At 32.9% G+C, this 121,896-nt stretch overlaps 12 protein-coding genes, 2 long non-coding RNA genes and 1 pseudogene across 20 annotated transcripts in view; 5 read left to right on the top strand and 10 right to left on the bottom strand.

Moving 5' to 3' along the window:
- The window catches only part of Tsp26A (Tetraspanin 26A), a 6,665-nt gene extending 404 nt beyond the window's left edge, over positions 1 to 6,261 (bottom strand). Inside the window, exons 1-8 of one of the 2 annotated variants that reach the window (XM_089695505.1) lie at positions 5,978 to 6,261; positions 5,507 to 5,627; positions 4,155 to 4,228; positions 3,734 to 3,808; positions 3,099 to 3,197; positions 1,727 to 1,906; positions 843 to 956; positions 315 to 431 (exon numbers count right to left, since the gene is read on the bottom strand). In XM_089695505.1, coding sequence (XP_089551631.1) covers positions 315 to 431; positions 843 to 956; positions 1,727 to 1,906; positions 3,099 to 3,197; positions 3,734 to 3,808; positions 4,155 to 4,228; positions 5,507 to 5,627; positions 5,978 to 6,067 — 870 coding nt within the window. In that variant the 5' untranslated portion in view covers positions 6,068 to 6,261. The remainder of the gene's footprint in view (positions 1 to 314; positions 432 to 842; positions 957 to 1,726; positions 1,907 to 3,098; positions 3,198 to 3,733; positions 3,809 to 4,154; positions 4,229 to 5,506; positions 5,628 to 5,977) is intronic. The other variant, XM_089695504.1, reaches the window with a different exon arrangement.
- A 1,265-nt stretch (positions 6,262 to 7,526) lies between these two features.
- LOC149488367 (clotting factor G beta subunit-like) lies at positions 7,527 to 13,256 on the bottom strand. Of its 2 annotated transcripts, XM_089695221.1 has the most exons (10): positions 13,097 to 13,256; positions 12,538 to 12,743; positions 12,220 to 12,422; positions 11,759 to 11,825; positions 9,814 to 9,985; positions 8,859 to 9,067; positions 8,215 to 8,408; positions 7,870 to 7,927; positions 7,719 to 7,763; positions 7,527 to 7,621 (listed from the first exon to the last, which is right to left on the bottom strand). In XM_089695221.1, the coding sequence occupies exons 1-10, from the start codon at positions 13,177 to 13,179 to the stop codon at positions 7,545 to 7,547; spliced, it is 1,314 nt and encodes a 437-aa protein (XP_089551347.1). In that variant the 5' UTR covers positions 13,180 to 13,256; the 3' UTR covers positions 7,527 to 7,544. The 2 variants fall into 2 exon arrangements, with proteins under 2 accessions (XP_089551347.1, XP_089551346.1); XM_089695220.1 differs by lacking the exons at positions 11,759 to 11,825; positions 12,220 to 12,422; positions 12,538 to 12,743; positions 13,097 to 13,256 and adding exons at positions 10,482 to 10,509; positions 10,581 to 10,752.
- Positions 13,257 to 14,557: 1,301 nt separating this feature from the next.
- Positions 14,558 to 18,859, top strand: LOC149488368 ((11Z)-hexadec-11-enoyl-CoA conjugase-like). The gene is made up of 6 exons (XM_089695506.1): positions 14,558 to 14,896; positions 15,138 to 15,268; positions 15,598 to 15,803; positions 17,106 to 17,291; positions 17,807 to 18,002; positions 18,175 to 18,859. Exons 1-6 carry the CDS (start codon positions 14,680 to 14,682, stop codon positions 18,397 to 18,399), a joined length of 1,161 nt encoding a protein of 386 aa, XP_089551632.1. The 5' UTR covers positions 14,558 to 14,679; the 3' UTR covers positions 18,400 to 18,859.
- A 1,785-nt stretch (positions 18,860 to 20,644) lies between these two features.
- On the top strand, positions 20,645 to 24,205 carry LOC149488369 ((11Z)-hexadec-11-enoyl-CoA conjugase-like; annotated as a pseudogene).
- A 4,847-nt stretch (positions 24,206 to 29,052) lies between these two features.
- LOC149488370 (venom serine protease-like) lies at positions 29,053 to 31,487 on the bottom strand. Its single transcript, XM_089695511.1, has 6 exons — positions 31,422 to 31,487; positions 31,283 to 31,343; positions 30,929 to 31,103; positions 29,933 to 30,129; positions 29,371 to 29,558; positions 29,053 to 29,238 (listed from the first exon to the last, which is right to left on the bottom strand). The coding sequence occupies exons 1-6, from the start codon at positions 31,467 to 31,469 to the stop codon at positions 29,059 to 29,061; spliced, it is 849 nt and encodes a 282-aa protein (XP_089551637.1). The 5' UTR covers positions 31,470 to 31,487; the 3' UTR covers positions 29,053 to 29,058.
- An 81-nt stretch (positions 31,488 to 31,568) lies between these two features.
- Positions 31,569 to 40,218, bottom strand: LOC149488371 (transmembrane protease serine 9-like). Its single transcript, XM_089695292.1, has 14 exons — positions 39,828 to 40,218; positions 39,614 to 39,692; positions 39,062 to 39,224; positions 38,226 to 38,431; positions 37,627 to 37,838; positions 37,179 to 37,236; positions 36,869 to 36,979; positions 36,042 to 36,106; positions 35,600 to 35,702; positions 34,543 to 34,705; positions 34,066 to 34,271; positions 33,160 to 33,365; positions 32,135 to 32,192; positions 31,569 to 32,062 (listed from the first exon to the last, which is right to left on the bottom strand). The coding sequence occupies exons 1-14, from the start codon at positions 39,891 to 39,893 to the stop codon at positions 31,941 to 31,943; spliced, it is 1,818 nt and encodes a 605-aa protein (XP_089551418.1). The 5' UTR covers positions 39,894 to 40,218; the 3' UTR covers positions 31,569 to 31,940.
- Positions 40,219 to 42,441: 2,223 nt separating this feature from the next.
- LOC149488372 (trypsin-7) lies at positions 42,442 to 50,994 on the bottom strand. The gene is made up of 7 exons (XM_089695509.1): positions 50,806 to 50,994; positions 49,714 to 49,831; positions 49,199 to 49,361; positions 45,130 to 45,335; positions 43,948 to 44,153; positions 43,616 to 43,676; positions 42,442 to 43,063 (listed from the first exon to the last, which is right to left on the bottom strand). Exons 1-7 carry the CDS (start codon positions 50,866 to 50,868, stop codon positions 42,942 to 42,944), a joined length of 939 nt encoding a protein of 312 aa, XP_089551635.1. The 5' UTR covers positions 50,869 to 50,994; the 3' UTR covers positions 42,442 to 42,941.
- A 2,489-nt stretch (positions 50,995 to 53,483) lies between these two features.
- LOC149488373 (trypsin-1-like) lies at positions 53,484 to 63,749 on the bottom strand. Of its 2 annotated transcripts, XM_089695507.1 has the most exons (8): positions 63,477 to 63,749; positions 57,952 to 58,081; positions 57,523 to 57,558; positions 57,046 to 57,208; positions 56,560 to 56,768; positions 56,159 to 56,319; positions 55,116 to 55,206; positions 53,484 to 54,712 (listed from the first exon to the last, which is right to left on the bottom strand). In XM_089695507.1, the coding sequence occupies exons 1-8, from the start codon at positions 63,573 to 63,575 to the stop codon at positions 54,591 to 54,593; spliced, it is 1,011 nt and encodes a 336-aa protein (XP_089551633.1). In that variant the 5' UTR covers positions 63,576 to 63,749; the 3' UTR covers positions 53,484 to 54,590. The 2 variants fall into 2 exon arrangements, with proteins under 2 accessions (XP_089551633.1, XP_089551634.1); XM_089695508.1 differs by lacking the exon at positions 57,523 to 57,558 and having other exon boundaries at positions 63,477 to 63,748.
- An 8,357-nt stretch (positions 63,750 to 72,106) lies between these two features.
- On the bottom strand, positions 72,107 to 73,505 carry LOC149488374 (uncharacterized). 2 transcript variants are annotated; one of them, XR_016315647.1, is made up of 5 exons: positions 73,363 to 73,505; positions 72,836 to 73,070; positions 72,637 to 72,708; positions 72,439 to 72,518; positions 72,107 to 72,334 (listed from the first exon to the last, which is right to left on the bottom strand). It is a non-coding gene; the product is annotated as an uncharacterized LOC149488374 (long non-coding RNA). The 2 variants fall into 2 exon arrangements; XR_016315648.1 differs by lacking the exon at positions 73,363 to 73,505 and adding an exon at positions 73,159 to 73,341.
- Positions 73,506 to 77,992: 4,487 nt separating this feature from the next.
- LOC149488375 (uncharacterized) lies at positions 77,993 to 79,336 on the bottom strand. The gene is made up of 2 exons (XR_016315649.1): positions 78,525 to 79,336; positions 77,993 to 78,274 (listed from the first exon to the last, which is right to left on the bottom strand). It is a non-coding gene; the product is annotated as an uncharacterized LOC149488375 (long non-coding RNA).
- A 3,582-nt stretch (positions 79,337 to 82,918) lies between these two features.
- LOC149488376 (heterogeneous nuclear ribonucleoprotein A1-like) lies at positions 82,919 to 86,270 on the bottom strand. Of its 2 annotated transcripts, none has more exons than XM_089695512.1 (6): positions 86,098 to 86,270; positions 85,651 to 85,874; positions 85,013 to 85,257; positions 84,634 to 84,768; positions 84,017 to 84,335; positions 82,919 to 83,680 (listed from the first exon to the last, which is right to left on the bottom strand). In XM_089695512.1, exons 1-5 carry the CDS (start codon positions 86,125 to 86,127, stop codon positions 84,019 to 84,021), a joined length of 951 nt encoding a protein of 316 aa, XP_089551638.1. In that variant the 5' UTR covers positions 86,128 to 86,270; the 3' UTR covers positions 82,919 to 83,680; positions 84,017 to 84,018. The 2 variants fall into 2 exon arrangements, with proteins under 2 accessions (XP_089551638.1, XP_089551639.1); XM_089695513.1 differs by having other exon boundaries at positions 84,017 to 84,326; positions 86,098 to 86,269.
- Positions 86,271 to 88,716: 2,446 nt separating this feature from the next.
- LOC149488377 (heterogeneous nuclear ribonucleoprotein A1, A2/B1 homolog) lies at positions 88,717 to 93,780 on the top strand. The gene is made up of 8 exons (XM_089695515.1): positions 88,717 to 88,797; positions 88,954 to 89,037; positions 89,419 to 89,642; positions 90,265 to 90,509; positions 91,159 to 91,329; positions 92,135 to 92,332; positions 92,665 to 92,748; positions 93,152 to 93,780. The coding sequence occupies exons 2-7, from the start codon at positions 89,008 to 89,010 to the stop codon at positions 92,733 to 92,735; spliced, it is 939 nt and encodes a 312-aa protein (XP_089551641.1). The 5' UTR covers positions 88,717 to 88,797; positions 88,954 to 89,007; the 3' UTR covers positions 92,736 to 92,748; positions 93,152 to 93,780.
- A 922-nt stretch (positions 93,781 to 94,702) lies between these two features.
- Positions 94,703 to 110,829, bottom strand: LOC149488378 (homeobox protein rough-like). The gene is made up of 4 exons (XM_089695516.1): positions 110,172 to 110,829; positions 96,252 to 96,372; positions 95,891 to 96,004; positions 94,703 to 94,814 (listed from the first exon to the last, which is right to left on the bottom strand). Exons 1-4 carry the CDS (start codon positions 110,491 to 110,493, stop codon positions 94,712 to 94,714), a joined length of 660 nt encoding a protein of 219 aa, XP_089551642.1. The 5' UTR covers positions 110,494 to 110,829; the 3' UTR covers positions 94,703 to 94,711.
- Positions 110,830 to 111,623: 794 nt separating this feature from the next.
- On the top strand, positions 111,624 to 112,592 carry LOC149488379 (uncharacterized). The gene is made up of 2 exons (XM_089695222.1): positions 111,624 to 111,796; positions 112,015 to 112,592. Exons 1-2 carry the CDS (start codon positions 111,691 to 111,693, stop codon positions 112,569 to 112,571), a joined length of 663 nt encoding a protein of 220 aa, XP_089551348.1. The 5' UTR covers positions 111,624 to 111,690; the 3' UTR covers positions 112,572 to 112,592.
- Positions 112,593 to 113,818: 1,226 nt separating this feature from the next.
- Mpi (mannose phosphate isomerase) lies at positions 113,819 to 117,549 on the top strand. 2 transcript variants are annotated; one of them, XM_089695030.1, is made up of 7 exons: positions 113,819 to 114,041; positions 114,253 to 114,577; positions 114,733 to 114,874; positions 115,236 to 115,409; positions 115,806 to 115,973; positions 116,289 to 116,491; positions 116,796 to 117,549. In XM_089695030.1, the coding sequence occupies exons 2-7, from the start codon at positions 114,260 to 114,262 to the stop codon at positions 117,000 to 117,002; spliced, it is 1,212 nt and encodes a 403-aa protein (XP_089551156.1). In that variant the 5' UTR covers positions 113,819 to 114,041; positions 114,253 to 114,259; the 3' UTR covers positions 117,003 to 117,549. The 2 variants fall into 2 exon arrangements, with proteins under 2 accessions (XP_089551156.1, XP_089551158.1); XM_089695032.1 differs by lacking the exon at positions 113,819 to 114,041 and having other exon boundaries at positions 114,244 to 114,577.
- Positions 117,550 to 121,896: the final 4,347 nt, after the last annotated feature.

Below are 121,896 nucleotides of genomic sequence, written 5' to 3' on the forward strand. Positions count from 1 at the left end.
CTAGAAACTTCTTAAAGAGGTCCTAATCAGTTAGACATTTCGGCTTTACTCTTAATCGGAGATCTATAGAAATTCTAAAAATATAGAGATTCTAGATGGCATACAAAAAAAATCACAAGGACCTACCTATTTCTATATTAAACCAACGTTATAACAAGATACAAGACATTATTTTGATATTTATTAACATTCTCTAAATAACAAATACTAAATACCTAATCTACAAGCAAATACTACAGAAACCTAATTTTTGGTGTGAAATAAAACTATCATGCTCAAAAATTGATGAAATAAAAACTGATAATTAAACTTACTTGTGCAAAAGCGGTACAAACAGCGGATGTTGCAACTATCAATAGATTGTGGTCAAACCATTCTTCGGCGGCTTCTAAACAGCCCTTGTCATATATTATCTTAGCTATGTCAAAACTCTATAACAAAAAAAAAGAAACTGTAAGCGAATGTGGAACAAAAATGCGCGATCTAGTGTAAACTCTGAAAAAGCTTATAGTGTACAATTTTGCGGTCATATACAGCAGCGAATACGAATTATGCGTAACAAAACATACATATAAAATACTCTTGGAAAGAAATACTTCAATAACATAAGACCTGTTTCTGAATTGAGAATTAATTTCATTACCTATGGTTTGATAAAGCTTATGTCACAAACAAGAAAATAAATAAGCAGAATTTACACACACCATACTTTGGTTTGTCAAGTCATCAATTCAGGAACCGGCCTAAGTCATAAAAGAAATATAATTATACCTATATAAAAGAAAAACACAAAATTTCCATCCAAAAGTATATATCTCGCATACAAAGCGTATCATTGAAACCTGTAAAGATAAAGGTCCGAGCACTGCGGCTGCGACTGGCGCGAAATGCCGTTGAAGCCAATCCTCGCCCGCGACCAGACAACCGCGCTCGTGTATCACGCGTTCAGTTAATTGCTATTTGAAGTTATTAGAAGTGGGATGTTAGTAATAATAAGATTTTACTTTTATACATGGTGTTTATTGCACTGTGAACCGACATGGTGATTAAATAATAGTATCGAGTTATCGACCAGTTATGAATTTATACACCCTTACATATTACATCCAACAAGATTGCTTTGCTTGATGCATTCAGTGCTGCTGAAAATCAGGATATTTCAAATAGATAGGAGAAATTCTGCTTGCTTTACATATATCAAATTACCAGGTGAAATCTTAGGCCTGTCGACTTAATTCATAAAAAAAAATTATGGTCACACTACTTATCAGTTTTTTGGGGTGAAAAACTTAATATAACCTATAAGCTAGACTTTCGTACAGCCACAAGTTTTTGTGGAATATACTCTGTATTCATATAGTACAACCACCGATGACGTCATCACTACCACACCACTGAACTTTCTACAAGACCACCACTTAATACTCACATAAGTAGACTTCCTGATGCCATAACCGCAATGCTTGTTAGGTATACCGATGGCATTTAAAATCACACTCACATAACTAAGCTTCGTGACGTCATAGCCGCACTGCTTGTTCCCTATAATATCTAACTTTCTACTTCATCATCCAATCATCATCATGAGGGTTCAGGCCATAAGCCACCATGCTGACCAAGTGCGAGTTGGATGTCACATGTCGTCGAACTTTCTTATTCTTCAACATGTCGGTTTCCTAACGATGTTTACCTCACCGTTTTGAGCACCCATATCATTTATACTCACATAAGTAGGCTTCCTGACGTCATAACCGCACTGCTTGTTGCGTATAATATCTTGCGGCTTGTTACGGCAACAACTAAAGGGCACACCACACGCCTCTCTCGAGCCTACGGCACCGCTCGAGCAGTTGAAATATGCGTTACGATCCCAATCCCGGGGCCCTTCTACACCGCAGCATTGTAGCTATGGAACATAAATCTTTAAATTAATTCAGTTATATTCAGAGGCGGCTCGTGACAAAATTTTATGGGTGTTCACTTGAAATAAAACACTGAAAATACATGGTGTAAAGCAGTACATTTATCAAAAAAATTACTTATAAAGGAAATACCTACATACGTCTTTCTTTTTGGTGTGCAAAAATATCTATAACTTAAAGCGACAAGACATTCGTAAATATCTGTTGTTGCTTTCATCACAACCACACAACCACGGTTTTTTTTACATATTGTTCAGATTTAAACACACGCGTATATGTTTTCGTTTTTGTCGTACATTTTTGCGTAAGATCAAGTTCAGGCCGTGGCGGTCCCTTAGCTTTACATTCAAGCCGAATTTGTAACGTTTTATCACACTTTTTAATGAACGCCACATTATAATTATTGTTCATTTTAACACTCACAAGTAATACTGATAAGTACAGGCTATTTCAACACGTATTTTATAATTTTAATTAGAAAATTGCATGAATCGCGCGCGTGCATTGAAGTTGACTCGAGAGTCGAGTGTTTGTTTATATTATAGACGTAGCAACTGGCAACGTCGCAATCGCTGTCCTGCCGGGCGGTAAAAACGAACCGGCAACGTTTGCGGGTGCGGCGCACCGAATTTTGCTACTTTTCCATAGAAAATCTTTTGTTTCACGCGCAGGGCTCTGGCAAAACCCTCTCTTTCACTCCTATTGGATTTCGTATTAGGAAATGTACTAAATCTTTTTTCATTGGAGCGCAATCGTGAGCGCACCGCTTCGCGCGTTACATAATACAGTAGGTATTATACAGGTGTATGGGATGATGGAATGATGGATATATTCATTGGTATTAACAGTAGTTTTAAAGATTACGATTGATTTTAAATAGTAATAATTAATGTTAATAATTAAATTAAGGAGTATGATTTTATTATAATTATTTATGGGAGTTCACTGCACCAGCGCTCCTTAGGGCGAGCCGCCTCTGGTTATATTATATTTAACTTATGTTCTCGTACATTGTATATGGGATTATACTGTTATTTGTTAAAGCTGTATTATTAATATTTATTAAAATAATTTATTAAAATGAAAGCAAGAATTAATAGATATTTTATTTATGGGATTCTTTAAATTTTATTTTATTTCGTCTAACATAATATATCTATATAAAATAAAACAAACCCAGTCTTCCTGAATCCAATCTATCAAGTTCTGTTGATCAGGATCTTCTCTATAGTGGGTGATGAACGTTTGGAAGCCTGTTGTAGCTTGCAATTTAATCTGCAAAACAATTAAATTTGGAAAAATTGTTAGTTTCTTATTTTACCTATGACCATATTATCTTAGAGCAGTATTATTTTTAGCGTGGAAAAATGACAGTGCTATATAGGCCATCTAGCGCCATCACTTTCCCATGCTAGAAAACCAAATTTCCTTAGACTCAAAATGGTTGTGCTGTATATTGTTGTAGACTGTAGTACATGGGTGCTAATGAGGCAGCTCATTAAGACGCTCGAGCGACGTTGCCGGCTATGTATTCAAGTTGTTTGTATCGAAAATACTAAATTGGCGACGTTGCCAAACCGTCGCCGCGAGTTAATTACCCTATGTTTTCATTTTCAATAGTAACTCCTTGTATATGTCGACAAGCGACGTCGTCATGGCGTCTTGATGAGGCTTAAGAGCTAATAATTTTAGCAATAGAAAAGTATTAGTCTTTTCATCAGATTTCTTGCTAATTATTACTACTATTCTACACAGTTACAGTACATTCTACTATTCAGTCAATATATATAAATATACACTGTGGAACATACCCAGTCTTTAAATACGAAAAATAGGATCCCAGCCGTCATTTCAGCTAGCAATAGCAACGCGAGGAATACTGCATACTGTAAAAGAAGAAACCTGCCTTACCAATTGAAATTCAAGTAGGTATTAATTTACTTCAACATTTTGAAATTGTGTGTGAAAATTGATTCACAAAAAACTACTTGACCAAATGGATGCATGCTACACATTAGGCCATATAACTATACTTACAGACAAAACAAATAATTATTAAATACAGTCTATTTATTACAATGATAAAAAGTGCAAAACATTTTAATAAAAGTGTGTTAACAACACATACCAATACCAATTACCATCCACGATTATGTAAAGAACAACAAGAAAAACATGTATGGCACTATTTATCATTAATTACTCGGTCAAAAGTTACAAACAAGTACTCACACAAGCTAACAGGCATGTATTCTCTCGCAACGCTCCAACACAACCAGTGAATCCAATAATGAATGTTATTGTACCTGTAAAGATGAAATTTTTGTTATAAAATCATCTTGTATGTATCACTTACCTCCTTATTTAAGATCTCAAGGTGTAACCATGAATAAATTACTCACAAGTTGGTCTTTATTAGGCAAAATCAGGTTTGACACCTTAGCACTATATTTTCATACACTTGTGAATCAAGGTTACAGAATGGTATTTAGATATAGTAGTGTAGATTTAATTTTTAATTAGTCTCTTAATTCTAAATCCTATCAATAAGAATTAAAATTCTGAGCTTTAGGGCCGGCGCCGACATGACGAAGCGCAGCGCAGCGCACTTTTCATTGTCAAACTATTATCGACATTGTCCTCAGTAAAATAAAGTTCAAAAAAGCGCAGCGCGCTACCTTTCGCGTGTGACGCTTCGATGCTCCCTAAAATAAATTGTTGTTATTTGATTTTGAATTTTATTTTAATGAAAACAATGTCGAAACTAGTTTGACAATGAAAAATGCGCTGCGCTGCGCTTCGCCATTGGTGAGCCAGGCCTTATAGTATAATTTTAAGTCGAAGCAAACAAAAATCTGACATAAATTTAGTTACCAAATCATTTTCAGTTACATTAATACATATACTGAATTTCACAATTGCAATTGAAACCGAGTGAAGAATTTTTATCATTATGTAGTTATTTCCCAATAAGACAATACAATTGTTTAAATGATGTCCTTGCTTCAATGTTTTGTTTCCACTAACAATTTTCCACAAAATTCAATGGCACACTATTGTGTGTGAATTGACCTCAAAACATTTGATCATTTAAGAAATGAGTCTGTTTAACTTGTTATTTAAAAAAACATGAACACATTACCACTAAATTAATATTCAAAAACTTTTATTTAACATTTCCTAACCTACATTGGATATCAAATATCAATACATATTAAGTTTTAATTGACTATTAATTAATTCAAGTAAAGATTTAAATAATTCATTCAATAATTTATATTGTATGTTACAAAATATTCTTATTGATCTTTAACTTTTGGATATCAATTATTTGTAACACTTCTATGAACAAGTCATCTTACGGACCCAGACTGCAAGATAATGATGAAAGAAAGACCCGCATAGTTCTTGTTCCTGTGGAATTTCCGGGATGAATAAGGCTATGTCTTATTCTGGGTCTTCAGCTACCTACATACCAAATTTAATTGTAATTGGTTCAGAAGTATTTGCGTGAAAGAGTAACAAACATCCATTCATCCTCACAAACTTTCGCATTTATAATGTTAGCTATTTAATGTTCTTACCAACACATATGAATATAAATGCTGGATCCAGTGCAATATTAGTAAGTCTTGAGAGATTATTAAATGTGTCTTTTTCTGTCCAAGCCCACACACCCACTGCTAATACAACCAATCCGACGAACTGAAATTTTATGAACATAAAATATAAAAATTATTATCACAATAAAAATTATGGTCACACTGATTTTCCATCTAAACTGTCATGGAAAGCTTCTAATTTTTTTATTGCTGTATAAACTGTATGCAAAAACATTTTTATCAGTCCTATGCAAATTGCTTATTTACAATTAATTGACTATGCAATCATTAACCAAGATAAATCTAAAAATCTTTAATTGTTGACCGAACGCATTTAAATTCAGCCTTGAAATAAGTACAATGAAATAGCATAAAATGTGAATGCAAGCGTGAAAGAAACCTTCTCTATTATTTTATAACTATTGTATTTTTACGTGTGTATCCAATACTCACCCAGAAAAGAACATTGACTCCAAATATAACATATTTAAGACAACAGCTGACTTCGGTCGTGTCACGTCGATATTTTCTAATGCCAGGCATTTTAGAAGATTCATTTACAACTTAACTACACAAAAACATAACACTAAGTGCCTATAACGACACTATGTACGACTACATTTGATTAAATCAATAATTGTGGTTTGATAAGTTTTTAACACGGAATAGTTTAAATTTTAAAATAAATAAAAACAAGTAGGCCAAAGACCTGAATAACACAAAGACCGATCGAATTGTTGACTGTTGTCTCGACTGACAGAAGTGACAGAAAAACAAATGTCAAGTGTCAACCCGAATGAACCTACAGACTATAAAATGAATATGTATGGACAACAGATAAAATAGTTGACGCTGATCATAAGCATGAAGCTGTGGCATGAAGCAAGTGTGATTGTGAAGCGTTTTTTTTGAATTTATAAACGTACTGGCAAATTTACAATTAATGTAATTGAAAAGGTTAATTTTATTAAATACAATAAATTACAGTAATTTGCGTTTCGTCTTATTTTCCTAAAGTAGGCGATATTGTGGTCGAGCGCGTATGGAAAAAAGATTTGCAAATGTCGTTTGGTCCTACACTTAGATTTTAGAGCATTAAACCAACTTAATGCTCTGGTAAAGGTCCTACACGTGAATTTGCCTCTATCACATCTTGTGTGTTTGCCATGTACAAAGTAACAATCATAGTAACAATAGTATAAGTGAACTTCTTAAGGAGTAACTAGGTACCGGAGTTATATAAATTATGAAGTGATATGAAAAAAGATATTCGTTACAGTCTGTGGTTACAGTATTACGTTTACTTAAAGAATATGGAATTAATTCTAAAGAATAGGACATATGCACACATAAGTATGGCATTTATTGTTCTTTTTGCACGCCTCATAAGCGAAGCGTTGAGGTGGGTACTACTGTCACTTCGCGCAAAACATCTGATTTTTCAAACTTAAAATGTCTTTATGTATCATACATTGCACTTGTAAGATTATACATACACACACATATTAAGAAAAAACACTATTTTTAACGTTCATGATATTTTTGATGTCATTTTTGTTATTTAAACTAGTTAAAAAACAGTTTAAAAAAGTTCTGTCTTGGACGTCCGTGTGTCTGTATGTGCGGATCCTTTTTCTTGTTAACACGATAGCGACCGAAATACTTTACTAATCGAGTCTTTTTTTTTCTCTTACGCTTGAGTATGCTCAGGAATAGAACCCTTTCATTTTTCAGGGTCTGATTCGATGTGGTTTAATTGTTATTAAATAAACAAAAATAATAATTAAGTAATAAATATTTATTAAAAAAAAATTATGAGGCGTGCACTTTTGGATTTTCCAAATTATTTCAAATTTATTTTCGGTTGTAAGTGGTGAGGCACATAAGCACCGTGAGCCACAGCGGCCACATCTGACCCCACCAGTGTATTTGATGATTCGACCACGATAGAGGATTTTATAATAAAATACATTTGCAATTAAAATAAAAATAAAATATATTTTAATAAATATTTTATTTTCTAATTTTTACACGTTTTGCCATCTGAAGAATGTCGACGAATCCAATCAATATAATTGCTGATTTTTGTGTACACACCTGAAATAATAGTTTTATTTTATGATAAGTCGTTATACATAATATAATATTATTTCTATGGTGTACTTAATATTTTCTATCTTAAAAAGTTACCAACCGGGATACCGTGAATCCGCACAACCTATTCCCCAAGACACGACTCCTGTAATCAAATCAAAGTTTTAAAATATTATTTATGAACCCCTTTGTTTTTATTTTATTCTATAGAATATATAGTCTATCGTAATTTATGATAATATGATACGTACCAGCTTGTACATAATGTCCGTCTGGTTCAAAAACTAGTAACGGACCACCGCTGTCACCCTGCAATACATTAAAATTAAAAAAAAATCCGAATATTTCAAATTGTTAGCTAATTATTATCAATTCCTGACCTAACCTAACCTTTAATTTTAAAGGGAAGACATTACAATTTAGGTACCTTTAATGTATGGTTTTTACTTTTTTATATTTAGGTAGGTATATTTTCCACATATTTTTAAAGAGTTAAACTATAAATAAAAATGATTGGTTTGATCTCATTAATTCCAGTTAAATTGATAATTTATCACCATAATAGGTAATAGTTCATTAATAGTCCACGTAGGTACCTGGCATCCATCCTTTCCCTTAGAGAAAGCGCACATCATAGTAGGCTTGAGGTGCTGTGACAACTTCGACTTCATACATTCTTCATCGGTTAATATTCTCAGACTCGCTTTTAGTAACACTTTTGATGAAGTTTTCTCGACTCCAACCCGTCCCCAACCAACTATGGTTCCCACTCTATTTGAGAAGTCTTGTCCTGAAATATTCTGAGTGTTTAATATTTAGGTATTCCAATATTCAAATAGACAGGATGTAATCGTTAAGTGCCCACTTACTACTTAGTTATTATTGTCATTTTACGCATTAGTTACAGGGCTTTCGTTATCAGTTTAAAGTTTTTTTTATATCTGCAATAGTTACGGAATAATCGGCTGTGCACACTTAACGATTACACCCTGTTTTGTCAATAGGCACAAAAAAATTTATTCAGTTTTACTTTCTTAGCTTTCCCCTCTACACTACGAGACTCAAGTCAGGATGGACAATGTATGTTTTTGAGAAGCTATTTTAAATTGAAACAAGCTACTTTACTACACAGCTCTAGCACCAAAAAATATTTTTTTTGCTACAACTTCAGCAATTTTTTATCATGAGATTGTTTGGCGTACAGTCAGAACAGTTACATTAGTTACTGACTAAAATATACCTGGCTTTGGCAGACAAATTGGCACTATTGTATCACTAAATTGAACAGGTGCGTGGAGTGTAGCTACCGCTATATCATTTTCATCTCGTACAGCAGTTGATGTGAACCTTTCGTGAATTTTAACAGCGGATATATTCCTTTTTTCCACATTCTTCATGTCATCTAAGTTATCCAGGCCAATTAGAACCAGCATTTCGCTTATATTGTCCCTGAAATATTAGGTAGTTAAGATTGGACACTATATAAGTATGTAGAATATCAGACCAGTTAAACCTTTTTTCTTCTGTTGATGAATATGTGCATAATGCGTAACTAGATCCCCAACATCAATAAGATAAACTAAACAAAAATTATGGTATCCATAGGTATTCGATGGACGCTATAGGTACCTACACATGGACGCATACCCATACTAATGTACCTATAGAGAGATTTGAATAGTTTAGATTTTTTGTGACTTCATGACACCATTTAGATAATTATATATTTAAGGACCAGAATTGAAAAAGCATTTCGTGTTCTGTAACTGTTTTTGTAGGTCCTTAAATCTAGGCCCACCAATTTCTTGATAATTATTTCTAATAATAGGCATAAGTTCCAAAATATAACTTTTTAACTAGGTAGGTAGGTACCTATTAAGTTATACTTGTGGATTTTTTCCTAAATACGTATGTAAATTGTACCTACACATATGCCAAAGGTAAATTGCTTAATATACCGACCCATAAAATACGTAGGTGTGTTCACTAAACGTCTTATCGTGGAAATTTTTAGAACATTGTCGACATTGTTACAATTTATTTTTATTAGGTAAGCGTACAACGTATTTAATATTGCTATGTATTATTTAAATTGTTGAACTGATTGATGCTCTACCTACAGACTACGACCTGGCACAAAATTAAAAACATATTTTATTCTCTTTGTAAAAATTAAGTTGCTTATGGTTTCTCACCACTTGAAACAGTGTCCTGCACTAAGCACATGTTTGTCTGTGATCATGGCCCCTCCACAGTGCATGCGGTTGTTCTTCAAAATGGCCACAGTCCATGGATAAGAGTGAGGTTCCGCCCTTCTCCCGCCGACTATCCTCATCGACACTATGGTGTCAGCTGGCCTACCACAATCTAATAAACTATTCATTAACATTCATACGCATTTGTATCTTAATCTACCTATGTAAGTAAAGACGCGAAATTTTCCATGCATGTATTCCTAGATTTATTGATAGTATAATCGATTAGTGAAACTCAAAATCTCGATCTGCCCCTTATTTGAACCAAAGGAACAATAGAAAAATTTCGGACTTGATAGTCTTTTCTATGGACGGGGACCAATTTATTCATCGCTTTATACTCGCTACTATACATATGCATAGATACGTAAATGAAAAGCAGAACAAAAGCCTTTTGTAATTGAAATAGGTACTGTAAAGTTTCAATGAATAGAACAGTTCACAGTTCATGTCCAAAAACAATGTTTCATATAGCTAAGTAAGTGGATCATCGAAGAAAAACAATTCTGTCCGTTCAAAAATTGATTCGGAACTTGCATTTAAAATACATTTTGTCGTAGACATTGTAAAAATTAATGACTAATTAAAACTATCCAATGGCCACTTACGACAATCGAGTCCAGTTATATGCGCCACCTAAACATAAAAACCGTTGTACTTAGAGACTTTAAACATTTAAATTTTAACCTAGGCGCTCCTTAACATACCTTAATCACGACAAAGAATAACATAAAACACAGCATTGTCCCGTTTACAACACGACTAGTTACGACTTTTTTTAGTTTCTGACACAGGACTGTTTTCTAGCACTGACACTTGCTTATTTGTGCTCCAAACGCTTCAACCAAAGAAATTATTCACGCGATAATGTCCTTGTAAATTTAATACGCTGGACGCTGTAAAATTTATTACAGCCTATCGCATCTTTGTAATCATAAGCACATACCTACATCTCTAAGCCTACATCTATAATTAACAACACAATATGTCTGAAATGATCAAAATAAAACAGCAAAATTATTTTATCATTTATTATAGTTACATAAATAAAATGTGAAAATCGATTATGTTTTTTACAAATACAACATCTGTAGGAATTTTCTTATCGTCTCATTTCACGCTATGAGCAAGCATAACAGAGATTTATTCTTACACATAATTACTAGCATATACAAATATTATGCGTTTTATATCAAAACTAAATTAAGCTTAAAATGACAAATGATATTAACATTAAAATTTAATTGAAGGAAACCTCCTAAAAAATAAATGTGCTTCATTTATGAAAAGCCTTAATCAGAAAAAAAAGGGAAATGGGGATCATAAATCAAGACAACGACATTAATTTTCATACGTATTAAAACCTACCTACCCTAATACATATATTAGGGTATTAGTAATGTAACAAGCGTTACCAGATAAGTAGGTAATTACTAGATTAATTTATGAACAAAGGCTAAATTTTACACGTGTAAATTTGATTCAATTTACGACCCACCATTTAATACAAAAACAGGACATAATATGAAACGTGTCCATAGTTAGTTAGGTATCTGTTGATCAATTTATTTTTATTATAATATAGGTATTAGGATTTCGTTTTATTATATACAATACATTCCGTCCTTAGTCTCTTGTTTAATCCATGAAACATATTTTGAGACGATGGTATATACTCCTGAAAAATAAGTAGTAGTATTACTTAATAAAATATATAGGTACAAAGTATAAAATCTGTAAAATATCTTAGTCATACCTGGATAATCTGGTTTCGCACAATCTATTCCCCAAGACACGATACCTTTAAATATCAATAATGATTAAAATTTATTTTTAACTTTCAAATCGCAATATTTCCTTATTGATGGTTATATTGATTTCTTACCAACGTGATACCATTTTTTGTTATGGGTTTTACTATGCGTTGAAAAAAGCGGACCACCACTATCACCCTGAAAAAGTATGACATAAAACATACTTAATTTTTTCATAGATAAAATATCAGTAACTAGCATAGTATCTTGTAGCAATAGTAAACATGAGATGAAGAGAATGAAGATATGTAACGAAGACATCACATATAAGTGAAGTCCCATGTCCCATCCATTATACATCTGTTTCACTGATCGATTTTCTTTAGGGACAAGCAGGTGTTCCGCCTTCTGTGTTCTGCCAGACCGAGACATTTTTTTCTTCGTCTCCACCGGGAATCGAACCCGGGACCTCACGGCTCTACGCTCATGCGTCAACCACTATACCAAGGAGGCAGTCATTACATATCATTAGGTATAATTATCGATGAATGATAAGACGAACGCTTAAAAAGCGAATCTGAATCCAGCTTACTTGACATGCATCCTTTCCTAAACTATAAGCACACATCATAGTATCCTTTACAAGATTATCTTTATATATAGCGGATTTGCTGCACTTTTCACCATCAACCAATTTGACTTTGGTTTCTAACAAATATCGTGATGACGTCAGTGCTCCTTGTCTGGTTTTCCCCCAACCCGCTACAGTAAGGGGCATATTTTTGAAGTCTAGGTCTAAAAATACAAGGCCTTGTTGGTATACTTTGATTATATAAGCAATAAGCATATAATACAAGGTAATTTTAATACAATTAGGACGCTATCTTAAATCTATAACATGTTAAGGTACCTTCAGAAGGCAAACAAATCGGTCGGACTTTTTCTGAAAACTTCAACTTTTTCTCCAGTGTAAGGACAGCTATATCATTTATGTCCCGAACAGCATTAGAGGTGAAGACAGGATGTTTAACTCCATTCTTTAGTCTAAGTGTACTAAAAGAGGATCCTAGGCGATCATGCATGCCAATGTTCACTGTTAAATCGTGGAAGTTGACACTGAAAATAAAATTAATAACCAGATAAACAAACGTATTCTTAGTCAGGATACATAGTCATTTTTCCAGATTTAAATCCACGATAATTATTCTATCTACTGAAAAATAACTCTATGTGTATAGAAATTCTATCTTTCATTATTTCTGCATATCGAAGTGTAATGTTACTGCATATTTAAGTGAATAGACATTTATTAGGTCAGCATGCTCTATCCAAGACCACGCTTGTCGTTTTCCATCAGGCGAAGCGATATCTATCTTGCATTAAAAAAAATCGAACAGAGAAGACGATTGGTCCGAAATGTCTACAGTTGTTTGCAGCCTTTACGAGGATTACTTTCCTTGTGTCCTTACCCAAATGTAATACAATGTCCAGCAGTCAAGATATGTTGATCAGTGATAATAGCTCCTCCACAATGCAGTTTTGGCCCTAACATGAGAGATACCAGCCAAGGATATTGATGGGGTTGTACAGTGGAGCCACCAACGATCCGGCGGTTTTTTCCTGCTATTCCACATTCTACAATGGCAATAAATTAGAACTATTTGTATTGTTGTATCTATAAGCTTTAAACAATTTTCTATATAGAACTCCTTGGCCTTAGTAGAACAAGACTTTTGTCAGTATTATAAGACATGGCCAATAACGTATTTCAGAGTTCTCCTACGTTTCAAACAACTTAAAGACTCGAATATTAAATCTTACCACACGAACGGTTTACTTTGGAAGCGCATATCTGAAAAAAAAACCGAAAATATTATTTTTAAGTAATTAAAGTCTATTATCAAATTATTAGTAAAAAGTATAAATCAAATGACCAGAATAAATTGACTTACATTTCCTACTGTAAGGTAAATAAAAATTAATAAATACTTCATTTTATACATGTACATAAATTTTCCTTGTGAATAGAAAGAAACCACGTCATATCTATTACCATCAACTGAAAGTTTGCGTAATAAAATGGCTAGTAAGAAAACTTAATTAAAATAGTTATTAAAAATCACTCGTGCGTCATTTAAATAACTTAGTACCAAAGTTAAATACCAAAAAAATAAGTCTATGTTAAAAAGAGCTTCTATCTAAAAATAATCCTAAAATAAAGAAACCTTGAATCTATTTGTTTCAATTATTCATTGGTCCAAAACATCATCTAGTATCGCTTAGATTACAATAGCACAATTAACATACAAAGGGGATCAACGTGATTTTATTTTAAGTTCAATTTTCACAATACTAATTCGTATGTTGTAGTCTATTGTAAAGAAAATATTTATTAAAGACTAGCTTTCCGCCCGCGGCTTCGCCCACGTTTTCAGAGAAAAACCCGTTCCCGTAGGATTTCCGGGATAAAACCTATCCTATGTCCTTTCTCGGGTATCAAAATATATCTATACCAAATTTCATACAAATTGGTTCAGTAGTTCAGGCGTGATTGAGTAACAGACAGACAGACAGAGTTACTTTCGCATTTATAATATTAGTAAGGATTTACTGAAAATTAAAATTCATAAACATGTCACACATATCTTTATTCTGTGAATTTTAACTATATGTGTGATCTACTTTCGACAACCTCTTTTTTATATTTTAAGTTTCCTTAGGGATTGCTTGGAGAATGGACGGCTATTTTTAATTGCATTGTCTCCTATGCAGTACAACCTACCTAAATTGTTTCAAATTATGAATTCATCCCATTAAAAAATTGTCACCGAAAACCTTACAGTTAATCTTTGTTGGCCAAAATGATTCGACTCTACCTCTAGTAGTAGGTAGTCAGTCTGTAGACCACAGTAACGTAGGGAATTGGACGTTTTGTAATTTGTCAGAATCCTTTAATTCACTGTAACAACCCTTGAAAATATTATTTATTAGAGAATCGCCTTAAAGTATTGTATACCAGTGTGTGATTAGGAATCAATTAAGTGTTACTGAAATGGCGGGCTTAAGTGAAAACAAATGTGATTATGAAAAAATTAATAGTAATCTTAAAAACAAACATTTAACAAGTAAAGACATAGGAACAGACTATAATTACAAACATGAAATCGTGTGGCAAAATATTGTATTTTTCTCATTGTTACATCTATTGGGCTTTTGGGGAGTTTACATATTTTTCACTGGAGGAATTTCCCTAAAAACATACGTATGGTGTAAGTACTATATTTATTAATGTTCATAATTAATGGTCACCATTTTTAAATGTTTTACGGTGTTATAAAAAACGTATTCTTGTTTAATGAGTTTCAAATAAAGTTGTTGTATGGTTTATTATGAACCCATCTTTTATTGTATGGATTATTATGAGCCTATTTAGAAGTACTTTATACAGTGCTAAACTACGAACTGTTCTTAAAAATAATTTCGTAATATAATTAAACTTGCTCTTTTCAGTCGTTACCGTTATGACATTGCTTGGCTTCGGCATAACAGCGGGAGCTCATAGACTATTCACTCACAAATGTTACAAAGCGAAGACACCTCTAAAAGCATTACTCATAGTATTGCAGACCGCATCAGGACAAGTAAGTTTATTTATTTTACGTATAACTTTCATATTTATGTGAAGTAGAGCACATGACATCGACAGTCTTATAACAGTAATCCTGAAATCTTGATGCTTTATCTGATCTTACCACATCCAAAAATGTTTTCAGTTTATAGCAATTATTGTTATTAATATTATGAATAATGCTGTCCAAATTTTTTAATTTTGAAATTGTGTAGGCTTTACTAATAGTTTCGAACTCTCACTGTCAATCTATCCATTCATAAAATACTTGTTTATTTGCACTATTATTAATATTTCGTGTCTTAATTGCTCTGCTCTTGTAAAGTAAACTATTTCTTCTAGAATACCCTCTACACGTGGATCCGTGATCATCGTCTCCATCACCGGTACTCAGACACGGATGGTGACCCACACAATTCTAAAAGAGGCTTCTTCTTCTCTCATATTGGTTGGTTATTGACCAAGAAACATCCGTACATAAAAGAACTGGGCAAAAGGATCGATATGAGTGACATAGAAGCTGATAAACTCATTACGTTTCAAAGAAAGTAAGTGTAGTAGAAATAATTTATTTTAAAAAACTATGACGTATCGTAATATGCATGAAATTTAGAAAAGATATTTAGTTTAACGTACGTAACGTAACGTAACGTAGATATTTAGTTTACTCTTTCACGAAAAATCAGAGCAGAGCAAATTTTAAACATGGATTGATTGAAACCCGTGTACCAAAGTGAAGAAGAGGATTAAAGATCGTAAGGAAAAGCGTTATAAATAAAAATATATTTTTCGTCTTTATTGTCATAAGTTTATGATGATTAATTAGTGTTATTATATCATCAGTAGTACCTATTGTAAATTATAATATCACTGAACCTAATTAGAATAAATAAATAAAACGAATTATCAATGCAAATTGCAAAGTTACTGATTAATTTAAAAATGATTTATAGTATAGTTAAAGGAATGTTATAATGTAGATGATATCTATGCAATTTGTCTCTCAGTAGACAAGAACAATGTAAACCTTTTTAGGAAACCCACCAAATAGCATTTAGCCACCAAATTAGGCTTTATATTCCTAATTAGCCTCACAACACAGGGTATCCTAGTGTGGGGTTCAATGCAGCATATGTAACTATATTATGTAACATTTTTTGAAACTAATAAAGAAATTTTTCATTTTTCATTTTCAATTATTATTAAACTTGCTCGGTTCAAAAACATTTCTGATTAGCAATTCCGAATATAGTAATGTTTTTACCGGATTAGAAAGTAATAAATAAAAGTTATTTCCATATTGATTACAAAGTTTATTAGGTCAGTTAACATGGTAAAAAAACAACACAATAGCATTTAATGGTTATGATAATAACTAATAAGCCCACCTTAATGCATATGGCAACGTTATTGGCCGCTCAAGTCAAAGACGGAGCATCTAAATCTAAACCAATGTTAAAATTTTGAATCTTTGGTTCGATATCTCAATAATGATAACGAAATAAACATTGCCCAAAGTGTAGAGCATAATTTAAAGCAATAAAAAGTATGGTAAGAAATACTTTGTATCCTGACTTAGAAGCTTTTGTGATTACAACTGGCTTAACCCTTTTAGCAGAAAACGCAAATAGATCGAAGAAAAGCAAAGAGAAAAATCTAAGTCAACAATTTGAACATAAACCTTTATTTTAAACTTTGTTGTCCCATCATAGTGTCGTAATGTTTTATATATACCTATACCTACTAATTGTTATGTTAATTGACCAATCTAAATGAATAACTTAATCATTGATTTCATTGAATCTTTTGTTTTTACATTTGATTTCTTTTAATGTTTTTATTTGTTACAGGTATTATTTCTACATATTCGCCGTCAGCTCCGTGCTAATACCAGTGGGAGTACCATACTATTTCTTCGGGGAACCTTTCCTAACTTCGCTGCTTGTATGCTTTTTCGCGCGTTATGTGGTTCAACTAAATGGCACTTGGCTTGTCAACAGTGCTGCTCATCTATATGGCACGAGGCCGTATGACAAGTATGTAAAATATTTTACGCTTAATTAACCTGTCTTTGTGTTCACAATGTTTGGCTAACAATGTAGAGAGCGCGACTCGATTATCTAAAGAATGTCGTAAGTATTGCAAAGTGATGACGTCAAGGATGCGTTTTAACCCATTGACCACCGAGCGGCCCGATCGGGCCGAGACACAATAGATTTTCTATTGTGTCTGTGATCCGAGGACTGACGGATTAAATAATAAATACGGTATTAATACGGTACTAATAAGGTATTAATAATTTTGTTCTTTTTTATATAAGAAGATGTTAAAAGAGATTACGTAATAAGTTTAGTTCAGGTTCCCAAAAACGTGTCATTTTTCAATCATACAGCATCACTATTTATCAATGTTTTTGTGTCCACCTCCGTCCTTATTTATTGTAACTGGCCGCAATATTATAACAATTAAAAATGTTTTCTTGAGTCCAATCTGCCTACCTACTGATTACAACAATGTATTTTTTTTATTAAAACTACTTCTCTATTTGCAGAAAACTTCAACCAGTTGAGTCATGGTTCGTGTCTTTATTCTCGTACGGTGAAGGTTGGCACAACTACCACCACGCCTTCCCTTGGGATTATAAAGCGGCTGAATTGCCTTACTTTATAAACCCATCTACTGCGTTCATAGATTTCTTTGCTAAACTGGGCTTAGCTTACGATCTGAAGACAGCATCAGAAGAAATGGTAAGTAAGACCAATTAAGACACAAAAAAACAATTCTTTTTACTGTCGTGCAGTGCAGCAAAAAGATGCTTTGTTTCTTTACTTTTACATCTTTTGTATTAATCAAATGTTATCTGTCTTAACACGTATGTATGAAAAACACAATATCTATAATTTCTTAATTATGATACAGGTTGTCAACCGTATCAAGGGCACAGGCGATGGTACCCACTTCGACCTCGGCAACGATGAATCCAAGTCCGCAGTGACAGCCACCGGTATAGTCCACCCTCTGAACATTACATATAACGTTACATATCCTCCTCCTAACACTGAACTTGATGACGAAGGACTACCTCTTTGCGAGTCGGAAGTTCTAGAACGAACATCGTTCAAGAAAAGATCCGCTAAGGCCTAAACTGAACAGCTGTTTTTAAGTTACTACGGTTTTAATTGAACAATGCTTATATTATTGTGTATGATTCTATCCGACAATTAGATAATGAATCTATAGTATATTCAAAATGTATGTAATAATTGAAATAGGCATAAGTCTCTGTGATATTATAGCTTGTAATATGTTGTTGTAGAATAAAACTTCACTAACGCAAATATTCATTTTACTACAGTTTTTGTAAATATCATGCTAATGTACTCTATATTACCATTTCTCTAATCAATTATATCCATTATAACTAGAACAATATGTCAAGGAGTTAAATAAAACATTAAATCAATATAATACCCGTTTTATTTTAAACAATTAACCCTTCTAATACAATTTACACACACATACAATCTCCTTGTGTATTTTGATATATAAACGACATGTGATCGTTAATTTTTGTATAAATTGATGGTTCTGAGCTATTAGACGCTGACGACAGCACCCCATTCAGTCGGAATGGTCTTAAGTGTGGAAGACCAGGCCGGCGCGTCATCACTGGGGCACCTACATCTTCCTAAAAGCAAAAGTGGTCTAAGAAGAATAGTTTAGATGTAAATATATATATAAGTAGTACCTAAATATATCTTCTGATCCATCCAGATCAGTAGCATTTAATTTTTATAAGAATATTGAAGTGTCAATAATGTAAGAACTTCATTTCTTCTCTTTACTTACGATAGACTACTTAGATAACGTGGTACCTATATTAATAAAGGTCCAGTTGGTTCTACGCAGCCTTTATCCAAAGTAAAGTTAGCTTGATATGAACAAGTCGATCCTTCTAATAACGAAAATATGGTTGGGCGGGCGATACATCGGGATCTATTGTACTAATACTAATACTAATAAATAGTACTAATACTATTTGTATTGTTGTATCTATAAGCTTCAATCAATTTTCTATATAGAACTCCTTGGCCTTAGTAGAACAAGACTTTTGTCAGTATTATGAGACATGGCCAATTACGTATTTCAAAGTTCTCCTACGTTTCAAACAACTTAAAGACTCGAATATTTAAGTACAATTAAATAATTAGCTAACTACGTAGGTACGTATTATGTTTGTAGTATTAAAGTTATTGTTAGCATTTGTTAATTCATCTTGGTATAGTATCAGAAAAATTAAATCTTACCACACGAACGGTTTACTTTGGAAGCGCATATCTGAAAAAAAAAACCGAAAATATATTTTCTAAGAATTTTTCTAGAATTAAAATCTATGATTGACCAAAATATATTGACTTACATTTCCTATTGTAAGGAAAATAAAAATTAATAAATACTTCATTTTATACATGTACATAAATTTTCCTTGTGAATCGAAAGAAACCACGTCATAGCTATTACCATCAACTGAAAGTTTGCGCAATAAAATGGCTAGTAAGAAAACTTAATTAAAATAGTTATTAAAAATCACTCGTGCGTCATTTAAATAACTAGTATGAAGATTTAAAAAAAGAGGATGTATATGTTGAAAAGAGCTTGTATCTAAAAATAATCCTAAAATAAAGAAACCTTGAATATATTTTTTGTTTCAATTATTGAATATATATTTTGTTTCAATTATTCATTGGTTCAAAACTTATATTACAATAGCACAATTAACATACAAAGGGGATCAACGTAATTTTATTTTAAGTTCAATTTTCACAAAACTAATGTATGTTGTAGTCAATTGTAAAGAAAATATTTATTAAAGATTTACTGAAAATTAAAATTCATAAACATGTCACACATATCTTTATCCTGTGAATTTTAACTATAGGTGTGTTCTGCCTTACTACTACTACTACTTGAAGAATGGACGGATATTTTTACTTCCACTAGCTTCTATACAATACAATGCAATACAACCTAGGTACCTAACTTGTTTCGAAGCAGTAATTATTAGGTACCTACTTATATTTTAATATTTAAGACAATATCATAGTAATCACTAACTACAGGAACAAACTGTTAGAATTCATGTAGATTTTTGAATTCATCCTATAAAAAATTGTCACTCTTAATATATAATACAGTAAATCTTTGTTGCCCAATATGATTCGATTCTACTAGTACCTACGATAACAGAAACGTAGGGAATTGGACGTTTTTTAATTTGTCAGATTCCTTTAATTCACTGTAACAACCCTTGAAAATATTATTTATTAGAGAATCGTCTTGAAGTATTGTATACCAGTGTGTGATTAGGAATCAATTAAGTGTTACTGAAATGGCGGGCTTAAGTGAAAACAAATGTGATTATGAAAAAATTTATAGTAATCTCAACAACAAACATTTGACAAGTAAAGACATAGGAACAGACTATAATTACAAACACGAAATCGTGTGGCAAAATATTGTATTTTTCTCATTGTTACATCTATTGGGCTTTTGGGGAGTTTACATATTTATCACTGGAGGAATTTCCCTAAAAACATACGTATGGTGTAAGTACTAAGTACTATATTTATTAATGTTCATAATTAATGGTCACCATTATTAAATGTTTTACGGTGTTATAAAAAACTTATTCTCGTTTAATGAGTTTCAAATAAAGTTGTTGTATGGTTTAAACTTATCTTATGTAACTGATGTGAGAAAATAAACTCTTTTTTATTTTTATTTTTTATTTTTTATTTTTTTATTGTTTATTTATTATGAACCCATTTTTTTATTGTATGGTTTATTATGAACCTATTTAGAACTGTTCTTAAAAATATATGTTGTAAATAATTTCGTAATATAATTAAACTTGCTCTTTTCAGTCGTTACCGTTATGACATTGCTTGGCTTCGGCATAACAGCGGGAGCTCATAGACTATTTACTCACAAATGTTACAAAGCGAAGACACCTCTAAAAGCATTACTCATAGTATTGCAGGCCGCATCAGGACAAGTAAGTTTATTTATTTTACGTATAACTTTCATATTTATGTGAAGTAGAGCACATGTCATCGACAGTCTTATAATAGTAATCCTGAAATCTTAATGCTTTATCTGATCTTACCTCATCCAAAAATGTTTTCAGTTCATAGCATTTATTGATATGACAAAAAATATATGTACCGGCCGAATTGATAACCTCCTCCTTTTTTTGAAGTCGGTTAAAAAATTCTGAATAATGCTGTCCAAATTCTTTAATTTTTCGAAACTGTTGTAGGCTATAACAGTTTCGAACTCTCACTCTCGCTCTATCCATTCATAAAATACTTATTTTACTATTATTAATACTTCGAGTCTAAATTGCTCTGCCCTTGTAAAGTAAACTATTTCTTCTAGAATACCCTCTACACCTGGATCCGTGATCATCGTCTCCACCACCGGTACTCAGACACGGATGGTGACCCACACAATTCAAAAAGGGGCTTCTTCTTCTCTCATATTGGTTGGTTATTGACCAAGAAACATCCATACATAAAAGAACTGGGCAAAAGGATCGATATGAGTGACATAGAAGCTGATAAACTCATTATGCTTCAAAGAAAGTAAGTAATGTTTTTAAAGAAAGCCATGAAATATCGTAATAAGCGTAAAACTTAGAAAAGATTTTTATCTAACGTATTACTCTTTCACGAAAAATCAGAGCAGAGCAAATTTGAAACATAGATTGATTAAACCCCGTGTGCCAAAGTGAAAAGGATTGAAGATCGTAAGGAATAGCGATATAAATAAAAATCTGTATTTCGTCTTTATTGTCATCAGTTTATGATGATTTAATGTTAGTACGTATATCATCAGTTGTAAATTATAATATCACTGAACCTAATTAGAATAAATCCAAAAAAATCCGAATTATCTAAGCAAATTGCAAAGTTACTGATTAATTTTAATGATCGTTAGAGGAATATTTCAACTGAGATAATATAGATCATATCTATGCAATTTGTCTCTCAGTGGACTAGAATAATGTAAACCTTTTTAGGAACCCCACCAAATTAGTTAGTAGCATTTAGCAACCAAATTAGCTTTATATTCCTAATTATTATTAAACTTGTTCGGTTCAAAAACATTTCTGATTAGCATTTCCTAATATAGTTATGTTATTACCGGATAAGAAAGGATAAAAAAACTTATTTCCATATTGATTACAAAGTTTATAAGGTCAGTTAATATGGAAAAAACACAACACAATAGCATTTAATGGTTATGTTAATTAATCCACCTAAATGCATGCCAGTGGCCACGTTAGGTATTGACCGCTACTACTCAAGTAAAAAAAATGGAGCAACTAAATCTAAACGTGCAATGTCAAAATTTTGAATATTTTACATTCGATATCTCAATAGTGATAATGAAATATAAATTTCCCAAAGTGTAGAGCATAATTTAAAGCAATAAAAAGTGTGGTAAGAAATACTTTGTATCCCGACTTAAAAGCTTTTGTGATTACAACTGATTTAACCCTTAGCAGAATACGCAAATAGATCGAAGAAAAGCAAAGAGTCGTAGTCGACAATTTGTACATAAACTTTCCTTGTAATATTTGTTGTCCCATCATAGTGTCGTAATGTTTTATATATACCAATTGTTATGTTAATAGACCAATCCACATTCACAACTCAATCATTGATTTCATTGAATCTACCTTTTGGTTATTGATACATTTGATTTCTTTAAATGGTTATTCTTTATTACAGGTATTATTTCTACATATTCTTCGTCAGCTCCGTTCTAATACCAGTGGGAGTACCATACTATTTCTTCGGGGAACCTTTCCTAACTTCGCTGCTTGTTCGCGCGTTATGTGGTTCAACTAAATGGCACTTGGCTTGTCAACAGTGCTGCTCATCTATATGGCACGAGGCCGTATGACAAGTATGTAAAATGCGTTTTACGCTTAATTAACCTGTCTTTGTGTTTACAATGTTTGGCTAACAATGTAGAGAGCGCGACTCGATTATCTAAAGAATGTCGTAAGTATTGCAAAGTGGTGACGTCAAGGATGCGCTTTAAATACCGTATTAAATTTTGATACATTTTAAATAAGAAGTTGTTGGTTTTAGAGATTAAAAAATAACTTTAGTTCAGTTCCCTAATCCATCATTTTTCAATTATACAGCATCACTATTGCTCAATGTTTTTGTGTCCACCACCGTCCTTATTTATTTTAACTTGCCGCAATATTATAACAATAACACGTTTTTAAGTCCAATCAGTACCTACTAACTGTATTTTTTTATTTAAACTACTTCTCTATTTGCAGAAAACTTCAACCAGTTGAATCATGGTTCGTGTCTTTATTCTCGTACGGTGAAGGTTGGCACAACTACCACCACGCCTTCCCTTGGGATTATAAAGCGGCTGAATTGCCTTACTTTATAAACCTATCTACTGCGTTCATAGATTTCTTCGCTAAACTGGGCTTAGCTTACGATCTGAAGGCAGCGTCACAAGAAATGGTAAGTAAGACTAAGGCTCAAAAAAAAAAGAAAATTATTTTTTCTGTCGTGCATTCTAAAAAGATGCTCTGTTTCTTTACTTTCACATCTTTTGTGTTAATTAAATGTTATCTGTACACGTATGTATGATAAAACACAATGTCTATAGTATCGAAATTGTGGTACAGGTCGTGAATCGTATCAAGAGCACAGGCGACGGTACCCACTTCGACCTCGGTAACGATGAAGCCAAGTCCTTAGTGACAGCCACGGGTATTGTCCACCCTCTGAACATTACATACAACGTCACATACCCTCCTCCCAACACTGAACTTGATGAAGAAGGATTACCTCTATGCGAGACAGAAGTGCTTCAACGAACAACGTTTAAGAGAAGATCTTCTAAGGCCTAAACTTTACAGCTGTTTCTACGTTACTACGCTTTTAATTGAACAATGCTTGTATTATTGTGTATGACTCTATTCTATAATAAGGGAATGAATAATTCTATACCACATTAAAAATGCATGTTTGAAATGTATGAAGTAAATGAAATAGGCATAAGTCTCTGTAATATAGCTTATAAATTATAATATTTGATTCTTTTCTATGTCAAACCGTTGATACTTTTCTATGTCAAACCGTTGATTCGAACACAAGTGCGACTGGTTATATTAAAATACCCTCATTAAGATGGTTTTCAAAAAATGCTTCAAGTGTAACAAAAGTATAACACGAAAGTCCCCTGGCTTAGAGTGTAGCAGATGTGAAAAAACAGTTCACGCTCAAACAGAATGTGCCAACCTGACAAACAAACAAATACAGGCTCTTCGTGCAACAGCGGGGCTGGAATGGAGTTGTGATGAATGCCAGAATCATACGCCGCGACGATCTTCATTCTTTGTTCCCTGTGAAGAAGATGACAATCCACACGCTCTAGCCGCCTCACATTCTCATCAAGACATTCAAAGTAGCCCTGGAAACGTGGCGATCGATATGAAAAAGCTAATTCACGATATGAGTGCTCAAATGGAGAAACTCCTCAAGAAAGAAATTGAGCCGCTTCAACATACGCTTACATTCATATCCGACGAACTATCGGACACCGTAGAAAAGCTAACCGAAAATGCGAATAAAATCAAAGCCTTGGAAAAGAAGAACGAGTATCTTACGAATCAAAATAAAGGACTTGAACTGAGAGTCAAAGCCTTGGAACAACGCCTAAATGAGATAGATCAAAACAAATTATGCAACTCGTTGGAAGTATCTGGAGTACCCGTCTGTCGTGAATATACTGATAAAAGTCTTATAGAAAATCTAGGAGAAAAAATTAAAGCAAATAAGGAATGCATCAGAACAATCCGTAGGCTTCCCGGCCGTCAACAGCGGCCGAGTGTCATTCTAGTAGAATTAAAATCTCAAAGTGATCGTGACAATTGGATTTCGGCAGGAAGAGATTCTAAATTAAAAGTAAGTGACCTGAATATCCGTGGTTCAACCGACAATCCCGACAACCCTATCTACTTTCGAGAAGCTTTAACCTCCCAGACCAAAACTTTATTATATAACGCTAAGCAACGTCTACGGGAATCCTACAAATATATCTGGTGCAAAGAAGGACGTATCCTCGCACGTAAGTCTGATAATTGTAAAGTGTCCGTTATTCGATGTGTAAATGATATTGATAGTCTGCTGAATGATAAGTAATTAAACTAATACCTAACGGTTTTATTATGTAGTGTCTATAAAATTATGTATACAAAAATGTCCTTTTCTCACACAGATAAATCACGTAATATAAGAGAGGTCACTGAATTATTAAACTGTACAGATTTAAATTATTACCTCAAAAACTTACCGTCTGGCAATTTACAATTATTTTGCATACATGTAAACATTCGTTCAATGCTTAAGAACTTTCCTAAGCTGCTGCAAATCATCTCATGTACAAAACATGCCCTCGACATCGTTGTGGTTACGGAAGCTAACATTTCTGAAGATATTTGTCATTTATATGGCTTACCGGACTATACAATGCACACACAACTTAGAAAAAATAAAAGGGGTGGTGGAATAATTTTATATATAAAAAAGCATTTAAAATTTACACGTTTCAACAGTAAATATAGTTCTTTTGAAAATATTTGTGGTAAAATAAAAAACAATCAGCAGTGTTTTTCCTTGTGTGCACTGTATAGACCGCCGTCTAGTTGTAAAACGTTATTTATCACAGAATTGAACAATCTGCTAGCCGATGTAAACAATATAAGTACTTTTAATTCACTTTTTTTACTAGGTGACATGAATATAGATTTAAAAACCACAACAATGCAAAAAAGCCGCTATGTAAATTTGTTAGCTGGGTATGGGTTGATGTGCGGTATATCAGATTATACGCGTATTGAAATGAGACAAAAACTAATAACTAAATCCTGCATCGACCACATCTTTATACGAACATACACATCTGACCCGTACACAGCCGCTATTGATACTGTGCTTGCCGATCACCGCGTTGTCGTACTTGCATGCATCGACACAACACCAACAGCATGTCATATACAGCGTGCTCCAACAAATAAAATTAAACAAGTGTTGGATTATAATAAATTAAATACTGAATTAAATGCTATTGACTTCTCACCAACAAACACAATGAATAATTCTAATAACATATTTGAATATATAACACAACAATTTCATAAAGCGTATAAAAAATCTACATTAAATAAAATAATACCACGAAAATTCATTCAACGAGAACCATGGATAAATACTAATTTAATAAAATTATGTGAAAAAAGAGACAAGCTTTTTAAGGAATGGAGACAGGATGAAACTAACGCACAGCTGAGACTACTGTATAATCAAACTCGTAACAAGACTAATAAAGCTCTTGAAACTGCCCGGAATCAATTCTATAGTAACAAAATAAAGGAAAATGATGGCGATCCTAGAAAGTTGTGGCAAGTTATTAATAGTATCTGTGGAAACAAAACCCGAACAATCGACACACAAATTGTACGTGCTTTCACTCCACTAAACTGTAAAGAAATCGCGGAAAAATTCGCATTGGAATTTAAAAATTCAATTAAAAACCTAATGCCAAATTGCAAAATTGACTTAGTTCTTAAGAGATACAGTAGGCCGGTGGATGTTAGTATGCGATTTCAGCCAACCACTCACAAACATGTACAAAATATCATTAAAAACTTACATAATAACAAGGCTCCAGGCATGGATAAAATAAGGGCAATCGATATTAAGTCTATAAGTGATAAAATATCTGCCGTAATAGTCAATCTCATAAATACCTCAGTTCGGACTGGTAGATATCCGGATGCACTGAAGACTGGCTGCATAAGACCGGTTTTCAAAAAAGGTGAAAAAAATGATTGTCAGAACTATCGTCCAATTACCTTACTTTCCTGCATTAATAAAATTGCAGAAAAAGTAATAAGCAACCAAATTCACTCTTTTCTAAGGAAAAATGATATTCTTTCTCCGCATCAATATGGTTTTCAATCCGGCAAAAGCACTACGGCACTTCTATCAAACTTTACCGACGAGGTTAATACTTACCTTAATGATAAAAAGCACGTACTCGCCCTTTTCATAGACTTCTCGCGTGCTTTTGATACGCTAGACCATCGCAAACTCGTTGACCAACTCGACTATTGCGGAATAAGGGGCAATCTCCTTGAGTGGTGTAAAGACTATTTGCATGGACGGAAATCTTGCGTCAGAATAGAAAACAGTTTCAGCGAAATGAGCAGCGTTGAAGTGGGTACAGCTCAGGGATCGGTGATGGGGCCGTTGCACTTTTTAACTTATGTCAACAATATGAGTGACCACCTCAGTCATTGTAAAATGTTTCAGTACGCTGATGATACCTGTATCCTTATAAACCATGAGAATGCAAATTTAGCCCTTAAATTTCTGCAATACGACTTCAACAATATATCTAAGTGGTGTCATAATGCGGGATTAGTCATCAATGCAAGTAAAACTAAATTATTGTACATCAAGTCTCCATATATGAAACAAGTTGACTTGCCGCAGCTTATCTGCCATTGTCACTCATGCTTGCATAACCAATGCTCACTATCGTGCTCTAACTGTAGTCAGATCGAACTTGTGAATCATTACAAATATTTGGGACTAATCATAGATCATAATTTCAACTGGGGCAAACAAATTGAAGCCGTATGTGACAAACTCCGGGCATTCGCAGCTAAAATATATGCAATAGGGAACAGACTAACATACAAGGTAAAATTATTACTATACAACACTTTAGTCGATTCGATTATATCCTACGGCCTTAGTAGCTATGGCAGAACGTATAAAACATATTTACAAAATATACTCAACCTCCAAATTCGCATCTTAAAACAAATAGTCCCAACTAGAATAAAAAAGAAATACGAAAACGATATAAGCAAACTTTTTAAGCACTGCAATGTGTTACCAATTTTTGAAAAAGTAGAAGTACATCTCTTAAAAGAACAACTTTTTAATAAAACATTTACTGAAAAAGTTACATCTCACAACCTTGGCACACGAAAAGTAACACAAAATAAATTATGTACTATCAGAGCCAATAACCGCTATGGCGAAAGAAGATGCTCATACATAATTCCACGTTTAATCAACAAATTAGATAATAACATTAAAAATAAAATAAACTGTAAAAATGTTAACCGTCAATTAAAATCATACTATATATCACGTTTATAAAGACTCGGCCAGCACAGTAGGTGATCGCAAATAATTTTTTCCACAAGTACCCTATTGTACGTCATATTTTTTCTGTTGTATAATTTACTTGCCATCTTAATGTATTTTTCAATGTAATTTCATAATGTTAATGTAATTTTCAAATGTAATGCAGCAAAATTTATATTTATCTGTCTAGTATTTGTTTGGCGTCTAGAATGCATGTGCACCACGATCAAATCGTGTCGATTTATGTGGTGTTTCTTCTGTATGCTTAATGTATGTTTATTTTTCTATCAATAAATGGTTTAAAAAAAAAATAAAAAAAAAAAAAATATTATGTTGTTGTGGAAAAAACTTCACATGACGCAATTTTTCTATTTACTACAGTTTTTGTAAATATCATGCTAATGTACTCTACATTTCCATTTCTTCTATCAATTATATCCATTATAACTGGAACAACATGTCAAGGAGTTAAATAAAACATTAAATCAATATAACACCCGTTTTATTTTAAATAATGAATTAACCGTTCTAATACAATTTACACACACATACAATCTCCTTGTGTATTTTGATATATAAACGACATGTGATCGTTAATTTTTGTATAAATTGATGGTTCTGAGCTATTAGACGCTGACGACAGCACCCCAATCAGTCGGAACGGTCTTAAGTGTGGAAGACCAGGCCGGCGCGTCATCACTGGGGCACCTACATCTTCCTAAAAGCAAAAGTGGTCTAAGAAGAATAGTTAAGATGTAATATATCTTCTGATCCATCCAGAGCATTTATTTTTTTATAAGTATATTGAAGTGTCAATGATGTAAGAACTTCATTTCTTCTCTTTACTTACATCAGATAAAGTGGTGTATAAAGGTCCAGTTGGTTCTACGCAGCCTTTATCCATAGTAAAGTTAGCTTGATATGAACAAGTCGATCTTTCTAGTAACGAAAATATGGTTGGGCGGGCGATACATCGGGATCCTGAATCGTAAATAGGTAATGTTGATACTGTTGCTGTTCTTCTATTGTAGTCTCTCCCTAGAAACAAATAAAGCAAAGAGCACAACTTTTAAATATACCATTATACCAGATCGTACATCACAATATTAATTTTCTATAATCAAATACACAGTAAACAACATTCATTATATCTGAATTTTGAAATTTAATTGCCTGTAACTTCTAAAAAATCAGTGACTTAATCATCGACATTAGAATTCAAATATTTAAACACCAATATAGGTTTCCCATAATACCTTCTAGGTAAAAATGTATGAAACGCAAAAGCATATATTATCTAGGTCAGAGGTGGCAAATGGCAGATCTCGGTCCAAACGAACATCAATTTTGGATGATGCGTGCGATAAGTTTAATAGCTCTACTAGTAAAAAAACATAAACATAAATACATACAGCTGAATGGCAAACAAATCGGTGACACATATTGATTAAATGAAACTTCATTGGCTAGTCTCAACAAAGCCAAGTCGTTATCTCCACCAGGAGTATATCCACCGGGAATCCTTATAGCTTGAACGGTAAAATTTATCCCATTATTGCTACAGAAGTTGTTGGATCCAATCTGTACGAAAACGGTTGATGGCGATAAACTGAAAAATAATAAGTATATATTAAAAAAGATCTACATAATAGAAATACGTAATGTTGCCATTACGTATTTGATCCGTTACAATAATCCATACTAATATTATAAATGCGAAAGTAACTCTGTCTGTCTGTCTGTTACTCAATCATGCCTTAACTACTGAACCAATTTGCATGAAATTTGGTATAGAGATATTTTGATACCCGAGAAAGGACATAGGATAGGTTTTATCCCGGAAATCCTACGGGAACGGGTTTTTCTTTGAAAACGCGGGCGAAGCCGCGGGCGGAAAGCTAGTTAATTATAATAATGTCAATTCAAATGTCCCTTGGCATATTATAGGGTAGATACAGCCTACTGTCTGTCACCCGAATCTTTTTGTTTGCCACCAGGAATTGAACCCAGAAGCCCTCGGTTTATTCTCAGACATAATTCTATGTTCCAAGGAGGTCGTAATATTATCATTAGTAAGTACCACGTAAGTACATAAATGTTAGTCATAAATCAATTTAATATTACAATATCTAAACGACATAAAACAGCTACATACCAGCTACGTTGTTCTTGATTATTCATGGATTATACAATTCCATGAACATTCTGAACAAAACTAACTACTTATTTAATGCGTTTTTAGTTTAAAAATTTGACTTTAAACGCATAATCATTTTTTATTTTTTATCAGTAATCATTTTTCTAATAATTTATAAATTTCACTCGTAACCGAAACGGAAAATGGGCATGATTTAAAAAAAAAAGTTAATTATTATACGTACAAAAATAAAAATCAGATAAAAACTTACTCATAAACCCTAGACGCAGCAGTTATTACATGTCTATTTGAAATTAAAGTTCCTGGTATGATAGAATCATTGGCATGAATAAACACTAGCCACGGCATCGTGTAGGGCGGAATGGGGTCTACGCCTCTGATTTTATCAAGTAGGCTATAATGACCACTGTTTACAATTCCACATCCTAAAATAAATTGTAATAAAAATAAATTCTTCTAATTGTTTAGACAAAATGTTTAACACAAAATGGGACACGTTAAAGTATATTTTGAATCGTAATAAAGTAATAATATTACGATTAATTCATGAAGCTTGAGAATCCAAATTAATTTGCAATATAAATATAAACAAAGAGATACGTACGACAATAGCAAGGCGGACGAAATCCTAAATAGTTGAGAATATTACTAAAAAGAAAACAGTTCTGAAAAGAAAATACATTTCGTAATTACTTGTAAACAATGGAATTGTAGTCTTGAATTAAAAAGAAGAAAAATCTTACCGAGAACTGTATAAAATAGCACAAACAAAATAAAGATAATATATGCATGTTTAGGCGCTTCCTCGAATATCTGTTGGACTATATTAACTATTCTTAAAATATAGCCAAGGTATTTAAACAAAAAAGTCAATTTTAAATTAAATGCGGGCTCTTTAATTGTTAGATAATTACAATAATGATCACGTAAGAATATTTCGGATAAATGAATTTTAACATGATTAGGAATACGGGTGAAAAAACAATATATTAATAGTTTTAAATAGAGATGTTTCAGCATATGGAGTAGGCATTATTTTTTAGTATTGATTAATGTTTAACGATTAATTGCCTATAACTGCAAAATTATCTTTGAATCAAAATATTCATTAATGATACTAAGAATTAATTCCATATAATGTGCCGTATTTGCTTTTTTATTCGCCTTGAGCCAACTATTGCCAAGGCTGTCATTTTCAGCATACTTTTTCTCTCTTCTACAAAGAATGAGCTATAAATGAAACATCTCCTTTGAAAACCCTATCAATCTCTACAGAAACAACCGCGGCGCGAATGGTGTTTGATCCAATGCAAATACTTTGTCACTCTAGTGTATACGCCCGGATATCCCTTCCTTCCACATCCAATTCCCCAGGAAACGATTCCTGAAAAAATGTATATAAGTAATATAGCAAACATACCTCAAACTATTAAAAAATACAATGTGATTCGTTTACCTAATAACTCGTATTGCTTGTCTTTTCTTTCAGCTGTCAAGGGGCCGCCACTATCACCCTGTAAATGAAAAAAATGGTTACATTACATATTATAACGTAATATCACAAAATTGTAATGATAATTTGGAGGAGTTGACAACAGATACACGTGAAAAGACTCGCTCTTACAAACAGTTCTACAATTCTAAAATCTATTTATTTGTTACTGAGAATCTATACATATAATAAATCTGTAGAAGGGTCAATTCTATACATTGAAAATATTGAAAAAATAAATAGCAGGGGGTGTTACTGGATCGACACCAAACCCAAATATGTGATTAAAAAATTTTTTGTCTGTCTGTCTGTCTGTATGTGAAGGCATCACGTAAAAACTAACGGTTCGATTTCGATGAAACTTGGTATAACCTTATTATCTTGGGCATAAAATAGGATACTTTTTATCCCGGAAAAATACGTAGAAAAAAAATAAATCTTAATTTTTCTTAATTTTTCCGCGCGGACGGAGTCGCGGGCGGAAGCTAGTATGACAATATATTACATGCTAGTGGTCTGGGCCGGCTTCGCCTGTGGTACCTACATGTTTAAACTATCCTATCTCTCAAGTTGTATGGAACTGCACATGGTGTGCGAATTTTATTATAATCGATTAAGTGGTTTAGGAGTCCATTGAGGACAAATATTGTGACACGAGATTTCAGTTTGGGCTTTGTCACAATATAGAAAACTTCGCGAAGCTTCAAAAAGCACCACTTTTTCTATTCATACTGCGAACTCGAAATAGTGGGGGTATGTACCGAACTCTGATATTTATTCCAGTCCTTATATATTTAAGCAAATCTATACTAATATTATAAAGCTGAAGAATTTGTTTGTTCGATCGCGCTAATATCAGGAACTACTGGTCTAATTTGAATTTTGGTGTTAGATAGCCCATTTCTCGAGGAAGATTATAGCTATGACCAACAGGAGCGTAGCAATGCGGGTGAAACCGGGGGTCACAGCTAGTATGCAATAATCGTTACCTGACATGTATCCCGCTTCCCTTCACTAGGATATCCAGCACAAAGCATCCTATCACTTATCATTGCGCTCTCATATTTCGTATTTCTGCACTCCTCATTGCTTAAGACCGGCAATTCAACTTCTAACAAATTACAAGAGTGGTCTTTTGATTCTCCCAATGATCCCCAACCAGCAGCTATTGCTTTTACACCAACGTATGTGTTATCTGTTAGAAAATTATTAAATAACAAATTGCTTAATATAGTTTATGGTTTAAGTTATGAGCCGCTATTCATGTATGTATGTAAAACCCAGAGACTAAATTATATTAAAAAGAATTGATACAAATATCTATTATAATTTATTCAATATTTAACGACTTTAGTGGTGAATTCAACACTAAAACTTAAAGCTTATATTTTTCATACATTACTTATCCCTTTAACTAATAAACAAGCTTAACTATGTAGAACATAAAATCAAGAAGTTGTCTACATAAAGGTCAAAATTTAAACACTGCTGGTTGACTAATGTAAGTATAATAATAATAAATAGAAAATGAGTTTAAAATCATTATCATTATGGTATTTTAATAACGCTCAGACGAGTCTCTTATCACAAAATTGTAAAACCTATTCTGTCCTTGCTCTGGTTTATATTCTGACTCTAAGAACAAAAGTAGGTGCTCATATTTATCTATTTAATTTTCCTCATGTGAATTAGTTCGAAAAATAAGGATTTGTATTTAAATTAAAATTTTTATTTACCGATAAGTTAAATACCTACATATAGGTACAGTAAATATATGACTTGACACTACTATACTGAGGGAGTACTGGAAAATGTTACAAATTTAGCTCTATGAATTGCCTGAAATACAAATATAAGGGATTAAACTTCTAGCATGACTTCTATGTAATACATACCATCATTATGGGGTAAGCAGATAGGCTTAACAGTATCTGTTATTTCTACCCTCTCATTTAACTTCAAGAGAGCAATATCATTCCTAAAGTCGACATAGCTAAAGTTATGTGCTCTGATGTTAACCACATAGCGTGTTATTGGCCGTTCGGTCTCGTTGCAACGGTTATGCTCCCCAAAGGTCACCTTCATCATAAACCACATGAGGCTAAAACGATAAAACATCAAGTATAACCCGCGCCATTAAAGTATAGATTCAAAAGTTGATAAACACAAATTAGATTTGTTATTGTCACGCTTATAAAAATACGACGACAAAATATTATTTTATGTTTAAAATAAATTTAATAAATGCTTTATACAGTTATAATGTAATTATTAATCAGCTAAGAAACTAGCTTTGTCGCAGAAATAATTATAAATATTTAAGTATTCATTCTTTCAAGTCATGAAATACAGTTTGAAAAAAAGTAACTAACCTTTTAACACAATGGCCAGCAGTCATCACATATCTGTCGTTGATAAGCATGCCTCCACAGTAGAATTTTTTGAAGTACGTCAGTCTAACCACCCAAGGGAATGCATTGACTGCTGACTCTACCCCGCCAACAATTCGGGAAGCTTCATTGCGTTCACCGCAGCCTTAAAAAGCATTAGAATTGTTATGATACGAATGTTGATTAAAGATATAGGTATATTTTTTTAAGTTTCAATGAAGATAAAGATGTTACTTTTCAGAGTTCTTAGTAACTCCGAAAAGTATCTCTATTGTGAATAGTCAGAGCCGTTCGAAAATATGGCGAGTTTACTATATTATTTTAATTACCGTAATATTACATACAAATAAAAAGAATCATTGTATAAAATTTTATCTATAAAGTAACAGTAAAAATAAGCTTTTACAATTCTAAACTGGATATCGATATAAAAAAATACAAAAATGCATAAATGACTCATCTTTAAAATTATTAACGGTTGACGAAAGAATGTATTTACATAAAAACAATAATAAAAAACATGAAACGCATCTAAAACCGAGACGAATCACGTCAAATCTAATACGATAGGTGTGAAAGTAAATTGATTCGTTGGACTTGTAAATCATTAGGACATAAAAAATCTGCTAAGTCACGGTCCATGCATTTCTTATGCCGATGTGATAGCCGTGATTATAATATATAAAAGGCAACTAGCTCAAGTGTTTTAATTTATGAAAATTTTAGACGCGATTAGTTGGGTTAACTTCTTATTACTTTTTGTCGTATATACATAAAATATTCCCTGATTATTATACGTCATAGGATATCAATTTATGTTTTTCACAACTTTTTTCAAAATGAACTAAATCTTTTCTGTCTAGGATAGATTTTATCAGGAACGAATTTTCTCAAGATAATAGTAATAGTACCCATACTTAAAATACTAAATACATTAAAAAATTAAATATAATAAAAATTAAAATACGTTTTAAATATAAAAAAAAAATCTAAATATTTTTAAAATAATCTTAGTTATAACGATATTTTTGATACTTACGGCAGTTACATTTGTGTAACTCATCTTCATAAATCGATTCATCTATTGCAGTAGTAGTTTGTTCTGTGCTAGTAGTAGTAGTAGTGACATTAGCTTCCTCTCCCTATAAAAAGCTCTATATACATCAAATACGTAACATACATTCAAAGTCGGTGAAATATTGTGCTATATCGTTGCGTATCTTTTAATTTTACTCAATTGTACAATTTAAAGCTCTAAACCAAAAAACGAATACAATTGAAATACGATAAAACATTGAATAATCATCGATATATAATTATTACTTACAATATTTAGTTCATTAATGAATATCCAGCTTTACAATTTGCATCTCCAAAACTTGCAACAAAGTATCAAATATCAATTGACATTAATTATTAAGATCCTCGACAGAATCTTAAATCCTAATAGCCTAATATGTTCTCCATAAAAAAGCACTTACCATAGCACCAATACACATAATTAACAGTATCACAAGTTTCGCTTCCCACATCTTAAAACTTTTAACTTGTTACAAACTTTGACCTCTTACAATAGAATCGGGATAGAAGTCCCCTTACGAGAAGGCTTCTCACAAGAATGAGGGCGTTGCTCCTCAAACCACAACGTAAAGCTAGGCATCTGGTCTATTATTAGATAGCCTATACGATTTACCTGTCTTCCTCTGTCCCTTAGAACCGGTACTAAATATTACGAATGTCATTATTTTTAAAAGCAACTTAAATTTTAGGCTAGGTTTAGATTATTTATTAAGATTCGCAATCTTAGTATGTATTTATTAAAAAAAATCTTTCTTTCAAATAAAAAAATGATGAGAATCAAAAAGTTTCTTGTTGATTTATCATTTTACTTATTGTGTTATAGACTTTGGAAGTTTGGTCATAAATGAAATTCAACGGACGAAATAAAAAATAAAAATGCACCTAAAATCATTAGAGTCGTGAATTTATTGAATTATAGCTGTTCGAATTTGACATTATGAGAAAACCTTTTTGTACCCCAAAAAGACGAAAATTTTTAATTTAGTACCTTTATACCAAGTTTTATAGCGAAGGTTAAACCCTAAATCCTAAATCACTATGAAATATAGCATACAATCAAAATATATCGCGGTCTGTAATAAAATATGGGTTTAAAAGCAATATGTAGGTATAATAAAACGAAATGATAATGAATTCACATTTTATTAATGTTGCACTTTTGGAATGTGCAATAAAGCTTATTATATTTTTTAACTCCTAAAATCTTTTGCATTTCTTCAGAAGTCACAGTAACAGGCGTCATCAGTATTGTCTTTAATCCAGTCTAAATAATGCGTCACTCTAGTATAAACACCGGGAAAGCCTATTCGGGCGCAGCCATAGCCCCATGATACAATACCTAAAAAAACACATAAACCACATAAATATTTCTTATTGCAAAAAAATGTTCATTTTTGCACTGAAACTATTCTTAACTCTACATCGATAAAGTATTTATTCAAAAATTCATGCAAATATTCTAATAATAACATTTTGTAACTACTAATACTGTTTTTTTATTTTATTATAATTATGTAAAAGTAATTTTTCAGACTTACCGATAAGTTCATATGCGTGATCCTTATTTTCTGCAATCAGGGGTCCTCCACTATCGCCCTGAAATATAAATATCTATGGTTAAAACACTGTTTAAGTGATAGATATTTTCTCGTTTTCTGTATATTGTACAGTGCCGAGTGCGCTAAAACAGATTGAAGTTTTGGGTCAAAAGTTTTTGGTAAAAGCTTTTATAGGTCGCATTAATCGACATAAATAAAAAGGTATCGCCAAAAGAATGCCAAGCGTAAAGCTCGAACTCGCCTCGAAATTTCGTCGTTGTTAGCGCTCGAATAATGTTCTTTTGGAGAGAAATCACGTAAAGGGGGCAACAGGGCAGAACAATGTCTCCCGGGGCAGTTAGTAATTAATTGAAATATTATCAATAACAACATTATCAAAGAGCCTCTATAATATACGAGAAACTACAATTTACTTCAATATACTCACAGTACAAGCATCCTTATGAGCAGTTGCGGGGAAACCAGCGCACATCATAACATCCTTAATTTTCGTCTTATTATAGTTCGTACTCTTGCACTCCTCATTACTGAGGATAGGCAGTTGTGCCTCCAGGAGGGAGCACGACCAGTTGCCTGTTTCACCCATCGCGCCCCAGCCAGCGACTGTAGCTTGTACACCGGTGTAGGTGTTTGATTTACCTTGGAAAATAAAAAAAAATTAAGCAATTATGTGAATATACGCATCGTCAATAGAATATAGTAGTACATAATATAGGTATTCTAATCCTAAGATCTTTGAAGGCATATAATTGTTTTTGTTTCGAAATAAAGAATAGTTAAAAGGTAAGAATCAGCATTTTGTCTATTGATCCTAAAAATATATTTACAAGAGCAAATTATTAAGTCTAAGGCACAGCTCAAACTACTGAACCGACCGAGCTGAAATTTGGCATGCAGATTGTTTGCATGGTATAGGCCTCGGCCTCCGCTGTTGAGAGGTTAAGAGTTTATCTAATTCTCTATATTTCTCATAAGAAGCTTTTTAAGAAGTTTTCCAGCCTTATACACTGGTAAAATTGTACTCACTTTCCATAGGCGGTATGCAGACAGGCCTAATAGCATGAGAGTACTCCACAGGCGCATTCAACCGCAACAGAGTTATATCATTCGATAGCTCTGTAAGTGTGAAGTTATGTGCAATTATCTTAACGACGTAGCGCATTTCAGGCATTGTTTTCGAAGTACATCGGTTGTGTTCGCCGAACTTCACTCGGAACATGAACCACATGAAGCTGCAAAGGTATTATGTATTTAGAAGATACCTTAATTAATATTTTGCTAGGATTGTCGTTTCACCAACCAAGTTCTACCAAGCTCTTCAAGTATCATCGTAACGTACTAATATTTAACTGTAATGTATCCATTTAATGTTAACAACAACAAACATACTTTATAATTTGTGAGTATTCTAAGCTTATGTGCCTACATATATAATGTATAGGAAATTATGCCGAGAAATTTTTGAGAGAATAAAGAAAGAGAGTATTTAAATAAATTGTCCTATATTGTGTTTGGATATATTTAAAAAAAAACGAAAGATTAACGAAAACTGCAGTTCTGAGAAAGCTATAATTTCATGAATTTTTAGGAAATCTATACTAATATTATAAAGCTGAAGAGTTTGTTTGTTTGTTTGAACGCGCTAATCTCGGGAACTTGTGGTCCGATTTGAAAAATTCTTTCGGTGTTAGATAGGCCATTTATCGAGGAAGGCTATAGGTTATACATCATTATGCTAAAGCGGAGAGCGGAGCATTGCGAGTAAAACCGCGGAGCACAGCTAGTCCTAAATGAAGAAGTGTTGTTCTTAGTATTTACTTCAACTTTGGTATTATAACATTTCTGTTTGTTTCTCTACTCACCCCTTAACACAATGTGCAGCTGACACCACATATTTATCATTGATAAGAGACGCTCCACACCCAAAGGAATTATGGTAAATAAGTCGGGCTATCCAAGGGAAGGCGTTCACGCTGGATCCCGTGCCTCCAACCACTCGTGGCTCTTCATTTCTTTCTCCACAACCTTATTAATGTTAATAATAATTCATATAGATTACTGTTTAAACTAATATACAATACGACTGTTTAAAATTTTTTTTGTTTAAAATATTTACGTTTAATCAAAATAGTGTTATACAAGTAGGACTATGACATTTTGTGATAAAAGGAAATCTTTCAAAGATGTCTTATAAGGGATATATATATTCTCATTTCCCATTTGAGATTGGTGACAAATTGAAAATGAGAAGCTTATGTTTGGTAATTGGTTATATTTTTATGGAACTATTCTAATTCTTATATTTAAAACTATAAGAAATTAGATATTGATAGAGTTCACGTGGGATACATTTGCGTAGTAATTAGTATGAATAAGGAACTATTATTAAATTATAATAAGTCAAAATTACTTACTGCAATCTTTACATGCCGGAAGCTGTTTTTCAGCCAATCGGTCATAGACTTTCGTATCTTCATTAACTCGAAAAGCCTCCTGAATAAAAATTAACATGCTAATAACCTTTTTAATTATCCATATGTTTAGAAATGTTATTTATCATTGCATTACTCTAAAGACTTTTGTCATAAGATGGAAACACTTCAGTGTACACGATAATTAAAATATTACCTTACTAAACGATTTTCCGGTACTGACGAGTGCACACAATACTAAGAACACACTTAACCACATCATTACACCATTCGAATTACACAGAATTCTAATTAATTTTATGTAATAAACATAAAAGCATCCAATACAATCATACAAGCGCTGGGTTCACTGTTATTGATACACTAACTCAAAACCTCCAACCCGATGTACTTATGAATATTGGGCACCCTAAAATGTAGCTTGGCACTAAAACACGAGACTTATTGCCACTCCGAACACAATCTTAAAGCCTTTTAAACTCGATTTTATAAGGTGTATTGTTACAAGCAGAGATAACCGAGCTTAGCGTTTAGATTAGGAGCAGCTTTTGGGAGCGACATTTTAGTTGCCTATTCAACGAAGAGGTGTATTTATTTGGCAATGACCGTGTGGATCGTTGACCTCTTGCTTCATTATTAAGACTAATTTATGCTCTATACCTCTCAGTAAAAGATCGACTTTGAATGCGAACACAGAGATCCTTTACATATTCATGAATCATGCCTCAAATATTTCTTAGTGTTAAGTTTGAAAAGCATATGATTACTATTTGCTAAGTTAATTATAATAAAAAGTAAAATATTGATATGTGCATCATTTGTATACTTTGAAGCTTATCTGTTATAAAAGGAAACTCTATGCAAGTAAATAAATTAAACAAGATAGGATTTAAGGATTTTATTTCGCTTGATTCTACAATATATGTTATACTATCTATGAAAATATAAAGTAGTTATTTTTAATAGAAAAAAAGATAGATGCTATACGGACGGGTGGGACTTATAAACCCTATTTCCCTTAAACTATGGGTTACCTACAATTGTATTTTTATCATCTTTTTACGTATCGATTATGATTAATAAATACAAATAGTAATAAAGCTATAAATAATAAATATGAATACCCAAATATAATATTTGAAGCGTCACATACAAACTCTAGACTTGTTATAACGGTTTTAATGAGACGTTAGACCGGTATCTTTGTATAAATTACTGTAATAAATAACTACTTAACACCTTTCTATTTAAATAAATTTATTGTTCTTTTAATGTCCATATAAACTTAATTTGTAAATTTATCATTGTGAAACCCAATAATATATATTGTATGTAAAAAATATTATTTAAAACACTAATTAGATTAAGTATTCAAAAAATATTTTTTATTAATAATTTGTAGGTACAATAAGGAAACTTTGTTAATAATGTTTATTATTAATAAATCTTTATACAGACAACTTTTTATTTAAATTTAAGAATATAATAATGCATTATAATACATACTATTAAACGCCGGGGTAGAGCGCGGCGTGACGAGCGTTTGCGTGCTTTTGCTCTAGGCGCAAGATCTCTGCTTACGGCTCCACCCGGTTTAGTCCGGGATAAAAAATGTCTGTCATTCAGAAATGATATAACTTTATTCAACACTTATTTCTTTGCAAGTAAAATTTTTTTTTTCAAATCGGTTCAATAAGTTCGGAGCCTTTTCAACAAACAATCATCACTGTTACATTTCCGTGATTTAATTCCAGACAACATTCGAATTTCGTGAAACTAACAACATAATATTAAATAACCTGAGTAATTTCATGATAATTAATAATAAAAGAAACCCGGGAAATTTAAAAATATTAAATCGAGCACACAATCTTACATTGAATAGATCTGTAATATACATAAACGGAATAGTGTGACTACTGCTACAAATTACAAAATTACTTCAGGAATTAAAGAGATTAATTCCTGCAAAACAAAATTATTTATACAAGTACATGCATTTCCTTCTTGTTGCTCCAAGTTTATCAATATTATCAAGATTCGCAGTGTTAATTTGCTAGTTTTTAATAACCAGGAACTCTACAATTTCTGAACTGCGAAAGGAAAGCTGTAAATTTTTATATGTACATAGTATAATTTTTAAAGTGTCACCTTTCATAGATAAAAAAGAGGACACTATCCTATCCACAGATCCTATCTCTTCAGAGCGAAACTTGACAGCTTTGCACATTTTCTTTTGCCTGCAATACATTAAAATTCATTTTTTTTGTCGTTATCATGTGGTTAAAATGAACAGACCAAGAACAGACATGAAGACATAACTTTTTTACAGAAATTGTAGAATCAGTGTCGATAAGAGAGTGCTCTCTAAAAACTTTGAAAAACCAAATGTAGAGAATTTAAAATGATAAAGTTTTCTTACATTTTTCGCAGCGCACGGTATCATATGGTGTGCCGTGTGGTAAATTATATGCACTTGATGCAATTTCACTATTTTATACTTTACAATGCGCTTATAGCTAAAATGACTTGAATGGTTTTACACTAACAAGTAATCCCACGTGTTTTGCGAAGAAATTGCCTTCAGGTATGTGTGACGTTAACTGGAATATAGGCCTCTTGTAAACACAAAAAGTACTTGTGCCGTAAAAAACGAGCCGTGTAGAAGAGGCCTTACTCTATCTATATTTATTTTAAAGGATTTAATTTAATGTATTGCTTTATGTTTAAAGTAATGAATTTAAAATTAATATCGGAGAAAGGAAAACTTGCAATTAAGGTTTATTATCAAGTCTCGAAATAAAACCACATTGGAGATCATTTTTTATTTATTAAAAAAAAATTACAAAATAATCTATGACTTATTTAATATATTATGGCAATGTATATAGTAGGTACTTAAATAAGTTATTGACCAAAATAATATTACATACATTAATATGATTTATATCTATAAATTTTTGGTTATTCAAAATGCAACTATTTAATAATCAAAAGATTGTTCAAATTTCTACTATGGAGTTCTTATTTCAATTTAATTTGTTCTTTAATTAACGACTGAGTTAATACTTATATACTACGACATATTATATTTATTAATAATACGTAAACGTTCTTGAAGTCAAACAATATTAGGTACATTTTCATATTAATAATTTTGTCTCATAATAAATACCATAAAAACATATCACAATGTCAATAAATATTACGAAACTAGAGTCAAAATAAGTTTACTGACCCTGTTCATGCTTAAAAAATATTAAATAATTATGATAAATAAAATAAATATTGTATGAATGGTGAAGGAGTATTATTCGGAGCAATAGCAGCCATCTTTAGTGTTTTCTTTAATCCAGTCTAAATAGTTGGTAACCCTGGTGTAAACTCCGGGATAGCCAACCCTAGCGCAGCCATTACCCCATGATACAACACCTGGAATAAAAAAAAACAGATTTAAACACTTTTGTGATGGTATAATAATTAATATACGTATCTTTTAACATATTCTTGAGGATTGAAATTATACAAACAAGTTAAGGTAGGATAAAAAAGAAAAATAGAGTAATTAATAACTGAAAAGAAATCACTGATTAATCAACAAAATTAAATATAAAATATTGATAACGTGTTATTTATGAACTTCAATTAGTTAAATTTCTAGGCAGTAAATTTGCAGGCAATAAATCCTATTATAAATTGCATATTTAAAGACGATACTTTATATATTGTAAACTATATGGGTATAATAACTACATATAAAACTAAGGATTTTCATCATAAAAAATGTAATCAAATAGCTTTTCATATTCATGTTATTTGCAAACACAAATAACTTCAACCAAGCAAAGAGGTTTCAGAATAAACACACTTAAGTAGTTAAAGTTGAAATGTTTATGCACTTAACTCCATCATAAAATACAGCATTAAACTTAATATAAGTGAAAGGCGTATTTGTTTTTGTTTGATATAAAATAAATGCTTTACCTATAAGCTCGTAGCGTTTGTCGTTCTTCCTTTCTGTGATGAGAGGTCCACCGCTGTCACCCTGGAGAAAATAATGTGACTAGGTCAAAAGGTCAACTTTTTAAATAACCTGAATATTTCAATTATACGGATTAAAATATATTCCACTAAGAGATACGTAAAATAGCTCTAACTGTTATTAATAACAGAGGAATGTTAGGTCTAAGTGACAATTTGATGTTAAGTGGTCAGTGGTCACCACCGATGGTCTGATTTATTAAGCCTACTATATTAAATAGAGTCGAAAAACGTAAATTCTACATAATATCTATTATAAAGCAATACAATCTTACCTGGCAAGAGTCCTTTTGTCCAGTCCTAGGATACCCAGCACACAACATATTATTCGTTATCATACTGGACGTATACTTAGTGTTCTTACAATCCTTGTTACTAATCACAGGTACTTCCACTTCTTGCAGAGTACATGAGACCTTGCCCTCTTCGGTCAGAGTTCCCCACCCGGAGGCTACTGCTTTAACTCCCACGTATAGGTTATCTGTTGAATGAAATATATGAATTATTGATTGAAGTATATAGAATATATAAAGCACCTTAATTATGACTAAGAAAACACTAACATTTCGTTATAGTAACACGCTTATTGCCATAGTCCAAGAAAATTCCTATTTAAATATCGCAAGAGTCAATGCCAGAATTATAAGAAGAATTTAATCCAAATCGGATATTTATAATTAGAATACAGAATATCATAATCAATTCGGTAATATTGTTAATGTGAAATATTTCCGTTCACAATACACAGGAAAAATGCAAAGACTGAAGGATCAATCCAGAATTTCAAAATCGTGGGGGCGATAAGCTTCAAATTGGAATCTACAGTACGTTTGTTTGTACCATTTTCTATAAAAAGTGATTAGGTACGTAAATACTTACGTGAGTATTAAAACCAAACATCTTTTTCACTAATTCATTAATAAAATACTTGGATGTCTACATCCAAATGTTTAGGCAACACTTGGCCATATTTTTATTCATTTCTATCTACTACTAACATAATCAGCAATATCAATATCAAATCATGTCCAAGCAATTTTCGATACCGGATTTATCTCACGTGACCTTTCACTAAGCATATTTATTTTAACACTTTCTTAATTCTTCCACGGCCTTGTTATTGATAATGACCTGAGTCGGGTCACGGTCATTGCGAAGAAAACTTATCTAGGAGTACGTGTGTTAATGTTACATTGTTAGTTGTTACCATTGGAATTTATCTATACAAAAATTAGTATGCTACTTACATCCTCTAACGGTCGACATAATATAGGTATGTAAATTTAAATGTAAAATTCTGAAGTTTTTAAACTATTTATTATGTAAGATAAAAATTCCACCTTTCCTGTATTCTGTTAGATAAATAGGACAAACAAAAAATTTTAGATGAACTTTTCTAACTAATCCTTATTGAAAGAGAATTGAAAGTTATATAGTATGTATATTTAAATAAATACCTGGATTAGTTGGCAAGCAGATCGGCTTAATAGTAGCAGACATAGGAACTCTTTCGTTAAGGCGAAGCAATGCTATATCATTGTCGAAGTTAGTCAGACTGAACTTGTTAGCAATCACTCGAATTACAAATCTTGTCTCTGGACGTATGGTCGTGTTGCAGCGGTTATGTTCTCCAAATGTGACTTTTATCATGAACCACATGAACCTGAAAATATAACCAAAATTATTCATATATATAAATATAATAGAGTTTATTAGGTAGAGCCTAGGTAGAGCTTAAAATATGATCCTTAAGACTATGGCGTCCCTCTATTCGCTGGTTGATTATTTCAACGAATGCCCAGTCGGCTATAGGTATTTCCAATTTCCATCATGTTTAAATTTGTGAACTCCGTCTCCTATCATCATCCTATCATAATGTAGAGCAAAAATTAGAAATCTAGAGATTAGTTTAAAAGAATTAGATTAAACTTAATTAATTCATAACGCTTAACTAAAAGAATTCGTCAAAATTATGAGGACAGTAATAAAAAAAATACAATTTGTTCATAGTCACCCTTTTTGACCTTTTTCATCCATGTCAGTCATATTAAAATAGGTACTTTTAATTGACGAAGTTTTAATTACCAATAATTACGAACCTACTCCACATCAGGCAGAAGGTATATCAGGCAGACAATATTGAATGAATGAATGAATGAAAAATTCTTTATTGCACATTAAATACAGGATTAGAAACTAAGAGCTATACAAGTAGTAACATGTACAGAGGGCGGTCTTATCGCTGTAAGCGATTTCTGCCAATATTGTGAGTACCGTTAATTAACTTGTTACGTGTGTGAACTTTATCATTTTGAGGCATCATGGAGTAACTCATTATGTCATTACTGACCAAATTAGTGACGCGGGGCGAAAGTTACACGGAATATTTTAGGTTAAAGACAACCATGGACTAGTGCTCTATTAAAGTCCTCTTTTACACTTTCTCTTATTGTATTCAGAAACTTATCACTGTTTTTGCTTACCTACCGTTTTTGCTTTTACTCTGTTCGTTTTTTATTTATTTTTAGCGACTTTATGATACCGTTTCGGTACGATTTTATTGACTTGTAATATCTTTGATATTTGTATGATGAAATATTTTATTTAGGAAAGCAGGTTGTAAATCTTTTTTAATTGCAGCAAATGAAAAAGGAGCGCACAATTTTCGAACGCGATCATTCGCTAACGATTTTGCGTGATCAAATCAAACAATCAAGGTGAAAACCGCAAAAAAAAAACACTAAAAGGTTCACAAATACTGCCAAAGTGGACATTTATAGAGGATGTTGAACTCTAAGTTTGAAGCCAGGCTCTTAGCCGGTTTAAGGTGAACGCACTGATACCATATATTTGAATTTACTAATTCGGACTCAGATATTTTGGGCTTGTTTTCCAATTCTCAGGTTGTCGGACCCGTATTTTAATGATTTACGATTCCATCTGCAATTAAGACGCACATTAGATATATTTTATTGAATGTTTATAAAAACTTATTTAGTTCCACGTCTTATCTTGTTAATGATTTCGTTAAATATTGAAAAATTTATTGCATTAATTTAGGCATGACGCATAACTAAAGGACAAGGGCCAAATACCTATAACCTGTGTTGTTTACGCGATTTTTATTGTTAAAATTTTATGTCTTTGTTTGAAACGTCATTATAATTTATAAATCATTGCACAACATTAAAAATGCAAATAACACTACCTAATAAAAACCTACACTACATTTATAAGTAGGTACATTACATTTTCATCTCTGTTGATTTTGTACTCAATTATCTACCAACTAGCTTCCGCCCACGACTTTGTACGTGCATCCCCGTTTTTCCCCGTTCCCGCAAGAATTTCGGAAAATCCTTTCTTAGCGGATGCCTACGTCCTAACATCTACCTGCATGCCAAATTTCAGCCCGATACGTCCAGTGGTTTGGGCTGTGCGTTGATAGATCACTATATCAGTCACCTTTTTGAGTTTTATATATATAGATAGGTTCCTACCAAAGAAGAGAAACCTAAAAATACCTATTTCTATACATATAATATAAATAAAGGTATAATCTTACACGTTTCAGATATTCATCATTAACCCTAATATTATAGTGTGTCAATTGTTATAGTTTTAAAATTACTTTAGTCACCCCATTATCTACCATTAACCTTAATTATATTTAAATAATTTTTAACAAATATTTCGTGGAAATTTGATTGGGTATTGCTGTTATTGTAACAATAATAAATAATGAAACAACAACAAGGTTTTAAAGGAAAATTATATAAAACACTAAACAGGACAGAAGTATCACTATTCGTTGCGTATGTTTATATTTTATTGTATTGAATAGGACAAACAAACAATTATTTCTTGAAGTGAATCTTCTTTAAATTTTTTCGTTACGCGTGACATTTTTCCGTTACGCGCCATCTTTTGCTTATCCATACCACGCGAGATTCGACGTATTTCTGTAAAGTTGCATATAGTAATTTATTTTTTGAAAAATAAGGTCATAAAGAAGTTTCACTTCTTACGTGTGTACACTAGTACACGCACACTTTTTTTTTATTTTTAGTACTACATATAACGTAAGTAATAAATAAAGCTATCTCTATTGATTGCAGGTGCGGTGTAGTTAGGTTAAATCCAAAAATACCAAAAAAATTGCCATAATATTAGGCATGTTTTCTAGTTTATATTCTCTATCTGTTTATATTCTATCCTATAATTTTGTAACCATATTATTTGGATACAGAGTTAGAGTAAAAATGTTGTACAAATGCCTCTTCTTCAGAGATATAAAGATTAGAGAGATCAAATAATAAAGATATCAATGTTTGATCTACACGTAACATTGTAGTCTACCCTTCGATTTTATCTTAACTCAAAAATGTAATTAATTGAACACAAAAAGTAACAACCAGATTATTTATGAAAGCGGAATTCCGTTGTTAAATAATTAGCTGCTCTTACGAATATTTATTTCGACAAAAGCTGTTAAGGAAAATATCATTGCAGAAATTAAAAAGGTTGTGTTTTATTGCATATCTTGGGTTTAATTAGAACCCCATGTCGCCAAATTGACGTTTATCTCGGTCAAGCAAATTGAATACAAACAAGAATGCACTTTCCGATACTAAACTTAAGTTTTTGTTTTGTACGTACCAACAATGTTATTCACGAACTGGTTTTGCAAAGAATGATGGTAAACAAATAATTTGGATGTCCTTTAGGTCATTGTTTTTAAGCAAAATACCTGAATACACCTAGGTCGTAAGTACCTATAATAATAATTATAGTAACTAATGTGCACGCGTGAATTTTGTGGGATATATTTTGTTCTTATAACCCTTGGATCATAACACTGATGTATATACTACTATAAATTTGAAGTATATACCCACCTAGTAATTTAATAAAAAATAATACGTCTAATTTATATACTCTATGCTATGAACTATCCTTTTATCAGACATTCAATTAAAGTAGATAACTAGTTTATAAGGCGAAAGTTGCAACATTTTCACCACGATGTGACCTTTTGTTGAACTTGCAAATAAGTAATTTTACTTCACAAAAGTATTTTTTGTGTATCCAATTTCACTAGCGGTTTCATTACCAACTGTAAAATCAGAAGACAGTAATTCCCTTCCATATATTATTTATTTATTCTTAGTAACTTTAACCTTATATGCAACTTAAGTTGGCTGTTAATTATGAAAAGACGTACTCTATATTAAGCAATGATGACTTTTCCTCCTTAACATTTTTATTTTTTCATTTTTAAGATAAAACAGGTCATCATGATCAATAGAGACTGCTCTTAAAATACATATTTTTGTAAACAATCACAATCACAAATACAAGAATGTACAAAACGCATCCCTGAGGTACCCCAAAGAAAACTTGTTTGCCAAATCACTCCTTTCTAGATCTACACGTTCAAACTAAGCTTCGTTTTCTATCAGAATATTAATTTAAATAGGTAGTAAAGTTCAGTATATTAATTAAAAATAGTAAATAATGATTTACCCTTTAACACAATGAGCAGCGGTGAGTACATATCGATCGTTGATCAACATGCCACCACAGTAGAAACGCTTGAAGTAAGTTAACTTTGCCATCCACGGGAATTCGTTGATACTGGCTTCAGTACCACCAACGATACGGGATACTTCATTTCTTTCGCCGCATTCTGGAATCATATTATGTGATTTGTGAATACTTTCGTAGGTACGCTTTTTATCTCATACGCACAAAATCTAAATTCAAGACGTGCAAAATAGCTAAATACCCTGTTAAAGATGATAATATTTCAAATTAGGTAGTTTTACGAGGAGCATAAATTGAACTAATAAAATAACCCTGAAATTGTAAATACGATAAGGTTATGTGCCTACAAAGGTTCGGCACAATGTGGAAATTGACTTCTTCTACTTATGTTCTTGTAATCTTAATAACCCTTACCTACTAGTATATGAATTGAAATGTGTTGACAATCCCTTGCGTCCGTCAATTAAACTAACTTTAGATGAGCTGATACTCACTGCAGGTGCATGTAGTTCTGAGCTGGTTTGCCTCCAACAGCGGTGGACGGTTCCCCCATACTCCTCCGAAGAAGTTCTTGGAATATATTCCGCGAGACTTCCGCAAGGAATCACCAGCCTGCCATAAGTATTTAGTTTGATAATGAAGATAACGTGAATACATCAAATGATAAAGCTTAACTTCAGAGCATGGACATAAATAAACTCGATAGAATTGTAGAAACTTAAAATGCTTTTAAACTTGGGCCATCTCTACTGACGCAGAAAGTAAGGACAGGCTACTGTTTCAAAACATTAACAGGTTAGTTATAGTTTTATACATAGTGATAAAAGTATCACGAATGCTTAATGATCGATACCTATTGGTGACTTCTACGCAGCAGCAGGTTTATCTATTAAATGTAATATGAAATAATTATTATTTAAGGTAAAGAATATCTATGAAAAAGTAACAAGAAAAGTTAACCAAAATAACATAAAAAAGCTTTATCGTGCGGAGTTTTAAAATTTAACCGTTACAGAAAATGGCAGTTAATAAATACCTAGTGAGTTACCAATTTGATCAATCAATTTTCTAAATATTCAAAAAAACTTCTCTTTTATGTTTTATGTTGTTTGTGAAACTAGAATTTCTTGAATTAAAGGCCAAAGGCACCAAGATTGATATTTGAATACCCCGAACTTTGGTATTAATCAAGCAACATAATTTAGGTAATTTATTGATGGAAATCTGAAAATAGTTTGTGCGTTAATTTATTCCTGGTGGTTTGTTTTGCCGCGCTTAACTTGCTTGTAATCATTGGCATATTGTTTATTAATTTTTTATTTCGTAACCCCTTTTTTATATTAAAGGTATATTTAATTGAATATAAGATTAGATTGAATACAAATAACATGATCTCTTTGACAATATTTCTACGAAGCGCACATACAGAACTCTAACAAATCAGGAGACGGATTTTGTAGAGTTCTTGATTATTTTGTTTAAAAAAATGAACTTTATTTTGATTCAGGATAAACTAAAAATAAAACAAAAATCGAAGTCACAAATAAACAATTAGCAAATTACAAACAAAACAGAATCACACTAACCTCTGAACTAGTGAAAGTTACAACGACGATCAACAAAACGATGCACTTCACCATGCTGGTCATCACGCATAGATTATTAAATTAAAAAAAATAAATAAAAATTCAAATTTATAATTTCGCGCAAGATAACATGCGCATCGTTTGAACTTGTCGCGCGCGCTCGCTACCGGACCCGCACTGACTTACGGTCACATTCGAGGACGTGATTTGGATACTGCACACACCCCACTTGATTGTCTATTAGAATACAAATAGAAAACAACTGTTAAATGTAAATACTCTGTGTGCTTTAAATATTTCCTTGTCCTTTTGTTTCGTCATTTTAACTTTCGAGCTATTCGAGGGCCTAACCCTTTGAAAAAATAGAAATTATTTAGGTACCTTTCTGATGAGCGGAATTTTTTCGCAGCTTCTATACTTAGCGGAAACATTATTTCAGTATTAGAATATTTAATTTATTTTTATGTATAACACGTTAGTTACTATAAACAATTGAAAAATAATTACTCTACATAAAAGACAACGCAAGAAAATTTAATTCTATATGTAGAGTCAATTTATTTGATCGTTAATTTAACTGAATCCCATCACGAACTACTATTATAATACTGCAATCCGCATATTTATTTTCAATAGTTCAGCAATAATAAAATCAACAAACGCCTCCTCCATACATCCTTGTGGCCGAGAGACGAGCGAAAGTGACACTTTCCAAGCAAAACTCTCGATTGCTGCCACTTAACAAATCGTACGGGTCACGCTGAAGCATGTTTATGTGATCTTCCTCATTAACAAAATATACATTAAACACAATTATTAAGCGAATTGAAAGCTTTTATTAGTATAGAAGATCCTATTTACCTAAAAAAGCTAGTGAGATAAGCTCTCGTAGCATTTAAGAATCAAGATACTTTAAATAAAGTTTGCTTTTATTATATTACTAGAGGTCCGCCCCGGCTTCACCCGTGGTACATATTTCGCAATAAAAGGTAGCCTATGTCCTTTCTCGGGTATCAAAATAACTCCATACCAAATTTCATGCAAATTGGTTCAGTAGTTTAGGCTTGATTGAGTAACAGACAGACAGACAGAGTTACTTTCGCATTTATAATATTAGTACGGATGTCTCTATGATAAGATTTTATTGTAATTCCAACTCTTTGGAGAGTTGTCAGAAAAAAACAATAATTGAAATGTGTACCTACTTGTTCTATTGTACAAAAGTGAAGACAAGTTTAAGGCACGCGCCCTTTATTATAAGAGCGGTTAAAAAATTTTGTTATATATATCAGAAAGGAACTATTCTGTCAGAATTATTTAGTTAGCTAATACTTGGCTAATACCTTTTCATCGCCGGCCGTTATAGCTCGCATAGAAAGGTAGAGCCGAAAGTTCTAATTAACAATATTTATTTAACCTTATTCCTAAAATTATGCAAGTTCAATGTCTTCTATATTTACCAACGAGATATCTGTGAACATATTATATTTTGTTGAATCGTGCTCTGTGCTATCTTTTACCATTTATCACCGACGCTCTGCCAAAGAACTGGCACTGTATTTTTTTTTTCGTTGTTCTGTGAATATTATTAAATTTTTAGTAAAAATAAACTTTTCTCTTGCAAGCATTTTCCTCTTGTCTACCGAAAGTTACGTTATAATTTATTTATCTATCCAAAGGTATGCGTACTAGGTCCGATAATTACATTCAAAGGAGGTTTCTAAGAATTAATCGTGGAAGTTTCAATCAGCACCTTACAAAACAGGAAAATGTAGAGCAAAAATACAAGTACACACAAAATACAACTTGGCGTTGCATTATAAAGAAGTAATAAAACACAGTGACTTGACTTATGTTCCCGTGTCCCCTAGCTGGGCCAGAGGCATCCACAGTGCTCATCTAGGTGTGTCTATCGATAGCTTACCTTTTTATCTCGCTCCAAGTTTTCCCGATTTTCTTGGCTGTCCGCCACCAGGTCTGTTTAGGGCTACCACGCTTACGAATAAAACACAGTACCTATACTTACATATAATATTTTCCCTTCATAAAAATGGAAATCAATTAAATTATCAATATTTTATCTCCTACTTAATAAATGTCTACAACCAATATAACATGAAAGTAATAGATGATGTTCGCAATTCGAAAGTAAAGTGTTTTGCACGATTTTTTTCTAGGCAATATTTTTGAATATGATTAACATAATATTTAAATGGTTTTGCGCTTTAATGCTTTAATTTACGATGACACGTTTTTATTCATTTGCTAATTTTCCTGTGTTCTAGTTTACACAAAAAGTGAACGTAAAAATATTGATGAGAGACTTGTAGCAGATAAAATAGGATCTGCATTTTAAAATCCTTTTAAAAATAGTAATGTTTATAAAAAAACAGCGTGTGAGCTGAGCACACGTGTCAGAAGTGAAACTTCTTTGGCAAGTTTCAAAGATACCAATATCGTCGCCTTACTCCGTGACGTGACGGTATTGCCATGACGCGACCTTGACCTTCAACAAGTCTAAAGAAGTTTCACTTCAAAAATATTCCAATGCGTGATGCAGTAGAACTAGTTCTACTTTCGTCGGTACAAGCAATCGGACAGTTTTAACCCAATCCTTATAAAGCATCCTAAAAAAATCATAAATTTTAGGAGATGGTCGTTAAAGGATAAAAGACATATTAAATTTGAAAAAGCTTTATTTATTTACAAATAAGTTAATTAAATGTTAAATACTAGAATAAAATAACAAATAAGGACTTTAAAAAGTTAAAAACTTATATCTTAAAAGTTATTTTTGACAACAAAATAAATTAATCTTAAAACATTAGTATTTTATACTCTAATAGCACAACAAACAATTTATCGTGACGTAGATCACAGGTACAGCCTAAAGAGCGTTCTTAAATACAAATAACGTTATTAAAAATATATTTAAAATTAAATACAATTACTTTATATAAAACAATTATCCATATCAATATAAAATTTTATTATTTTATGATAATTAATTGAAATAAATTGTAATTTTATAGAGAAATTCCTTTGATTTTCAATAATAACAACATTTTTAACACATATAAAACTGAATTACTTTATATGCTATACCAGAACAATGTTTATAATGATTACAAAATATGAATTTAAATTTGATTAATGTGTAATAAAAACAACCAGATAACTATTCTAATAAAAATAAAAACTATTATAAAAACATATATTGCCTAAACTATAACAATGAACACGTAGGTAGTTCTACAGTTGACTTACTATCTATTGGTAATCTGCACCACCGGCCTGACACATACTAATTCATAAAATTATTACATATACCTATAACTAAATATTAAATAATTAGAGGTAAAATAGAAGCAAACTAAAATATTGGTTATTAAACACCGATTAAACAATTTGTTGTCAAAATAATTATTCTAGAATTAATTAAAAATTTTCAAAACCGTATTTTTATGACGCATTTCTTTATTTGAATAAAAAAAATAGTTGAACTTAAAAATAAGCAAAATGTGCTCTACGTATGTAGTCGTAGTACTCGTGAATTTAATATTATAAATTACTGGTTATATCTATTCAAGTATATACTTAAACTATTATTTTACAAAAAGCACTAGATTGAATATTTTTACACGAACGTGTTAAAAACATAAAGGCGGTACTTTAAGTATATACATGATACATCTTTTCGTATCCTAATACATGAGATAAAATTAAATTACTTTTAATTTGAAAGCTATTTACAAAAAATATCGAGAAAAATATAAAAATTAAGACTAATTAGCACAAAGACATGTATCTCTTAAGTTGGCCTTCAGCCAGGGTAGATAGCGCGATATCCGGGTATAGACACCGGGATACCCGGGTCGTCCGCAGCCAACACCCCATGATACTATACCTGAAAAAAAATAAACGTTAGATCTTCCGTTATATTAATGAGTACATTGACTAACCTACATTCTTAATTACCATTCAACCAATGCGATTTATATCTTAATCGTAACTGCTGATTAGCCTTGGTATTCAAACGTGAATTTCATTAATAAAAAGGTACATACTACAACTACTACCTATTTTTTAATATAAGATTAGAGCATGGGATCGCTTGTTAAGCGATTCCACAGTCCATATGCATCTATGTCCGAAGATGTGGACGTAGGCACTCTTTTTTTTTAATGCGTGTGTATTTTATCTATTATTTCATTTTATAAAACCGAGACAGTAGGTATTCCAAATGCATCTACTACTTCTCAAAGCTTAATAATTAACAAATAAGTTGTATAATAATTGTTGATACTTACCAACAATCTGGTATCTATCTCCCTGCTGTACCAACAACGGACCGCCACTGTCGCCTTGGCAGGAGTCTGTTGATGCTCGACCCGCGCAAAGCTGAAACAATATTATGATGTATATTATAATAATATAATCTACATTTGATATAGATAGGCTGTAGTTGTATGAAATATATTAAAATAGTTCCAACTATATTACAAATTAATATAGGTCACTTCTCAAAGATGCAAGCAGCTCTTCCCGGTTGCGCCGGATTGATTTCGTATTAAAAATGCTGAATGTAGCGTATGTAAGAACTTAAGAGTAATGAAGTCTTTTACTGGTAAAATTATGTGTTTAAGGGCCGATTTTTCAATGCTTGGATAAAACTTATTCGTCGAATAATGTATAAAACTACCATTTTAAAAACGTATTCTAATTGCCCGTATTTGACAGTTTACATGACATTTTAATATGATCGTGTAATACTTTATTGGACGGATAAGTTTTATCCAAGCATTGAAAAATCGGCTCTAAGTTGCATAAAGGCTCGAGTAGCATTAACTTGTATTTGCTAAAATAATTCGTAAGGATAAAGTAAATGTGATTGCATCAACTGCAGTTACTTCTGTTTTCTTTGTGCCAGATACAGATACGACATTCTAACGTTTTAAAGAGGAATATTATAATTAATTGCTTTTTTCAATGTTAGATCTGTGTAATATTGTCTAATTCCTCCAATTCAATCAATCATAATCATGACCATTGACCATATTATTATTTTAAAACATTCCTATACAAATCTAAAAATTGGATCGTTTCCACACAAACTTGTTTAACATCTTGTTCGCATAATTATAAAGTAATGGATGCACAAATTTTAAATAAAATCGGACCATTTCAGTAACTGATCAATATATCTAAATAGACTAAAATAATTATCTAGTGTTTAAATATCTTCATCCTCGAACAGGGTTATACTTTGGATTAAGTACGGGTTTTCAAACGAATCCATGAAAATGAAAATTAGTTAAAATATAACAAATAATAAAAAATTAAAAAATCTCACCATGTTATTAGTAATACGTGAAGCTCGATACTTCATACCGCGGCACTGTTGTAGAGACAGGATGGGTACCCGCACCTCTTGTACGATGGCGGGAAGCTGACCGCCTTCTGATGTTCGACCCCAGCCTACGACTATTCCTTCTTTGCCCGCTGGTTCTATACCTGTAAATTTATATTTGCAATTATTTATTTAGCATATCCCTCTTGCAAAAAAAAATAAACAAAAAATTACGATCTTTCCTGATCTTTATTTAGCCCAAAATAAAGCTCATTATTATGAGAATTGTTGTCTCTTCTGTTTGTTACCTTTTGGTAATAAATTAAATGATTTTCATTCCGATTTTAAAAAACGCAACAATAAAATCGTTAGAGACAATTCACGTTTTTAAATATTTTACTTACTCGCTGGAGGCAAGCAAACGGGCTTGATGATCTTCGAAAAGCTGACAGGTTTCCGCAATTTCAGCAAGGCAATGTCGTTGTTATAAGAGTCGGCGTCAAAGCTTCGGTGTCGAATGATCGCTGTGACTGCGCGCATGATGGCCGCGCTCTCCGTGGTGAGAGTTTGGTCGTGGTCGCCGAGGATTATTCTGATTTTCGATCGTTTTAATCTGAAAATTAAAGACTGGAAATTAAAGCTTGCTTTTCGGATGTTTGTGTGGACGTACGCAAATAATGTAATGTGTGCGTAGAGGTTACATAATATACATACTTATAAAGCGGTCTTACACAAAATAAATATAGCTGAAAATTACATATGTACTACGTCTTCAATAAACATTGAACATAACATTCGCACGAGTACCTATCATACTAAAAACATTAAGAGCTATTTTCAATTAAAAAAGCTCATATATGCCATTTCAGTAAGATTTACGTATTACTCACTTTCTGACACAATGTGCGGCAGTGAGCACATACTCCTTGGTGACAAGAGAGCCTCCACAGTGGAACTGTCCATCATACACCAGCCGGACCATCCAAGGATACCGATTGAGGCCCGCCGGAAAACCGCCCACTATACGATTTTCCTGATTCGGCCCGCCACAATCTGGAAAAGTGAAAGTTGTATTGGTTACAGGTTCTATGCTCATGCTAGGTTGGAGCAATGACCGACTACTTCATGGTGACTTCCATATTGCATTGCAGAGGAAGTTGCAAAAACACGGAAAGAAAGCCTGTTACTTGCTTGTTAATATCTTCAGTATCGTAAGTTAACACGTACAGCTTTAAATGAAAAGCTCGTAAAATAAGTGTATCATATAATTATATAAGATAAGTTAAGAAATAAAAAGAGAAATTTACCATAAATCTAATGTAATAAAGCGATGAAAATATCATGCAACAATGAGTGAAAATACTTACCGATTTTACGTGGAAGTGGATTTGCTCTGCCACATTCTAAAATATGAAGGTGAGGAAAAATAATTAGATAGAAATACAGAGTGATATGATGTGATTTAGTGCTTTGAAATAAGTTTTAGAGTATGATCGTACTACGCTATCTAGTGTTTTAAACCTTTCAACTATTAATCAATTATTTTGGTGAATAAAAGGCACCTATACCTATATATTTACAAAGAAATACAAAAATTTAAGAGCAAGACATATCGAGACGAGAAATAAAATACAACGCTAAAAACCTCATTTATGAACAAACTTTAATACGAAACGAAAATTTGTATACTCAAAATCTACGACTCATATGTTCTACCAGATTCCACAACTTTTCTACAAATACAGTGAGAGAAGAGAAAATAAAATGTGATTAGAAGGTAGGATAGTTCTACGTACCACATGAACAGTTCCTGACCTGGGTAGATTCATCTTCATCATCTTCCACGCTCTGCTCATCAAGTAGTGGTACTTCTAATCCGAAAATGGAGTCGAATAGAAATCTTTGCGTCCTGTTTCCTGATGACACCTAAAGCCAGTAAGGAATCGGTTATAATCATGTGTGTATACTTATATATAACATTTATATACATAGTTAATAATGAACATGTCGGTCGAATCGGTTTACCCGTTTTATAAAAAAGGTATAATTTGTAGCATTTAGGGAAAATATAAATATCCAGTGGTGAAAGAATTCTGAAATGGGTCTGGTAGTTTCTGAGATAAACATGTTCAAACAAACTTTTCAGTTTTAGATTATTAGCAAATATAGATTAAGCAGCAGTAGATTAAATATCGGGCAATAACTACGCAATTCCTATAGAAAATTGATACCAATTAATTTTTGTTTCCGGACATCGATCATAACAACATTTTGGCATTTACCAAAATTGAGGTAATTTGGTTAACTTCATGTTACGTCAATGATTTAATGGTATGTTCCGTCGGAAGCGTTTACAGCTTACATAAGTTTTGTTTAGCACACATAACTATGTGAATTTACTTTCACGGCTGGTGGCTGGGCACGCGAACAGCGAGCGAATTGCGCAATGAACTCGGTCTTAATTGCCAACTAATGTCAATGTTGCTTTCTCAATCTTACTGATAATGACGTTCCGGTGTTGCAGGCCAAGTTTAAGGCGCATTTTCGGCTGGTCTTTGTGTGATAATCAAATTACAACTCTTGAGTTGTTTCGATGTTATGAGATCCGAAAGAGATTGTAATCTTCTTGGATAAGTAGGTATTACAATTAAGAGAAACTACCTTTCTTAAATGCTAAGCTTCATGTGCAAAGGATAACTACATAGATGCTTTTCCTTCTTTTGTTTATTTTCATGATGAGGATGATGATTTTCTATTAATTTACTCTACACTGTTTGATATCTATAAATATCTACAGAGATGTCGGTGATATATTATGTAGTATATATTGTATGTCTCTCTACAGTGGTCTCTGAAAAGCTCTATGATGCTCTATATTATCAAAAGCTGTCGCATAAATTAAAATACCTACTCCTACAGCTTTTAAAGAGTTATCTGGAAGACAGAAGCCACTATATAATTGTGTGTTGTACAATTTATGTTTAGTAATAAACACATGCTCTTTCTTTATCGTATAAATATAAAGTTGTAAAAGCAAATAATTGCTATAGGTTCTATCTAGGTATCTATCTATCAAACCAAGATCAAACCTGTAGACTGTAGTCTATAAAACATTAGCATCATAATACCTGTAATTATCTTTCAATGAATGTATCTACATTTACCAAGCAATAAATCGTCGCTTTTAATCAAAGCTAATGATCACAAAACGAATGAAACTAAGAGTAACTTGCCAGCATTTGTACTAACTTTCCCAACGCCACGTAACGCTGACGAAAGCATCTTCATCTCTGTTAGGTAATAGGTTATGTCACAAACTATCGAGGCTAAGGTTGTGACTGTTTATATCGACGCTTATATCAATAGATACGTGATACACTGTTATGGTAGTCGACCCACTAACGTGACTTGAAATATATTTGGATCAAATAGTTTTGTGTGCATAAACATTGCGTATGAATTATGCATTAGCACTTATTGTTTAAGAATTAGCTGAGTTAACTATTATCTAAAGTCCTAACGATAGAAACTAGGAAAAAAATCGTTTTGTTAATTAGATAAATAGTATGTATTAATTGAAAAACTTAGATATAGGTTTAAAAGCTAGATGGTAGAGCAAAATAGCATTGTGTAGTTTTAATTTTTCAGTCAATAGAAGATAGTCTACAATAGTATTCACGATATTATACGTATATTATATAGATAAATAGGTACTAGATACCAGATTATTTTTATTTAAGGTCAACAAACATAGGTATAGGCTGTGGGTATAGGTCTGTTCTCAAAAGGAAGTTTTTTATTGATGCGTCGCTACTATTGACAGTACCTATATCTTCCATGATAAGTTGACTACCTATCTTAGATAGGTAGGTAGATATTTTTTTAATTCCAAAAAGCTGATGATTCCTGCATTTATCTCTGAATATCATTCAGTTTAATAATATTAGTAGATATAGATAGAGCTGAATCTTCAATGATCAAAAAGTTCTAGAATATAGTAAAAATAAGAACTGGGTTCTTATTTGATTTATTATAACAAATCATAGCAGATCGATAATCAACTTGAAATTACACGTTTTAGTTACCTATTTCAGTCAATGTCAAATGGTCAAGGCAAGTAAGGTTACGAAGAAAACTAACTGGTAGACCATTTACAAGATCACTGGGGTCTAGTTTATTGTTAGCACTCAACTGTTATGTTTTTTAACCTTGGTTCCAATCACTGCACTTATTTTTACGTAAAGTTCAATACCATTCTATTGCCTAGACTTAGACACCGAAAATACACTTTATTATATAAAACTAGTTAAAATTACTTATGTATGTTTAAATTTGTTTTACATAATATGTATATCTATGCTTAAATTTGAATTTAAAACAAGTTTTTCATATAGGACACAACACAACTTTCATTAAGGACACAAACCGTATATTATGTATTAGCAAATGTGTGGTTTGACGTAATAAAGTTCAAGAAAATACGCAAAAGCAATGGTTGAAATAATTAAAATATATGCAATGAAAGCGATAAGTAATTATGCTACTGTTACTTGTATGTATGCAATGATACTCAACACTGCAATTAGATATTTAATATATTGGTATACTTTAACCAGTAAAAGTACATCAAAGAGATTACATTATAATTGAGGTCCAATTAGCTTTCTACAAAAGAAATAACGTTCCATTTCACTCGTTTTTTATTCACACCTACTTAATACCGAATCTTAAGGTCTCTTATCTACTTTCCAAAGTGTAATCGTGCCTTTCACAAGGTAATTGTTATTGTACTCTTGTTTTTGTTATCCACGACAGTTTATCAAAAGTAAGAAAGTGAATCAGCTGTAGCGCCAGCGCAAACGTGTTGTTATTTTATAGCCTCAGCTTAGGGAAAACATGCGAAGTATTTGAACCAAAAAAGCTCAGTATAATAGATAATGTGGATTAGTGGCATAGGTTCAGACTACTAAATGTGTACTACGATACAACCATAATATTATAATAATTTCTCTCAAACTAAACTTTTAGATTCAATAGATCTAAAAAATCAATACAAATGTATGTATTTAAATTACTCTGATGCCTTCCTACTAGGTACATGTTTTTTTCTATACCTATTCCCATTTATCTTTACATATATATTTTTTAATAGAAGCATTAAAAATAAATGTCTTAGATATCAGATACCTATAAATAAATCCCAATAATGTAATTATACTGATCTGTGCATAATTACAGATTGTATATTCCACGTGTTATTCTTGCGTGTAAAACCATTCATAAAATAATGTAGAACAAAATGTCGGAACCGGATATATAAGAATTACGTAAATTTAAATGTATAAGAATTATTCAAGCGAAAAGTTATGTAACTTCATAATTGGTGTATAAATGTATAATATTTAAAATATACCTAACTAGGTAATATTATGACGAAATTGTTGCGCCTGCGGATTGTCATTTTAATTTATTCGTGGGAAGTCACATTTTACTACTATAGTTTAGCGGAATTATTACATTGTAAGTATAGTTCAATTATGAGATTAGGTACATATTTTGGTATAAAAAAATAATAGATAATAATTATTTCAGTTCTACGATGACTAGAGAGAATACCTACCTACAAGAAAATAACTTACTCGCGCAGATATTTTCTTGTTAAGTGATACTAAATAGATTCCTTTAAAACATCAAGTTCATTATTTCCGTTACGTAGATAGAAAATAAAAAGTAATAAATATGTTACAACTTCACCCGTTTTCAAGTATGAGAGGGGTGTGGTAATTTTCAGATACGAGCGTGACTTCGTTATACAACTACAACACTATGCGTGTTTACTTAGTTGTGTATAAATAGGTATTTAAAATTCTAACCATTTATGTAGCGGTTCCATGTAATTCGAATTCCTTTTATGTTCTCAGATTATTAACTGGCCAGAACAACTATACTGTATACGTTAATTGAAACCGTACTAATCTAGAGCAAGGCGATTGTAAACAATTTATACAATAACAAAGCCTTAGAAGTCCTCGATAAATGGATTTAATTAGAACAGATGATAATACAATAGGAAATGCTTGCTAATTTATGGAACGAATGGACTAGGATATAAGCTTGTTCAAGATTCAATAAAGGGAGGTAACTACCAGTACTTTCAACCGTAAGGTTGAAAGTAGTAACACAGTATTACAATAATATTGTAATACTGTGGTAGTAGTAGGTATCTAACTAGTATGTTGGTATCGCTGTAATTATTCTAGAAAGGTAACATTTGAAAAAGAAAATTATTTGAATTTGGCTTTGAACCATAAAACCTTCCAAAGAGACAGAGCTTTATGTCAACATCTCTGAAAAAACCCAACATCGAAATTCACGTAACGTTAAGATGTAATAAAATCCGAACCTTTTATGGAATTAAAGAAAAAATTTGCGAGTTTTTACATAAGTGACGTAACGAGCCGCAAGCGAAAGTAGATCACATCCGTGTTAATTGTTCATGCAATTAATGTGCTGTCGTCAAAACATTATCATTTATAAATGGGTACCTATTTAAATTTCAGCTAAAGATACTGTAAAACATGTTTTTAAAATATACGAATTACGACCAAAAAAACATCAGAACCAGATGATTTTTATCCTAGCTGTCTTGTGTGGTTTTGTGGTCGGTTACATTTCAAATAGCTTTTTTAAAATACCATATTATATGCGGGTACCTTTATCAGAAATAGGCTTATCATTTTCATTGCCACGACCAGCAGTCTTAATTAAACATTGATTTGTTAATGGAAGCAAATAATTTTTGTTAATTGATACATACTTACTCAGTGTTTAGTTACCTATTTTAATTTTCCGTAGCTTATTTATATGTACCTAAATTGTAAACTGTATGAAGCTGGAAGACATTGAATTTTTAACAGCTTGGCTTTTAATGTAGGTACTTGGAGCACTGTCTTATGCTTTGTTTAAGGTTCAGGAAAACTTTTACAAACATTTCAGTTTCATAATCAAAAATTGTTCTTGGCGATGAATGTAGGTATTAAATGCACCCTTGCGATTTGTGTGGTTTAATTTAGGCCTAGCTAGAGTACTACTTATACTCGATATGCGTATTTTTTTTCAAAATTACCAAATTGCTCGTTAATTATTCTTAAACTATTTATCAGCTTTTCGTTTACTAATGAATGTAAATAAAGCGTGGTGCAATAAATCAATTAACATTGAGTAGTATCGGGTTGAGAAGTGAATGCGCTCAGTGGAAAGTAAGAGTGCATCAGAGTCAATGCACCTACAAATGACCGATAATAGGTTAAGATTTACTCACATGGTTGTCGAGGGTGTGTTCAACCGTTATTTCCCTGGCTCTGGAGACATAGCACACAAGGAGCACATAAAATATACCCACTGATCTCCATTCGCACATTGTTGATCCGTTGTCGGGCGCGATAATTTCGGCACTATTTATTTGTGCGGCATCTCCGCTTGGTTACTGCCGAATTCGGTCTCGATTCAATGGCATTATTTCGCAAACGTTGGCTGGCCGACTATCGCCGTCGGCCGCGGCCGCGGAATCCGCCGCGGGTTGGAGTCCCCGGCCACCACTTCGCGGACTTTCTCTTCGCGCCAAAACTTTGTGTGGAGGTGCAGCCCCACCTAGCTAGCGCTGATCTTCATTACTCACAAGGAAGTAAAGACGTTAACATCGATGATCTATTTTAATGCTAAGTACTCAAATTTTACTCAAACCATCGAAATCTTAATCCTGATCGTAACTAAGTACCTACTTAATCGTATTTCAAATATTTCTCCTCCGTCATATTATAATTATAATATACATAATAACTATATACAGTATTTCAATTGCCTAATTAAGTAGGTACCTACCTAATTAGTTTTTAATCATGCCGTCAATGATGATAATTGATAGGCAGGTTATAACATTTAGGCACAGCTTATTGGTACCTATTTAGCTAAGGCTAAATAGGTAGACCGTACCAATAAGCTGTGCCTATAACTATGTGTAAATAGGGAATGATACCTATTTAAATATTTTCTTATAAATTATTGTAACTCTTTTATTGTAATAGGTGTACATTATGTGATAAAATCAAGAAATTCGGTTATATGATCCATTTCTAAGCTGTACCAAATTGTATTTTTTATTGTATTAATTATTTTACACAAACCTACCCTTCGTTATTTACTATACCTATTATCTAATCACAATTTTCAGTTTTGTATATATGTACTTATGAAGTTATGACTGCATTTTCTGAATCCAAGATAAAGAAGAAAAAATAAAAACATGTCATTTGGTATTTCCTTGACGTCTAATGAAAGTGAAATCTGATTCTGTAGCGTTTCCGGAAAGCCCGACAGGCAGTAAGCACCTCGCAAGTCGTTAGAATCACTTGCCAATAATAACGCAGATCAATGTAGGTATTAACTGACTTATGATTAAAGAAAATAATCGTTTATTTCTTCTCATACATGGCCATAGGGGATACATAAGCTATTGCTATCCAAAACTTGGAGTGTCAGACAGACAGAGTGGTTTACAGACGCCCCTATTATTATAGTTGTAACTATTAATTAATTAAGATTACCTAATCTTACATCTAAACCTGTAGGTATATACCTACAGGTTTCTATTATTAATAACTATAATATAATCATGTATTTACAAATGATTCAAATATATATTAAACTAGCGGTCCGCCCCGGCTTCGCCCGTGGTACATAATATTTACGTTTTCTCTACATAAGAACCATCCTGGTACTTCAAGGAATATAATAAAAAAAGAATTATCGAAATCGGTCCACCCGTTCTCGAGTTATGCGCTTACCAACACATTTTGCGATTCATTTTTATATATAAGAAGACTAGCGGTCCGCCCCGGCTTCGCCCGTGGTACATGTTTACGTTTTCTCTACATAAGAACCATCCTCGTACTTCAAGGAATATAATAAAAAAAGAATTATCGAAATCGGTTCAGCCGTTCTCAAGTTATGCGCTTACTTACCAACACATTTTGCGATTCATTTTTATATATAAGATTATTTACAGTACTTACCGTGAAACCTGCTTACTTTGCCACTTTTTCATATGTCAAAAAGTTTGATTCGCTTTAAAAAAATATAATTGTATGCTTTGTATGAAAACGTAATGAGTAACCTGCACCTAGACGTAGTAAATTTCATGAAAATTTACATTATTACTAAATATCTATTTCATTTTTGTAAATTATAATATTTTAAGCATAAAAACAATTATGGCAAAGTTAGCTGTCACTTCTGGTAAATTTGCCATATGAAAGAAAAAATGAAATTTTTTGAGTTTATGAGGTTAAAAAGTAATATATTTGCACTCTTCCTATATCCCGTAAAATAAAGTAAAAACTTTATATTATTTAGCACTGGTAATTTAACTCTCTAAGAAGGTGGCAAATTCACCAACCTTTCCAAATTATTTCCTATATAAGAAGAAGTTAGGGTTGTCAAATAAAAATGTTTTCGTAGTAGGAACAATTTAGTAAAAGTAAAAAAAAACATCAATTACTTCTAGTTAGTTTCTTAACTTTGAATTGTTTTACATAATAAAACAAAAAAAAAATAGTACTCATTAAACTAACTAACTTTTTTTTTAATATCACACATTACACGACATTCCTAAAAGATTTAAACAATGACAAATTCTTATTTATATGATCTTGATTGAATATAAAAATTGTTGTTATTTTAAACTTGATAGGAACCAATCCAATCAAGTTTTAAAGTCCTTTTGTACACATTATTTCCTATTAGCTGTACTTTATGTGTCTCTATTTCTTTTGTGTGTGCAATAAATAATTAAATAAATAAATACCTTTTGTAAAACAACCTTCATTTAAGCACATGCACTGTGTAATTCATACCTGGCTACCTAACTATTTATATTTTTTTTTCACCAGTCAGTAGGTACTTACAATGACAATTTAATTAAAATATTCATCAGAAATTTTGTGGCAGCCCTAACCTCCAACAAAACATGGCAAAGTCACCATCACAGACGTTGTGATTGGGGTTGTTGAATTTACCAACACCAATTGCGAAGTAAAGGTAGCTTGTAGCACAGTAAATCAGCTTTTATTTAGCTAAAGAACATTATGTTAACATACTATCAAAAAAATACTTACGTAGGCAATGCTTTTCCCGTTTGTTTTTGTAAAAGTTCCGGAGCACTAAGTTTCATACCGCCAACATTCGAAAAAATTTGGAAAATCCAAAAGTGCACGCCTCATAATTTTTTTTTAATAAATATTTATTAATTATTATTTTTGTTTATTTAATAACAATTAAACCACATCGAATCAGACCCTGAAAAATGAAAGGGTTCTATTCCTGAGCATACTCAAGCGTAAGAGAAAAAAAAAGACTCGATTAGTAAAGTATTTCGGTCGCTATCGTGTTAACAAGAAAAAGGATCCGCACATACAGACACACGGACGTCCAAGACAGAACTTTTTTAAACTGTTTTTTAACAAGTTTAAATAACAAAAATGACATCAAAAATATCATGAACGTTAAAAATTGTGTTTTTTCTTAATATGTGTGTGTATGTATTATCTTACAAGTGCAATGTATGATACATAAAGACATTTTAAGTTTGAAAAATCAGATGTTTTGCGCGAAGTGACAGTAGTACCCACCATGTACCCACCTCAACGCTTCGCTTATGAGGCGTGCAAAAGTAACCGCCGAAAAAGACATCTCAAAAACAAGCTGGGTTGCCACATCTCATTCGGTGTTGCCATTTAACTCATAAATTTTACTATACAGGCATGCATAAATGACAAAAAACTGATATTAAGATGTGACTACACTTTTTCCCTCAGAAGTTGGCTATGGCAAAGTCTGCAACCGTTGGCAAAGCTAGCAGGTTTTACCGGTACTTTTAATTATTTAAACTGTAAACATTTCAGCAACACCAGATTCACCTGAAAATCATTCATTCTTTGTATTTTGATAAGTCTTGAAGAACTTGAAGAAGTCGTTTGTTCGAAAATGAATCTGTGTCTTTTCGTTACGCTCTGAAAAAAAATATATATACAAAATAGGTACCTAGGTACCTAGCCGCTTGCCCTTGCTGTTTAGTTTAAATATGGTTTAATGTAAGGTTTAAACTATAAATACTATAGATTTTTTATACTATGTAAAATCGTGACTTTTTTTTATATTTTATGATCATTTGATTAGATATAAGCTTCTTGATCTTTTGGCTCTGGAAAAAAGGTTTGGTATAGTCACGGTTTATTGGAGTGTGAGAACGTTAAGTTATGGTTGCGTAAATAATAATTTGCATAAATAATTTGAGTTATTGCAATGGCATAGGTAAGTAAAATTATTATTGTTTATGTTATTAACGTATTTAGGGAAGGATCTAAACCGCATCAAATTAAACCTTAGAATGAAACGCCATAGGTACTCAAACCAAACGTTCGGCATCAGTTCAATATTTCGCCACGTGCCAATTGATCCTTGTAATGTTTGTAGCTCTGTGCTTCTGTGAAATATTTACCACCGTGAAATACCTATTTATTAAGGAGTAGCCACCAAAGAAAAAGATGTTTTAATTAAGATGAAAGCTGTCATTAAGATTCTGCATGTCGCTAGGTGTTTTAAGTTTCTCTTCCGTAACGGCTCGACCCATTTTCATGAATTTTTGTGTGCATATCGTCTATCGAGTAAATTCGAGAATTGAACATCTATAACCCTATGAATTATGATAAGTGCAAGGCAGAACAAAGTTTGCCGGGACAGCTAGTAGGAACTTTATATTAGGTACCTATTCTTAAATCTTATATATAAAATTCTCGTGTCACAATGTTAGTCTGCATACTCCTCCGAAACGGGTGGACCGATTCTCATGAAATTTTCTGTGCATATCGGGTAAGAGCTAGCGCGCACGAGTAACTTTGTCTCCGCAACTATTTTGTCTCTCCCATCAATTTGTATGGGGAGTTGCGTCGCTACGTGCGCGCACTTTCATACTAGTCCATAGGTGGGAGAGACAAAATAGTTGCGGAGACAAAATAGCTGCGGAGACAAAGTTGCTCGTGCGCGCTGGCTCTTAGTCTGAGAATCGGCCAACATCTATTTTTCATATGTACCACGGGCGAAGCCGGGGCGGGCCGCTAGTAATGTATATTATATAAGAGTATTGATAAAATTAAGTGAATTCACCTTGGACGATTAGGTTTTGTTTTATCAACTTCCCAGCACCCTACAATATGTCAATGGAGTATTAGGTACTTAGGAATTAGGGTTGCTAGCTGAGGTTGCTAGTATCACAGAGCAAGTAATTAGTATTACCTATCAAAGTATTATCATATTATATTCTATGGTATCGATCGAAGGCTTTGTAAAATTATTGTACCATAGAACTAGAAAGTACAGGAGGTACAGGTACGTTATATTAGATATACTACCTACCTACCCTGAATAATTATACAATGTGTAAAAAACAGCTTAACTATAAGGCATTTCTTTATTTGCTCTTTGTATGAAAAAAATCCGTTAGGTATTTCAATGGAAGGGGGTAATTATTAACGCCTGACACACTTCAGTTACATACAGATTGCCCAGTTAATTGGATTGCTCTCTTTTTCAATATAAATAAAGAAGTAATTGACAAAATGTCGAGCGCTAATAATATAACATGTATAGAAAATAAGTTTGGCTAGCACCCACTATCCAATTTTTGTTCAGACACAGATCTAGTAAAATGAATATTTAAGATCACGCCAAGTAATATTTTAAAAATATATTCTATGAACAGTTTGGCTTTCCTACGACTTTGATTATAATAATAATTATAGGTCTACCAGAATCTGATGGCATATTTATATTTATGAAATAAAAGATTTTTATGTGGCAACTTATTTGACAACTATCAAATTGGATGTCAAATTATTTGTCTTTTTTGCAGTTGATGAATAATTTTTAGGATTTTGTCTAAAAAATCTTCGAAAATGTCGAAAAAGCCGCTGCGATCACAAGCAAGAGGTGTTGTTTATAATGTGTATAGAAAAACATTCGATGAAGAAGGGTCAAACACATCACAATTTTCAATTTTGAAGATTTTATTGGTAAATTGGACTTACCCGTTTTGATACTATAAATTAAAAAATATTATAATATGTAGGTAGGTAACTATAATATTGTTTGTTGATTAGAATATAATTTTATGAAAACTTATTACAGGAGTTTCCAATACGGCTATTCGTCAATTCCAAGCTGTCCAAGTCAATTTTATAATGTGTGTCTGTTAATACTTACGAAAATAAACATTATTTTAATTTATTTTATAAAAAATTATAATCAGTTTTGATCTGATATGAAATATCGATATAATGATAATGTTCATTATATCGATATTTTCACATGGCATACTGGTAATGAACCAGTGCAAACTTAGCACCCCATCAATGGAATTTTGGGTCGAAAATGACCTTGATCGTTAGGTCCCCGTTAGGTCCTTTAAGGTCCCACAATTTTTTCGTTAGGTCCCCTTTAGTTTTTTTTTAAATAATTTTTTAAATTTTAGGTATAAAAAAAAATGCACTTTAGCACCCCATCCATAGAATTTTGGGTCAAAAATGACCTCAATCGATAGGTCTCCGTTAGGTCCTATAAGGTCCCACAATTTTTTCGTTAGGTCCCCTTTAGTTTTTTTTTAAATAATTTTTTTTTAATTTTAGGTATAAAAAAGTTACACTTTAGCACCCCATCCATAGCAAAATTGGCAAATTTTATCAAAATCGTATTCTTTACCGTTAGGTCCGTATGGGCTCATCATTGAAATTGTTGAATTATTTATTTTATTAAAATTATAAAATAATAAAAACCTGCGCATGCGCCTTAGAGCATTAAGGCATGCGCACATCATACATAAACAGCGCGAAATTTAAAATGGTATCGTTTCATTTATTAAATAAATCTATTGTTCTGAGAGTGCTTATTTATTAAAAACATAGAAATCTAAATAACAAGACACATAGAAGTGCTATAATGTCATAATTCGTATGAAAACCGCTGTCGCCAAAATCAACACATTCAAACCGAAAGCTAAACAGTACACACAAGTAAACTATGCCTTTTATTGGACAGCTTGATTTTAGTGAAAACTAACTTAACTTTTAAATTAAGCTTTTGAATATGTATCCTAACGCACGAATTTACGGTTTATTTTAGAATAACATCCCTAAGTATATGAGACTTTTTGCTCCAATACGAACAAACGTGATAATAAGAATGGTCGACTGTGTCATTCATTGTTATTTCGATTACTATGGTGACACTCGTAATACTTGTAAATATTCTATAATTTTAAGGAAAAACGGCATTATTTCTAAAAAAAAAATATTTTCCGATGAAATATTATTCCTTTATAAGTATAATTACAACTTGTGGAAGAATTTCCGCAATGGGAATTGCTGAAACACACCATGTATACACTCATACGTCTCCAGAGCAACTGAACAGTGACGAATGCACTGGTGATGTGAACATCACCTGAGTGGCGACAAGGTCACGCACGCTTACGACTTCTAGTGTCTTGTTATTTAGATTTCTATGATTAAAAACCTACTTTTCAACCTAGAATTAAAATAACCTGGTATTAGTGTCAATCTATGGTGTCAATATATTTTTTGTAGCGGCCACAGGGCCACACTACGGTCGAGGTATATATTCGGAAAGAATAACATGCAACAAATCATTAATTTGATTCGGGATGACCTTCGCGTGGACACTCGAGGGGGCGGTATTCCAGTGGAACTGCAAGTGATGGCAGTTATTCGATATTGGGGCCGGCATGAGGTAGATGTGACTTGTGCTCTAGTTTTGGATATATACAATAGAAAAGCCTGTATAACGATCTATTACATTACAGATCCAAGAAGATTGTGCTGACATTCACAGAATGAGTCAACAGACACTTTCCCGTTTGTCCCGAAATGTTGCTATTGCGTTAGCTTCTAAAAGTTCGCGTTATATTAATATGCCGTCGAACTCAACCGAGGAAGCCAAAGCAATTAGGAAATTTGAGGCCATAATATGCGGGATGAAGCGTATCATTGGTGCAATAGATTGCACTCATATTAAGATACGCAAAGTGAGTGGAGAGGCTGGACAGTACTATGTTAATAGGAAGGGACATTACTCCATTAACACTCAAGTATGAACATTGTACAATAACATTTTAGTTTGATCATAGTGTATTTAAAGTAATAAATTTTCATTGTTATGTGTGCTATTATGTGTTTCTAATTTATAATAATATTGATGACAATAATTACAGGTAGTATGTGACTCTGACCTTAAAATCTGCGATATTGTGTGTCACTGGAGAGGAAGTACACATGATTCCCGCATATATAGAGAAAGCTCAATAAAGCGGAGGTTTGAGGAGAATGAATTTCATGGGAAGCTGATTGGAGATAGCGGGTATCCTTGTACTTCGCATCTTCTAACACCAATATTAAGACCAAGGACACAGGCAGAAGAAAGGTACAACCTGAGTCACATACGAACGAGGAATACTGTAGAGCGTTGCTTTGGGGTGTGGAAGCAAAGATTCCGCATACTCAACGAAACAATGCGAGGGTCTCTGCAAGTGATCAAGACCACTATTGTTGCTTGTGCAGTTTTGCACAATTTAGCAATACTCTTTAATGAGTCTATTTTAAATCAAGGTATTTGTGCAAACTAATATGTAAACAAAGTATATTTAATAATGCCAATACATAAAAAATAAGCATATTTTAATTCTTTATTTTGTATTTTTCTAGATCCTTCAGGCCTTGAAAATCAATTATTAATCGATCCAACTATCCCTGATAATATAGAAGATGAAGACGAAAATATAAACAGGGCCATTTATATTGAAACTTATTTTAATCAATAAAAACCATATTTTATTATTTTTCAAAATTTATTTTTTTTAAATATTCCTCCTCTAATGCAAGTATTTGGAGCTTCTTCTCGTGAAGCTCCCTCTCTTGTTCTATTCTTAATAGGTGAAGCTCCCTCTCTTGCTCTATTCTTAATAGATGCAACTCTTGTTGTTGCTTCATTAATTCCTCCCTGCTTTTTTTTGCAAGGAGGAATAATTGATGCTCGTAATTGGAATTTGATTTCCCACTGTAAAAATAACATAAACATTAAACATTATTTCACATAAATCACAGCTGAACAATAAGCACAGGAAATTTCATGAAATTCTATTTTCAACATTACATACTTACGTTTTTTTTGGTTTAGCTTTGAAAATATGATGTGTAGGATTTATACGTGGCAATTCAGTGGAGAAATTTGGCAATTCAGGCTAAAAATAAAAAAATAATAATTATTTTAAAATAATATAAATTTAATTTATAATACTGATATTTTTGTATAACATAACTGATAAAAATATTATACAAATTATTATATAATATGATTACCTATGCATGTGCAGTGCTTTCATCATTTTCATTCAATTTCAATGTATCATCAGCAGACTCCTTAGTAACTTCCTATAAATATATAAAATATAATTACTCAATCTCACAATAAAAAACTATATATGCATAGCGCTATTATCCCTTAATGGATATTCCAAATTAAGGAATAATAGCAGTAGAAAATGTAAAAAATATAAACCTGTTGGCCATGTGTTGCATCGCTATCGAAAGGATTGTTATCAACCACAAACTCATTAGGAAGAGCTGCTATAAGCTCTTGATCTTCAGGCGGAGGACTTGGTGGCGGAGGTCCCCCGCCTGTCATGTTTCTTGCCGTTCTAAATTTGTGTTCCGAAGCCTTAGCTTTCTTCAAATTCCTCCACTGATTTTGTATTTGGCTTAAGTCCCTTTTATGGAGTGAAATGATATTATAACTGAAATATAAATACAATAATAATGTTATTACACTGTAACAATTTATTAAATACAAGAAACTGTTAGAATAAGTAAAACTAAAATAACCAAGACAAAACATCTTCCCATGCAAGTTTTTTTGCTGTATTTGTATTAGTCGACGTATCCTTATTCTCTAATATAATATGTGCTCGCTCGAGCACTAATTATTTTCGAAGCACTTTCTAAAGAGCAATATATATTTATTAATAAGCATTAAAACATGTAAGGAAATAAGTACATTCTATTAGATTTCTTGTGTACATTACGTACCTTATCCTCCTCACTCCAATTCGTCGAACGAGAACGTTTATTGATCATTGAACTCATTTTAAATTAAAACTGAATTTGAATTTATCAAAAATCTCAAATCTGTACAAATGTTTGAAATTTGAAAGTTATCAATATCCTGTCAGTTAAACCGTTAAACGTCATACAAAATAAAGTCTACCATTCATATTTGTCAAAAAGTACATTTTTAGTCAAGTTTTACGTGAATAGCGGGTTTTATTTCGATAATGTTACTAGAAAAAAATACATATATTGACGTAACTTAGTTGAGAGCGTAGACAGAGAATCCAATAGACACCGGCAATGCGTGTCGCAGAAAGAGATAAAAAAGAATACGTCACAATATTTAGGGTTACCATGTGAGGGAAAATTTACCCCGCAATTTGTAAGATACAAATCTCTCTATCATTATTCACATAACATAAGTGGATAATAATGAGATATCCACATTACTTACATGTTTATACTAATTTATACTAATATTATAAAGAGGAAATGTTTGTAATTATGTATGTATGTATGTATGGTTTTCACGCATAAACTACTGGACCGATTTCAAAAATTCTTTCACCTTTAGAAAGCTGCATCTTCACTGAGCAACATAGGCTATATTGCATTTTCAAAAAAATTAGATATCCTTTCCAAAAATGCAATAATATTATATCCTTAATAAAAATTCTGTCATCGCGTGCGCTGCGGAATCTATTGAAAATAGAACAAATAAATGTTCTACGGTATTATAGAATGGACCAATATCTACAAGAAAGTCCGCGATATTCCATTCAAAAGATATAATGAATTTTTAAAAGTGTCAATTTACAGAAAATAGTAGGTATACTGTTTAATACAATGAGGAGGCGTAGTGCGGGACGGGGTGAAGGTGAGGAGGGAAGGGACATTCGCAGGAACTACTTTGATTCCGATTTGAAAAATTCTTTCAGTGTTAGATAGCCCATTGATCGAGGAAGGCTATATTGTACCATAACACTTATGGCTGGCGTCCACTAGGCGGATCGGGCCGGGCCGCATCGCAACGCAAAAATACGCCGGCCTATGTTTTGTATGAAACATCGTCCATTAGCGACGGATCGGGCCGGGGCGGGCCGCAACGCATTGGCGGATATCGCTTCGCAGGCGGATTTCTGCCGGCGGTGCGCTGCGGCCCGGCCCGCCCCGACCCGTCTAGTGGACGCAGGCAGGCGGATGTGAGCGGCGAGCGTCTGTTAGATAAAATCCGCCTAGGCGGTCCGCCGCGCCCCGTACAGGTGGACGCAGGAGCAAACAGCGCGTCCATTAGAGACGGCCCGTTGCGATGCGGCCCGGCCCGATCCGCCTGTAATGGACGCCTAGCATTTGACCAACAGGAGTGGAGCCACGCGGGTGAAACCGCGGAGCGCAGCTAGTATATTATAAACATATTACTTTTATATGGGTAATACATATTATGTATATACACATACCTATCACTACATAGTATAAAACAAAGTCGCTTTTTCTGTCCCTATGTCCCTATGTATGTTTAAATCTTTAAAACTACGCAACGAATTTTGATGCGGTTTTTTGTAATAGATAGAGTGATTCAAGAGGAAGGTTTTATTATACATATAATTATTATTATATAATTTATTATGTTTTAGACAAAGCGGGCGAAGCCGCGGGTGGAAAGCTAGTATATTATATAATATGAATATATATCATTATCATAATCCCATATGAAAATGTGTATGTAATGATAATGTAGATGAAAACTCGATTGTTTATTTTTTAAAGTGAAACTTTTATTACATCGTCTCAAACTTTTTGGTCTGTGTAGCGCATGTCGCGTGTATCGCGGCTGCCGAGTAGGTATACCTACTCGGCAGCCGACCGTCACGCGACATGCGCTACACAAAGCAGTGTTCGGAACCGTTCGAACAGTTTCACTTTTACCGTGGTTTCATAAAACCACACAACATTTTTATAAAATACGATATTTTGTTTTATTTTTTATAAAATAAAATAAAAAAAAAATAAAAGAATGTTTATTTTCGTAAGTATTAACAGATGTACACACGTTAATTATATTGACCGACCCGCGAAGGCGCAAAAAAAAACGAAATTTACTTAATAATAATTTATTGTAATAAAAAAATTACATTTAAACTATCTCTAACTTAATTAACTACGTCCTTCCGGTTCAATGTTGGAACCAAGAGTGTCCATTGTCTTCGGCGGGGCAGCGTCGCGGTGGTGGTGATTGCCGTAATACTTTCTAACCTTCGGTTTTGGTTTCCAATCTGTTCATCCTGTAGCTACAATCCAAATTTGTCGTAAATTATCCGGTTCAGGAAAACTGGAACAAGCCATAAAATATTTCAGATATTTAATTAAATACACACTGTAGAATATATATTATTATTTCCCATAATAGTGGGTAACAATTTGTAGAAAAGTTGGCAACACAAAATTTTTTAGGTTAAAATTTATAATTGTTATTTCTGTGGTTTTTAAACAATGTATTCAAGTCAACAGCACGTGATACACAATATATTAACACGCTGAAATATCATGAAGGCCTATAAACTGATAAAGAGTTGTATACTTACGAGTGAAAAGACAATCCAGGCATTTTCGTTCCACTATCACTTTTACACCCTTTAACGCTACACCGCACCATGGTATTATTTTATAAAGTATTAACAGTAAGTCTAAATCATTCGAAACCAAACATACCATGAATTACGTAACTTATAACATGTAAAAACTATATTTTTAAGGAAGACGATAGCTAGCTGTCAAACTTTGTTTATATAAGTAGGTTGCTATTCTTGAAAAAAGTGGCACGCTGGGTGAAACAAAAAATTTTATCATTCTCTCTCATTTCTTTACACAACACCGGCATAAGTTGCTCTTTTTCTTGTGTGAATGCGACATAAGATATCAATTTGTCTATTGGTTTCTCTGTCTACGGTTGAGAGACTGCTGAGATAGGTTTATAAGTACCTAAGATTATTTTAATAATTGTTTAAGGAGTTGAGAGTTATTTAACTGAGAGGTGTTTATGCAACAGATCAGTCAGTTTTTATAAGTAAGGCTGGTAATTTTTTACGACATCACATTAGAAACCTCAAAAATAGCAGTACTTCTCCACTATTTAATGGATGTTATTATACATATAAACCTTCCTCTTGAATCACTCTATCTATTAAAAGAAACTGCATCAAAATCCGTTGCGTAGTTTCAAAGATTTAAGCGTACAAAGGGACATAGGGACAGAGAAAGCGACTTTGTTTTATACTATGTATAATATAATAATGATAGTGATAGCACAGTATTACAATATTATTTCCTACAGTAAGGAAACGCCTTTGATGTCGCGCGATGCCGCCGCCAGCGTAGGTACTTACGCTGCCACACGAAAATACGCTAGGGTTGCAACAAATGGGAAATAAAACAATTGTGATTATTAATATTATGATGAAATCATTTATTCATATGTACATTCAAAATAATTGCGATTATTAAATCTGATGTAATCATTTGTTCATAAATATATAATTACAGATATTGCACTGCTAAATATTATTTACGTGGACACTTTATTTTTGGATGTTCTTAATTGTATATTATACCATTTAAGAAGTAATGCATTCGCATTGGGATGTACAATCTGATTAGAAAATAATGAGGACAACATATACATAGCTTTGATTTTAATTCAACAGATACAATTATTAATACAATCTTTCTGAAATATTGTTTCCTTCTGGGATTTCAATGTAGATTTACATCCGTAAACGGAACAGTTTTTGCGCGCCATAATAGAATATGTAAGTACCTATGTATAATAAAATTATTACACAAAAAATACGACTGCGTCGTCCTTTCGCGATAGTTAATGCAAACTCAGCGTGATTGCATTAAGCGGCCCGCGTCGCCCGACCCCCCGCCAGTTCCCCTCCGTTTCTCTGCACAAGTACATTCGTCGCCATACTGTAGGAAATATGGTGATACTGTGGTGATAGTCCGGCTAACGAAAGATAAGACTGGAAAAGGCGGCAAATTCAAAAAATCATCATATTAAGGTAACCTAATGGTAACTTAGGTTATAGTTGGAAATAAAGTTTTGATACTTTAATTTATTATTACGAGCTTTGTTTTTTTGAGAGATTAACAACCTCTACAAACTCTTCATCTATATAATATTATATACTAGCGGTCCGCCCCGGCTTCGCCCGTGGTACATATTTACGTTTTCTCTACATAAAAACCATCCTCGTACTTCAAGGAATATAATAAAAAAAGAATTATCGAAATCGGTTCAGCCGTTCTCGAGTTATGCGCTTACCAACACATTTTGCGATTCATTTTTATATATAACTAGCGGTCCGCCCCGGCTTCGCCCGTGGTACATGTTTACGTTTTCTCTACATAAGAACCATCCTCGTACTTCAAGGAATATAATAAAAAAAAAATTATCGAAATCGGTTCAGCCGTTCTCGAGTTATGCGCTTACCAACACATTTTGCGATTCATTTTTATATATATAATTATATATATGTAATCTGGTACAGTTATCTGATACAGATAAAAAAAAGAACAGCTAGTGAAAGTAATAAAAAACATAATAAAATACAATTAAATTTTGTTTAATCAATATAATCATATTAAATCTAAAAGCCGCGTTCAGCCGCGAATAAAGAATAAGAATCACTATCATTATCTCTGACATCATTAACTCTTCCATTTCTGCAGTTATTCCATCTTGTTTTTTTTGTACTGCTCTTCAACATGAATAACATGGTTCGGTCATAGAAGAAATCTCGTTGAGATACTGATTTTGTGTCTTTAAACATTTTGAACGGACAGATCGTTCAATTTTATATTGTTGCTTTAATAGTTTATAACTGGATTACTGGTATCATCCATGCAAAATAATAATAATAATATTAAACAAATCATATAATGTGCAATGCAATCAAGATGAAAAGTATCAAAATATCAAGTCACACTGTGTGTTTTTCCTTGAAAACTACATCTCTTTCAAATTGTTTCTTTTTAAATTTATTAATCATAGTTTAAAGTTTTCGTCATGTTTTCAACTCAGTTTTCAATTATTAGAAATCACTAAAATCCTAAGCTAAAATCGCAGAAAATAAAATCACTTTGACAAGCTTTGACACATCAACAACTCAGGTTTTAATGACAGTTAACTGTTAAGTGTTGCCAAATAAATTTTCGAAATAAAAAGCCAGTCTCATCTTTCGAACCAGACGTGACTAGTATAGATTTATTTATTGATTTAATAAATGAAACGATACCAATTTAAATTTCGCGCTGTTTATGTATGATGTGCGCATGTCTTAATGCTCTAAGGCGCATGCGCAGGTTTCAATTATTTTATAACTAGTGCCCCGGCTTCGCCCGTGGTACATATTTAGTATCCTATATCCTTCTCCTGGCTCTAAACTACCTCCCTGCCAATTTTCAGCTAAATCGGTTCAGCCGTTCTTGAGTTATAAGTGGAGTAACTAACACGACTTTCTTATAAATATATAGATTTTAATAAAATAAATAATTTAACAATTTCAATGATGGACCTATACGGACCTAACGGTAAAGAATACGATTTTGATAAAATTCGCCAATTTTGATATGGATGAGGTGCTAAAGTGTAATTTTTTTATACCCAAAATTAAAAAAAAAATATTTAAAAAAAAACTAAAGGGGACCTAACGAAAAAATTGTGGGACCTTATAGGACCTAACGAAGACCTATAGATTAAGGTCATTTTTGACCCAAAATTCTATGGATGGGGTGCTAAAGTGTAATTTTTTTATACCTAAAATTTAAAAAATTATTTAAAAAAAAACTAAAGGGGACCTAACGAAAAAATTGGTGGACCTTAAAGGACCTAACGGGGACCTAACGATCAAGGTCATTTTCGACCCAAAATTCCATAGATGGGGTGCTAAGTTTGCACTGGTTGGTAATGAATATAAAAATAGAGGTATGTGTAAATAATAATATGTATTACCTGTATAAAAGTAATTTGTATATTATACATGTTAGTATGTACCTACATAATATTAAGTGGATATCTCATTATTAAGTAGGTACAGTATTGTCCACTTATGTAATGTGAGTAATGATATTGAGGACAAAATAAAAAATAAGCAGTATCACTCAACACTCAAAATTTTGATTTCCCTAATTGCCATCAGATTCTGGTTTACCTATAATGTCTAGATAGAGATAAACTACGATAACATGGCGCGCCCCTCCAAATTACTGTTTCAATGTGTGTAGTGACATCCTTACGAAGGAGTTTGTATGTAGTTGTACGTATTCGTCTTTAGTACTTTACGTCCAGATTTGTTGGTCAACTAATCATAAGTTGCCGAGCGCCCAAGACAACGCACGTGTCGTTTTCATAGAATACGTCAGTGCAGCGCCATTACTAATAATAATGAGCGATTAGAGCGTGACTAGTCGAGCAACAAATCCGTGGATGTGTTTTTGTTTGACGGCCGTCTCATTACGCACACATGCGTTGTGTATCTTGGTGGTGCATTGTAAATACTTTCAAGCGTTTTGAATTTTGGAGGGGCGCGCCATGTTATCGTAGTTTATCTCTACCTAGGTACCTAGTAACCACAAGGTTTCTAATATATGAATGAAGAAAAAGAAAATGTTACTACAACTGGAGCAGAATATGTGCGTGTACGGTGTGCCTATGGTGCAAGTCAATAGGTGTCTGCTTTGCAAGAATATTCCAAAAAACTAAAAGGAAAGATCAGTTAAATATCAACACACTATGTTATATCATAGACTACATAGCAGTTACGGAAATTAAATAAAACAACGACATTTTATTATTCATCATTTATTGGTGAAATAAATCATTCTTTAAAAAAAATATATGTAAATTAAAAAAATAAATTTTACAGAAACTTACCAGAATGCAAATGCGACTCGATGCTCAGTTTCCCGATGCCATAGGTAAATAAATCATAAAATATAGAGAAAAAAATACATACCTAGTGAAAGTTGTGTGATACGATGGTATTTTAGGTCATGTTTTAATTCATGTACCTACCTAGTTTACACCTGCTACTATCAAATATTTTGAACATCACTACTCCGCCTACTAAAGAATTAGGTAGGTAGTACCTACTCATGCCAGTCTTTACATTATATGTATATGTAGATATATGTAGGTACCTACCACAAATTATTAACTAGGTACATTATGTATGTCAATTGCCCATAAATTTTTTCGGAATATTTGCTAATAGCTTATTGCAGCGCATACTTTTGATTTGCGTAGGCAATCATAGATAAACATGACAGATTTGTTCTCTTTTCTATATAGGCACTGTGTATTATATTGCAAAAAGCGAGAAGTAACGTAGGTATCAAACTCAAAGCTCTATAGATCTCGATGAATGATTTGGTACATTGGTAACTACGTTGTTGCTAAAAAGGAAACAAGGTTTCCAGCTATTGAAAAATGTAGTAGACTACAGGCCCATGTTGAAAAAATTATGGGTCATTTGACCCACCACCTGACCTATCTAGAATGATATAAGAGCATAAAATAATAAGATTCAGCACTATGACGTCACTCGTAAGCTGTCCACCTGAGTGCAGATGAGAATTCGAAAGTTCAGGTAGAGATTTTCTCCCCTTGTCACCATGATTTTTGTACGGCGTTGCGGAATAATGGCTTAAAAGCAGTATAGAAATAGTAGGACACAGATGCCGTACAAAAATGGTGGTCCACAAAGTCGGAATTTATTTTTATTTTTCGACAGTTGCCGGGGTAAATTTGGTCATTTGATTTTGTACGGCATCTGTGTCATACTATTTCTATACTACTTTTAATCAATTATTCCGCAACGCCGTACAAAAATCATGGAGACAAGGGGAGAAAATCCCTACCTGAACCTTCGAATTCTCATCTGCACTCAGGTGGACAGCTTACAAGTGGCGTCATAGTGCTGAATCTTATTATTTTATGCTCTTATATCGTTCTAGATAGGTCACCTGGTGGGTCAAATGACCCATAATTTTTTCAACACGGGCCTGTAGTCTATAGGTAGGTAGCTTAAATATTTTAAGACACCTATGTACGTCTCTTATCATGTTTCATGTGATGAGTCAACTGTACGAACTATAACCTATTTTCAGATAGTACTTATATCGATACAGGTTGGGTCTGTAGTCTATAGGTAGTTATGAATCAAGGATGAAGGATTCCGATACATAGGCATTATTTGCATCTATACATACCTACCGCGTCAGCTAAAAGGCTTATTAGACCACCCAATTTTTAGGGACCCTAACCCTAACTAAGAGTGGTGTAATAAGACTTAGGGAGTTAGTGTCCCGATTTAGGGCGATCGGGTCTGCCCGATCTGCCTAGCTCCCTAAGCGCCCTGCAGATTGGGTAATGTAATAACGTTTAGGGCGGTTAGGGAGCTCAGTTGCCGCGCGACTAGTGCGTGGAGTGGCTGCTTTTGTATGTAAGGTGTCACCAAACTTCCCTACTACAGGTTTATATAACTTAAAAGGGAAGTTCCAAATGTTTGTGATCACACCGCCATGTTAACAAATAAATTGTTTAAATCAATTGTTTATTTAATTGTTTTAAAACTCAACAAGTGTTCAAATTGTTCTGCACCTACTCTAATTAATTCATTAAAACTCTCGGTTCAAGCACGCTTAGTACCTATTTGCATATTTGAAAGCTTTTCACGTAACCGCAAATACTCTTTCACCCAGATTTTTCGCTTCTTTTTTTAATATTTGTTATTGCGTCAACGGTTGCCACTGCTACAGCAACTGTACAATGCAACAATACGTTTATCTCTCTAGACATTTGCGTATAAACTGAGTTAGGGCCCAATTCGCAGAGAAGTGTAATAAGCGCCACACTAACTAGGGAACACGCCCACCCTAGATGCAGGGCCCTTCATATCGGATAGTGTAATAAGCCTTTAAATATGTAGGGTAGGTCGATTTAACAATCCATTTGGCAGACCGTGCCATATTATTAATAAATAGTAAGATAATAATTTGTATCTTATATGCATTCAACTAACCTGTTAACCGGTACCTAGGTACTTCTTTATTCAATACCTACTCTAACTATCTCCTATCAAAGTTGTGACGCAAAATTTACAGGCGAAATTACTCTATGAATGTTAAATTACCTAGGTACAATGTTCAATGCATGTCTAAATATTTTTTTCTAAACAGAAAGTTTGCATGTCGTTGAAGAATATCACAGCCAGGTAAAGTAGATACAAAAACAACCATTTTGGCTGAACCAGAGGTATGTGATGGAGATGAAGAAAATAAAGCAAAAAGAAATACAGATATGTATGCAACAATTTAAGTGCTATAATAATAGAAAGTCAAGATGAATTGTTAATCGATCTTTTAATGAAGACATAAGTAGTTATGTGTAATCCACTTTCTTAGAAAAATATTTGATATCTGTAACTAACATGCATAAACAGTTTATTTTTAGGGTAAAATGACTAAACACCACGCAATGTGATTAATTTATTGAAACATCTATGTATGTAGTATCTACTTAATATTTATATAAGGTATCTGTTTATGATAAAACTACTAGATGGTTTGAAGCTACATACTCCACTTGAATATAATCCTTATCATTTTTTAATGCAGTATCCTATTTATTTTTCTAGCATTTAAACCTTCTAGTGTCTGAGATATAATACGAACTTAATTTCTAACAATGATTTAATAAAAGGTCTATTTACAGATCTAAAGAAACAACCCTACAGATTTTGTATTAAAATTTATTTTACATCAAATTATCCTATAAGTCCATTTCTATAACCTAAACACTTACAACATCTATTTGAGAACTTAATACTGAGTCAGGAAAATAAATTAATCATGATGATTTATCCATCTAAAGTCAACTAACACTGTCCTTTCTCGTCTAGCTTCTACACAACTCCAAACATTAAATCCTAAATTGTACTTATTTATGAAAAAGTAAATGTATTTTATTTCACAAAGTATACGTGTCCTTAACAGTATGTCACGATAAGTACCTAAGTACCACAATAAATAGCGAACTTACATATCAGTACATAGTAAAAATTATTCATAAAATATTCCTTCTAAAAGATAATGTTACGATCTATCTATCATCTAATTTTCCTGACGCCTTCTCCTAGGTGGTCTCGAGTGTAGACCATGAGGTGTAACTATCGAGCTCCGGAGCGCCTACACTAGCACGATATACTCTGCACTACTAGTGTACTTAGCACGTAACCTAGAGATTGAAAAAACCTTTAATAAATCATGTACATGTAAACACTGAGTTCCTTCATAGCATTAATCATTCAACTATCTAACTTGAGCTATCTAGCCCTAAACCATTAATGCTATGTAGTAAAACCTAAAAACGTTTTGATACACCTAATAGCAGTGTTAAATATAAATGACTTGAGTAAAGAGACATCTAATAATTGATGTGTTAATTTAATCCCTCAGCCCCCGGAATAACAGACAATAGAAAATCTATTGTGTCGTGGCCCGATCGGGCCGCTCGGTGGTCAAGGGGTTAAGTTTGTTGTGAATGTTAATGAAGGATGTGTTGTATACATACGTTTAGAATCTCCCTCCGCGGCCTCCCTGGCCTCCGTAGTTGCCACCTCCATAGCCGCCGCCGCCACTACCACCTCCCTGGTTCATGTTGTATGGAGCCGACCTGTTGTTCCCACCATACTGCTGGTTCCTCGTCGGCCCACCGCTATATCCTTGATTACCATAGTTACCAAACTCTTGGTTACCCCATCCTCCTCTTTGATTTCCACCCCCGTACCCACCACCCCCTTGGTTGCCACCTCCCCAACCACCCTGGTTGTTATCCCATGGGTTAGAATTGTTCCAACCTCCTTGGTTGTTTCCATATCCACCTGAAACGTCTTTTGTAATTTAATACTTGCTGTAATAACTTTAGATTTAATTAAAGAAAATCTATACTAATACTAATATTATAAAGCTGAAGAGTTTGTTTGTTTGAACGCGCTAATCTCGTGAACTACTGGTCCGATTTAAAAAATTCTTTCGGTGTTAGATAGCTCATTTATCGAGGAAGGCTATAGGCTATAATATATCATCACGCAAAGACCAACAGGAGAGGAGCCACAGGGGTGAAACCGCGCGGAGCGGCTAGTGATTGATAAAATTTTAGCAATTATACAAAATAAAAACTCAATTTACCTCCACCATTACCACCCCAGTTGTCATTTCTACCAGGGCCACCACCCTGTCTTCCGCCTCTTTGATCAGAGCCATCCTTTGGCAATGCCTTTTTAACATCCAACTGTTTACCATTTACTTTGTGTGGGGCATTTACTAAAAATAATTCACATGTCAATTAAACACTGTTTTAAGTTGCATGAAAAAAACCATATGATAATTATAAAAATGTAAGTTGATTTGCGTACCAGATCTATTATGAAAAATTATAGTCAGGTATAGCTTTAATCAATTCTTTACTTTCCACAGTCAGAGGAAGCCAGTTTGGACACAAATGTTCCATTCTGGGGCAAAGCTGTGGCACAAATATCAAGAATAAAATATAAAAGTTTAAACTTACAGCAAATTTTGTCTACAGGGTCATAATCATCAAACTCAACAAATCCAAAGCCCCTCTTTTTGCCAGTTGCCTTATCTGTGACTATACTGACATTTTTCACTTCACCATAATTAGAGAAATACTGTCTTAATTGTTCTTCATCATGATCATCCTTAATACCACCAATAAACAATTTCTTTACAGTTGCACCAGCTTCTGGATTCTTAATATCTTGTCTTGCAACTGCTCGTTTTGTTTCCACAAAACTAAAAAGAAAAAGAAATTAACTTATTGAAATACACACACAAAATGTCTTGAAAAACCCCCCCGGCTAACCTCACTTTGGCTAATTAGGTTACTTGAAAAGTTGAAACCACGAGGCTCACACTTTTCTATTAAAACCTAAATTTATAAGTATTTTAACTAAAAATGATATTCATCAATAATTAAGATATCAAGAACAACAAAAACGCTATACATAACGACATTAACATATTAAAAGTTTGTTGACCTCACAGAAAATGCCACGTATACCGAATACACAAGACATTCACCAGGTGTTGTCATATTATATTTGCAGTAAAAAACGATATAAAAGCGATTTATAAGCTTTTATATAGCTGGACTGCAGTAGTAAAGTAAAATATTGTAAAACTCACCGTCCATCAATACGATGCGGCCTGTTGTTTTGAGCGTCATCTACCATGTGTGCTTTGGAATAAGTGATGAAACCGAAGCCGCGTGATCTCTTCGTTTTTGGATCTTTCATAACAACAACGTCCACGATTTCTCCCCATTTTTCAAAATGTGATTTAAGAGATTCATCTGTTGTTCGGTAGTTTAACCCACCGATGAAGATTTTTCGGTGAACCTCGGGCTCATCCTGCAAGTAGAACACGGTCAACAAAATGGCGGATGGCGTGGTCGCAATCGCAAACGAAACTTAAGATAATTTATAGCAAAACTAAATACTAAAATATTTAACCAATATAAAAGTGAAACATAATTTATCAAATGCAAATAAATAAACGAAGATCTAAATTAATTAAAGCATTTTCAATAATAAGATGATTCATCACAAAAATATGAAATAAAATAATACTTACAAAACCGTCGTCACCATTTTGAGGCCGCATTTTTGCTTTAACTAAATAAACTGCTTAATTAATTATTAATAAAAAAATTCTTTTGAACGTGGCGTGAACGGACTAGAATTACAAATCTTCCCACAACACGACCAACCCCAACCGACGCCACGCCAAAAAGACCGAGTAGCGAGTAGCGACGTTCAACGATCGATCTGCGTTGTGAGTTGAACTTGGTTGAACTTGATACGTCAACAGTGACTGATGAATGAACGAAATGAATGAAGGTAACAGATTAAAAATAAAAATTACATAAAAATCGTTTACATAATATTATTATTGCTGCCCACCATGTTTTAGCTCTGCTTGTAAGTATCTCCATTTATATAGAAAAATGCACAGTCAAACACATAAAAAATGCATTCACGAGGTACGAGCGCCGAGCGGTAATTCAAATAACACGCCTACAAGCCGAGCTCATTGAAATTGGCAAACAACAAATATTTTTAATTATGTAATTTTATCTAAACAAATCGTTTGTTCGTCATCAGCAAGTGAAATTAATATATATAAAATAGACCTTATTACAATAAATTACACCTAAATCGTGTTTTCAAAATCGTCGGCTTTGTTTATAGGTATAGTTCGGCGTTTCATGGTGGTTTCGCCTTTGCTGCATGGCGTCTTTCCAAATAATTATACAAGGCCAGCATATACGCAACGGTGTGAAACTAATCACGTATAGATTGGAAGTAACTTTTTTACAAAGTTCTTCCAATCTATACAATAGCAGTATGCAAATACTCGCGTATACTAATTTGTAGTGAAGTAAGTATGAAGTAAGTAAGAATAGCGCTCCAAAACATACAGCGCCAGTACAAATGCGGACTAATCGTGTATGTTTCGGAGTAAGCGCAGCGTCTTTTCAGCTCGCGTATATATAAATAATATTATTGTATTGCTGCTTTTAAATCTATTAGATCTTTTAGATATTATGATAACAATTTATACATACACGAATGTATGTATTGTAATCATAGTACTGATCGTGTATAGTTTGTATCGTGGATGCTTGCGTCTTCGTTCCCGACTATACTACACGACTTACTTACACTTGACAAAAAATCTAATAAGTCCAGTTATAGAAGACAGCTGTTGTATAGATTGGAAAGACGCTGCTGCATGTGGTGTTTATGAGAATGTAAAGAAACATAATGTTTAACTAAATTAAATAAACTCATTTCCTCAAACAAACAAAGTACTCAAGTACTTATATTATTAAATTCTGCCAGAATTCGAAGTACCGTTCTATAGTATTTAATCCACATTGCGAGGCAAATTTCTAATGCCACATATGTATACAAACCTTAAGACAAACCTAAAGATTTGGTATTATCTTTTTCGTCAAAAACTTCAATTAAGGGTTAAACTGATGTCTGATTCTTTGTGTTTGCTATTAAAGTGAAACTTTTATTACATCGTCTCAAACTTTTTGGTCTGTGTAGCGCATGTCGCGTGATGGTCGAACCGTACGATAATTATCGTACAAAAACGATAATTTTGTGCGTTTCACTTTTACCGTAGTTTCATAAAACCACACAGTTTTTTCGTCATCTAGGAACGTTTGAATATGGAATGGTAATTTGTATAGGATTCCAAGAAGGTTCCTATAACCCTTAATTCTCGGTTTTAATTTCGCGGCACATTTACGGAACTTATAGCCGCGGGTTAAAGAGTACCTATAGAGTGTAATAAATAAACTTTAGTTTGAATTAATAATATGGAATGGAAGTTCAATAGGTACCTACCTACATCATATTGAATTTCCATTCAATAAATAGGTAGAGTCTGGCCAGCCAAATCTGAACCCATTACCCAGTGTTTTTTGTAGCGGCCACACTATACGCGGAATGTCATCATGGGGTTTCGGCGTAGTTAGTTGTCAGTTTTGTTGAAAACGGTTCAAATCATTTGCTTTAATAACGTTTAAATCCTGCTGTAAGCCTGCTGTGTTGTGTACTTAATTTACCTATATACTATGATCACCTCTAAGAATAATGTTACCAGGTCCATATTTTTTAAATTTGCCGCCCTCTAATGGGTTCAGATTTGGCTGGCCAGACTCTAGGCATGTAAAATTTGTAGATGTTTCGAATAAATATAATGTCTTTGTTTTCGTAGAAATTAAATCCCAAAATTGGATTTCCTTGTCGATTGGATAGTAATATTTAACAATATTTGTATTTCAAAAATGTTATCTTGAAATAAAAATGCGTTACATCTTACGTTACATGTGGTATATAAACATAAAGGCTAAAGCATTACGGATTATTCTTTAGGATTAAAACAAGCTAACGCTTAGATCATTAAGATGATCTAAGAGCTAACGCTATACCGTATCGCGACCATGGGATATTATTTCACTTGTTTCCCAGCCCCGGCACGGTGTAGCCACGGTGTAGCCCAAGAATTTTTTTTTCATCAAGAATAGGAAAAGTCGCCGCGATACGCCTCGCCGTATGGCCCGTATGAAGCCCGTATGATATCAAAATAATCAAACAGTTTTTGAAATATGAGATCCGATTAATCGATTGAACTTGGATTGAACAGTTGAAGACAGTAATTACTCACTTGTCAACGTCAAGACAATTTTATTTCATGTCAGTGTCACTTGCAATAGATTACGTTTACTGTTTCAGGATTCGGTGATTCGGTCTTTCGGTATTTTCATAAAAATTTAACTATCAAAATATGTGAAAATAGAACATACTTTTTATATCTTTTACTTGAAACGAATTGATACTTTCAGTAATTACATATCATAGGTAGCTAGAATCGAAAACAAATATTAAATAAACAATTCTCATTGCATTTTAGGTGGATACAAAGTTACAGAACTTTTCTGGGATATCAATTTTACTACAACTCAAAATGAAACCTCGCGGCGGTGGTGATGATTTTGTAAGTATTTTTTTATTGCTTATAACTTTTAGTATTTGTATAATGTAAGACCTGTTGGTTTGCTATAGTTATTATGTGATAGATAAAAAAAACCATGAAAATTACTTGGCAATAATTATCACTGCTACTAAACCCAATGTGAGGAAACCTATGAAACAAAAATATTTGAAAATTATCATCTTTTCTACGTAAATATCTCTTAAATTTTAATTTAATAAACTAAAAACATCTAGTATCCAATTTATAAGCTTGATATCTGTGTGATGTGATGTAATTGCTCATTAATTCATAATTCAGATTATTTCAGAATTTATGATAGAAGCGATGGCAATCTTAAACTTTTAATAGTTTAACATAAAAATTGTATGATTTATATTTCAGGAAGAGCCAGAGCATACCAGAAAGCTTTTTATAGGAGGCTTAGATTACAGAACAACAGATTCATCATTGAAGGAATTTTATGAGCAATGGGGAGAGATAGTTGATGTGGTGGTGATGAAGGATCCCCAAACAAAGAGGTCTCGTGGGTTCGGTTTCATCACATACTCCCATGCTCACATGGTGGACGATGCACAGAAGAACAGGCCACATAAAATTGATGGAAGGTAGATATTAATTAAAAAAATTTAAGCTATTGCATAGCTTTTATCTCAGACTCTGAGTGCGGCGACCGAATGTAAAAATTCCATAACTAAAAACCTAACACCCAACCGGCACAGCGATGTGATGCTATGCAATAGCTTTACCGCGCCAGTCCTCGAGTGTCACACATATTTTTGTTTATAGGTCTGTTGTACATATTTTTGGTTGTTCTGTTTTTTAAAGAGAATTTAAATATTGATGATAAACATGATAACAAGTCCATTTTGTATAAACAATAAACAAAATATTTGTTTTGTGTTGATACAAATTAAAGTAAATTGTGATTAAGTATTTGTGATTTGATATCAGAAGATATTGTTTATTTTGTATGTGGGGCAAAATGTATTTACAACATATTCAATATTGTATGATATTCTTTCAAACATACTTATTTGTTATAGCTTTCCGCCCATAGCTAGCTTAGCGCAGTACTTTTTTAGTATCTCGCAAACAGATATATCAGATCATCTCGTTTTATAATAGCCTATGATTTGTCAAGTTGTAGGGAAAAAAATCTATCACTCACATGTCATGGCTACTGTAAATAGATTTTTTTCCATTGTTCTTTATAATTGAATATTTCAGAATCGTGGAACCAAAGCGAGCAGTTCCTAGAGAAGAAATTAACAGACCAGATGCAAGTGCTACAGTAAAAAAATTGTTTGTTGGTGGCTTGAGGCAGGATATTGAGGAGGAGGATTTAAAAGAGTACTTTAGTTCATATGGCAGCATTTTGTCTGTAATTCTTGTGACTGAGAAGGACACTGGCAAGAAAAGAGGCTTTGGATTCGTTGAGTTTGATGATTATGACCCTGTAGATAGAATATGCCGTGAGTAACATTTTTTTACGATTGAATGAGGTGACTCTGTGGCCTGTTTTAAAGTTAATAAAAATAAAATACAAATTCATAACATACTAGAATTTTTTGCAATATAATTAAGGCAAAATATTTTATTATTATCAGGACTTGTTCACTATTAAAGAACCAATCATATCTCTTGATTTAGTTTGAAGTGTTTAGCTTTTGAAGCGATACTATTGGTTAATTACAAAGGAATTTGTTCTCCCTACACATCCTCGCATATTTTTGGGGGAATTGCAGCCTTAGTGTTATTATCTTCTTATATATAAAAATGAATCGCAAAATGTGTTGGTAAGCGCATAACTCGAGAACGGCTGAACCGATTTCGATAATTCTTTTTTTATTATATTCCTTGAAGTACGAGGATGGTTTTTATGTAGAGAAAATGTAAATATGTACCACGGGCGAAGCCGGGGCGGACCGCTAGTTTTTAATAGATTTCTTTTCATTGGGATACTTAGTGTGAGAGATCATTCTACAAAATGGCTGCCGTAAACACAATCACAATACTTAATTAACCCATTGAGCCCCGAACATCCCGATCGGTCCACGACACAATAGATTTTCTATTGTGTCTGTGATTCCGGGGCCTGAGTTATTACACATTGTTTTTCAGTACAACAAAATCACAAAGTTAAAGGGCACAGAATAGATGTGAAAAAGGCGTTATCGAAGTCGGAGATTGGTGTGGGGGGTGGTGAGGGTGACCGGGGCAGTGGTGGGAGCCGGCGTGGGGGTCGCGGCGGTTGGGGCAACCGGCAGGGCAACCAGGAGTGGGGCAATTCTGGTGAGTATCATTAATTTCTGCTCATCCTTATCCTTACTAATTCTTGCTAGTCCTTACTTGCTCTATTTCACTCTTCTTTATTGTTATCGTATTTTCTTTCCTATCCTTATTTTGTTATATATTATTATATTTATTCATTGTATATGTTATATTCATTTTATTTTGTTCCTTTACGCCTTATTTTTTGCTCACCCACCTCAATCAAAATCTCTCCTTACGCATATACATACGGTAGCCTGGAAGAGATCGCTACCTAGCGATAAGGCCGCCGTTTGTACATATCTTTCTCTATTTTATGTTATTTCTGTATTTGTACTTTCTTATGTGTGTGCAATAAAGTATAAAATAAATAAATAGATAAATAAATACTTCCTTACTAATATTATAATTGCGAAAGTGTCTGTTTGTCTGTCACATCGTAATTGAACGATTTTGTTGTATGGTTTTTGTGTCTGAATATAGTTACGTTACATAGACTACTAGTTTAATGTGGTGAAATATCTCATTTCTAGTTCGGAACCAGAAGCAGGCACCTTTGGTGTAGGATTGCATTAAGTTTTTTTTCTATAATTATTAAACTGTTGAATTATTTAATTATATCTGAAATATTCTAGAATGAAAGTTTGTATTGTTAAGAAGAAAAATTTTCAATGAACTTCAGGTTCACCATGATAGTGTTCTATAACAAAGAAACAAAGCTCTTTTGCAAAAAAAATATTTGTTTTAACCACAGCAATCCTAATTTTTTATTTTTGTTGATAAAACAATACAATTAGTAAAATATCACAATCCCTTTCCAAAACAGGGTACAACCAAGGCGGTTGGAACAACCAGTCGAATCCGTGGGACAATTCGGGTGGCAATTGGAACCAGGGCTACGGGAATCAGGGTGGTGGTTGGAACCAGGGGGGTGATAACTTTGGTAGTGGATACCAGCAAGATTTTGGCGGTGGCCCCATGCGGCCCAACTTCAACGCGCAGAGACAGCAGCCGTATGGCGGTGGTGAGTTTACTTTTTTTTTCTTGAATTTATAACTAGCTGAATACCGCGGCTTCGCTCCCGTGGTCTATTATCTATCTTTGCACCAAAATTTCATACAGATCTATTGACAGTTGTTTGTACATACGATTTATATTCGTTTATAATATTCGTAGAATTTTCGTGTTCATGTACACTTACATAAAAATGAAGCAAATTCGTGCAGCTAGTCTTTATGTACTTATAAGTAGTTAAATTTATAGGACTTTCTTTTATACATATAGATATTATATGAGGTTATTGTTTACAAAATATAAAGATAGTTTTTATTTGAAATAAATATTGTTTTGAATTAGGTGGTTACAACACAAGCGGTGGCGGTGCTAACTTCGGTAACGCGCCGACTGGCAATCCACGCAGATTTTAAACTACACAGTCTTGTAAGTAAACATTTTAAACATACAATTTACATTCTAAAAACCAATTTATTAACCCATCGGATTTCAGAGTAATGAACCGCTTTTCAATTATTATTATTTATATGTATTTCGGATTAATTTAACTTCAATTAAAGTTAGGATATATGGAAGCAAGATGATATTTAAAATTTTTGCTCAATTTACAATCTTACCTACCTTAGTCTATGGTTAAAGTAAATACCAATGTTATAATTTTCCACGTTTTTAACCCATTGAGCCCCAAGTGGCCCGATCGGTCCACACACAATAGATTTTCTATTGTATCTGTGATTCCGGGGCCTGAGTTATTAATATATTTTCATATCTTATTTAATTACATAAAGCCTTGTGTTCAGGTGTATAATGCAATATTTTTAACACTTAGGTATCAAGTTGCGCTTAGATGAAACTAGGCAGGAGGTTAGTGTAGGACAAACAACATGGTGTCAGGGCCGAGAGGATCTGCAATTTTAGGCAGGTTAAGGTTTGTGCATAAGTGAAGCACACAAATCACAGTTTTTACACGCTTCAATTACACTGTCCAATTATTATTTAAGTTTGACATGAAGTCGGTCTTACGTTTTTTTTTCTCTGTAAGAACTGTGCATACGTTCCTAGGTAGTAAGATATATAATACAGATTCTAATATAAGATAGTGTCCATTTTTGACATTCCAAACTTACTAATTTCAAGATATTTAAACGTATTTTTGTCTCATTCGAAATGGAATTTATTAAGTCGTCATGAGCTATTGTCTATGGTATATGTTTTGATGTTAGGTTAAGTATTATAAGAAAAGTGGATTCCTTTTAAATACGATTTATTGTTACGCGGATGTTTTAAATTTTATTTCACGTTATAATAAGAATTTATGTAGATTAAGGAACTGTTTGGTGTTGTGTGCATTATTAAAATATAAACTATGTTCCATGGACTCTTCTACGCGTGAGCCACCGAACGTGGAAAAGGCCATGGTAAGTTAATATTTTGATGGAAATAAACGTACGCAATAAATTCTATTGTTTTATTTTTAACTCCATTTACATATTCTTAGATTTAAATACCTATAGACAATAATTTTCTTACATTATCAATCATAACATATTAAGTAGGTTCTATTGAATAGGTACAAAACAAAAGTGCTTCTCTGTGAGTTCTTAAAGCATACACTTAAACATTGACTAGTATATTTACAGTTATAATCTTAAATATAAATAAACACTTAACATTCTTGGAAAGAAAATCCAAAAGAAATGTCTAATGAGATAGATTTCCTTCAAAATTTTAGATTGCATCATGTATACTTAGTTGGTACATTTTTGTCGTAGCCTAATTTGAGTATTCTTGATTGACTTGACACGGGTAGGATAAAATAAAAAAAACCGCGATTAAAAAGTAATACCTACTAATCGGTTGGAGATCGTATTTAATATGATCGTTGCCCTGGGTAAACTAGAATCAAAATTTTAGGCTAGAGCCTAAGACCTGTGTTTTATCTTATTTAATTGTAACTAATAATAAAAATAAAATAACGGTGAAACCACTTATTATTTGGATCAAGATTTTTGAATGACAAACATAATATATAATTTCTGCACTCGAATCTTCTGTTTCACACTGATACAATAAACGACTAGACTCAAAAATTGTCTGAAGCAAAACTCTGTTTATGCGTTTATCAGGCAGACTTTATTAACAAGCATAGCGATAGACTTTGAACATTACTGTAACGAAATAAGGTTTTAATTTGAACATTTAATTCAATGTTGGTTGTCATTTTTGAAGATTATTTAATAGGAAATTGTGAGTGGTTTTTTTTAGTACGTCAATTATGTTCCTACGCAACAAAATTCTCTTGTTAGGGCAAATAGGACGTGTTTCATAAACAATTTCTCATATAGCAACTGATGTTTTGCTTGTTTATACATATATGTATTTGGTAAAATTATTTATCGTTATGTGGCGGTTGCACTGGCAAACACGGGCACGGTGGAGGCGGGTACGATGGTAGCATTGTGGGGAAGAAACCTGATGCTGCTGCTAATTGTCTGAAAGTATAAAAAAGTTTGAGATCTAAAGAAATTGTAATTTCTGGTAGAAACTACTTGTTCTCTTACTTGTATTTTCGTTTGAAAAGAATCTGTATTAGTACATTTATATGGTTTTTTTTAGGTCATCGTAGGACGCTTTTAATTTATCTTGAAATATAATAACTAACTGTTTAATCTATTTATACCTCAGTATCACAGATATGTTTTTTTTTATTTATTTATTATTTATTTGACACTTCATTACACACATTATTTTATAAAATATAAAAGTAAATAATAAATCACAAAGTTACAGCTTTAATATGTGTAACGGGGCGGCCTTATCACTTCAGAGTGATCTCTACCAGGCGACCCCTCAGGCAAAGGACAAGTGTTTGCTGTATAAAGGGAGGCATCAAAATTTATTTAAAAAAAAAAAAAAAAACTAAACAATATTTTACAAACATACATATTACTTAATAATTAATAATATATACCTACTAAATGATAAACATACACATATAAAAAAAATAGTTAAGTATTAATATTACAAAGTATTAAGGTCACTACTCGGAGCCATATTCCAGATCTAAATAATATTTATGTATTAGACGTTTATAAGAAGTTAAAGATTGTGCACGTCTTGAGTTCCACAATCTTACAGCGGTTGAAGCAAATGAATAACTTAGGAATTCAGTTTTTCGAGTAGCCACACGCAGTGTGAGTCTTTCTTTCGACCGTAGAGTGTAAGTTTCATTCTGGAGGAATTCAAAGTTATTCTTAAGATATGCAGGCGATTTAGGGTCAAAAAGTACTTGATACAAAAGACGGAGAAAATGTATATTACGACGAGATCGGATTGGCAGCCACTTGAGTTTTTTCCTAAAATACGAAACATGATCGTACTTCCGAAGCCCAAAAATGAAACGTATACAAAAGTTTTGCAGTCGCTCCAGTTTATTTAAAAGCTCCTGTGTAAGATCCGGACAGCAAGCGTCAGCGTAATCGATAATAGGCAAAAGAAGAGATTGTGCTAATATGATTTTTTAATAATTATTTAACTCAAAACACTTGTATCAATAGCTTTTACATACCTGTATTGTTGATCGAGATGAGCCTTTTCGATTCTCTTATCTTTAGCTCTTCTGTTTTGGAACCAGATTTTGACTTGGGTTTCACTAAGTGATAATGCGGACGCTAATTCACAGCTGTAATAAATAAATAATCAGGTAGTGAAATATTGCGTTGAACAGATCTATATCTATTTTCTATATCACCAAAATAATTTTCTTCTTTGACTTTTCCGAATCGTGAAGATTAAGGCTGCTAAATTTTATATCCGCCTTAAAATAGTATTTATATGTACTTCTAGCAGCATTCGCCCTTCTGTAGGTATCCTGTTATATGGTATCAAATATTCCTATAAATATGCTATATAATTAAAATATTATTTACCGTCTCGCACGAGCAACATATTCGCCTCTAGCGTACTCGAGTTCTAGTCGAAGCGTTTGGTGTGCTGAGAAGGTGGTCCGTTGCCGCCGTGGTCGACTCTCTTTTCGTCTTCTACGCGCTACTAAAATTTAGAAAAATAAATCTTATTGAAGTAAAGGAGAATGGCGAAACTGGGCCTAACAAAATTAGGGCCTTACAGAAATCATAATATGTATATTTAAAATTCATTTTGTTATTTTTAATAATTCTTGGTAAAATATTGACTTCTGATTCTATGGGAAAACAAATGTTTGAAAAAAAAGATAATGTGTTCACTAACGGCATTGTTATTTAGATTTCTATGACTACCGGTCTTATCAGCAGAGATTGTCAGTGCTGTCAGGAGTAAAATAGTCGATATATCGATTAAAACGAATGAATATTTATTTTCATTTTTAGTTTTATATAAAATTCAAATGCTTTATAAATCAGAAATATAAGTTAACTGCGTTACATATTTTATTTTTAACTTTTTAGCACGCTATTTATTTAGGTAATTCTATACATTTTTACTCATGGCGGCCGCACTTTGTAAGAATATTTCTGAAATGTAGCTGGCCGCTTCAATTTTAATTACAATGTCATGTTTGTCGTTTGACTTTTGACATTTGATTGAGGTTTTTCGTTTCGTGGTTAACTTATTTTCTTCATCTTTATCGACTTTCGCTACGTATTACGGACACTGACGATCTCTGTTATTACTACCAACCAACGCTTGCACACCGGACTTTGATTACCTGCCTTTACGACTCACTACTGCTACCCTACCTGGACACCGACTTTGCATCCGATTTTTCATTTACAATTAATATGAACTGCATCAACTGTGGTATTAATGCTAATCGTAACAATGCTATACGTATGCATTTGTTACAAGATAACGCAATAATATCAATTATACAAGGGTGGGCTGCTCCTCTAACGGTTAGTGGATTAGTATTATCTAAGGTATTTAGTACTAGCTATTGAAATCAAACAAAAACGTAAACACACATTGTTTTATATATATACTAGCGGTCCACCCCGGCTTCGCCCGTGGTACTTACATGTTGAAACTATCCTATCTCTCAAGTTGGATCGAACTCCACATGGTGTGCGAATTTTATTATAATCGGTTAAGTGGTTTAGAAGTCCATTGAGGACAAACATTGTGACACGAGATTTATATAATATATTAATATAATATATATGTATATTCACTTTCTTTTGTCCAATTGTAATATTAATTCTTTATTTGTAGATCACTCACTCTGATCACATATGTGATGCATGCTGGAAACTTGCAAATGATTCTTTGAAGATTGAAAATCATGAAGATGACACTGTAACTTTGGGTCATCAACGTGTATGCATTTATTGTGGACGTTCTGTATTGCGCACACGGTTTCATTTACTAAGAACTGATTCTCAAGTCTCAACGCGATCAAAGAATTAGAGCAGTGATATTAGAGTGGATATTACCTCGTCATTTAAGTTATTGAGTGTTTTGATAATATTTTAAGTAAAAAGTTGCCAATAATCTTCTTTTTAAATCTCAAAGTAAAAATGAAAGGTGTTTTAACAAAGTATTTCTTTACAGATTGGAAATAGAGCAACATATCTATGTCATTCTTGCTGGGTGAGGGCTCTCATAGGAAGGGAAGCAATAACAGTTTATTATTGTAATTGTATATTAGGAAGAAGAACTGTAGGTTGCTGCTGTCACGTTATGTGCATAATATGGTACCTTAGCTGGGCAAGGTATCAACCAGATTTAATGCCGCCAGCACAGTTTCTGGATGATGTGTTAATTGTTTATGATGATAATGATGAATAAACGATTTATGAAAAAACGTGTTTTATTTTATATATAAGTACCTACGATGTTTTGGTAGGTACTCTAAAAGAATAAAAGTTCGATCCAATATCTCTATTACCTAACTGTTCTTCTGTTACACTCTTTATCTAAATAATGTATATTATAGGAAAGAAACAAAGCTATTCATTGAACTCGAGCAAACCTAACCTCAATTTTAGTGACGTCATGCTCAATATCTCTGCTATCCCATAGAACAGATCTTTAATTGTTATATTTATAGAATCTGTATATTTTTATCTATTTAACCCCACATAAATCATCAGTGTAACGATCAGGCCCAAAGTCCTATGGGAGTTCGCCATTCTCCTTTCACATGAGGTGCTAGTTTTCCACCCGCAACTTCTTCCTTATTTCTATTTCACTAAGCATCGATCAATGGTCAATTTTTTTCGTGACTAACTGGTCTATCGTAGGTATATAAGTACATATAGGTAAGTTATCGATTCATCTGAAATTACCTACAAGTTACAACGTCAGAACTATATATATCATACTAGCGGTCCGCCCCGGCTTCGCCCGTGGTACATATGAAAAATAGATGTTGGCCGATTCTCAGACTTACCCGATATGCACAGAAAATTTCATGAGAATCGGTCCACCCGTTTCGGAGGAGTATGCAAACTAACATTGTGACACGAGAATTTTATATATAAAGATTAAACTTTTACATAAAACCACAGATTACCATTAGAGCATTTAACCAACATGTGGCAAAGACCAAAGGGTTAACTACAAATCATAAGTTAATCGCAAACGACAATAATAAGGTTTCTTTGTGGTTCCTGCAATCAGTGGGTTCAAGTGATTTTGTAATAAAAAATACTTGTAAGAGCTCCGATTCGCACCATATTGTCCCGGATGCCGGAAATATTTTGAAGCCTTGTGGTGATTCATAGGATATAACCGTTAATAATGAAATACGATACTTAAATTTCCCCGTTAAAAGGGCAATATTATAAGGATAGCTTGATTTGTATTATGGATATGTATTTTAATATTTATGATTTATGAAAGTGATTTTGTGATTAAAATAAATATATTGGAAATGGAATATCTCTTTACTGTATGAGGTCTAATGTCTATTTATCGATGGAAAAACAAATAAATAAATACATAATTAGAAAATCAAGATGCGGTTTCGACTTTTGTGAATAAAAAATACCAATTTTGAATTTAATAATGTGTGTCTTCAAACAACGCTAAATAGCATAACCGCAGGACTCACTTAATAATCTTCTTATATATAAAAATGAATCGCAAAATGTGTTGGTAAGCGCATAACTCGAGAACGGCTGAACCGATTTCGATAATTCTTTTTTTATTATATTCCTTGAAGTACGAGGATGGTTCTTATGTAGAGAAAACGTAAATATGTACCACGGGCGAAGCCGGGGCGGACCGCTAGTCACTTATATTTATTGTTTTGTCAAGATGCAGAGGAAGCGCTAACCACTACACTGTATACGGAAATCTCTATCGTGCAACTGTCGCAACCGGTGAAGCCTCATGCGCGTCTGTCGGCTCATTTGCAATGATTTACGATTCAACGCACTTTACGAGATTTGCACGTTACTTTATATGAGCTAATTTTAACCTCAGTGAATATATTGAATAGTGTGTATAGTAGGTAGTGTCCATTCGTAGAAAAAATTGGATGAAGTTATGAACTTATGAAGTGACCAAAATATGAAGATGGCGAATAGCTTTATTTATTTGATTTAATTGATTTATGTTATTCAATGGCAAATAGTCCTAAAATCTACTATACTCTATAGGAACGGGCCACTGCCATAAGTGCTTTATGTACTTAATGAATAAGAAAACAATATTTGACTCTAAACAGCTAAAAGGCTACCGTTAGGTACCACGTACCAATAGGACTTACCTACATACCTATACAGTATACATACACTAGGTAGGTACACAGTCAAGTAAACAGTATAAGAATCTAAGGAAATTGTTGCCAAAAATGCGTCCTAACATATTACAAAAAACAAGGAAATAGCATGTTCCATGTCGTTAGTAAATAACTAAATAGGGATTGTGCGTGAGGGATTGCTCAGTTATCTTATTGTTTGAATGAATATAACCGCCCATTCGCTTAATGGTAGCAAACAAAAGAAACGAAATATTTCGAAGAAATAATCTTATAAGAGGAAATAAAAGCACAATAAAAATGTGTATTTAACGTTTTAATATTCTTCCCATTAAGAAAATAATATCTTTGATTATGAAAGCGACAATACATAATTATTTGTGAATGTCATAGAATAGGTACATTCATAGAAATCTAAATAACAAGACACTAGAAGTCGTAAGCGCGCGTGACCTTGTCGCCACTCAGGTGACTTTCACATCACCAGTGTGTTCGTCACAGTTCAGTTGCTATGGAGACGTATGTGTGTAAACATGGTGTGTTTCAGCATTTCCCATTGCGGAAATTCTTCCACAAGTTGTAATTATACTAATAAAGGAATAATATTTCATCGGTAAATATTTTTTTTTAGAAATAATGCCGTTTTTCCTTAAAATTATAGAATATTTACAAGTATTACGAGTGTCACCATAGTAATCGAAATAACAATGAATGACATAATTTCAACCTTACTGGAGCAAAAAGAAACAAAACGTCTCATATACTTAGGGATGTTATTCTAACATAAACCGTAAATTCGTGCGTTAGGATACATATTAAAAAGCTTAATTTAATATTTAAGTTAGTTTTCACTAAAATCAAGTTGTCCAATAAAAGGCATAGTTTACTTGTGTGTATTGTTTAGCTATCGGTTTAAATGTGTTGATTTTGGCGACAGCGGTTTTCATACGAATTATGACATTATAGCACTTCTATGTGTCTTGTTATTTAGATTTCTATGGGTACATTATATTTTGCGAATCCAGGCGATGCCAGAAGCGAAGCGAAGCGAAGCGAAGCGAACAAAACTCATTATCGATTAACCCAGTGTTAAACTAACCACTAATTTAAAATCGTGTGTGGTAAAGTAACAACTAATAAAGCTATTTAAAATCGCGTTCACTGAGAACTGTCAGCTGTGGTGTCTCACCACTTGTGTGTAATTGAGCCACAATAGGGGTATAATCTGCCGAGTGCTGTCGCTTTAAATCATCACGCACTCCATCGGCCCCGGCGTGACGTGATAATGATGACGTTTTGATTTGGAAATTTAAAAAAAATTAAATGTGTATGTGATTTTTTTTTTACCTCGGAAGAGGTACCTACTTACCTATAAGTATGCACAAAATAATAATACAAAAGACAAAAAATGAAAATAACATGTATTTGGGAATAATACTGACTTAACGCATATTATTGTATTTTAGGTTTTACCTACCATGTCAGTTCATAGAGATTGGCAATAGCCAATAGCCTAATTTTATCATGAAAAATTTATTTAGACATAAAATTAAAACAACTTGACGATTATGCGTTTAAGATTTCTATTATATCGCACCCTCTAAATGTTTGTTTTGTGATGCTATAAAAATCGTGATTAATCAACAATACTAACAATACAATAATAGAACGAAGATATTAGGGGGTTGCTCCCTTTAATATTCATTACAGATCCCCTAATTACAAATTTATTCGACCATTCCTCGTGGAGATTAAAGAACACCTGATTTCCCTCTATTTTTTATTATTTTCAATAGAATTGCAAAGAAATTGATATTGCGAAGAACGGTTGCTTCATTAATTTTCAATTGAAGTCGATAGTCTACGATTTGAATGTATATTGGCATCAATAGGTATGTACTAGCGTGTAGTACCTATTCATTGCATTGATATCTATGAATAACATAATAAAGTTCCGGTATTGTATATGCTCTACCTCTGACTTTTTAGGTCTCAAATTAAACGATAGGTACACAAATTTCAGAACAAGAAAGGCATTACGTAAACGAGTGCGATAAAAATTCGGATTGCAGTGTAGCTCATAATTCTAAATGTAACGTTCCCATAAGTGCGAGGGTATCAATGTATAGCTGTCATAAATTCAGAAATAAGCAAATTCAAGGCTTACAAGAAATTAAAAGATACTGATTATAATTCCTTGTGTTTACTTATTTGATAATCCTAACATAAGTTATATTCGAGTGAGCACTATACGATATGGCAATCTGCTTAAATACGATGTAAACGAGTGCGATACAATTTACGGATTGCGGCTTAGCACTAAGCTAATACAAATCACAATGTTATGTTTCCAAAGGAGCGAGCATGGCGCACGTGCGCTCTCCCACACAACTCAACCAATCAGTTTAATTTTTATTGCAGTACTAGCTGTTGCCCGCAGCTTCGCCCGCGTGGAAAAGATAAATTTACATGATACAAATTTTCATCCCCTATTTTACCCCTTTAGGGGATGAATTTTCTAAAATCCTCTCTTAGGGGACGCCTACGTTATGACATCTACCTGCATGCCAAATTTCAGCCCGATACGTCCAGTGGTTTGGGCTGTGCGTTGATAGATCACTATATCAGTCACCTTTGAGTTTTATATATTATATAGATAACATGTATAAATGCAAAAAATAATGAACTTATTATAATACCCAGTTGGCGCTCCCACTATAACTTAAATCAGATTAAAATAAATACATGAATTATTTAATTTACGGTAATGAGATGTAATTAATTGCCTCAATTCCTTACGGTCTTTAATTTTCGGATATATTATATCTTATGTTTTTGATTATGGTAACATATTTTCAAAAATTTATATTGTAAGTATTTATATTATACACTAGCGGTCCGCCCCGGCTTCGCCCGTGGTACATGTTTACGTTTTCTCTACATAAGAACCATCCTCGTACTTCAAGGAATATAATAAAAAAAGAATTATCGAAATCGGTTCAGCCGTTCTCGAGTTATGCGCTTACCAACACATTTTGCGATTCATTTTTATATTATAGATTTTGTGTTGGTTGGCCGAAATTATATTATACATAATTTAAATTGGGAGCGAATCTAAAGAATATCTATGTAGGCATACAAAATGAAGAGATTAATCTTTATGGGAAGGTCTGTGTTTTAAATTTAAATAATTATGTCAGATAACCCAACATAATTTATCACACTAGATTGCACAAAAACAGTCTTGTTCATATCAACGGTAATATACCTATATTTGCAATTTGGTAACTACCTATATTTTAATTTTTGGTATCTACATAACTATAGGATTTGAGTATTATTTAAATTTTAAACCACGATTGATCAAATCCCTGTTGTGATTCTGAAAATATCCACCTACCTACATAATGGTAGGCACCCACTTTTAAAAATTACGTTGTCAGTCTGTAGTAGGGGAGACCGGGTTTGGTTGTCTCACGGGTTGTTTGTCACAGCGGTCTTAACACAAAACTGAACTATCGAATAAGTCTGTTGAACAGCGTGGCAAGAGCGATACAGTGAAAACGCTGTCCCAACTTCGCGTCAGACCGCTCCGATCTGCCGTGAGGGTCTCACACGTGTTTATTGTTTTCGCACAGCAAAAGTAAATTTTTGTGCTGCTGTGTCGAACCTCGTAATTATACGTTCTTGTTTTACAGTAATAATCTTTCAGTTCATTTGATGATGATGAAATGTGTTTTATAATATCGTAGTATAGTTTTTTAGATATTCATTGATCGGAATTTATTTTCAATTTTATTTTCATGAAACGTGTTATGGGGCTCGTTGTCACAAATTTTCGGGGGCTGGTTGTCACCTATCAACCAGCCCCCTGTATGCGAGATGACTTTAATTGCGTTTTGAGGTTGTTTGTTTTAGCCGTAAATTTTCAATCAACACCGGAAAATCACCCTAACAAACCTGCTGGAAGTCCATCTGTCCTTGATGACTCTATATTGACTCACGATTATTATTGTTTGCTAAAATTGTGATTGATTAATATTCAGACTGAAATAAAGACCGTAGACACGGTTTCATTTGGTTAAGAGTTCTTAATTAAAAATTATTCCGTAAAATTATAAGACCAAAGTGTGACTTTCTATTTATAAATTGCCTGTTATTTAGTACGTGACTACCTACCCTAGGCATTGTGACAACCATGCCTGACCCGGGGTTATAAGTCACATTTTTCTTTAGAGTGAAAATACAAAATATTTCTACAACTGATAATATTACACAAAAATACGTTTATTTATTTTGTAACAGAATAATTACACTATCTTTTGGTATACAAATATCATTCCTAAACAACGTATTTTGGAAGTTACATAAAAAAAGATAAAAATGTGACTTTCATCCCCGCTCTCCCCTACTTAACCAAGTCCATAAACAAACGCTCATCAAATAAATTCGTCGTCTATTATCATTCTAATAATTAACGAAACAATTGAAAGAGATCCAACACAACGAAAATGTTTCATTTATGTTTTCACATAATTTTCGCCAGACATAATTTTCATTATTCAGTTTCACGGACCGTTGCATTGTTCCGTAATAGTTATAAGAGTTGAACAATGGATTTTATCGCGGTGTAGCAGAATTGCCGGCAATTTTCACACAAGAGTGATTCAGAATGAGGACACAGCTCGTCGGTATAGCCGGCCAGCCATTCGTGGTGTGGTAATCGCATCAGGCCTCGCAGGCTCCGAGTACCTTCCGCATCTGCAAACATAAACTCTCGAGACACTTTTAAACGACGCGACTAACCATTATGATTCTATTTTCAGGCAAAAAGATTCTAACAACAATAATTGTCATTCTAATAAGATTGACGGTGAATAAAATTCGATTGTATTTTTATTTTTTACTTTCTGAATAGATTTTATCATTAATGATTAATCATCATTGGATAAAGTTTTAGTTTACTTGATGATTATTTTACTAGTACCTACATATTTTTCAACTCGTTTAGAATTTTCCATTTGAACAGGATTCCTAAACTAAACCCTGACTTCCATCGCCGCACCTATACCCGAACTAATAAATTGAGTTCATTGGCTATATTCGACAATTGTTATCTTCACAAAACTAGGGGTATTCAGTTTCAGTTAGGAAGGTGGTAAACAACTTGCCTATCATAGAAAGATCTCGAATAAAGAATAATATCTATCGGACTTCAATGGAGGATTCCAATCGCTAAGCCGCCACTCTTAAACGCTTATAATATATGCAAATAAGAATATCTTATTTCCCACTGTGAAATAAGCATTATTGTACGGGACACATTGAATAGATATTTTCCTCAAATATTCATAAAGAACGTCCAGTGAGCGGGGATTAAGAGCGGAGAGGTTTTATCTACATCTCGCTCTATTATGTTTTTCAAAGTATTTTTCTAGTGATATTTTATTTTCACGATTTCACAGATACCCCTTCCATTCCTGTCTCTTTGTAGATCGGGATGTCCGTCTTACAAATATAGGTAGATAGCTACTTATTTTTATCATAGAACATCTTCTCTTTGAAGTTAAAAATATAGTTTTACTTTATATTTTGTATTTTATATTGCTCATATTAAAAGATTTTTTGACGTGACAACGTCTTATAATTCGATAGAGCCGGCTGCACGCACGAAAAAACATGACTCATGCGGCGTTACCTCGCTCTGAGGCGTTCCATGTAAGGCTTGAAGTGCAAGCGAGAGCGCGGAACGAGCGACAAAGAAGCACAATCGGACGTTGTCACGTTCAACTATCGTCAGTAAACCGACTTGACGACAACCAATTTTTTCAAGGTGGGTAAACTAATAAGGATTTCTGAACCATGTTCCTACGACTAAACTTCTTATACGAAGTAAGTAATAGCTCCTTGTGAATTGTTAAACATGCTGCTCTACCATATATCGTTTCTGTCCAGAACCTCCCCTATTATATTACCTACTACTTTGCTCACAATTCATAAATTGTGAAATGATAGTATAGGATAGAATGAAGAAAAAATAATAAATCCGACTGTAGTACCTAGGCTAAGGTAGTAGGTATCATTAATGGCAGATAAACATGAGGGACTCTCCTTAGTTTTAAATTATTATCAGGTACCACAGGGTGATACCTTAGACTTTAGAGCATTAAATGCTCTAAGGGTGATACAGCCTCATTTAATAAAATAGTTTTTTTAATCATACTGTTTCAACGATATGTTTTTGGCCATGGGATAAATGGCTATCAACTTTAAAAGAAAATAACTATGCGTGCTCTATAAATACATTAAAATACCATATGACTCTTCTAGAAACAAGTAGGTACTTGTTTCTAGAATATGCTGCTTCTACCTCAGTTTATAAATGTATTCAAAGCTTGACAGATTTGCGGAATATTATTCTACAAGTGCGATAAAAATAAAATTATAATAATAGTCCAGGATCCTTCGCCCATTTTTTCACGTGATTACTATCAAGCTAATTTTCCGTGAGTTAGCTTTATTTTGATGAGATAAAAGGCGATAGATCCTGAACTATAAGTAAGAAGAAGAAATTGAAATTACATTTTTAAGTGAGAAATAAAAAAAAAGACGGGTTGCAAAACGCACTTTCTGGTTGAAATGCCGTGCAAAATACACTAACTGGTTGGTACCTACATGTTTAGACAAAAAAAAAACGAGGTCACAAAATTGGGATTTTTTGATAAAATTACTGCGTGCCAAAATTGTAGATCATAAAATTATACATTAAAAAGGGATCTTTTTTTTCTAATGTAAGCCATACACGCTATGGTCTATCGGAGAGGTATAATGTAAGTGTAAGGAATTTCTCCACAAATCAACTGAACAGGTATCTAGGCTCAAAAATGTGCTGTAACATATTTAATATGGCGCACTATACTATCTAGAATATTTAAATGTGCGAGTGATTCAAATGCTCATAATAATCTTCCCATGCGAACGAGACCTTTTGCTGCGGTTAAAAGTATCAAAACAGCTATCTTATTGACTTTTTTTGATCCTAACAATTTAATCCTAACTTTGCTGTCCGTCTGTCTGTCTGTCTGTACCCTTTTTTCAGGAACGCGTGGAGATATCAAGCTATATTGTATACTCAAACCCACGGTCAGGTTACCTTAATACCTTTAAGCTGTAATAAACTCAAACTTATATAATATTATCAACGCAATCTGAAGATATAGCAATTAAAGCCGCATATTCTGTAACTCACAAAGTCTACTTGCAAGGGAATCAAAACCTTCAGGGTACCTTCCGTGAAAACAGGGTCTTGAGAATTGGTTAAAAGCAAGGTCTTATAGCACAGATAAAGGAAGAATTCCTAAAAATATAAATTTTTTAAGTTATAACATATTTTATAAAGAATAGAAAAAATTCGATCACGAGGCGGGACTCGGGCCATTCCGGGGCGGATGCCTGACCAACTCAGCCACTCGTGACCCGCCAGAGCAATCGAATTCATTCTATTCTTTTAGTTTTATGTGTCTGGAGGGACACACCGCGCGCCATCTATTGAGATGATTAACAACCGTTTCAACCAATATGAAGCACTTTTCAGTGAATACAATATTGTAACGATGGAACACGACCTTTTTTATTGAATTTATATTTTTGGTTTTATGGCATTCAAATCTTAATACTACATATTATAAAGGCGAAAGTTTGTAAGGATGTACATAGATGTATGGATGTATGGATGTTTGTTACTCTTTCAGTAAAAACTACTGAACCGATTACAATGAAATTTAGCACACATATAGAGGGTAACTTGGATTAACACATAGGATAGGTTTTATCCCGGAAATCCCACGGGAACGGGAACTATGCGGGTTTTTCTTTGAAAACGCGGGCGAAGCCGCGGGCGGAAATCTAGTGCTTTATAAATATAAATTTATAAAGAATAGAAAAAAGCTGAGTTGGTCAGGCATCCGCCCCGGAATGGCGCGAAAGGATGCGGGTTCGAGTCCCGCCTCGTGATCGAATTTTTTCTATTCTTTGTAAATTTATATTTATAAAGCATTTGAATGCCATAAAACCAAAAATATAAATTCAAGTTATAACATATTAAAAAACGGATTTGTTAGGAGCTCTCGGTGCGTGAGTCCGATTCGCACTTGGCCGATTGTTTCTTTAATTAATTTAAATGTCCAAGTATCTCAATGTCCAAGTACCTATACAGGGTGTCCCAAGAAGTATGGATATACTGAAGCCAGGAGGTAGAGGACCTAGAGGGCTATCCGAATCACCCCCATGTATGTTATGCGATTTTTCGTATTTTCTTAGTTATGACGTTTTTTTTTTATTTTCACCTATTGCCGAGCTACGATGAGATTTTTAATTTATGGAGATGTGACTTATTGTGGTTGTACCTAGATGCTTGATTTTTTTTGTGTGCTAAGCTGAAAGATAGGCCAATTCAGTATTGTAAAATTTACTATTGTTAGATCTTTGAATGGAATAAAAAAGAATTGAATGCCAAGAAAAGATTAAATTACCCAGTATGTTCAAACTTCAAGGGCCCGTATAAAATAAAATCACATAAAAAAAAGATTTTCGTTTGGCTTTTAAAAACTTGCTCTATTTATCACCGGAAAAAGTTGTTTTTTAAACGTCTGAATGCCTTTTTATTGTTTTTAATGGTTTCTACTGCTTCTCTCAATTTCCGGGCTAATTCGTCTAAATTGTGGCATTCTCTTGTCTTTGTATTATCCCCACAGAAAAAAATCAATGAGGTTTCGGTCGATTTATTTAGTAGATAACTAGATAAATTAAATTGCTACATCTCTATGAAACATAACAAAATAGAAAATAGACGACCAATACATACATTTGAGTTATTGGTGCCTACTTACATAATTAATCTTTTCACATGAATGAAAGAATGAAACATTCGATTTCAAATTCTAAATATTATGGAAAACCCATAGTTCCAATCTATAGTTTGGAAAATCCAAAAGTGAAGATTTTAGTTTTTCGTTGATAACTATTAAACGATACTTACCTAATAACATTTTCAATAGCAATCCCCGCATAGATCTACAGCTAGGTAATCCATACTAATATTATAAATGCGAAAGTAACTCTGTCTGTCTGTCTGTTACTCAATCACGCCTGAACTACTGAACCAATTTGCATGAAATTTGGTATAGAGATATTTTGATACCCGAGAAAGGACATAGGCTACTTTTTATCCCGGGAAAATGACGGATAGGTTTTATCCCGGAAATCCTACGGGAACGGGTTTTTCTCTGAAAACGCGGGCGAAGCCGCGGGCGGAAAGCTAGTAAAAAATAATGCCACTATGTTTTACACAAAATATCGTGTCTCAACCGAAAAAAAATGTTGATCGACGGGAATTTTATTTTTTCTATTTCTACATTTCATTCCAGTTTAATTTTATTGAATCATTTTTTCCCAGTTACGGTATTAATCTTCATTAAATTATCTATAAAATGATGTGCAGATTTAGGAGATATAACGTATGGTAATCAAATCGTGTAATTAATTAAGTAGTTGCGGAACCAAGGCAAAACAAATTTTTCGATAGTAAAGCACTCTCTAATGCTTCGCATTATGAGTCGTGCAATATGGCAATACCGTCACAACTCACATCATAGAGTAACGGCGAGTAGAGGCAACGATTTTGGTATTTTTGAATCTTGCCAAAGAAGTTTCACTTCTGACACGTGTGCTCGGCACACACGCTCTTTTTTATTTGATTTTTTTGTGTGGGAATTTTAGTAGCTACCTACCTATGTGAGTCGTGACTCGTGAGTGTTATATCGAGCAATAAATTGCCACATCATGTATAATAATTGGGAGACATCAATGAGATTAAAGTACGTATCTAAGTAAAAAAACCAAGGGTACATAAATTATTAGATATCTAATATATTTACTTACCTCAATATTTTTTTACTTTGAAAGTTTGGCATCATAATAATTCGTACGCACCTATAGCCCGATTATTAATATTTCGTAAAAATTACAATTAAATGACTGCATCTTAATTTTGTCAGTCTGCTTATAAGACCAAAGATTATCAACATACCTATTTATGAATGATGTGTCTACTTAAATCACTTTTTAACGAATAATTTAAAATACTTACGAAATGCCGCTAAGCCCGCGCCAAACGCCAGTTGATGGTGGGGTAGCAAAATAGGACGTGGGCACACTGGCAACGGAGACGCTGGCCACAGCTGCTGGAATCTGTTCCCCGGATTAGGCTCCACGTCCCCTATCTCCAAATCCGATGAGGATTCACTCTCTGTACGCTGAGGACGTTCCTGTGCAACACTCGAATCTTCTAAGTGTCCATAAATACGCGCGAAAAATTTCCTCGGAGATGACGGCCTTGGCGCCTGAATTGAGGTGTCTTTTTGGATCTCCTTTTTATCACTCATGTTTGAATCTTTCAAATTTTCGTTCATTTGATCGAATATTATTAAAATTATTAAAAATTTAATCTAATAAGAAAAAGTCTCTACTTTTTTATTTCTAGGCTTAAATTATTCTATCACTGAAACGGATATTTTTATACGCATAACTTTAAAATATAAAGCTGTCATACACGTGTTATCCCGACACAGAAAGCACGTGCAATAAATATGTCAGGTGCGCTATCCCTTGTAGTGAAGCCCCGCCCACTACCCTTACAGACACGAAATAAGTGGAAAGGGTGAAACGCAACCAATGAGAGACCCTTTTGGCGTTTTGTTCCAACCCAAAAGGCGGGAACTTGACAGCATCTTTTGAAATAAGTTTATCACCGGAAAATTTTTATTTTTATTCGAGAGTTTTCAGGGTGTATAGAAATTTCATTACGGACCAGACCAGAATTATTGAGAAATTATTTTTGATATAGTTAGATACCTAAATATAAGCACAATAGTTTAGTTGCCATATATACCTATTTTAATAATGGGCCTTCGTTATCTACGATCCAGAGCCTCTACCACGACCCATTACATAAATAGCTGGTATGTACCACTATTTTCCATATTATGTTATTTCATCTAGGTAATACCTACCTAATTTATTTTAGTAAAGAGATTCTGTCTCTCTCATTGAAATCATCGTAACTTTTTATAGTGTTCTGTGCTTTTGTTTAATTATTTTAAGTCCACAGTTTAATTCTATACTGTAATGCAGAACAAAGTTAGATAATTTACTTCGTAATTTATGGTGTATCCAGGATTTTAAACTAGTAACTAGAAACCTAGGTAGGTCCGTAGGTACCTACTTAAAATAATTGTGTAGGTACTTATCGGTACCATAATAAATTATCTTATGTAGGGAAGTAGGTACGTCTATCTAGGTTTCACAAAAGGTAGGTATACCTACCTTGTGCATCTAATCCTATTATACTATAGTAGCTACTGCATAACATTCGTTTCACACATTCAATAACACAATGTTATGAGTTATCGATAAGTTACCTACTTGCTAGAGTAGGTAGTACCTTGAGTACCTTGAGACTTACCTAGGTACATTCGTAACTTTTGAACGCACATTGAACGTTCAAGAATATGTAATGTCATAACAAACATATTGTCAAATGCAAATATTCAAAGAAGCACACGTAATCTTTGTGAATACCTGACGGTAATAAATTACAGTAGGTACCTATGCTACGGAATACCATTGTTTTAATAATTATCTCGTTATTTTTATGTCTTACATTTAACTATACATTTCCTCTGCATAGGAAATCTTATCGGAGATATGCAAATGGTAAGAATGATTATGATTACTTTAATTGATTTCCTAATGTTCCAAAAATTAGTTTTTACCTGCGATCCGTCTTTTTTAGTGTGATGTCTACTATTAAGTATGAAACCTAGTCCTATCATAATATGAGCTATATTTTAATGATTAGGTTATATTATAATACATATAGGTACTAAATATGCATTTTAGAGTCGGTTCATCTAATCTAATAAACTTTTTAGACACGAATATTTGGCACATTCATCAAAATCATGGGAACATAATGGATAGAAGCAAGAAAATGGCGTCCAACATAGAAAACGTGATCCGAAAAATCAAAGACACTACACAAGATTTGGGTAAAAATATTTATGATCACATTAGCCCCAAAAGTCCAGTTAAATACATATTAAGTGACGAAGATTTACGACAATATGAACAGCTAGTTATTATGAAAAAATATCCTTATTTGGATCTAAAAGAAAAAGAAATGAAATTAAGTCCCACCAATAAAAATGCCCGACAAAACAATCTTGGTTTACATCCTGAGGCTAACATAAACGATCCGAGCATTTGTGAACCAAATGATGATTCTATTAGTGTTGAAATAATAAATCGTGGATTATCTGGAGTGGCCATTCCAAGTAAAAATCCCAATACATTACAAGTTTCAATAAATAACAACTTATATGAGAATGCGAAAATTAATGCTGGTGAAAAAGATTCAGAATTTACGTTACACAGTTTAAATAATGATGTTAATGAATTTTTAAAGCGAAAGGGTTTTGAAACATCTTAATAGCTACAATAACCAAATAGTAATTATTAGACATCGGATTATATGCATTTGCATATTTGCATATGCAAATGCATAAAACTCGCTAATTAGTTTAGCGGCGTTAGTGCATATTTTAGCCTTTTTCCCCAATAGTGCATATTTCGTTAAGTAACGGGAGTTTTGATTGGTCGACTAACCTTTATTAGCCAATCAGAACACTCAGCGAGTAAACAAACCCTATTTTGGCATGGTAAAATGGCGAAAAATTACAAAATGGGCTCCATTTTAAGTAAATTTTGAGCTATTCAAAATAGGGCTAGATTACCCTAAAACTTAAAACATGGGTTGAATTCCAAAAAAGGGCTAGATTTAGCCCGGAAAGGTCTAAGGTGGCAACACTGGGCTCGCGGGTGACAAACGTCACAAATTTGCGCTCGAAAATTAGGTAAAAATGCCTAATTGTATATTGGCACAAAAACTATACTAAATTTCATGAAAATTTCACTGTATTTGTGCAATCTTTGATTTAAATATATAAAATAATAAAGGTTTTTTGATTTTGTATTGTGCATATTTTAGGCATATCAGTCGTTTTTAGTGCATATTTCGGCCTTTTTTAGTGCATATTTGCAAGCATATTTTGGCATTTTGTTAGTGCATATAATCCGATGTCTAGTAATTATATGTATCTCATAATTATTAATTTTATTTATCAAAACTTGGCAAGTAAATATTTTTTTAAATATCGCGCTTCTAAATTTTAATGGCGTTAATATAATATCTGTGATTGTGACAGATAGCGTCATCAAATTATTTATGACATATGGCATAATGTTGCCAATCTCTTAAAAATTCCCTGAATTACGGGGTATTATGATTGTAGCAGAAAAGAGCGTGAAAGATAACATAATAATTTATTATTAATGTAAAATATTTAACAGTGTTCTTGATTTTAATCATAACCTTTACTTTAAATGTGAAAAGTACTTGCAATTATGTTAGGTTACAAAAGTTTTATCTTGAATTAAAAATAAAACCATCCAATATTGTTGTATTATTTTCCGTTCACAAGTTTTTTAAGAAGAAGCAGACAGCCGTATCAAATGCCAATTGCATGTGAACAAAATTCCTATATCCAATAATATAATAGGGAATTTTTTTTAACTGTTGTGGCAGCACTGAGAAATGTGACACTTGACAGTGACGTTTACATAACCTATCCGATACTCGCCGAAGGTGAGTAGTATATTCTTTGATCCGATACCTACACGGTCGGTTCGTAATGTTTGATGATAAAATCGACTGTATATTGTTAGAGATAAAGATATCAAGAATCAATAAATACCAGTATATTTTAATAGATAGTCAAGTACTGACTAATTTGAACAATTGGAGCCTCATTTAAAAAATGTGATAAGCGTTCCCATTCGTGCGTTCACTTTGTTTGTAAATTACGACAGATATATTTTACTTGCCGCACTTTATAATTGAGTGAGTTTTATTTATTATTTTCACTAAAACGTATAACTTTTATTGTCAACTTACAAATAGAAGAAATTTTAACAAATATTAATGACAAATTGAAGAATTTAGTTTATTGAATTCTACTACCTATATATACCGATAATAATCGGTCATTTATAAATGAACTTTAAACCCTACATTAACAAATAATTGATTTGTATGTTATTGCATTTAACAGTTTGATAATGGAGCTCCAGTGCAAAATTCAGAACTATGATTGGGGCAAATTAGGTTCAGACAGCACAGTAGCAAAACTTGTAGCAAATGCAGATCCCTCTATTACTATTGATCCTACCAAGCCTTATGCAGAATTATGGATGGGTACGCATCCCAATGGTCCATCCCTTATCATAGAAAGAGATGTTTTCTTATCAGAATATTTAAAGAACAACTTAGATGCAATCGGACCAGACGTTAGGAAGAAGTTTGAAGTATCTGTACCATTTTTATTAAAGATCTTGTCTGTGAGAAAAGCACTGTCTATACAGGCACATCCTTCCAAGGTAATTTGTTAATTGAATGTATTTTAAAACTTGTTTTTTGTATATTATGTAGATATATTACAATGTTTGCAAAAATGCTGTATTAAAACTTAAAATAGGAAAGCATGGATTGAATACATGTTACATAAACGTTAATTAAACTTTTTATAAATCAGGCACATGCTGAGGAACTTCACAAGAACTTCCCTGACTTATACAAAGACCCTAATCATAAACCAGAGTTGGCTATCGCTCTGACACCATTTGAGGCACTCTGTGGGTTTCGGCCTGTTTCTCAAATAAAGGAGTATATTAGCAGTAAGTTTTTAATAATCTTTATTGTTAAATAATTGCCAATTTATACATGTATAACAATTAAAACACAGTATAAAAATTTATTTAAAATATTTCTTTAGTCTTATTAGATTTATTGAAACTGATGTTTGGAATCGAATAATGTGATTGTTTCTAATGCATTAGCATAATCTATATTCTAACAACATAACAATATCAAGCTGTTTCTCACTTAGTTTATGATCAACAAAGTTTAACAATAGAAATAGTTCTGTCAAAAAGTGATACAATTATTTAATAAGTTACAAACATTTTGCACAGCATTAAAACTAAGTTGATTGAAACTATACAAATTTTCTGTTCAAATGTAAAAAATCTTTTGCAGAATTGCCAGAACTAAAAGAAATTCTATCTGAAGCCAGTGTGAATGCTCTTGAACAAAGTGCTGATGGCGACAGTACTTCATCACTGAAAGACGTCTTCCAATCATTGATGACTAGTGATAAGAATAAAATATCCAATGCACTTGAAAGTTTGCTAAAAAGATTGGAGAGTGAAGGTAAGTTTATAAAATGAGTGATGAGGTTGTATAAAATTGTCAGTCGGTGAAGAATCCAATTTATTTGTTAGTGTTGTGTATGTTTACATACCATTATTGTGTTTTTATTGAAATTATTATTTATTACACTTCTACTTGTTTAAATATGTACAATTTGAATAAATAAATTGTTTTACTTGTTAATTGTTTAAAATTGTTGTTAATTTTCACTTCTTATTATCAAGATTAGCTCACAATTAGTACAATGTAACATAAAATGAAATTATGCCATAATACTTACTTACCATAAAGACAATACAATTTTTATTTTTTATTATGGCACAGTTTTTGTAGATAAATTATAGATCTTTTTTATTTAAAGTTATTTTTGGTAGTGAATATTATTTTCTCTTACAGATGAATCAATACAAACCAAACTACTGTATCCACTTCTCAAAAGGTTACACTTGGATTATCCTGGTGACATAGGTTGCTGGGCGCCATACTTCATGAACTATATACAGCTGCGGCCTGGACAGGCTATATTTTTGGGACCTAACTTGCCACATGCTTATTTGAGCGGAGGTTTGTAAATGACTTACATTTATCACAAGAAACAATGCAGTATCGGCACATGTATTATTTGGCTGAAATACTTTTTTATATCTGACATATTATAAATTGAATTTCATAGACGTCATAGAGAAGTAATATTTTGTTAGTGATCGTAAAAAAATCAATGCTATTTTATATACACTGTAACTTCAATCGAAAAATTATGAACACTAAAAACTTAAGAGATTATTATAATTTGGCTAATTTTGTAAAGCAATTTGTCACTAATAAAATAAATTGCTAATAAAAAAACCTAGCCCATTTTATGTTTATTTTTATTTCCAGATTGTGTAGAATGTATGGCGTGTTCCGATAATGTGGTAAGAGCTGGGTTAACACCAAAACACATTGATGTGCCAACCCTCATCAATATGCTTGACTACACTAGTTATCAACCAAGTGAACTACTATTTGTACCGCAAATTGAGGATCCAAGTAGTTGTATTTGGCGACCACCGGTACCAGATTTTGCTGTAGTTAAAATTAGGGTAAGGTTTTTTTTATAATTGTTTGTTTAGACTGTACGACAAATTAATAAAATTGAAGTGTACTTGTGTAGTAAACTTGTTTAAGAAAAAAATTAAATTTAACTTCAAGTGCTCTGAATATTCATGAGCTATAAAAATTACTATACATAATATTGTAAAAATTGTTTTATTTTTTACGCTTAGCTAAATCAAAAGTAATAATGAAGATATGCAAGACGATAAGACGTTTCTATATATTAAATTATATGACACATTGTTACATATTTATGTTTTATTATAATGCTAATATTATTTATATTCACAGGTGGAAAGCGGTGATTCATACAACACAATTGTGCGTCCCAGTCCAAGTATTATAATAATTATATCAGGTAAAGGCGAAGCTTGTGACACTGAGCCTATACAAGCTCGCGCAGGAGTTGTTATCTTCTTGAAGGCAAGCCGCCAACTGACGCTCACGCCCTCTGACGGAGACCATATTGAAGCTTATCAGGCTATTTGTAATGTTTAATATATGAAATTTATACTGTTTTTGTATTATTTGTGTAGTGATTTTGTTGTTAGTTTAATCGCTTTTTGAACTTTAAACCCGAATCGTAATATAGAGGTTTTAAAGATACAATAGGGAAGAGATGATCGCGCTATTTCTCTAATTCACTTTCTATTAATATGTAATATCTTTGTTTTAATTTTTATTTACGTTCAGTATTCATTTTACAAACAAATTGAAAAATAGTTTTTTCATAATTCGAGTGTAAAATAGGAAAAGCTATTTCCATTTCAGTATTATGTCCCTGGACTATTCAACCAAAGGAAAATTGAGGCTTATTATTTAAAAGAGATTATGAAACTGAATTCAGTGTTTTCTTACATGTATTTTATAATAATTATTTTACATAAAATGAAACTGTATTGAAGAAAAGGAGGAAAGAATATCCATTCTAACTTATATGATATTATGATTAATAAAACTAATTTCGATAAATATCTACAAATTTACGGTTTGGGTTATTTGTTAATAAATGTTATAATTTTAAGGTATTATTTTGTTTTGAGTATTACAAAGTATTTAGAAAAAGTAATGATGTAATAATAAAATGCTATATTAAGATCTATAAAGGTGGCTGTGACAAACTGTGCCTTCTTTTATTAATATGTTTTTCGAATCACAATTTTATTCAAATGTATCCTTTTATTATGGCTATATTATAAACTAGCGGTCCGCCCCGGCTTCGCCCGTGGTACATATTTACGTTTTCTCTACATAAGAACCATCCTCGTACTTCAAGGAATATAATAGAAAAGAATTATCGAAATCGGTTCAGCCGTTCACACGTGATGCCGTGACAACGCGAAACGGGTGCGGACCCGCCGCCTTTTTATAGCTCCCGCCGCGAAGCGCGTCGAACGCGGCAACTGATACACAAAAATAATCCTTATGGCATGTAATTCACGCGCGATGACTTATAGCGTATTTCATGTATAACTTTGGTGTTTCTACACCGATTTACATGATTCTTTTACTATAACCTGCCCAGGAGTATGAAGAATAATTGTGCCAAATTTCGTTAAAATCTATTGTGTAGTTTTTGTTTCTATAACGAATATACAGACAGACAGACAGACAGACAGACAGACAGACAGACAAAAATTTTACTGATTGCATTTTTGGCATCAGTAGCGATCCCTTATCACCCCTTCATAGTTTTTTTTTTAATATATTTCATGTACAGAATTGGCCTCTCTACAGATTTATTATAAGTATAGATTATAGTGATTGAATCTATTTGTTTTTTTTTCGTAATAAATATATTGAATATAATTCCGCTAATTCTCTTATTTTACCTACCATGAATGAAAGCTCAACAAATAAGTATATACATATGATGTACATAGAATATAAAAAGAAAAAGTTGCCTCAAGATCTTATAATATGGTGATTTAAATGTATTATGAAGATTGTAGATAAACTAGCTAGTTGTGCCCTGTTTCACCCGCGAATAAAAACACAGGCAATTATGTTTTTTATTTTAATATATTTCGGATTTCCTATATTTACTTACCTACCTTAAATAAAAAAAATGTTAACAAAACCTTCAATAATGCTTATGTTCAGGAAACCAGAGCAAATTTGTTTTAAAATCGTGCCGTAAACGTTTAGAACAATTTACTTTGTAATAATAATATATTGTTATGGAATATTATACAGTTGTTATCATGTTAAAAGCAATAATAGTTACAATATCACGTGTATTACGTTTATCTGTTTTGTCTTTGTTGCAATAATGAGCCTCGTGACTTAAATAATAATAATAATTTTATTAAAATATCTTAGGAAGTATCAGCCGACTGTTAGATTCGGAAGTATCTAAAAAACTTTGAGAGGAAGATTAAATGACTCTAAATGATGATATAAATATTTCCGCGACTTTATTTTGCAATTTATTTGTTAAATACGTTTTATCAGCAAATTGTTTTTTTTTTTTCCAAATATAATAATTATAACAACCGGCACTTGTCCCGTGTCCTAATGGGAACGTATCTGGACTGATGATGACGAATTATTTCTGATATTGATGCTGTTTATTAGCGAACTATAACAAAATCGTCCAGTATGTGATAGGCAAAGGTCCCAAAAAGAGCGTAAGGTGGTGACAATTTAACATCGGGTGGACCACCTTTTTTTTTTTTTTTTTTTTTTTTATAGTGGGGAAATCTTCCAAAGATACCCACGGCCCCCGGGGAAGGAGCCGTGGGTTATGTCGGATTCTTACCGACTAAAACCCCACTGTGTTCCGTCGAGCCGCTTTAATGATGGGGCCGCGGGTATTTGTTGGAATTCTTCCGCGACCATCGGGTGGACCACCTGCTCCTTTGCTTACTCTGCAAAAAAAAATATAAAAAATAATGTAAGTAGAATGCAATCTCTATCGTAGTAATAAAAATAAAATTCATATAAAAATCCTAAGGTAGCAATTCCTAATACAAACTCATAAAAAATAAAGTACTTTATAAACATCGTAAGTATGGTTAAACTTGGTTTAACGTATTTATTTAGTACGTAAAATTGGTTAAGAAAGGTCAACTGCCTGCTTTATTCGGAAAACGGTATCATTATAAGCCAGTTTTACTACCATATGAGTATTTGTAATGAATAAAAAATGAATGGGTGTAAATTATGAATATAATTACTGTAGTAATTACTCAGTACTCAGTAACTTCACTGACTAATGACCTATTTTGATTCATGTATGTTTAAGCACCTAATTGCTTTGCAAGTTGGGTAGCTAGCGAAAATATATATTTATCCTAACTACAGGAATACCCTAACGTAAGCATTTCGAATTGAATATCGGAACATGGAATTTTTTCTTTGCAAATTGCCACCTCAAGTTTAAATTTTTATGTATGTGTATCTATACTATCTCTAAGCTTACTCCTTTATGGAGTAGGTAGGTACCTACGCTATCTAACCACTCCTCAACTATTGTTCTTATATAAATATCCATTCAACATTCTAATCAGTGTGCAGCTGTTCGATAATACACTAAAATTATGCAACCTCAAGTAAAACAATTGACACCTCGCCGATACTAGTGGCAGTAGTGCTAAAACTATTGCAATTTCATCACTTTGGGCAGGAATTGTGGTTGAAACTAATATTCAAAGCAATCGTATTAAGTGCAAGTACCAGAAAATAAGCAATATCTTGGTGTGGACCACAGAATTTCTAAAAGTAAATCAGATTTAGTGTTGAACTTCTAATAATACTATAGATTTAGATAATACGGAAATTGTGGCTAGATTGTGTAATTACGTTGCGTAGTGCCTATTATTCCGGGACTGTGGGATGTGGGACTTCCGGGGATAAAACCTATCCTATGTGTTAATCCAAGTTACCCTCTATATGTGTGGCGTCTTTCCAAACTATACAAGGCCAGTACGCAACGGTGTGAAACTAATCACGTATAGTTTGGAAATAACTTTTTTACAAAGTTCTTCCAATCTATACAACAGCAGTACGCAAATACTTGCAAATACTCGCGTATACTTTGTAGTGAAGTAAGTAAGAATAGCGCTCCAAAACATACAGCGCCAGTACGCATGCGGACTAATCGTGTATGTTTCGGAGTAAGCGCGGCGTCTCTCCATTGCTCGCGTTTATATTATTGTATTGCTGTTTTGAAATCTATTATTAAAATGCATGTGTATTGTGTATATAATGTTGCGTACTGATCGTATATTTTTTGTATCGAGGATGCTTGTGTCTTCGTTCCCGACTATACTGCACGACTTACAATTGACAATAGTGCTAAAATGTAAGAATCTAATAAGTCCAGAAGAAGACGGTTGCGAGGTGACGGAGCCCCGCTTCGCGGGGCTCCTATTTTTGTACAGTTAAAAAAAACACGAACCTAACCTAACCCATAGGTAACCCTTATATCCGTTACCTATTTATTTTTCTAAGCTTACCTAATAATATTTTTATTCCATATTTTACTGAATCAATCAAGAAGAATAAAAGTAGATAGATATAGCTGTACAAGTCTTCGATTGCCTATATATTTATTATTTCGCACAAGCGTAAGTGGTGTTAGCTATATTTAGTTATACATATTTTGCGTACTGATCGTGTATAGTTTGGAAAGAAGAAGCAAGCATCCGCTTTACAAAGTATACACGATCAGTACGCAAAATTCGTGTATATATTGTAATAACAAACTTAAAAACAGCATTACAAAGTATACACGAACAGTTTCCTATGGTTGCGTTCTGGCTATGTATAGTTTGGAAATACGCATATGTGTGCTAAATTTCATTGTAATCGGTTCAGTAGTATTTGTGTGAAAGAGTAACAAACACACACACATCCTCACAAACAAATTAGTAGGATAGGATAGGATAAGTAGGAAGTAGAATAGTAATTAGTAGGAAGAATTAATAGGAAGTACCAAGTGCTGCAATCTACAAGTAGGTACGATTAAGTTAGTAAATATGTGGGGTGATTCATGAACGATTGTAATCGGAAATGTAATAATTGGGATATTTTTTAACATTTATAAAGGTACCCAAATAAAAATGCTTCGTTCGAAAGACTAGAAGACTTCTATGAATGAAAAGCTTCCCGTCCTAAAAGTTCAAAGTCGTTGAATACAGCCACTGAATAATTTTGTCGATTCGATAAACAATATATCTATAGGTATAGAAATTCCTGCCATTTACTCCCCTTTTATTTACCGTTTAGCATATAATTTTGTTTGAAATGTTGTTTCATAACTGCATATTTCTTTATTCTTCGACTCTATTCTTGATTACACGTATTTGTATTGTCGTAAATTATCATATCAATGTTCTTGAAGTTGCCGTAGGACATGCAATTTATCTAGGTGATAAAGTGTCCTTTT

The sequence above is a fragment of the Colias philodice genome, chromosome 5 (genome assembly GCF_061535455.1).
Source record: "Colias philodice isolate Cphi_HAF_F1 chromosome 5, ilColPhil1 Martin Lab GWU primary, whole genome shotgun sequence".
In the NCBI taxonomy this organism is placed as follows: Eukaryota; Metazoa; Arthropoda; class Insecta; order Lepidoptera; family Pieridae; genus Colias; species Colias philodice.

What these genes read in the sequence shown, in the direction of transcription:
- Mpi (XM_089695030.1), top strand. Translation starts at nt 114,260, where the DNA reads ATGGAGCTCCAGTGCAAAATTCAGAACTATGATTGGGGCAAATTAGGT. An exon ending in AATAAAGGAGTATATTAGCA is followed by an intron (nt 114,875 to 115,235) that starts GTAAGTTTTTAA and finishes AATCTTTTGCAG; the next exon opens with AATTGCCAGAACTAAAAGAA. An exon ending in ACATGCTTATTTGAGCGGAG is followed by an intron (nt 115,974 to 116,288) that starts GTTTGTAAATGA and finishes TTTTATTTCCAG; the next exon opens with ATTGTGTAGAATGTATGGCG.
- LOC149488378 (XM_089695516.1), bottom strand. Translation starts at nt 110,493, where the DNA reads ATGAACGAAAATTTGAAAGATTCAAACATGAGTGATAAAAAGGAGATC. An exon ending in CGCGGGCTTAGCGGCATTTC is followed by an intron (nt 96,373 to 110,171) that starts GTAAGTATTTTA and finishes TCTAAATTTTAG; the next exon opens with TAGCGCGTAGAAGACGAAAA. An exon ending in TATGTTGCTCGTGCGAGACG is followed by an intron (nt 96,005 to 96,251) that starts GTAAATAATATT and finishes TATTTATTACAG; the next exon opens with CTGTGAATTAGCGTCCGCAT.
- LOC149488372 (XM_089695509.1), bottom strand. Translation starts at nt 50,868, where the DNA reads ATGACCAGCATGGTGAAGTGCATCGTTTTGTTGATCGTCGTTGTAACT. An exon ending in TAACTTTCACTAGTTCAGAG is followed by an intron (nt 49,832 to 50,805) that starts GTTAGTGTGATT and finishes TACTTATGGCAG; the next exon opens with GCTGGTGATTCCTTGCGGAA. An exon ending in CTGCTTGCCAACTAATCCAG is followed by an intron (nt 44,154 to 45,129) that starts GTATTTATTTAA and finishes TTCATTCAACAG; the next exon opens with ATAACCTATACGTGGGAGTT.
- LOC149488367 (XM_089695221.1), bottom strand. Translation starts at nt 13,179, where the DNA reads ATGTTAGGGCCAAAACTGCATTGTGGAGGAGCTATTATCACTGATCAA. An exon ending in GGACATTGTATTACATTTGG is followed by an intron (nt 12,744 to 13,096) that starts GTAAGGACACAA and finishes TTTTATTTTCAG; the next exon opens with TGTCAACTTCCACGATTTAA. An exon ending in GCAGGACACTGTTTCAAGTG is followed by an intron (nt 9,068 to 9,813) that starts GTGAGAAACCAT and finishes CTAATATTTCAG; the next exon opens with GGACAATATAAGCGAAATGC.
- LOC149488370 (XM_089695511.1), bottom strand. Translation starts at nt 31,469, where the DNA reads ATGCATATATTATCTTTATTTTGTTTGTGCTATTTTATACAGTTCTCG. An exon ending in TCGTCCGCCTTGCTATTGTC is followed by an intron (nt 31,104 to 31,282) that starts GTACGTATCTCT and finishes AATTTATTTTAG; the next exon opens with GATGTGGAATTGTAAACAGT. An exon ending in GCTGCGTCTAGGGTTTATGA is followed by an intron (nt 30,130 to 30,928) that starts GTAAGTTTTTAT and finishes ATTATTTTTCAG; the next exon opens with TTTATCGCCATCAACCGTTT.
- LOC149488368 (XM_089695506.1), top strand. Translation starts at nt 14,680, where the DNA reads ATGGCGGGCTTAAGTGAAAACAAATGTGATTATGAAAAAATTAATAGT. An exon ending in TGCAGACCGCATCAGGACAA is followed by an intron (nt 15,269 to 15,597) that starts GTAAGTTTATTT and finishes TATTTCTTCTAG; the next exon opens with AATACCCTCTACACGTGGAT. An exon ending in CTCATTACGTTTCAAAGAAA is followed by an intron (nt 15,804 to 17,105) that starts GTAAGTGTAGTA and finishes TATTTGTTACAG; the next exon opens with GTATTATTTCTACATATTCG.
- LOC149488377 (XM_089695515.1), top strand. Translation starts at nt 89,008, where the DNA reads ATGAAACCTCGCGGCGGTGGTGATGATTTT. An exon ending in CCCTGTAGATAGAATATGCC is followed by an intron (nt 90,510 to 91,158) that starts GTGAGTAACATT and finishes ATTGTTTTTCAG; the next exon opens with TACAACAAAATCACAAAGTT. An exon ending in CCAGGAGTGGGGCAATTCTG is followed by an intron (nt 91,330 to 92,134) that starts GTGAGTATCATT and finishes TTTCCAAAACAG; the next exon opens with GGTACAACCAAGGCGGTTGG.
- LOC149488379 (XM_089695222.1), top strand. Translation starts at nt 111,691, where the DNA reads ATGCTACGGAATACCATTGTTTTAATAATTATCTCGTTATTTTTATGT. An exon ending in TTATCGGAGATATGCAAATG is followed by an intron (nt 111,797 to 112,014) that starts GTAAGAATGATT and finishes TAAACTTTTTAG; the next exon opens with ACACGAATATTTGGCACATT.
- LOC149488376 (XM_089695512.1), bottom strand. Translation starts at nt 86,127, where the DNA reads ATGCGGCCTCAAAATGGTGACGACGGTTTT. An exon ending in CCCTGTAGACAAAATTTGCT is followed by an intron (nt 84,769 to 85,012) that starts GTAAGTTTAAAC and finishes AATTATTTTTAG; the next exon opens with TAAATGCCCCACACAAAGTA. An exon ending in CTGGGGTGGTAATGGTGGAG is followed by an intron (nt 84,336 to 84,633) that starts GTAAATTGAGTT and finishes AAATTACAAAAG; the next exon opens with ACGTTTCAGGTGGATATGGA.
- LOC149488373 (XM_089695507.1), bottom strand. Translation starts at nt 63,575, where the DNA reads ATGTGCGAATGGAGATCAGTGGGTATATTTTATGTGCTCCTTGTGTGC. An exon ending in TCCACTTCCACGTAAAATCG is followed by an intron (nt 57,209 to 57,522) that starts GTAAGTATTTTC and finishes TCACTTTTCCAG; the next exon opens with ATTGTGGCGGGCCGAATCAG. An exon ending in CACGTATTACTAATAACATG is followed by an intron (nt 55,207 to 56,158) that starts GTGAGATTTTTT and finishes ATATTGTTTCAG; the next exon opens with CTTTGCGCGGGTCGAGCATC.
- LOC149488371 (XM_089695292.1), bottom strand. Translation starts at nt 39,893, where the DNA reads ATGATGTGGTTAAGTGTGTTCTTAGTATTGTGTGCACTCGTCAGTACC. An exon ending in TCACGCATATGAACTTATCG is followed by an intron (nt 36,980 to 37,178) that starts GTAAGTCTGAAA and finishes GTGTTTTTTTAG; the next exon opens with GTATTGTATCATGGGGCTAT. An exon ending in GGAAGCGGGATACATGTCAG is followed by an intron (nt 32,193 to 33,159) that starts GTAACGATTATT and finishes TTTCATTTACAG; the next exon opens with GGTGATAGTGGCGGCCCCTT.